The 144,179-nt window shown below is 42.0% G+C and overlaps 1 protein-coding gene across 1 annotated transcript; it reads left to right on the top strand.

Moving 5' to 3' along the window:
* Nucleotides 1-35,031: 35,031 nt before the first annotated feature.
* Nucleotides 35,032-122,352, top strand: LOC126471022 (ITG-like peptide). The gene is made up of 6 exons (XM_050099082.1): nt 35,032-35,158; nt 57,732-57,924; nt 78,859-78,982; nt 115,859-116,002; nt 120,222-120,310; nt 120,432-122,352. Exons 2-6 carry the CDS (start codon nt 57,754-57,756, stop codon nt 120,570-120,572), a joined length of 669 nt encoding a protein of 222 aa, XP_049955039.1. The 5' UTR covers nt 35,032-35,158; nt 57,732-57,753; the 3' UTR covers nt 120,573-122,352.
* Nucleotides 122,353-144,179: the final 21,827 nt, after the last annotated feature.

Below are 144,179 nucleotides of genomic sequence, written 5' to 3'. Positions count from 1 at the left end.
CCAGCGTTCGTGCTGGACGTGCAGACCGTGTGAGACGACGCTTCATCCAGTCCCAAACATGCTCAATGGGGGACAGATCCGGAGATCTTGCTGGCCAGGGTAGTTGACTTACACCTTCTAGAGCACGTTGGGTGGCACGGGATACATGCGGACGTGCATTGTCCTGTTGGAACAGCAAGTTCCCTTGCCGGTCTAGGAATGGTAGAACGATGGGTTCGATGACGGTTTGGATGTACCGTGCACTATTCAGTGTCCCCTCGACGATCACCAGTGGTGTACGGCCAGTGTAGGAGATCGCTCCCCACACCATGATGCCGGGTGTTGGCCCTGTGTGCCTCGGTCGTATGCAGTCCTGATTGTGGCGCTCACCTGCACGGCGCCAAACACGCATACGACCATCATTGGCACCAAGGCAGAAGCGTCTCTCATCGCTGAAGACGACACGTCTCCATTCGTCCCTCCATTCACGCCTGTCGCGACACCACTGGAGGCGGGCTGCACGATGTTGGGGAGTGAGCGGAAGACGGCCTAACGGTGTGCGGGACCGTAGGCCAGCTTCATGGAGACGGTTGCGAATGGTCCTCGCCGATACCCCAGGAGCAACAGTGTCCCTAATTTGCTGGGAAGTGGCGGTGCGGTCCCCTACGGCACTGTGTAGGATCCTACGGTCTTGGCGTGCATCCGTGCGTCGCTGCGGTCCGGTCCCAGGTCGACGGGCACGTGCACCTTCCGCCGACCACTGGCGACAACATCGATGTACTGTGGAGACCTCACGCCCCACGTGTTGAGCAATTCGGCGGTACGTCCACCCGGCCTCCCACATGCCCACTATACGCCCTCGCTCAAAGTCCGTCAACTGCACATACGGTTCACGTCCACGCTGTCGCGGCATGCTACCAGTGTTAAAGACTGCGATGGAGCTCCGTATGCCACGGCAAACTGGCTGACACTGACGGTGGCGGTGCACAAATGCTGCGCAGCTAGCGCCATTCGACGGCCAACACCGCGGTTCCTGGTGTGTCCGCTGTGCCGTGCGTGTGATCATTGCTTGTACAGCCCTCTCGCAGTGTCCGGAGCAAGTATGGTGGGTCTGACACACCGGTGTCAATGTGTTCTTTTTTCCATTTCCAGGAGTGTATATCCTCACTCAGTTTCTAGACGGTTAATCGCTTCCGTTTTCTAGGAGAATGTAGTAAGATACCGATCGCATACACAAAAGAATCAATCGAAATGCGGTAACGCCCGATAGGTATGCAACACACCGAAAGTACGGTTAACGTGGTCGTGTGACTAGGGCCTCCCGTCGGGTAGACCGTTCTCCGGATGCAAGTCTTTAGATTTGACGCCACTTCGGCGACTTTCACGTCGATGGGGATGAAATGATGATAATTTGGCCAACACAACACCCAGTCCTTGAGCGGAGAAAATCTCCGAACAAGCCGAGAATTGAACCCGGGTCCTTAGGATTGACATTCTGTCGCGCTGACCACTCAGCTACCGGGGGCGGACGTTAATGTGTTTACGATCTGAATTGACCAAGACTACTAGGAAAACTAAAGTAGTTCAAAGTGACCGCTTTATTCACACCTGCAAGTAGAATCGAGTCAGATGCTTCGAAGGTGACGCGGTGTGGCATCACCTTCATTGGGTGTCGTTTGTTAGCGGGAGCGATAGGCAAGCGAGGTGTAACGCCACAAGTGCTGTCCGAGCGTTCTTTTCTAAGGCCATGTTACACGTTGTCAAACTCGCATAATAGATTATAGTGACTGCATAGAGGAGAAATGGGAAGTTTAGGTAATATTTAATCTATGTACTATTGGTTACTATTTAACTGTATTTTCTGATAACGTGTTCTGTAATTTCGTATTTAGAAAATTTTACTTCATTTAACCCTTGTGTTATTCTATTTAATACTTTACTATAGATAGATTTTAAACCGAGAGATGGGGAGATGGGAGCCAATGGGGAGTATCTGCTACAATCGTTTCATCAAACGTAAGTATCGCCACCTCAAGGTATCGAGACTTTTCCTTCGACACTTTTATGAGCAGGATAGTTTTCTTACGATAGGGTAGAGTCGTGCAGTATCGGCCGGCTTACATTATCGGCCAATACTGTGATTTCCCTTTCCGTCTCCAAATGGCTAAAGTATACAGTAACCAGGAGAAACGTGCGTATCCATGTGCACTGAAGTACAACACCTTCCTCGTCTCTTCAGTGCTTTGTCTGCTCTGAGTGCTTCATGGTCTTGCTGTAGCTCTTAGCGCTCGGAAGGTATTTAGAGGCCTGTGGTACCCATTTTTAAGTTAAATCATTAATTTCGTTGCTATGTTTCGGTCACCGCTCTTATGCCGGGAAATCTTTCATTATAATTTCCATAAAAGAACGTATACGCTATGACTAGATCCTATTACGTGTCTCTTGTGCAGTTCAGGTCACCCGATTGTCTTTCAGTATCGGCCAGAAGTAATATCAGTTTTTAAATCATATTTTCTTCTTCTTACTTCTCTTCGGATTGAAATGGAGGAAAAAGAGAAAAAAGTAAGAAAAAATGGAGTGAATACTCCATGAAAATGCTGTGAACAAAGTTATGCCTAACAAAATGACAGCGAGGGAGGCAGCTGAAGCGTTTTCAACAATTAGGAAAGGAAGATCGCCACCGAAGCAGGAAAAAATAAAGTCTGAAATAAAATTGAAGAAACTTGAACTTCAGTAGGGTGTTGCTAAATAAAATAAACACGCAAGGAGTGGTCATGGGTAGCCAATTACAAAGCAGCGAAGAAAACTGTTTTTTAGTGGAAATAATGAGTCAACGCAAGAAACTGAAAGTGCATTATGTGCTGGAGGCATTTAAAGAAGACTGAGTGCTGTGTACCCAGTGTAGAGGGCGGACAAATGTTGGACGTGTGGATAAGGAGAATATTTTGCACTTTACATGCGATCTCTGTAAAACAGTGAGCTGAAATAGTACCAATAAGTTCCCATGTTTATGTGTTCTGTTACTATTCAATAAGTATCAGTACAGTGTATTATTAACAAACGATATTATCACAGAAAAGACAATAGCCGATACTGCAAATCTCTTTCCACAAGATTTGTAACTGTAGCTCTTTCACTTTAGATGTCTTTAAGTACTATTAATAAAGAACAAAAATTATTATACAGGGTGATTCAAAAAGAATACCACAACTTTAAAAACGTGTATTTAATGAAAGAAACATAATATAACCTTCTGTTATACATCATTACAAAGAGTATTTAAAAAGGTTTTTTTTCACTCAAAAACAAGTTCAGAGATGTTCAATATGGCCCCCTCCAGACACTCGAGCAATATCAACCCTATACTCCAACTCGTTCCACACTCTCTGTAGCATATCAGGCGTAACAGTTTGGATAGCTGCTGTTATTTCTCGTTTCAAATCATCAATGGTGGCTGGGAGAGGTGGCCGAAACACCATATCCTTAACATACCCTCATAAGAAAAAATCGCAGGGGGTAAGATCAGGGCTTCTTGGAGGCCAGTGATGAAGTGCTTTGTCACGGGCTGCCTGGCGGCCGATCCATCGCCTCGGGTAGTTGACGTTCAGGTAATTACGGACAGATAAGTGCCAATGTGGTGACGCTCCATCCTGCTGAAATATGAATTGTTGTGCTTCTTGTTCGAGCTGAGGGAACAGCCAATTCTCTAACATCTCCAGATACTGTAGTCCAGTTACAGTAGCACCTTCGAAGAAAAAGGGACCAAAAACTTTATTGGCTGAAATGGCACAGAAAACGTTCACCTTAGGCGAGTCACGTTCATACTGAGTTGTTTCCCGCGGATTCTCAGTGCCCCACGCTGAACAACTGTCGTCGATTCACTTCTGCCGTACTCAATAACACAAAAAGCTTTCTGTTGAGCTGTCGCCATCTTAGCATCAACTGACGCTGACGCCTAGTCAACAGCGCCTCAAGCGAACAAATGTACAACTAAATGAAACTTTATACCTCCATTAATTCGCCGACAGATAGTGTTTAGCTCTGCCTTTTGTCGTTGCAGAGTTTTAAATTCCTAAAGTTGTGGTATTCTTTTTGAATCACCCTGTACTGTGCTATTCATAGAACATTTTTTTAGGTGAGAAAATAGTACATTTATATTCCCATTAACGAGCACAGTTTCTGAGTAAAGACAAAAACCTTACGCTGCGCAATACTCTCCCCTACAGTATCGACACTTTTAATGCGATACCGTGGTGATAATGTTGCTCAGACAGTGGTTCAAAAATCAAAGTGCATAGCATTTCAGTGCTTATATTAGTGAACTAAAGTTTTATTACGTGTTACTTTCACAGATTATGCGGCAGTAGAATAATTGATTTTAAAAAATACGTGTAATTGTTGACGAGCGGGAGCACGGCAGTGGTGGGTGTTATTCCGGAGCCAAGGTAGCCCCTGTGGGCCGGAAACCCATATTACACCACAGAGGACGGGGTTGTCTATGTCCAAGGCGTGCCAAAAGCACCATGGTAAACAACAGCTATTTACGAGGGCTGTCCAGAAAGTAAGTTACGATTGATCGCGAAATGAAAATCACAGTGAAAATCAGAAATGTTTCATTTGTAACAGTTAGCTACACCTTTCAGCTACTTCTCTACGTAGTCGCCGTTCTGACTCAGACATTCGTCGTAGCGTTGTACCAACTTTGCAATACCCTCATCATAGAAGGCAGCCGCCAGTGCTTTCCGCCAATTCCCTGGCCTAAAGCTCGTTGTCTGTGGCAAAATGTTGTCTTCATAACCAGCGGTTCGTTTGAGCAGAGATGAAACTCAGTGGGAGACAATTACGGGCTGTGTTGTGGATAAAAAAAATTTCCAATTGAAACGATGCAGGATCATCTTCATTGCCCCTGCAGAATGAGGCTGAGAATTGTCTTGAAGAAGAAACCGCACGACAGTTATGTAATGTTCGTTGCATAGCTTCAGGGGAATATTCTCACCAGGCCCTCGTACTTGGCGGGAGACACTATTTTCTATAACATCTTTACGCGCTCACTAAGAGCTCAGGAATGAACAGAGCGACATAATTCTACCTAGAGTCATACTAGAGACACTGCCCAACACATCTTTGCAAAGCTTTATCGGATTTTCATAGTCGTTTCCGTTTCGCGACCGATCGTAACTTACTTTCTGGGCAGCCCTCGTACATACAAGATAATGGAAACAGACCTTCCGAGCACTACTTCCTGCAGGGGGAGCTCGAGCCACGGCCTGCAGGAAGTATCACTACGCCACGCCAAAACCTGATTGGAAGGAGACAGTTTTTTTTACTGTGGGGCTAGAACCAGCCCCAAAGTTCAACTCCGGATGTCGATCTCGTGGACTTCGACCGCTGAAGATTACGTCTTCGTCTCTGAATTAGACTTTTACTTGTGTGTGTGTGTACATGAATAAAATTGTGTTTGTGAAAAATTGCGAATTGTCAGTCGCAACAGTGGGTGAGGAAAGAGGGCCTGGCCTACCGCAGAGTTGAGAAATCCTGCGAGACGAAGTGTGTCGTCTAGTGGGATAAGCAGGAGTTGATATTCCGGGAAATCATCCCAGCCCGGCGGCAGTCCATTTAATCGGGGTAAGGCAGGAGCGGAAGCTCAGAGAAAGACCGACGGACAATTACCGGGCCTGTCGCGTTCGATCGCTTAGCTCTTGGAGCGGGTTAAGTTGCGTGAGCGGGTCAGCTCTTTGAAGCTGTGCAGCTGCAGCGGCAGGGGAAGTGCTATCAATGAAATTTTTCTCTCATGTTTTTTTACTGACAATGAAGTCCACTTTGAACAAAACCCCCCAGACTGTATCGAAAAACTGAGAAATATTTCACCCTCTTTAGCACAATGCGACGGTAATGTGAAGAGTTTAAGGAATAGCGCAGATGTGTCACTATTGTCACTAAAATTTGTCTTCGTTATTGTGGTAAAAGCTGTGCAAGACAAATACGGGGTGTTCAGAAAATCTCTCCGCAGTGCCGTATGATTGTTAGCCGCGCGTGCCGTATACCACAGTGTATATACCGAAATGAAACTCAGTGAAATACAAGTTATTAATTTATTGAATATTCATTTTTACTTACAAATTTTCTCATTAAATGTTGAAAATGTCCCCCCTGTTGTTGACTACACAATTCAATTTGTCTAATCGTGTTTCCAAACACAAGCTGTAACATTTCTTCTTTAACAGAAACAGTGAACGTGGATATTGCACTTTTCAATTCATCGATGGATTTTGGGCGGTTTTTATAGACAGTTTCTTACGTTACAACCCAGAAGAAAAAGTCAGGTGGTGTTAGGTCAGGCGTTCGTGGAGGCCAAATTCCCTGTGAAATTATGCGATCACCAAAAACATCAGCAAGCAGTGACATTAAAACGCGAGCTGTATGCGCGGTTGCACCATCTTGTTGAAAATAACCGCTCAGTATTTCACTTTACACAAGTTCCTCATGAATGGGTACAGAATATCACTGCAGTATCGTTGGCGTTTATTGTTTCGTTGAAAAATATGGACCCACAATCCGACGTCTAGAAATTGAAATCCAAACTCCTATTTTCACAGAATGAAGTGGTTCCTCATGAATACACAACGGATTTGCGGTACTCCACATACGAGAATTTTGCGAGTTCATGTACCCGGATAAATGAAACCAGGCCTCATCAGTGAAAAACGTTTCATTAAGAATATCCCTTCCATTTTGTTGAACGAAATTTTTGAACCATTGACAATAATGCAGTCTCCTGACATGATCAGTATTTTTCAGTTCTTGCACGACTGTCACTTTGTATGGGAAAAGTTCTAATTCTTTCCTTTCAGTTGTATGGGCCGTTCCGACACTAACATAGATTTCCTGGGCGAATTTTCTTACTGACTTGTTCGGACTCATGGACATTTTATCGGAAATATCGAGTAGTTTATCCTCAGACAAAACGCTAGGACGACCACTTCTCGGTGCATCTGTCACTGAACCCGTACTTCGAAATCTGTAAATCAAATCTCGCGCAGAATCGCGATGTGGGAGTGTTGTCTCCTGGAAAACTGAATTAAATGTTTGACTAACTGAAACTGTGGATTTACTGCCAGCTTTGAACACTTGTTCGACTCAAAACACACGTTCTTCAATGGTTAGCATTTTAACAGTGATAAAAACGAAACAAACAAACAAAGGAACTAAAACGTTCACGTCAACACGTAACGACACACACCAACGATACTACTGACGCTGGCTGAGATAAACGAAACAGCGGAATGTTGGGAGAGTCCAATTGAAGGGAATTAGCCCAGGCAGGCGAACAATCATACGTCACGCGCGGCTAACAATCATACGGCACTGCGGAGAGACTTTTTGAACACCCCGTATTAACTTGAATATGCAAAGGTAGTCGTACTGTGCTATGTGTATTTCGTTCAAACAGACACTTTGAGTTACTGTGCCTTCAGAAAATCTCTTTTTTTTAGGGGGGGGGGTGTATTAATCGGCGAAGCAAATTCTTTTATAGTTGGCGAAGGTTTATAAGAAGTCAGCTTCTTCTTTTCAACATTTAAGAAAAGTACTTCTGCCGTGACGGTCCTTCTTCTTTAGATTATCCACGTGAAAGAGATGACATGCCAAGCGTAACAGAATCTTTGCACAGCTGTGCGATTCAATTCTTAGTATGTGTGACATAATAATAGATAACTATCACCATATAGGCATGCACCATCTCCACGCCTTTGTTAACCTCTGTCTGCTCTACATACACTTCAGTTATGACGTGTTCAAGTTGCAACAAGTTGGTTACGCTGAAGAGAGTTAAGCGATAATGCAGACATATTGAATTAAAATTGAAAACGATCTTTTATAACTACGCAGATGCATGAGTTAAAATTTGCAGCTTGTGTATTCTATTGGCGAATCCTTTATTTCTTCGTTGATTTCGATTTAACACGCTCACCTATCTCGTCTCTACTGCGGACATGTGAGTAGAAGACAACTATAGAATATTAGTGCACCGTTCTACAGAAAGTATTGTCGATGATATTTTTTTTTTGATTTAAGGATACATAAACTTATTATCATCAGCATTCATATCATATTAAGTGTGTAAAAAATTAAATGTCTAGCTCTTTTCGTTCATATTAATCAACCCAACAGCTGATGACGAAGACGACGGCTCACCGAGTGATGTCGACGAACTGCTTCTGAAAGACCATAAAATACCAGACAGGGGATGATTCTAGGAAGTATCATTTTCAAATCAAATGGTTCAAATGGCTCTGAGCACTATGCGACTTAACTTCTAAGGTCATCAGTCGCCTAGAACTTAGAACTAATTAAACCTAACTAACCTAAGGACATCACACACATCCATGCCCGAGGCAGGATTCGAACCTGCGACCGTAGCGGTCGCTCGGCTCCAGATTGCAGCGCCTAGAACCGCACGGCCACGTATCATTTTCGTATGATGCATTAAATACAGAAACATTGATACCATAAAACAATGAGTTACGTTCAATTACATTAATACTTTCAGTCACTTTCTAAACCGACACTACACGTATATATTTTCTTGTAATTGTTGCAAATCGTGATCTGTGTAGTCCTAACCCGCTAAATAATTTTTGCGATATCATATAAAATGATCATAATGTTTCACCATTTTTATCATAACACTTGCTTTCACGGGGCGATAAGCTGTTAACGGTTTCCAGACTAACAAGGGGAAGGCCTCAGACACGGCCAACCGATTCGGCTCATATTTGGCAGGTCGCTTGTATACAACCTAAACCGAAGGAACCTAAGATATTTTGGGTCGCGTTTTTGAGAAAATCACCCCTAAAGGTTATGACGAGCCATCGACTCAAAATTGGAGGGATCGATAAATAATTGTAAACAGAGAATTTTTCATCATCAGGTATGTGGTCCGCAAAAGCAAACTTTTCCAGAAATCGAGGTAAGAAACTTTTACAACTGCCGCTTCTGTACCCACATGGTAAACGCTTTTCGCGGACAGCAGCGATACCGCAACGCCCAAGGTAACTGGCTGCGAAACGGAGAACCCGGGTTCGAATGTTGAAGAAACCTCGCGGATGTTTTTCTTTTGGTTTGTATTTTTCATATCTAAATTGATAGTGATAGGAGGGTTAATAAGGTAATCAAATCAATAAGGATTGATAATAATTGGGTAGGCAAATAAATTTCTCAAACCTCTTGGGATAGTAAACAACTAAAATGTTAATCCAGGTAATTTTTCGATGGCTCTTCCAGTCACTGTTACGTGTCCTCACTTTTCTTCGAACAACTAGTCATATAAATATTCGAAACAAATATACTCACGGCACCAAGAACATCTAATCAATGCAATCTTTCGGCAGCTACACTATTCCTTCCGAAGAGAAAACAAACTTTTTCGGGAATTAATTTTGATGCGTACCACGCATACGATATCATTGCCTGAAAATCGGTGCTGAAAGTTGGTTATGAATTATGCTATGAATAGTTATTTCATCCGTGCGGTTGTGCATTCCCGCTGGGTTTCCAGAAGCACACTGCAATTCTGAAGCCTCGAAATAAAGTTTTTAACCTGGCGATAGAAACAAACATCACACGGCTGGCACACAGGTGTACAGTTTGACGGTATCACTTTTATTGTGCACGTCAGCTGACCTTCGCCATCTATAAACATTGTCTCATATATTGTAGTATTAATATGTCCACTCCAGGAATCCAATATTAGATAAAACTTGTTATCAGAAACGTATGGTTTTAAAACATTCTCATGAAATGTTGTGTAAATCGCATTCGTCAGTTTCCCGGATTTGGAGCAGGTAATGTAAACATTTTTCAACGAGTCGGTTAAACGATTGACCTCTTCTATAACCCGAGGACCAAATGTAACATTCGTTTCTTGTAAACACAGGAAAACCTTAGGCAACACTTTTGCAGAGGCTGTGATGGCATATTGCGCGGTGTACCAATGTGTTAGTTTGTTTTTACTACCAACTGCAACAAGGGTTCGTTTTTCTCCCTTATGCGATAACGTGCGTCGAATGTTCACCCGAAACTCGCATCCTGTTTGATCGGTGTTGATCACGTAATCACGATTAAAACCGGTCATATGTGACGCCGTTTGCGTGCTGAAAAGAGCCGCCACTTTCTGTATATCTTCTATATTTTGTACCTCCTTATGAGAGACGTATTTAGTGACGTGCCGTTGACGAATTTTATACTCCGATATGAAATTTCTTGCCCAAGATAATGATGCAGCAAACGTAAAATCCTTGTTGGCCGTATACTGAAGCGCTGCACCTACAGCCCACTCCTGAAGTATTCTCGTTGTCACATTTTCGTTACGACAACGGGATTCGACATATCGGTTGCAGTTCCACTTATTTATCGCTGCTATTTATCGTATCTTGTCCCTCCTTTAACGATGTCACTTTTCCACAATTTCAAGTCCTTCTTCCTTTTTAGGGCTGTTGTTGCTCCATTGTTTTGCAGTGTTTGTAAGTTCCAATTTGGATGGGTACAGCGCCGTAGTTCAATAGTTTAGTAACCCGTTCGTAATACTCATCGGGAACAGATGAAGCACATATTCCCAGTGACGTGGAGATTTCCAAAGTGTTATGACCATTTTGCGATTCACTAGTCGGGATATGTTCCACTGAATCACCTTCTGCTTAGTCTTCGTGGTATAATACTTGTATCAACAAAAGTAATTTCGTTCGTCAACTCCAAAAATCGCTCGACTATAGCCGCTCCTATCAATCTGGAACGCCAAGAAACAGAACTGCCTGCTTCCGGTAGTGCATTGATGATGCATCTGTCTTGCAACACTCACAAACCAAAACACAGCGTCGGTAACTTCCGGCTTGCCAGCGTCTGTGACAGGCTCCCAACTATATATTACAGAGCTAGTCGGATGGTGTACATCCTCCATTATTCAGATTATACACCTGAAAGATATGACACAACAAACAATAACTAGTTACTACGGCATAAACAGACAAGCTAATTACTACAAACTACATACAGTACTCGTCATATATAACTTACGGAAGAACACTGTATTCATTCACAAAACGTATTTCATTCGTCGCATTAACCATGAAAAAGTCACTACATGCATCCGCGAGGTTGGCGGCAGCCTAATGACGGAAAACCACTCTTTCAGATTGACTTCTATAAGGCTCGTGCTGGACACCTTTACTCTTCCAGCTTCACAACTATGATATGACGAAGAGGCAACCGGGACAACAACTCTCCCCGCGTCCATTCTCTCCCGAGCCTCGCTGTAAACAAGCGTCGCGCGACTGGCTATCTGTGATCCCTCGTGAGGAATTCGCAGCACTCTTACTCGAAGTTGTTTTCATGTGACATGTCTTGTAAGTTTAATACTTTACTAACTCACGGCGTTTGGGAAATTAGTTTGCCTATCTTATTATTATCGTTCCTTATTGATTTACTTACCTTATTAACCCTCCTATCCCTATCAATTGAGATATGGAAAAATACAATCGAAAAGAATAACATCCGCGAGGTTTCTAAGAGATTCGAATCCGGGTTCTGCGTTTCCCAGCCAGTTACCTTGGCCGTTGCGCTAGCGGCGGTGTCGGCGAAAAGCGTTTACCACGTGTGTAGAGAAGCAGCAGTTGTAAAAGTTTCTTTCCTCGATTTCTGGAAAAGTTTGCGTTTGCGGACCCCACATCTGCTGATGAAAAATGCTCTATTCACAATTATCTATCGATCCCTCCAATGTCGAGTCGATTGCTCGTCATAACCTTTAGGGGTGATTTTCTCAAAATTGCGGGGGTGTTGACTCAAAATATCTTAGAGCCCTTCGTTTTAGGTTGTACACAAGTGACCTGCCAAATTTGAGCCGAATCGGTTGGCCGTGTCTGAGGCCTTGCCCTTGTAAGACAAAGTTAACTTCTTTCAACGAAACTCTGATCGATCGTTGTAAGGAGAAAAAAGTTTTAACGTTGAATAGTCTTGTGATATACACTTTCGGGATGTCACCAAGCTAAATTTTTCACTGTAATCTGACATACAGCGGTGCGAAATATAATGAGACGGATAATACGAGGTCTTCCAGGAGCGCTAGTGTGGCAAGATTCGCAGGAGAGTTTCTGTGGAGTTTGGAAGGTAGGAGACGAGGCACTAGCGGTACTATTGTCCGGTGAGTGTTTGAATCCAGAGTCGTGGCGCAATTCACGAATAAATTAATAAATTTCGTGAAACGTGAACTGTTCATGACAAGACGAGTAAACGACGATGTACAGTGCTGAAAGAAGTTCATCTCGATGACATTGCACACCGCCTTCGAAAATCCCATAAAATTTCTCTTAGACGTCATTCACAGCTAACCAAATTTCTTGCGCTTCTGTACAAAGTGCTGCTAAGTTACTTGGGCTTAGGCACTGTAAAGTAATAGTAGTGCAAGAACTTAAACTGGGGGTCCCCCGCAAATGTCAGGTTATGTGAATGGGTTTTGAAACAAGTACATGATGGTAAAATGGATCCTAACCTCATTCTGTTTTCAGACGAAGCTTGGTTCCATTTACACGGGTATGTTCATTCCGAAAGCTGTCGACACTGGAGCTCCAGTAGACCTATTCTGTTTCATCAGGAACCCTTTCACTATCAGAAAATCGAAGTGTGATGTGCAGTTAGTGGTGACAGAATAACGGGCACAATATTTTTATTTTACCCAGTTAACAGTGAAAGATATACTCATAACATTTTGCTACTATTTTTAATGAACTGAGTGAAAGAGAAGGAACGTTTATGTTTTTTCAACAATATTTGGCAAGGGCTCATATGGCCAATGTTTCTCTGCACGCAATTCACGAATTGTTCCATGACGGAGCCATTATCAACAATATCTTACGCGCTCGAAGTCCCGATTAATCCCGTGCGATTTGTATTTGTGGGGAGCACTAAAGGAGAAAATGTACACAACAAATCTGCACACGTTACAGGAACTCAAGGATAATATCCGCGAGTCAGTTAATTCAACTTGTCAGAGAGAATTACATTGTGTGATGAGTAGCTTATAGAGTAGATGTTAGAAATGCGTGGAAAACAATGGCAGCTATTTTCAGCATCTCTTTTGCGTGACATCGCTGGGTACAACATTCATTTGCATATATTTCAAATTTAATACTGCGGTAATAGACGGACGACATGTCATCTGATTTGCCGCGCGATGGAGTACTCGGTGCGTGTCGTCTACCGCGCCTTGCGTGCGGTCATCAGATAAATGGAAGACCCTGTATATCTAGCAATTAAAGCATTAGCTCCCACGCCAAAAGTTTCAAATCCCTCATTCCCCACACGTTCCGTGTAGTTTACAAAAAACACTGTTACTCTTGATTTTTTTAAGATTCGTCTATGGCTGTAGAGAGAAAGCGAGAGAAAGAGAGGCGGTGAAGAAGGGGAGAGAGACTGCATTCCAAACACAGAGAGAAATGAATGTCAGATTTGGGACGTTTTTGATCCCTATTTACAATCACTTCTTTAAATTAATTCTATTATATTATTAACCTACGATATCTACTGTATAGATTGGAAGTGCGGCCATCCCTCAGTCGATCGATACTTTCAAAATGGACCTCAGCAGGTCTCGAAACCAGGATCTCGAGATCCTAACGCTGGACTGCTGGGTGCGTCAGAGATTACGTAGCTCTCCTATTCGCGTCTTGCATTAGCCAAACGGAAAATAGACTAGCGATCCTGATCAGAGTTGGAAGATGCGTCGAACGCTGGTGAAATCATCTCAGTACATTCGAACTCACTGAGTTGTATTCTTAAATTAAAAAGGAGCATGAATTATAGAGAGTTTTTGATTCCGTGTATCACAGGGACGACCCTAAGAAAATGCATTTGATGCATGAATGCAAATGCTGCATGTCGCTTCCGCTACCAACGTCGCGATACATAAATTGCGCAAGGGAATTACTTGAGTATTTACAAGATGGTGGTGTAGTTTTATGAGTTCATGCTGTCCTGCTACCATACGTGAAGAGAATTTTTGGTGATACTACATTACTGGCCATTAAAATTCCTACACCACGACGAAGACGTGCTACAGACGCGAAATTTAACCGACAGGAAGAAGATGTTGTGATATGCAAATGATAAGCTTTTCAGAGCATTCACACAAGGTTGGCACTGGTGGTGACACCTACAACGTGCTGACATGAGGAAAGTTTCCATCCGATTTCTCATAAACAAACAGCAGTTGACCGGCGTTGCCTGGTGAAACGTCGTTGTGATGCCCCGTGTAAGGAGGAGAAATGCGTACCATCACGTTTCCGACTTTGATAAAGGTCGGATTGTAGCCTATCGCGATTGCGGTTTATCGTATCGCGACATTGCTGCTCGCGTTGGTCGAGATCCAATGACTGTTAGCAGAATATGGAATCGGTGGGTTCAGAAGGGTGATACGGAACGCCGTGCTGGATCCCAGCGGCCTCGTATCACTAGCAGTCGAGATGACAGGCATTTTATCCACATGGCTGTAACGGATGGTGCAGCCACGTCTCGATCCTTGAGTCAACAGATGGGGACGTTTGCAAGACAACAACCATCTGCACGAACAGTTCGATGACATTTGCAGCAGCATGGACTATCAGCTCGGAGACTCTTGACGCTGCATCACAGACAGGGCACCTGCGATGGTGTACTCAACGACGAACCTGGGTGCACGAATGGGAAAACGTCATTTTCTCGGATGAATCCAGGTTCTGTTTAAAGCATCGTGATGGTCACATAGCGGTGAACGCACATTGGAAGCATGTATTCGTCATCACCATACTGGCGTATCACCCGGCGTGATGGTATGGGGTGCCATTGGTTACACGTCTCGGTCACCTCTTGTTCGCATTGAAGGCACTTTGAACAGTGGACGTTACATTTCAGATGCGTTACGACTAGTGGCTCTACCCTTCATTCGATCCCTGCGAAACCCTACATTTCAGCAGGATAATGCACGGCTGCATGTTGCAGGTCCTGTACGGGCCTTTCTGGATACAGAAAATGTTCGACTGCTGTCCTGGCCAGCTCATTCTCCAGATCTCCCACCAACTGAAAACGTCTGGTCAATGGTGGCCGAGCAATTGGCTCGACACAATACGCCAGTCATTACTCTTGATGAACTGTGGTATCGTGTTGAAGCTGCATGCGCAGCTGTACCTGTACACGCCATCCAAGCTCTTTTTGACTCAATTCCCAGACGTATCAAGGCCGTTATTACGGCCAGAGGTGGTTGTTCTGGGTACTGATTTCTCACGATCTATGCACCCAAATTGCGTGAAAATGTAATCACATGTCAGTTCTAGTATAATATATCTGTCCAATGAATACCCGTTTATCATCTGCATTTCTTCTTGGTGTAGCAATTTTAATGGCCAGTAGTGTATGATAGTTGTCAACCGCGCTAGTGGTAGAATTTGACGTCCTACCACAAGAACATCTTACCAACCATAAGGCCAGCATGGGAGTGCGATGCAGACCGTGCATTGCGTCCGTGGTGATTACACACCCTACTAATAACTATGTCTCGCTTTTTGTAATGTGCAGGGAACCATCATGAATCGCGATGACTTCAGTTTAATCATTGTCTTTGAGTTAAAGTGTCATCTCATTTCGTATTTCATTTAGTTCTGTACTATACTGTAGCAGTTCTTTCTGTATATGGTCCAAATTTCATCGAGCTTTGTTACTGGGCAGTGATATAGGCCTATCAAGTGGAAGTTACTCTCGTCTTTCATTTTTGCGCAATAGTGTGTTAATGGGCTTTCCCCCTCTCCGTGTTACAAACGACTCGTATTTATCAAGAAAGAAGACGAAGTAAATATCGCAGAATTCGAAAGATGAGTAGCTGCAAACATTAGTAACTTATAAGTAGATATCGCAGGACTAGCGAATTGATAAAAACACTTAATTTAAAAATTCTGCAACAAGTAGTTTTCTTTTAGAGCATGCAGACATAAGAGCCCTATAGTTATCAATCATGTACAACCGCTTACTCGACGAAACATACGTACCTAAAGAACAGAAAATTGCACACGTCACACCAATACCTAACAAAGAGTAATCTGCTGAATTACAGACCCATGTCACAGAAATCTATTGCCACAAGGATTTTAGAACATACACTGTGTTCGTACATTACGTATTAAGAGGGTGTACTGAAGAGTAATGTCTCCGAATTTTTTTGCGTGAAAACTCTTAAAGCTTTTTAAATAAACCAATCGTTATTAACATTCTACATCTTTATTCTTCATGTGTACATATTTGCAGCCTTCTGTGGCTAGAGGGCTCCGAATTGTAGCGTATAATATGGCGATGTGTAACGTAAGTATGCCGGTGCGGGAGAAGCAGAGTGCTGTAATTTAGTTTCTAATTCGAAGAGTTCATCCACACATGGAGCATCCCCTCCTTCAGCATGATAATGGCAGACCACACACGAGCGCTGCGACCTCTGCAACAATCCGAAGCCTTGGATTCACTGTCATCGATCGTCCTCCATATAGTCCCGACTTGGCCTCATCCGATTTTCATCCGTTTCTATAACTTAATGTACACCCTCGAGGACACCGAAGAAGCGGTGCAAGCAGACTGAGGTTGTTGCTCCGTCAAAAAAGTCAAACATTCTACAGTAACGGTGTCAACAAACTAATCTATCGTTGGAACAATTTCTTCGTCGCCAGGATGACTATGCTGAAAAATAACTATGTACAGACGTGGACAAAACGAGCGAGACCCCTCGCCTTTTCGTTAAGCTGATCCGCAAAGCTTTAAAGTCTGTTACACAGCACAGCAGGCAAGGCGACGAAGTGCTACCAACATACTATGCAAGTTCGCTCAGCTGATGTGCTGAGATAGCTAACACTGGAGAAAGTCGCGTTTCGAAGACGCCATAGCAACGCCTGCCACCACTTCGTGAAAAACGAAATACCTCAAGTATAAGCCAATGTGTTGTATTCGCATATCTGTGACTATGACTTGGATCTAAAGTGTGATTATGGATAGTACGTATGCTCAGATTGCGAATCTAATATCATGAATAAAGACAAGGGGAAATGAATTAGGCGTCCTTCCTCTTCTGTAACATCAAATATATTTTAGTTATTCTTTCTTAAATGAACTGCGCAGAAAATCATTCACCAGAATTGAATAACTTTTTAGAAACACCAGATGATATCAACAGCTTGCCGGCGTGGGTTAGCCGTCCTGTCAACGGCGTCATATCGTGGACCGCCGGCTCCTTGCGCCGTCAGTTCGAATCCTTCCCCGGGCCTGGATGTGTGTTAGGTTAGGTAGGTTGAAGTAGTTCTAGGTCTGGCGGACTGATGACCTAAGCAGTTTGGTGACATAGTTCTTAGAGTAATTTTTTGACCTTTCGCGTAAATTTTCTTTACATAAACGGCCGTATCTTTAGGTTGTGTTGACATAGCTCACCTTTTTACACCACCAAGGGACCGTATACCGCAGGAAGTGCGGTACATTTCCGCTTATTATGTCCACCCGTACTCGAGGTAAAAGGGTTTTAAGGTTTGGGTGGACAGATAGACGGTCAAGAAAGTGAGACTAGTAGGGTTCCATTTTTACCGATTTACGTGACGAAATCCTAACAGCGAAAATAGCCACCACAGTTACTGAAGATGAGGACCGTATAATAATTTCCCCTACTCTTTATTCAAAATGTTCCAGTTGCAGTCGATACATCAGCATATTAATCGTAGCTACGCTTTCGATCCAAATCACGTTTACAGGAAATCAAATAAAATCCATTTGCCTGTACACGTTGTAATTCAGATCCCACTATTAATGTCACCGCGTTTTAGATGTGCGAGCATTCCCATTGCTAGCTACCTTAAGGAACACTTCGGCTAATGAACGTTTTCTGGCTGTGGCACGTCTAATGGAGAATTCGAAACATTGTAGAATACGTTTGCCAGCTACGTCGTCGTTTATTTCCTGGGGTGGTGCGGAATTATCCTACTAAATGTACTCGCTAATAACAGTTTTTTGTTATTTCGATAACATTCCGAATGATTGTCACATAAGCGGTGACATAGAGGTAGACAATTCATGTTTTTGAGTCCAGAAAGCTCTGTGCAACAGAAACTGCAGATAATTTTGCCATTTTCGTTGCGAAATTGCCGGTTTATTCATTTCTGGGGTAATAATAGAAGGCTGTTTGCCTGGGTTGTCTGCTAGCGTAGTGAAATGTGTTTGCAAGTGCAAGGGAGGTCTGGTTTGTTTTCGGTTCTAATCTCGATGGAGGCAGATAGACTATCAGTAAAGGAATTTTAAGAAATTCTCACACCCCCAAAACGTTTTATTGCTACCTTTATTCTGTACCGGCGCCCCGTGGATGTCGATATGAAACTCTTGTAGAATTTCATACTTGTTACTGCCTACTTTTTCTGCTTCTGTCATTAATTGAATTGACTTAAGTGTGGCACTGAATGATTTTTGACTGAATTTCGTTATGAATGTTCACGCATTGCTGAATTTGCCCACTTTCATGGTAGGTCAGCAACGGTAATCCAGTATGACTGGTCTGAACGTTGACACAGACCATTTCGTGACCGAATGCGCATAATATTTTGCTAATTCGTAACGATCTGGGATACTTTGTCTTACTAAAACAGTTATGTTATCTCGATAAGCTGAAATTCATTTTTGTTAGTACAGTTGATACTAATTAGCGTTTCTTCTTTTATTTATATCTTATATTTAGGTGTTGTGGTTAAGACACTAATCAGCATTGATATAGTCTTACACATGATTGAAAACAGGCTGACAAATTTCGGATGGTTTTTAAATTTCACGCCTGTGCATAGTATGTTGGTAGCACTTTGTCGCCTTGCCTGTTATGCTGTGTAGCAGACTTTAAAGCCGTGCGGATCAGCATAACGAAAAGGCGAGGGGTCTCGCTCGTTTTGTCCACGACTGTGCACATGGAGAATACAGATACAAAATATTAATAACATTTGTTTTATTTAAAAAGCTTTAAGAATTTTCACATAAAAAATCAGAAGCATTGCCTTTTAGCACTCCCACGTACTTCGAAGTAAACAGTTTATTGACACTGTCAGCACAGACTCAGAAAATACCGTTCTTGTGAAACCAACTAGGTCTTTATACACACAAAGTAATGAGTGTTGTCGACAGACGATATCAAATCGATTCCATATTTCCAGACTTACGGAAGGTTTTTGACGCCGTTCCTCACAAGCGACTTCTAATCAGGTTGTCTGCCTACGGAGTATCGTCTCAGTTGTGCGACTGGACTCTCCGTAGTAATCGACGGAAAGTCATCGAGTAAAACAGAAGCGATATCTGGTGTTCACCAAGGAAGAGTTATAGGCCGTCGCTGTTTCTAATCTATGCAGAGTTAACATTAACAAAACCGACAAACTCCACGGACGGTTTCCTATACTATGCGATCAAAAGTATCCGGACACCCTCAGAAACATAGGTTTTCCGTATCAGGTGCATTGTGCTGTCACCTACTGCCAGGTACTCTATATCAACGACCTCATTAGTCATTAGACATCGTGAGAGAGCAGAGATATCCACGCAACTCACGGACTTCGAACGTAGTCAGGTGACTGGGTGTCACTTGTGTCATACGTCTGTACGCGAGATTTCCACACTTCTAAACAGCCCTATGCCCACTGTTTCCGATGTGATAGTGAAGTGGAAACGTGAAGGTACACGAACAGCACAAAAGCGTACAGGCAGACCTCGTCTGTGGACTGACAGAGACCGCCGACAGTTTAAGAGGGTAGTAATGTGTAATAGGCAGACATCTATCCGGACCATCACACAGGAATTCCAAATTGCATCACGATTCTCTGCAAGTACTATGACATTTAGGCGGGAGGTGCGAAAACTTGGATTTCATGGTCGAGCGGCTGCTCATAAGCCACACATCACGTTGGTAAACGCCAAACGACGCCTCGCTCGGTGTAAAGAGCGTAAGCGTTGGACGATTAAACAATGGAAAAACGTTGTGTGGAGTGACGAATCACGGTACACAATGTGGTGATCCGATGGCAGGGTGCGAATATGGCGAATGCTCGGTGAACGTCATCTGCCAGGGAGTGTAGCCAACGGTAAAATTCGGAGGTTGTGGTGTTACGGTGTGGTCGTATTTTTCATGGAGGGGGCTTGCACTCCTTGTTGCTTTGCGTGCCACTATCACAGCAGAGGCCTACATTGATATTTTAAGCACCTTCTTGCTTCCCACTGTTGAAGAGCAATTCGGGGATGGGGGTTGCATCTTTCAACACCATCCAGCACCTGTTCATAATGCACAGCCTGTGGCTGAGTGGTTACATGACAATAACATCCCTGCAATGGATTGGCCTGCACAGAGTCCTGACCTGAATCCTATAGAACACCTTTTGGATGTTTTGGAACTCCGACTTCGTGCCAGGCCTCACCGATGGACATCGATACATCTCCTCAGTGCAGCATTCCGTAAAGAATGGGCTGTCATTCCCCAAGAAACATTCCAGCACTTGGTTGAACGTATGCCTGCGAGAGTGGAAGCTGTCATCAAGGCTAAGGGTGGGCCAACACCGTACTGAATTCCAGCATTACCGGTGGAGGGCGCCACGAACTTGTAAGTCATTTTCAGCCAGGTGTCTGGATACTTTTGATAACGTAGTGTATCTCGAAATGTTGGAAAAAAAGTCCTATGAGCATGTGTCTGGAAATGGACGGTGTGCGTGCAACGACAACAAATCGTCCTGGAACAAAGTACGGAGCTGCGTTGCATCTACGTCACAATACATGATCAAAGTGGCCTCCATGGGATTGCAGGTGTTAGGGATAATAACGATTGCCATGCAGGATACACATAGAATGAAATTTTTACTCTACAGCGGAGTGTGCGCTAATATGAAACTTCCTGGCAGATTAAAACTGTGTGCCGGACCGAGACTCGCACTCGGGACCTTTGCCTTTCGCGGGCAAGTGCTCTACCAACTGAGCTACCCAAGCACGACTCACGCCCCGTCCTCACAGCTTTAATTCCGCCAGTACCTCGTCTCCTACCTTCCAAACTTCTTGGGTAGCTCAGTTGGTAGAGCACTTGCCCGCGAAAGGCAAAGGTCCCGAATTAGAGTCTCGGTCCGACGCACAGTTTTAATCTGCCAGGAAGTTTCAGGATACACATAGTCGTACTTTGGCTCACACCACGTTGGGGACCACTTGCCTGTAGCTTGTACTCGTCCCAATATCTCGTAGAAACTGGTCCTCCAAATATGGTAAACACACAGTCCATCGCCTCCCTGTACGTTCGTCTGTTTGAAGGGACCCATGATCACACGAATGCCCAAAGAGGGATTGAAATGTTGTGTGATGTGGTTGGTGTCTGTGGGGTACTTGTTTTGTTTTAGCCGTTCTGCCCCTCGACCGTTTCACTTTCTGCTTAACCGTGCATAATACCATTTCGGCTTGCTCCAGACATGAATACCGGACCACTCTGCTGCTTTCAGTACGCTGCGTCAGTCACACAGCCTGCAACACACAAGGAACACACAGCACGTTGTGGAGAAACTTCCGTTCGTCAGCGCCATCTACCATGACAACGATTCTTCGGGACACATGTTCGTAGGACCTTTTTTTCTCCATCTCCAGTAAGGAATCCATCCCTGCAGTTTGTCGGTTTTATTAATGTTCAACCTGTATAAGAGTCGAGAGGCATGAAAGGGAAGCAGTGGTTGGGAAGGGAGTGAGACAGGGTTGCAGCCTCTCCCCGATGTTATTCAATCTGTATATTGAGAAAGCAGTAAAGAAAACAAAAGAAAAATTCGGAGTAGGTATTAAAATCCATGGAGAAGAAATAGACACTTTGAGGTTCACCGATGACATTGTAATTCTGTCAGAGACAGCAAAGGACTTGGAAGAGCAGTTGAACGGAATGGACAGTGTCTTGAAAGGAGGATATAAGATAAACGTCAACAAAATCAAAACGAGGATAATGGAATGTGGTCGAATTAAGTCTGGTGATGCTGAGGGAATGAGATTAGGAAATGAGACACTTAAAGTAGTAAAGGAGTTTTGCTATTTGGGGAGCAAAATAACTGATGATGGTCGAAGTAGAGAGGATATAAAATGTAGACTGGCAATGGCAAGGAAAGCGTTTCTGAAGAAGAGGAATTTCTTAACATCGAGTATTGATTTAAGTGTCAGGAAGTCGTTTCTGAAAGTATTTGTATGGAGTGTAGCCATGTATGGAAGTGAAACATGGACGATAAATAGTTTGGACAAGAAGAGAATAGAAGTTTTCGAAATGTGGTGCTACAGAAGAATGCTGAAGGTTATATGGGTAGATCACATAACTAATGAGGAGGTATTGAATAGAATTGGAGAGAAGAGGAGTTTGTGGCACTATTTGACTAGAAGAAGGGATCGGTTATTAGGACATGTTCTGGGGCATCAAGGGATCACCAATTTAGTATTGGAGGGCAGCGTGGAGGGTAAAAATCGTAGCGGGAGACCAAGAGATGAATACACTAAGCAGATTCAGAAGGATGTAGGTTGCAGTAGGTACTGGGAGATGAAGAGGCTTGCACAGGATAGAGTAGCGTGGTGAGCTGCACCAAACCAGTCCCAGGACTGAAGGCCACAACAACAACAACCTGCATAAACGATTTAGAGGACAGTCTGAGCAGCCCTCTTAGATTGTTTGCAGATGATGTCATTAACCTTCTAGCGAAGTAGTCAGAAGATCAAAATCAATTGCACCGGCCGGGGTGGCCGAGCGGTTCTAGGCGCTACAGTCTGGAACCGCGGGATCGCTACGGTCGCAGGTTCGAATCCTGCTTCGGGCATGGATGTGTACGATGTCCTTAGGTCGGTTAGGTTTAAGTAGTTCTAAGTTCTAGGGGATTGATGACCTCAGATGTTAAGTCCCATAGTGCTCAGAGCCAAAACCAATTGCAAAATGATTTTGATATTATATCTTTGTGGTGTGAAAAGTGTACGGTCATCCAAATGTGTACTAAAAGCAGTCCGTTAAACTTCGGTTACACCATAAATTACACAAGTCTAAAGGTGTCAGTTCAACCAAATATCTAAGTATTACAGTTACAAACAATTGAAATTGGAACGATCACACAGAAAATGTTGCGGCGAAGGCGAACCAAAGACTGCGTTTTGTTAGCAGAACACTTAGGAATGCAACAGGTCTGCTAAAGAGACTGCCACCATTGCGCTTGTCCGTCCTCTCCTGGAACACTGCAGAGTCCTATAAGATCCGTAAAAGATAGGATTAACTGAGGACATCGAAAAAGTCCAAAGAAAGGCAGCTCGTTATGCATTATCGAGAAACTAGGGACAAAGTGTCACAGATATGATACGCGAGTTGCGTGGCAATCATTAAAACAAAGGCGTCTTTGTTTGCAGCGAGATCTTTTCACCAAATTACCATCTCCAGATTTCTTCTCTGAATACTAAAATACTTTGTTTACGCGAAGCTATATAGGGAGAAATGATTATCGTGATAGAAGAAGAGAAATTAAAGCTCGTACGGAAAGATTTAAATGCTCGTTTTTCCCACGCGCTTCACGAGAATGGACCGGTAGAGAAATAGTCTGAAAGTGGTTCGATGAACACCGTGCCAGGCACTTAAGTGTGAATTGCAGGGCATCCGAAGTACGTGAAAAATAACCTTCCTGCCACTCCCACTTCTTGAAGCAACACTTCAATATACAGGGTGGTCCATTGATCGTGACCAGGCCAAATATCTCACGAAATAAGCGTCAAACGAAAAAAACTACAAAGCACGAAACTTGTCTAGCTTGAAGGGGGAAACCAGATGACACTATGGTTGGCCTGCTAGATGGCGCTGACATACGTCCAACGGATATCAACTGCGTTTTTTAAATAGGAACCCCCATTTTTTATTACATATTCGTGTAGCACGTAAAGAAATATGAATGTTTTATTTGGACCACTTTTTCCCTTTGTGACAGATGGCGCTGTAATAGTAACAAACATATGGCTCAATTTTAGACCAACAGTTGGTAACAGATATGGTTCTTTAAATTAAAATACAGAACGTAGGTACGTTTGAACATTTTATTTCTGTAGTTCCAATGTGATACATGTTCCTTTGTGAACTTATCATTTCTGAGAACGTATGCTGTTACAGCGTGATTACCAGTAAATACCACATTAAAACAATAAATGCTCAAAATGATGTCCGTCAACCTCAATGCCTTTGGCAATACGTGTAACGACATTCCTCTCAACAGCGAGTAGTTCGCCTTCCGTAATGTTCGCACATGCATTGACAGTGCGCTGATATATGTTGTAAGGCGTTGCCGGTGGATCACGATAGCAAATGTCCTTCAACTTTCCCCACAGAAAGAAATATGCTATTCAATACCGCTTCAACCGCACGTGAGCTATGTGCCGGACATCCATCATGTTGGAAGTACATCGCCATTCTGTCATGCAGTGAAACATCTTGTAGTAACATCGGTAGAACATTACGTAGGAAATCAGCATACATTGCATTTTTTAGATTGCCATCGATAAAATGGGGGCCAATTGTCCTTCCTCCTATAATGCCGCACCATACATTAACCCGACAAGGTCGCTGATGTTCCACTTAGCGCAGCCATCGTGGATTTTCCGTTGCCCAATAGTGCATATTATGACGGTTTACTTTACCGCTGTTGGTGAATGACGCTTCGTTGCTAAATAGAACGCGTGCAAAAAATCTGTCATCGTCCCGTAATTTCTCTTGTGCCCAGTGGCAGAATTGTACACGACATTCAAAGTCGTCGCCATGCAATTCCTGGTGCATGGAAATATGGTACGGGTGCAATCGATGTTGATGTAGCATTCTCAACACCGACGCTTTTGAGATTCGCGATTCTCGCGCAATTTGTCTGCTACTGATGTGCGGAATAGCCGCGACAGCAGCTAAAACGCCTACTTGGGCATCATCATTTGTTGCAGGTCGTGGTTGACGTTTCACATGTGGCTGAACACTTCCTGTTTCCTTAAATAACGTAACTATCCGGCGAACGGTCCGGACACATGGATGATGTCGTCCAGGATACCGAGCAGTACACATAGCACACGCCCGTTGGGCATTTTGATCACAATAGCCATACATCAACACGATATCCACCTTTTCCGCAATTGGTAAACGGTCCACTTTAACACGGGTAACGTATCACGAAGCAAATTCCGTCCGCACTGGCGGAATGTTACGTGACACCACGTACTTATACGTTTGTAATATCGTAGTTATTACGTAGATTACCGTGATCAAGAAAGTACTACACTGTAACGTATTGTTGTGCTACAGAAAAGGCTGTCTCATTGTAGCTATACCACAAAAGTTACTACTAAAACATGTTTTACGTTCCAGAAGAATTCAGAAAAACTGTCTAGGTATAAAATAGATACAGCGCAAAAGCAATAATATAAATTGTGTCACTCATTAATAGCGTCGTGATATAATCGTGTAGCTGTCAAATAAACTGACCACTACATCATCTGGTATATCTCAGAAAGTACTTTAAATCCAGAATGTACTTTCAAGTAAACCAAAATGTTGCATTAAAATCTCATTAGCAGTACCGGTATATGTTCTAAGTATGTAAACCTTATAGTCGTTACGTAATCGTGCAACGAACAAGGAAGAATGTGCACACAGTAACACTTTGCCGTCTGTTCACTACAAAAATGCATTCGTAATTACTGTCTAAATAAGTTCCCTTGGTTCTTGACTGGATAGTTAACTGTAAAACATTGTTGCATGTTAACAGTTTCTAAGTGTGACAAAGCGTACTAGTAATGTGAAGTGAAAGATTTTATGGCAAAGACTAAGCTAAAAAGCAGATTATCTCTCAATAAACGGTTTTACATGTGAAATGTGGTGTAATCCTTTACTCTTCCTAGTACGCAGAGTTTCAACTTCAACGCAACTATCATGTGGTATACGTCGGATTCTGTAAGGTCCATTGTAAATCAGAAAGAATTTGTGACTCAAGTGTTTCTTCTTATGTGACAATGAATGAGCTTTAATGAGAACTTTCTGACCAATATATAGTTTCTTTGCATTTGCTTTACCGTGAAGTTTTTTCCTTTTGTCTGCAGCAGAATTTATATTTTTAATAGCCAAATCAATTATGTCTTTGTGTCGAAGTTTACGTGTATTCAGAAAAGGTACAAGCTCTCTGATTCTGTTCGGTGGTACTTCATTCTTCAGTACAAGAATAGGTAGTAAAGCAGTGGAGTCATGAGGCATTTATTTCATTCAGCACGTTTTGAAATAAGTGTCAATATCTGTCCCAGTATTGATGCTTCCTGTGACAGTAAAGTCTGCAAAGCTTATTGATTTCTTTCATAATCCGTTCAGACGGGTTACAATGTAGTGAGTACAATGAAATAAAAACAGGTTTGGTTTTATGATTCCGAAGCATCCGTGACCAAACAGCAGATCTGAATTGCGGTCAGTTATCTGAAATGACTTTAGCAACGTGGCCAACTTCACGTAAGAAATTTTTAACAAAGGCGTTGGATGCAGACCGTTCAGTGGATTTACGTAACGGTGTGAAAGAAACAAATTTTGAAGTAAGTTCAGCAGCGACTAAAACGAACGAAAATCCATTCGATGTTCTGACAAGGGGTCCCAAGAGATCAACAGCAGCAAATTCTTTTACTTTAGAAGGAATGATAGGAAACCACGGAGCACGATGTGAGATACTAGATGGTTTAGCATTTTGACAGAGTTTACAAATATACAAGACTCTTCGAATTCTCTTTTCCATATTGTTAAAATAACAAGTCGTCCGAAGAATATGATAACATTTTCGTGGACCAAAATGTGCGTAGCTGAAATGAATGTACCAAATGAGCTTATTAACCAAATCGTCAGGAATGCAAAGTACCCATAGCTTGTCATCAACAGTGCAGCGTTTCAGGAGTATGTTGTTTCTAACCAGGTAATAATGCCGAATCTGCGTGTTTGCTCTTTCATGCCATTTACTTTTGATGTCTTACCAAATTGGATCCTTATCTTGTTCATGAGCAATGTCCTTTAAAGATGTGGTAATGAAGTTTTCAAAGGCGACTTTCTGAATGTAAAGAATACTGAAATTTTTTTTCGAGGTTGCCTTCTGTGTTACTTTTCACAAGCCCGGCCGGTGCATGTGGCAGAAACTCATTAGTATCAGATATGCCGTCGATATCATCCCTGTCAATATTTGCAGAGTGATTGTTAGTGTCAAGCTCTGTCAAAAGTTCTGACCTGGTGTCTAATTTCCTCGTTATGGTTTGAGAGCAAATCTTCAAATTTCAAAACTATTGACAACTTCTTTCTCTAAACTTATTTCAGCATCGTGAAAATTTAAGATTGCTTTGTATTCATTCAAAAAGTCTACTCCCAATATAATTTCTGTTGACAATAATGGAACGATAAGGAAGTTCATAGAGAAACTCTAGCTTTGACAAAAGAATTCTAAGTTGGTATGTTGGTGTACATCTACACTTTTTCCAAAGATTGCACCTTGTAATTTAATCTTACGTAACGGAAGTGTGGGGCAAACGTTCGATTTGTTGCATTTGGTAAAAGCTGTTTCACTAATTACTGAAATGGGATCGCCAGAGTCAAGAACTTCCGTAAATTTTACGTCATTTACTGTAATGTGAATTACAGGATATATTGTTCTGTTCTACGTCGTGTTCCTGGAATAAGATGTAATGTCTTCCATTTTTACGTACTTAATAGCCACGGCAGCTGCGTCGTCAACTTCATAAGTACGTTTTGTGGCTGCTAGCGGTGTGAGTCATTGTCTACTGTCTCTTTGTTGGTGCGCGTCGTTATTGGGATTAGGAGACCTAAGTTCTACAAATTTACCTTGCCGAGAGGGCCCTGCCCTGTTTGAATCCCGCCAGTTCTGATGAAATTCAGGTCTGTCGTTAAGATTATATCGTCTATCGTCATGTCGGTAGTTTCTGTAATTTCTTACTTGTCGGTCACGTGGTGGAGAATTTCTCCCTGAGTCGTAACTGCGCGGTGGACTGTTGCGTCTGAAGTTATTCTGTCTCCCTTGACAATAATAGTTCTGGTTCCCATATTGTCTGTTTTTATGATTGCCTCTGTTATAGTCATTACCGTGGAGAGGTGATCTTTCCCTGTAATTATTATTACTCTGCCAACGGTTGTCATACGGATGGAGTCTGTTTTGGTCACGATCTGCGTTGTAAGAATAGCCTTGTCGTGTCCAGTTATTGTTTCTGTATTCACGGAATTGTGACGAATGTGACCTGTAATTGTTGTTCTCCTGGTTTCGCGTCCCGCAATTGTCGGTGTCAATTTCCAGTTCTTGTAAGAGTCCCTGAAAAGCTTCAATGTCGTCTTTGCAACGTCCTACCAAAATAATATGTCTTAAATGTTCAGGCAATTTGATTAAGCGAATGCGGATGAGATCTAAGGAGCTGTACGGGTTTGACAGGTACTCATTCACGTGCAACTTACGTCTTCAAAATATTTGACAAGACTGGAAAATTCAGATTGTTTCATCATTATGATGCTATGTTTTACTCGGTCTTGAGTAGCTTGAAACCAGTATGCTGATTGAAGGCATGATAAAATTCTCCTTCACTGTGACAGTCGTGAATGAACGATCGCATTCTTACAGCTGGTTCATTATCTAAATAGCCACACATAAATTCTAATCTGTGCTCTAATGACCAGTTGGGAGGAAAACAATTAGAGAATTAATGTAGCCACACTTGTGGATGAATGTCATTGCCAGAATTCTTAAATGTTTTGATTTTACGTGTAGTAATGAACAGCTTATAGTCATAGTCATCGTGTCGGCGAGTCGCATGTCGGTCATTGTTAAGTCGTGTCGGCGGTTTCATCTCAAAATTCGGTGCACCTTGCCAATTTCTTTCATAATTTCCTAAACGTCCTGTGTTATTATCTTGTGGCTTTTCCGTATTTCTAATTCCCTCTTCGCGTGTTGGAGCGCGAGTCTCCTCTGAAATATGTAATTCTTGTATTACTTGTGCCAACTGATCTTGTACTTCCCGGATTTCTCTTTTGTGTTATGTATTAATTTGATTTTGATTTTGTTTGAATTTCATAATTTGTCTATACAAGGGTGATGTACTTGAGGACAATATTATGGAAATGGAAGAGGATGTAGATGAAGATGAAATAGGAGATACGATACTGCGTGAAGAGTTTGACAGAGCACTGAAAGACCTGAGTCGAAACAAGGCCCCGGGAGTAGACAACATTCCATTAGAACTAGTGACGGCCATGGGAGAGCCAGTCCTGACAAAACTCTACCATCTGGTGAGCAAGATGTACGAGACAGGCGAAATACCCTCAGACTTCAAGAAGAATATAATAATTCCAATCCCAAAGAAAGCAGGTGTTGAGACATGTGAAAATTACCGAACTATCAGCTTAATAAGTCACAGCTGCAAAATACTAACGCGAATTCTTGACAGACGAATGGAAAAACTGGTAGAAGTCGACCTCGGGGAAGATCAGTTTAGATTCCGTAGAAATGTTGGAACACGTGAGGCAATACTGACCCTACGACTTATCTTAGAAGGAAGATTAAGGAAAGGCAAACCTACGTTTCTAGCATTTGTAAACTTAGAGAAAGCTTTTGACAATGTTGACTGGAATACTCTATTTCAAATTCTAAAGGTGGCAGGGGTAAAATACAGGGAGCGAAAGGCTATTTACAATTCGTACAGAAACCAGATGGCAGCTATAAGAGTCGAGGGGCATGAAAGGGAAGCAGCGGTTGGGAAGGGAGTGAGACAGGGTTGTAGTCTGTCCCCGATGTTATTCAATCTGTATATTGAGCAAGCATTAAAGGAAACAAAAGAAAAATTTGGAGTAGGTATTAAAATCCAGGGAGAAGAAATAAAAACTTTGAGGTTCGCCGATGACATTGTAATTCTGTCAGAGACAGCAAAGGACTTGGAAGAGCTGTTGAACGGAATGGACAGTGTCTTCAAAGGAGGATATAAGATGAACCTCGACAAAATCAAAAAGAGGATAATGGAATGTAGTCGAATTAAGTCGGGTGATGCTGAGGGAATTAGATTTGGGAATGAGACACTTAAAGTAGTAAAGGAGTTTTGCTATTTGGGGAGCAAAATAACTGATGATGGTCGAAGTCGAGACGATATAAAATGTAGACTGGCAACGGCAAGGAAAGCGTTTCTGAAGAAGAGGAATTTCTTAACATCGAGTATTGATTTAAGTGTCAGGAAGTCGTTTCTGAAAGTATTTGTATGGAGTGTAGCCATGTATGGAAGTGAAACATGGACGATAAATAGTTTGGACAAGAAGAGAATAGAAGCTTTTGAAATGTGGTGCTACAGAAGAATGTTGAAGATTAGGTGGGTAGATCACGTAACTAATGAGGAGGTATTGAATAGGATTGGGGAGAAGAGAAGTTTGTGGCACAACTTGACTAAAAGAAGGGATCGGTTGGTAGGACATGTCCTGAGGCATCAAGGGATCACAAATTAAGCATTGGAGGGCAGTGTGGAGGGTATAAATCGTAGAGGGAGACCAAGAGATGAATAAACTAAGCAGATTCAGAAGGATGTAGGTTGCAGTAGGTACTGGGAGATGAAGGAGCTTGCACAGGATAGAGTAGCATGGAGAGCTGCATCAAACCAGTCTCAGGACTGAAGACCACAACAACAACAACAATAATTTGTTCGTACTCTTCTGCGTCAGTGAAGGCTACCGGTCTTGTGTCATTCAGATTATCATCTACCTTCGTACATAAATTATTGAGCTGATCCGAAAGTTCGACTACTTTCACTGATAATGAACTGATGTCCCCCATGTGTCTTTCTGAACCAATTTTCAGAGTATCTACTGTGTCCTTTAAGTTTTCCAGAGTTTTTGCAAGTTGCGTAACCGAATCGGTATATGCAACTGAGTCAATTTTAGTCCGCAAGGTCTCGTGATTTTCATGCACAATGGTTTGCAGTACTTTTATTGCTGCTTCGTGATTCTGCAATGCATTTTCATGCCACGAAAAAAATAGGTTGAAAATGCTCACAAATTTGTGTTTTTACGACATTGCAGACTTTTTGACATTTCGATTCGATGTTATGTAACCGAGTAGCTAAATCTTCACGTGTTTGTTGAAGTGTTTCTTTAATTTGTTTCTGATTTTGTTCCGTTTGTTTTTGATTTTGTTTCATTTGTTGCATTAATTGCAATAATAATGTATTAGTGTCTGGAATCTGTTCCTCTTTGCTTTTCAGCAGTGCATTTGCACCGGCAACATTCGCATTTTGAAAAGCAGAAAATGTGTCTTGACTTAACTGAGGAAAAGGTGAGGACGCAAAACCTGAATCTACGGTATTTGCAAGATTGTGTCCTGTCATTTCTGGTTCCTGAGGTGATCTGTTGCCGACCGATCGATCGACAATACTACCCTGTTCACTTGCTGTTTCACTGTATACACGATTATTTATTGCCTGGTCCATTCCCCTATGCACAATTACCAAATTACTATGTTGAACATTAGTTAATTCATTACACGGTGACGCTAACACACTACTCTCGTCTTCACTGTCATTTCTCAGTTTACTTTGGAGCCTATTATTACGTTTTTCACACTCCATAATTGTAACAATATTTCACACGGTAACACAGAAAAGCACAATTTGATGAGTAAAATAAGAAAACACATTAAAATAGCACTGAAAATAATATCTAATTAATTGCAAGCACAGCTGCGAAATACTTGGTGCAAATCTACATGCATGCCACAACTGTTTTACTGTACAACAATGAAAAACTACAACCACAAATGAACTTCTCTCTACAATTACGCGCTAGCAATAAACAATATCTACACTAATTACACAAACTACAAGAAAAAATCAGAAGATTCCAGTGAGGTATCCTCGGCTAAAGGTCGACATATGTAACGTCCGCTTAGAAAAATTTATAAACGACTGTGCTGGTAAACCTCTACGATATTTGATTTTCAAAAAGCTGAGCAAAACTGAACGTAGTCAGATATTTCTCTCTTTACTTATTCTGATCAACAGTAAACTGACACACAATATTTTTTTAGCGCAACGCAATCTGACTTTCAATAATCCCTACAAAAGAATGGCCTTGACTAATTATAACCTATACCTTACTTGAATCACTTACCTCACAAAAATCTTTGTTACTCGAACTACTGCAATACAGCGAGTGCCAATACTGCCAGCTAAATAAAAGATTCTAACTACTGAAGGCACTAACTACTGATAGGCATAGTTAGCAAACGAAAGATTTTGATAGAGAACAATGTATTTACCTTAATATTGTTCAAAAGTCATACTATATATATCAGTTCATGACATTCAGTCTTACTAATTTCCTTTTTCTGATAGACACACGTCCAGATCGTCCGCTCTCAAAACTCTGCCATCTCTCTCCCCACATCCACCACCGCTGGCGGCTCACCTCCAACTGAGCAACGCTACGCGCTGTTCACATCCAGGTGCCCAACACTACAATAGCAAATATTCCAACAATGCAAACCAGCCACAGACTGCACACCGCACAGTCAGTGATTTTTACACAGAGCGCTACGTGGCGTTACCAATATAAAAACCTAAACAGCCTACTTACAACCCAAATATCAGATTTTATTTGAAATAAGATATCAAATAATTTCGCGTACTATGTGGGTTATTCCAGTGACCGGTGTAAAGACTACAGCACTGCTCACGAGCGTTACTGTTTTTTGATTACGCTGTTTCGTTCTATTACTATGCCTATGAAGTACTGGACTCGCCAGTTCGACTTTGTTTGAAACACAGACCTTTGAATAAGAGATTTTCTTTCCTGTGATCTGAAGTAGTCCAGTTACTGAATCGGACACCTGTTGCCCCGTCTCCATCAATAGGGCAGGAGTGTAGCGTTCGTCGTCACGACAGAACATTTGCGCCATTGGCAGACACGTAAATGTTTTATTCCAAGTTTCACCGCACTTCTCCACTGTTTCCTGTGTGGTAGCATGTGAGATAACATCTGCGTCTAAATATACGGCATACATCAAGATAGCTGTGTTCCGTTTCTCGACAGAACATTGCGGAAGAAACGAACTGCGCGCAATTTTAAACCTTTCTTTTATCCCTTGAGCCTTTCGAGCGTTCGTTATTTTTATGCCTCTGATCTTTGCGAACAACTATAAACGATTAAGTAACATTTATGAGTGTGGAATTCCATTGATAACGTCAGCTCCCGAATGAGCCTTAGATGTTTTGATAGATTTCTTTAATTCTGTGGTTGGATCAAGTAGTTACCCCACATGGAGCGCGCCTCTCCCACACACATACACACACACACACACACACACACACACACACACACACACACCCCAGGTATCTCTCCTGAGAGTCGTCTCTTGTATTTGGGCAGATATTTGTAATCTCACGTCTTCAGGGTAGCCTCAAGATGGAGAACCGAATCTACATTTTTCGTTTGTACTGGCCGTCGCTTGAAACAGGTTATGCATGAAATTAGATGTATCTGTCTATGCTGATATACAGGGTGTCACAGAAAAACACCGAGAAAAGACTTAGGGACAGGTTCCTTACACCAAAAGAAGAAAGAAACGTCAGTAAAACATGGATTCTAAAATGATAAATGAAAGGCACCAGTTTGCTTTTGTTCTACAATATTACTTTTATTGTTAACAGGTTTTCGGCTTACTAGGCCATCTTCAGACATTTACTAAATGTCTGAAGATGGCCTAGTAAGCCGAAAACCGGTTAACAATAAAATTAATATCGTAGAACAAAAGCAAACTGGTGCTTTTCATTTATTATAATGTTGTTCTACCAAGAAGCGACGGAAGATTCTGTTAATATGGTTCTAAAATGCATATCTTAAGAGCTATGATCACTTGTTCACCTTCGATACTACGAAATATACCTCCTCCACTTTAATGTCTTTGATTGCCACTCAATCGGAACGCCTACAAGAGGATTGTAATTTCTTATCTATTGAAAATGAAGCTTATGAAGGTTAGCCAACTCTGATTCAATTTTTGTTGGCAAAAAACCGCCTAAAACAAAGAATTTCATGACGTAACGGAATTTCATGACGTAACGGAATTTCATGACGTAACGGAATTTCAGTTATTAATCTTCACGAGTCACTTGCAACAAGTGTGCTTTAAAATACCGAGTAAATAAAAGAGTTGTGTACGTCAGATTGCCAAATTGACACCAGTCTTTTTACATAACAATCACCGATGTGTCAAAAACAAAATTTTATGGTTTTCAACGCCACCACTGTGCACTACCGAGACATATCTGCCTCGCCATCATGCAACCGCGCCCAAGATGGGGCTCGAACCCGCGACCTCTGCTTTGAGAATCATCGATACTGCTCCTAACGAGGCAGCCCCGGATGTTAGCGGCTTACTACCTCGGAGAAGTGTCGAGAACTGCCTCTGTGTTAGCCGACAGCGAGATGGGCCACCAGTTACTTCACGGGTGGGCAGCCGTGCGAAAACAAAGGGAATCGATTTCCCACAAACGAGACAGGACGTCTCAAAAATCTGCTGCAAATTTATATTTGATACGTCAGAAAAACGAGGAGCCCCTATCAGGGACATTCGTAATTGGGGAGGATCCTGGACATACGTCGTTAGGGCGGAGCAAGCTAATAATAGAACCGAGCTCCCACCCTCGCGTGTACCGGGGGCTGCAGCTAGTTTCAATCAATAACTGCGACCCCGGCAGCGCAGATCAATCTGATGAACGTTCTCGACTGCCATTCGTCGTGAGCACCTGAAACTCGCTCGCGATTGATTCGGCACCTGGCGCGCATCGCTGCTATTCGGCGGGACCAGATCGACGCGGAGGTGCGCGAGTGCGCATGCGCGGCGACCGCTGGCCCGGGGGCGGCGCGCCCGGGCAGCCCGGGGTGGCGGAGCGTGGGCGGTGGCTGCCGGCCTATATAAGTCCGACGCCGGCGCCGGGTCGGCCGCAGTCGCTCGACGCCCTCCACCGGCTCGCCACCGCAGCGCCCGCTGCCCTCTTCCCTGAGCAGCGCCAGCTGCCTCTTCCCTGAGCAGCGCCAGCTGCCCTCTTCCCTACACAGGTAGGTCTTACAACAGAGCACCTAACTTGTAAATCCGACAGCTTCCACCTTTCAGTTGCCACGTGCAACAGTCCACTACATTTACATTCTTAGCTCGCACGCCACCTTTCAGATGGTGGATGGTTTGAATTACTACTGGTCTTTTCAAAAACGGGTACAAGAGAGAGAGAACAGTCATTTTGCTTGCATTCACTGGTTATCCGTCCTTTTTCTGCAAAAATAACTTTCTGAAATAACAGAATTATTTGTAATTTGTTTGAAACAGTAGCTTTCAGAATTTAACCCCTCACATTTCTATAGAAGAATATCAACTCTCGTTTCAAGTTTTAAGTAATGTGCTTCGAAATAGTAACTATTCCTGAACGTTATAGAATCATTGCATATGTTATCTTAATAACGAAGATTTTACCAGATACTTCTTGTGACGTGAATCTCTCTCTTCCTGCACCCGTGGTAGATAATCTAACTGGTGACAAATCAGGAAGCGCGTCTCGAATATTTTCTGTCAGAGTAACTTGATATAGCTGTCAATAAGATATAACACAGTGACATACGATCTGCTTCACAGATCTTATAAACGTTCGCATAATTCTTCTTACAGTGTATTTAAAAGAGCATATAACAATTAAAAACTGAATGAACAGAAAAAAAATTGTTATTTCCATCACAAATGTATGTTCTTTTGTTTGTTTAACTTCAAAGTCTTGCATTTCAGCACCAGATACATTTTTCTTCTAGTTTACGCTGGTTCGAGGCAACACAAGGTAAGTTCTTAGAATAAGCCGCTCGTATCATTCAACTGTTATATTGAATTCACGTGCAGAAATCCTGGAGTCTCTGTTCCATTTCCATTCATAGAAATCAGTATATTCACGGGCATGCACGCAACAATCAGAGAAATGTCTTAGCAGATTCTAAAAATATGAAAAAATTGAAATATGAATGAGGTAAATGTGGCTGGCTGGTAAACTGAAAAACATTGTATGAGCCAGCTACTGTACCAACTCAATATAATCTCAAACTCAAGTAAAAACTCAGAATTTTAGTTAAAATGTGAAAGTGATTACTAGTAATATTTGCTTAGTATCTCACAGGAAACAAATGTGTTTTTAAAAAAGTTTTCATAAATGGCTGTATTAACACTAACATGATCTCTTAACTTTCATCTCTCCCGAAACTTGATTTTCAATGCAATAGTAAAGTTAAAGTAAGTGAAATGAGAATCACCATATATTTTCCATAGCAGTCTTTATGTTGACTCATTAATTAATAACATGCCAGAAAAATAAAGTGCACATCAACCAACTGGAAGTTCTTTGTCATTGTTTCAATTGCAGCTTCTTCGGACATCGACGCAGAATGCAGAGGTCTACAACGATGGGTTTGATCAATGCTAGTTCTACAAGGCAACCTCGTTCTTCCAGCAATAAGCAGAAATGTTTTTTATAACACAGTAACAGAATTTTTTAAACACAATTCGAATCGCATAGGGCTTATCGCAATTTCAGCTTACAGCAAGCGGCAATCTAAACAGGTCTCATGTGTACTGTAAAACAGAGCTAAGTGTTGTATCTGCTTTCAATTCCCATGAGAGCACAAGAACGGCATCTGTTAATAAATGGTAAAGACAGCCTAAACTAATTTTATGCTAGTTTAATCTTGTAACTCACACTGGAATGTACAGAATTCTCGAACAGATTCGACTCGAAGAGAGAAGCAATGAAAACAAATTTCCGCTTTTCTTTGCCCGTTTTAGCCAATTGGAGGCCCTGACAAGGAGTTTGATACCAATGTTTCATTTGCTTGTAAATTTCTTAGCTGTCCCCAGATGCATTTCTTTCAAATTCGTTTAATTCCTCATCTCATGCGCCATTTCGTTTCCAAGTGACCTGTCTCTGCATTTATTGTTTTTTACTCTGGCTTCGGTAAAAATCTTAGACACACTAAGATACATTGGTGAAAAAATTTACACATATTTCTCTTTGAACCAAAGTCTGAAGCTGAGCGTCTTCTTGAGACGTTATCTCTCTCTCTCTCTCTCTCTCTGCCTCTGAGCGTCCCTCCCTAGTTTTTCTTAAGGTATTCGCAGCTATACATCTCTTCAGAAGAGTAAAGTTTCCAACAGTGAGAGAGGCGATGACACAATGAAACATGCAGTTGGCGTGGAAGACTTTTTGGGATTATTCAGATTGTTCAGCACATTTCATCAAACGTCAAAATATCAGTTTCAAACCTGGTTTCACTCACAGTCAAGAGCCCCTTCTCCTCAATAAATGAGAGATTTTTTGCGATTTTTCAAAAAAAATAATGACGAAATTAACGTAAATCTGTTTGCACATTATTTATTGATTTTTGGGCGCCATTTTCTGATTTTTGTTAAGAAATTCAGTCATCACTAAGCCCACCGTCAGAGACGTTAAAGCTGCTCTGACAAAAACGAAGTGATTCCAGTGCAGTCTCCGAATCAAATCTGAAATAAAAATAAATAAATAAATAACAGTTTTCATAATCTATAGGATATTCCGCGTGGAGTAGTAGCACGGTTTATTGAAATTTCACAAAATAATAACATGACGGACGTTTCGACAGAGATGTTGCCTTGTCGCGTGTTTTTGGTCACGTATGTTGCAGTAATTAATAAATAAATTCAAATAAAAAATTAGTCTATTATTCTTTGCGGTCACACCCGACGAATAATTAAGCCAAATTTCTGAAAGATATCTTATTAGTGTGCTCGCCATCCATTTCGTCAGCTTGAAATACGCTGTATCTCAAGCTGACGGAATGGATTGCAGACACACAAATAAAGACATCTTTTTGAAATTTGGCTGAATTATTTCTCGGACATGACTCCAAGGAGTAATGGGCTATTTTTTTATTTTGGTTTATTCATTAGTTATTACAAAAAACCGTGACCAAAAACACATGACAAAACTACATCTTTGCTTCGGACATCCGCCATTTTATTATTTCGTCAAATTTCAAGGAACTGTGTTATTACTACTTGCGCAATATCATGTAGATTAAGAAAATTGTTTGATTATTGATTTCAGATATGAGTTGCAGACTGCAGGACGTTAGGTCGTGGACACGGTTAGTTTCTGACAGAACAAATTTAACTCTTCGGATGAGGTGCTTAATGAAGACAGAATTTCTTAAAAAAGGAAACAGAAAATGTTGTCCAAGAACCAGTATATAATGAGCAAAAAGATTATGTTGATTGCTTGATTAGTTTATCCAAAAAAATTGTAAAATTCTCTTATATTGTAGACTGGCTGAGGAGAATGGGTCCTTTAGCCACCGACATCGATCCTTTCAGTTCACATTTCGAGGCAGAATGAGAGACTGGCTACAAAATTGTAAATATTCGAAAGAATGAAAGGTCCCTTTTTTTTACGATCTGTGCATAAGAAATATATACATTGCGCAACAAAATTACGGGATCAGTTTCTCGAAAAGCCGTAATTGCCTCCCATTCAGCGCATAAGTTTAAAATTTGCCTCAAATGTGCCTGTAACATTTCTCTTTAATGGCACAAAAGCGTGGCACCCTGCGACGCCATCCTCGGGCTCTGCGACGTTTCAAACAGCAAGACACCGACACAAGCGGGAAAAAAACCGACAGCTCAAAAGTTCATGTGAGCAGTAAGGTGACTAATAATTTCACACTGACATCAAATTTCTTCACAATTCCGCTCAGCGTGACCGCTGACGTGTCACACGATGAGAAGATCGTTACAGTCTCTCCTACTCACATTTTATCCCCTCTTTTGACGTCTCAGCGATGGAGATCAGAACCGCGACACCCAGCGTTGAAATGACGCGGTTGTCTTATGGGTGTCGGAGGGAAACATTTGAGAAACAGCGCCGGTCAGAATCTTCACGAAAGGCCTCAGGGTGTGGCACAAAGGGAGACAATGAAACCACTCCTTCCTCAGGGGTGTTGGTTCCCACACATTTCACGGTTAAGAAGACCGTTCGCAGTGTGATGAGGAACAGCAATATGTTCTTGACAAACTTTGACACAACTAATACCCCCTTACGTTTTCACCTTTCTCCAAGGACATTGTGGGGCTGCATCCCCACTGCACGTAATCGCACCCCTTCGGAGTGCAGCACGACTGCAGTTATTGCTTTCTTGTGCAGTTTGGAACCAGTACAGACCGTTCGAAACCATTCGACGAAATCTGAACGTAATTCGAATCAGTAAGGGTACTTACCTTTTACAACCATCCTGTTTTCCGCCCGTCTGTGGCGTGATCAGGCCAGATTGAAACATTAACATGCGCCTGAATAGATCGTCAAAGGTCTCTCTAAGAAATATCCAGTTCGGCACCCACACACCTGTGTTGACCATGTTACAAATATACATGCCGGAAAATTTGACATCAATTCAGCGTGGTAGCTGCTCTAGCGCCTGAAAACGCGCAAATCTCACCCAAAGGGTAGAGAAGGGATTGCGTAACCCTCAGGCACTAGAACAGCCGCCAGGCTGACTGTGTCGAAATTTCTGAAAGTATATTTCTAACATGCTTAACTGAGGTGCGTGGATGAAATCGAAAGTGTTACCGAACTGGAGGTCCTCGGAGAGACCCTCTGCGGATCTATTCACGCATATGTTAATGTTACACAGCAGCTTGATCACAACACAGGAGGACGGAATGCGGAAGTGTTGAAAAAGTGCAAGTAGCCTTTGTTGCTTCGGATCACGTTCAAATTCGTCGAATGGTTTTGAACTGTTCCTAACGGCTCCAACCTGTAAACGAGAGCAAAAATTGCGATCGCACTGCACACCAGAGGGGTACGACAACGTTCAATGCGGATGCACGCCCACAATATCCTTATAGAATGGTTGAAACGTCCGAGGGTGTCAGTAGTGTCAAAGGTTGTCGAGAACATCTTCCTGTTACTCAGCGCACTGCGATCGGTCTTTTTTAAGCTTGTAATGTGTGGGGACCAACGCCCCAGAGAAAGAGGAGGTTCCATTGACGACCTTTACGCCACCTCCTGAGACCTTTTCGTCGATTCTGAATGCCAGCGTTTCTGAAATGTTTTCCTCTGACACCCGTAAGAAAACTATGTGATTTCAACCCTGAGTGTCGCGGTTCTGACCTCCATCGCAGTGACGTCAAAGGAAGGGGTGAAACGTAGGTAAGAGGGGCCGTGATGATCTTCCCATAGTGTGACACCCCCACAGTGGTGTTGGGCAGAATTTTGATGAAATTTGATGTCAATGTGGCATCATTAACCCACCTTACGGCTCACATGAACTTCCGAGCTGTGGCCCTTTTTTTTTCGCATGTGTTGACACCTTGTTGTCTGAAGCATCGCCGAGCTCGAGGGTGACGTCACAAGGGGCCACGCTTTTACGCCATTACAGAGGAATCTTTTAGGCACATTTGAGATAAATTTCATACTTATGCATCGGAATGGAAGGCAGTTACGACGTTTGAAAAAAGTGATCCTCTAATTATTTTGCGCAGTGTATATGTTTCTCAAGCAACAATCTGAGAAGGTACTCAAAAGGAGATATTACATTTCTTCATAAATCCTTTATTCGTTCGATTGACTGTGTATTTACAGCCAGTTTCTCACTCTGCCGCAAAGTGCCAACTGAAACGATCGTTTTCAACCAATTAAGGGCCCATTTTCCTCAGCCGGCCTATAATATAAGCGATTTTTGGAATTTTTTTGAAAAACTAATGAAGCAATCAACGTAAACCTTTTTCCACAATATTTATTGATTCTGGGAAAATAATTTCTGATATTTTGAAGAAATTCAGTCATCATTGAGATCCCGTGCGAGGAGTTGAATTTTCTCTGTCCAAAATGTGCATGACAGAAGTCCTGCATTTGCAAATGTTACCTAAAACCAAACAATCTTCTAAATGCATACAACATTGCACAAGGAGTAACAGCAGAGTATTTTGTAATTCGACGAAACAATAAAATGGTGGACGTCTGAAACAAAGATTTAGTTTTGTCATGAGTTTTTGATCACGTTTTGTTGTAATAACCAATGAACAAAGTAAAATAAAAAATTAGCCTATAACTCATTGCGGACCTGTCCGAGGACTAAAGCAGCCAAATTTAAAAAAAAGCTATGTTTATTAGTGAGCCCGCAATCGATTCCGTCTGCTTGAGGTACAGTGTACATCAAGCCGACGAATTGGATTACGGACATACTAATAAAGATATCTCTCTAAAATTTGGTTGAATTACTCCTCGTGTATGTCTTCAAAGAGCGATAGGCTAATTGTTATTTTAATTTATTCAGTAGTTACTGCAAGAAAGAGCCAAAAACACATGAAAAAACTACATCGTTTGAAACGTCTACCATTCTATTACTTCGTCAGATTTCAAAAAATCTGTGCTATTACTCCATGAGCAGTATTCTATGGATATAAAAAATTGCTTCTTTTTTATCTCAGATAAAATTTGCAGATTCCATGACTTCTGTAATGGACACATCTCATTTTGTGCACAGCAATATTAACTCCTCTGGTGGTGGGGGGGCTTCAAGATGACTGAATTTCTCCAAAAAATCTGATAATGTTGTCCAAGTATCAACAAACAGTATAAAAAAAGATTTACGTTGATTGCTTCATTAGTTTCTGAAAAAAAGGTTGTAAAATTTGCTTCTATTGTAGGCTAGCTGAGGAGAACGAATCCTTAACCCGTCGTCAACAATCGTTTCAGTTCACACTTCGGGGCGAAGCGAGAGGCTATAAAATTACAAATAATGGGCCGAATCAAAGACTTCTGACGATATGTAAGGTCTCTTTTTTAAGAACTCTTCAGATTCTTGAAAAGAAGCGTACACACTACGCTACATAATCAAAGGATCACTTTCTCCAAACGCCTTAATTACCTCCCATTCCAGCGCATGTGTTTGAAATTTGGATCAAAGGTTCCTACTGTAATGGTACAAAGAGTGGGACCCATCGACGTTATCTTCGCGATCGGCAACGCTTCAGACCGCAAGGTGTCGACAAATTCGAGAAAAAAGCCCTATCACGGGAGTTCATGTAAGCTGTAAAGTGGGTTAAGTATGTCACATTGGCATCAAATTTCATCATAATTCTGTTCTACGCCACCGTGGGCTTATCACACGTAAGAAGGTCGTCACAGATCCTCTTACTCACATTTCCTCTCCTCTCTTGACGTCTCTGTGATGGACGTCAGAACTGTGACTCCCAGCGTTGAAGAAACGCTATTTTCTTATGGGTGGCCGAGGAAAATATTTCAGCCACACCGCCACTCAAGAGTCGCCACAAAAAGGCCTCAGGACGTAGCATAAAGGGCGTCAAAGAAACCACACTTTTCTCTGGTGCGTTACTTCCCACACAATCCACGGTTAAAAAACGATGTTCGCAGTGTGAAGAGCAACAGAATGACGTTCTTGACAACCTTTGACACTGTTGACACCCTCGGACTTTTCAACCTGTCTCTAAGGGCAGTGTGGTGCTGCATCCCCGGTGAATGCGTTCGCACCGCTTTGGAGTGCAGAGCAGCGCAATTATTGCTCTCGTGTACATACTGGAACCACTACGGACCGTTGAAAATGATTCGACGAAATCTGAACGTGAACTGAAGCAGTAAGGGTACTGACACTTTTCAGCTTGATGTTTTCCACCCACTCATGGCGTAATCACGCGGGAGTGCAACATTAACATGTGCGTGTCAGTTTGACACTATTTTCGGTGCCACCCACACAACATTTTTGAGCCTGTTACATGTGTACCTGTCATAACCTTTGACACCAATTCAGCCTGGTGGCTGCTCTAACGTCTGAAAGTATGCAAACCCCACCCAAAGGGTGTAGAAGGGTTTGCCTAGCCCTCAGGCACTAGAGCAGGCACAGGGCTGAATCGGTGTCGAAATTTCTAAAGGTACATTACTAAGATGCTCAAAAAAGATGTGTGAGTGACACCGATGGTGTTGCTGAACAGTGGGATAATGGAAGGATCCTTCGCCGATCTATTCACGCACATATTAATGTTGCACTCTCGTGTGGCACGCGGCAGGAGGATGGAAAACAGCTGTGTGGAAGAAGTGTAAGTACCCTTTGCTGCTTCGGATCACGTTCCAATTTCGTCGAATGATTCTGAACGGTCCCTAGTCGTTCTACTTTGTACACGGGAGCAAAACTTGTAATCGCTCTTCACTCCAAAGTGGTCGGAACCACGTTCGATAGGGATGCAGCCTAACACTGCCCTTAGAGAAGAGTTGAAACGTCCGAGGATGTCACCAGTGTAAAAGGTTGTCAAGAATATCTTCCTGTTCCTCATCGCACTGCGATCGGTCTTTTTTAACCTTGTAATGTGCTGGGACCAACCTCCCAGAGAAAAAGGTGGTTTGATTAACGCCCCTTATGTCGCCTCCTGAGGTCTTCTCGTCGATTCTGAGCGGCAAAGTTTCTGAAATGTTTTCCTCGGACACCTATAAGAAAACCGTGTGATTATTAGCGCTGGGTGTCGCGGTTTTGACCGCCATCGGAGAGACGTCAAAAGAAGGAGTGAAATGTGGTAAGAGGGGCTGTGACGACCTTTTCATCATGTGACACGTTCACGTTGGGCAGAATTTTGATGAAATTTGGTGCCAATATGAAATCATTAACCCAGTTTACAGCTCACATGAACTTCGGAGCAGTGGCTATTTTTTTCGCATGTATCGACAACTTAGTGTTTAGAACGTCGCCGGGCGTGATGGTGAAGTCGCAGGGCGCCACACTTCTGTACCGTCGCAGAGGAAAGTGGAGGCAACTTTGAGCGAAGTTTCAAACTTATGCGTCGCAGTTTGAAACAGTTACGGGGCTTCGAAAAAGATGATCCTTAGTTTAGAATGAAATTTTCACTCTACAGCGGAGTGAGCGCTGATATGAAACTTCCTGGCAGAATAAAACTGTGTGACGGACCGAGACTCGAACTCAGGATCTTTGCCTTTCGCGAGCAAGTGCTCTACCGACTGAGCGGCCCAAGCACGACTCACGCCCCGTCCTCACAGCTTTAATTCCGCCAGTACCTCGTCTCCTACCTTTCAAACTTCACAGAAGCTCTCCTGCGAACCAGGAGAGCTTCTGTAAGGTTTGGAAGGTAGGAGACGAGGTACTGGCAGAAGTAAAGCTGTGAGGACGCGGCCTGAGTCGTGCTTCGGTAGCTCAGCCGGTACAGCACTTGCCCGCGAAAGGCAAAGGTCCCGTGTTCGAGTCTCGGTCCGGCACACAGTTTTAAACTGCCAGGAAATGACCCTTAATTGTTGTTGCGCAGTGTACATGTAAAAGAGCTCTGCCTCTAAATTTCCAGTGATTCAATACAATGCCATCGAAGTCAATACGCTGTCAATCAATATGTCCTAATTTAGGTACTTAAATAATTTCTGGTGTCTGCCATGATGTTTTTCAAACAGGCCACAGCGTTCAGATTTCAAGAGCCATTTAGCAAGAACGGTAAGTATATCACATACAATTAACAGCTAGATACGTCTTGAGGCTACTACGCATCACAGAATTCAACTTTTTGCAGCGTTTGTCACCTCAGCAGGGAAGCATCACTGGCTTATGTGCGAATTCACAGGTTCCTAATGGCATGATGATACCCATCTCATTTTCGATATGTTCAAAGAGCGCCACACCTTGCAGCATTAGTAATAAATAATTTCGATAAAAACGTCGGAATCAACGAGAATAGTGCAAGAAATTGATCATGGCCTTTCCGGGGGAAACGACTAGGAATTCAGCAGAAGTAGTTTTAGAAACCTACAGAAAACGTAAATCTGGATGGCCGGACGAGGATAACTGCAGAACCCATCGAGAGCTACCCCAAGCTTTTACAACAGCGCAATATCTGATCGCTGGAGAACATTAAGTCATTTCACGCTTTTGAGAATATACTTGAATTAATTTCAAGTGACCGATCCCGGCGCTACAGCAATGATCGGAACGTCCCGCCTTCCCACCACCCTTTGGATGGTGCAGTCGTTCCACCCGACAACATGGCCGCCACCCGAGCTCCGGCGACGGACTCCACAGAGACGAGTACGTCTCTAAAACACCCACTTCACTCCTTCATTGTACCGACTGAGATCTTCGAATAGGTCCACGCTCCCACTAGCCGTTGCCTGACAGTGAAGAACACGTGCTCAAACAACGCTCGCCCTATCGGCGCAAACGTCGTCGCTGCTGGCTCACGAATCCTCAAGACACTCATTCGAGTCAGTCCGGACGCCGTCCAACCAGCCGACGGTCCAACGCCGATCTCGCCGCACGGCACTAGCGATGACCAACACGTTTTGCCGGATGTGCAACCAGCTCAAGCCGCCAAGAACATAGTACCCACCTGTCTTCCTGCGGACACCTAATGATCTCTCTCACCAAGACGATGTTCACATGGGCATTGGACTGACCCTCAGTACAGGGGCGTCTCATGGGATGACGATATGGAGGACGAAATGCCTCCTCCACAGGACTGTCTACGCCTCCAACGAGGTTGCTCGGTAATATCGGAAACGACGCATGGCGGCCTTAGGGACCCTATTCTACATCACCCCCAACGCTGGTAGACGCGAGTCCACCAATGCTACCACAGACGTACCGATTCGCGACATCGAAAATCAACGTGACTCACGCAGCAAGAAAGCTGCAGCTCTTCTGCGATGTGCTTCGTACTTCTAGCGTCGACGTCGCCCTTCTTCAGGAAGTTCGTGATGCCACGCTACCACCAGTTTACAGCTGTGACTCATATAGGTCTGTAGGCGGGGTGTGAGTGGCCTTTTAGATATGCGTATGCATCCTGGTCGCAGATATGATACTCCTCCTGCCCAGCCGAGGCATATCTGTAACCATTTTTTACATGTGCGTCATCAATATCTATGCCCTGTCTGGCTCCACGAATCGTCGGCAGCGGTCCAAGTTCGTAGCAGACGACGTGGCTCCCCTGTTTTCCAGCTACTATGATCGCTTCGTTGAGGACGGCAATTTCAGCTGCGTCTTCCGCTCAAAGGACCCGACACCTGGTTATTCACCATGCCGGACGCTACATATCTTGGTCAAAGACTTTCATCTCACTGACGTTTGGGAGATGATTCATGCTGACACGCCTGATTATACCCATTATACAGCACATTCTGCGAGCAGACTCGATCGTTTTGTGTCTCCGTCCACGTTGGAAACGAAGTCTCTCAAGTAGAAAAATGGTCCCTTGCTGCGTTTTAGAACGACTGTACCACCTCAGTCAGCCTGGTGCAGCAAAGGGTCCTGAGAGCTTAAAACTTCCCTGTTTGGAGACCAGCGCTGCCGACAATGAATAGCCACTACATGGGGCTCGTGCAGAAACCGTCTCCCATGGTAGGTGTCAACATTACACTGGTGACTTAAGTGTGCAAAACCTGCAATCACAAAGGTCTTCGTGCAACGTGACAAGAAAGCAGCAGCATGCCATTGGGACATCACCAATCTTCGCTACACCGATCTTCGCGAGCTCGATGCGGTCTTCCCAACACCTGATGTCCATGGGGAACGCCAGCATGCTAAAGCCTGGATTCTCATTCTTCAGCGTGATAAACTGTACAGTGTCGACGTGCGTTCGCGACAACAGAACCTTCTACACTAGGAATCGCCGTCCACAGTCAACGTTGGATCTGAGCATCGTCGTCGACGTCGACTCTTCGTCTCTACCCTCACCACCTCCGATAATACTCTCCACACAAAGCAGGCGGCGGTGTTGTCTGCCTTTGACGGTCACTACCACAACTTTTACGACGACGATCCGATGGCGGGGCCAGTTCCTGACGACCTCCATCCCACTCCCGAATGGACCCTCGCCATTGCACAGTAGACACCAATGATGTCTGCGATAACAGCAGACGACGCGGCGAACGCGATGGACAAGGTGGCAAAGACCAAGTCACCAGAACCAGATTGTCTGCCGGTGGAGTTCTACCGGGCATTCACCACCTTGCTGGACGAAGATGCTTCGGGAACTCTTTACTCCGTTCTTCTGGATACCAGCTGAGTTTCTCACTGGCGTTCTTTTGTGCCTGAGCCATCGTATACCGCCCTCTGAACTTAATGAATGCAGATCATAAAGTCTAGACGTGCCTCTTAGTGGCGCGCATAAGCACTGTCTTAACTGTGTTCCCTTCATCAGAACAGACTATCTGTGGTTGTAGGGCTACCTTCAAACTGCCTTGGGGGAATGCCGTGACCTCGTTGCGATAGCTGCAGGCGTCACCATTTGAGAGAGGGCATGTAGCAGCGCTCAAAGATGCCAGTTGGAGTAATCGTAGATACGCTCGACATTTGAATTGGAGCGATGCCACTATTAGACGATGTCGGCAGGAAGGAAGCGGTCGATCTAGAGAGACGACAGAACGTGAAGACGGAGCAATTGTCAGATAGTCCCAAATTCATCATTATCATCGATCCAACTTACAACTGGTGCTCAGTGACCACAAGGACCGTTAATGGGTGGATCACAGAAAGGGGACTGAGCTCATGGTGCCCCTTGCGCCAACTACCTCTGTACACCAACAAGTATGTTGTTAGTGGTGTCGGGCACATTCGGCCTGAGATCTCATTGACTGCAGTGGAACTGTTTTCAGTGATGAATCCCACTTCGAACTGAGCCCCGATGACCAGCGAAGACGTATCTGAAGACGCCCCAGTCTATTGAGGAATACCAACCTGACTGTCACCTTTGATTGTCATCCAAGGCACTTTTACAGCACAGCGGTACGTCGGCGATATTCTACGTCCCATTTTGTTGTCCTTCATGACAAGCCATCCTGAGTTTACATTTCAGCAAGGTAATTCCCGGCCGCATGCAGCAAGATTTTCTACGGCTTGTCTGTATGTTTTCCAGAGTCCAACTTGGCCAGCAAAGTCGCCGGATCTCTCCCCAGTTGAGAACGTTTCGATGGCAGGGCCCTCCATTCAGCTCGGTCTTTTTGGCGATGTAACGCGCCAATTGGACGGAATTTAGCAAGGCCCTCCAATCAGCTCCGTCTTTTTGGCGATGTAACGCGCCAATTGGACGGAATTTGGCACGATATTCCTCAGGAGTACATCCAGCAACTCCGTCACCCAATGTCAAGCTGAATAACTGCTTACATAAGGGCCAAAAGTGTACCAGCGCGTTATTGACTTGCTCGATTTGTGAAACTGTTTCTCTTGAATAAATCATTCAATTTTTTTCTCAGATAGTAATAATTCTTCTATACATGTAAGTCACATCTACTGATTTCCGTTCCACTCGCATAATTCCTTTGTGATTCGTCGTTTTTTATGCCTAAGGATGTGTTATTATGGAAAGAGCGAGGTCTTTACCATTTAAGAAAAAGTAAAGTATTAACTTGAGTAATATTTAAGTACGTGAGTTCAGAGTTGCTGCTGCACAAGAGCGCTTTTTCAGCAAATTGAATTTCTCATTTCGTCCAGCAGGCGTCTTCCTCAGTGCTTTTGTATGTAAATATCTAGATTAGTTCATTCGCCTACCAGCAATAATGAATAAGAGACATACCACTTAAATTATAAGTAATGGATTTTTACAATCAAAATGGATGGGATGGGCAGATTCAGATCATACACGTGGTAGCAGCCAGTAGATATCAGTTAATTCTCAAAAGTATGAGGACAAGCCTGGCACTGGACGAAGAGGCACAGTGTTTAAGAGCACAGTTAAAATCCGCATCCGATGATACTGGTTTGAGTTTCCCATGCGTTTCTCAAACCGCATCACATTCCATTCAAAAGGACATGTCCAACTTCCTTCTCTTCTTAGGTGTGTTCCATGTCTAATGACCTGGTCATGGATGATACGTTCAATTCTATCCTTATTTGATTTCTACCACGGCAGACAAATTTTTGTACTGCTTCTTATTCCAAAAACGCAAAGAAGGATATCAGGATATTCATTGCGCCCAACATGGGTGTTTGCTTGTCGTGTTATGTCAGTACCTCAATCCACTGACCTGAGTCCCAAGCGAATGGCCTTCATACGCTTAGGTCTATCAGCGTAGACTGCATTTATAGTGATGAGCCAAATCATTACGACCACCTGCTCAACAGCCCACCTTTGGAACAAAGTACAGCAGCAATTCTGCGTAACATGGATTCGGAAAGCAAATGGTATGTTTCTGCAGATATGTGGGACCAGATGTCTACAAACAGATGAAGCAATTCCCATAAATTGCCGATTGGCGGTTTCTGGGCAGGAGCTGGTGCCCTATAGTGTCAGCTCAGATCAGGTGAAGTTATCGTTTCCCACGCCCGGGTTCCCGGGTTCGATTCCCGGTGGGGTCGGGGATTTTCTCTGCCTCGTGATGACTGGGTGTTGTGTGCTGTCCTTAGGTTAGTTAGGTTTAAGTAGTTCTAAGTTCTAGGGGACTGATGACCATAAATGTTGAGTCCCATAGCGCTTAGAGCCATTTTTAAGATCAGGTGATTTTAGAGCCCAAAACATCTACGTGAGTTCACTATCATGCTCCTAAAACCACTGTAGCACAATTCTGGCCTTGTGACACGGACTGTTTTCCTACTGGAAGATGCTATCCCCGTCGGAGAAGACATCAAGCATGAAGGGAAGCAGGAGGTTCGCAACAATGTTCATGTAGTCCACAGCTGCATGGTGCCTTCGATTACTACCACAAATCCCCTGAAAACCCAGGTAAATGTCACCCACAGCATAATACTACCCACACAAGCCTGAGTCCGTGGCAAAGTCCATGTTTCGAGCACCCATTCTCCAGGATGGCAGGGTATTTGGGCAAGAGCATCCACCTGGTGTAACGAGAAATGTTACTCATTCGACCAGATGACAAGTTTCCACTGGTCCGCTTTCAGATCTCGATGGTCTCGTGCCCACTGCAGTCTCAAATGACGATGTCGTGGGTCAACATGGGTACAGTAGATGTCGATCATTGAGGAACTCCAGGTTCTACAATGGATGCTGCATGATGTGCTCTGAAACACTTGCGCTGGCACCATCTTTGTACTCTGTCGTCATATTTACCATAGATCTCCCATATCCTACTTTACAGAGTGGGCAAGCCTCCGTTTTTCCTGTTCCATGATGAGGTGTTGGGGTCCAACAACTTATCGCCTGCTTTTGGTTTTATTGTCCTTCAAAAACTTTCCGTAGATTCTGACGACAGTAGTGTGCGAACAGCCGACCAACTTCACTGTTTGCGAGATGCTCGTTCCAAGGTGACAGGATATAGCAATCTGCCCTTTGTCAAAACAGCTTATCTCGGTGAATTTCCCCATTTGCGGCCCGTATTCGCACTACTCCATCCGAACAGGCCTTGGAAGGCCCAGCGGTACCGACCGGCCGCCGTATCATCCTAGTCACTGGATGCGGATACGGAGGGGCATGTGATCAGTACACCGCTCTCCCGGCCGTTTTCAGTTTTCATGATCGGAGCCGCTACTAATCAGCCAAGTAGCTGCTCAGTTTGCCTCACCCCGATTGCCAACAGCGCTCGGCAGACCGGACGGTCACCCATCCAAGTGCTAGCCCAGCTCGACAACGCTTCGGTGATCTGAAGGGAACCGGTGTTACCACTGTGGCAAGGTCGTTGGCGTATTCCCACTAGAATGTCCCTAATTCGTCTATGTTGCGCTTATATACAACCCGTACCGTGTCACGTGCTCCCAGCACAACCAGGTGGTACTGAATCTCACGATTGGCGGTGGTCGTAATGTTATCAGTGTACTTCCATATTACAGTACATGAATGAAATGTACTGCACCCAGGCCATTTAGAGAAACGTGCAATGGTCGTTTGGTTAAGACACACATTAACCCCAAACTCCGCCGTTCCGCCGATTTTGTGCCTATCAAGGCATGAGATTTGCCAACATTACATGACGTCTGGTTTGTTAAGACCATAGGCTGGTCACAGTCTGCCGTCGGCAGTGCTACAGTCACGCGCCAGAGATCCAATAGCGGGACACATGAGCGTGTTGTGTTTATTTCGGCCACTGCTAAGTGCCGTCTTCTTTATAGATCAACCTAGCACACAGCTATCGCAAAACGACTTAACGATTTACTTTTTGTTCAGACTTCCCCCGTCACAACTTCGCGACGACGTTAAAATACTACCACAGGATCCCACTGGCATCCTCCTGTTCATAGTAGTACACGATTAATGACTCAGCGTGCGACATGGTGCCACAGGAGGCCTAACACGGACTACTTTTCTGTCATTACCGTAGATCACGCTGATCTCGATCTACCAACGTCACAGATAATCGAAATGCTATTCGAACTACCAAAGGACGCCATCATTACGGCGCTCCGACCCTACGGCAACGTCGTGGAATGTGTCGCCTAATACGGGCACAATTCCGAACTTACCCAGTCTTAAATGTTGTCAGGCATACTCGTATCGATCTGCAGACTCACGTGTCCTCCTGCCTTAGTATCAAAGGCTGCCATGCCATCATAATAGATCACTGTCAGCCCCGCATCTGTTTCAACTGCGGGAAGAAGAGCCATATGCGGTCTGACTACGTCCAATGAGGTGTCATCCAGTTCCCGTTGTCAGAAGCCTCCATGCCACCAGCCCATCGTATGGACCCTCGTATCGGCATGCTCCGTTATCCCACCACCCTTCGGATGGTGCAGTCGCTTCACACGGCTGCATGGCCTCCATCCAGACTACCGCGATGGACTGCCCAACATCCCCTTGATTCCTTCATTGTACTGACTGAGGCCTTCGTACAAGGTCGACGCTCCTCCTTGCCGTCGTCCGACACTGTGAAACACGTGCTCAAACAACGGTCCCCGCATCGGCTCAAACGTCATCGCTGCTGGCTCATGGGTCCTCAAAACACTCTTACCGAAGACGATGGAGACGTCGCCAACCCAGGCGACGGTCCAGTGTAGATGTCGGCGGACAGCACTAGCGATAACCAACACGTTTTGCCCGATGTGCAATCAGGGCAGGCCGCCAAGGACATAGTAGCGACCTGGGTGCAAGTTTGCATGCCTGACTCCCTGCTCATGCCTTATAATCTCTCTCAACAACACGACATTCAGAAGGACACTGGACTCTCCCTCGTCACAGGCGCGTGGGGTGATGACGTGGAGGACGAAATGCCTTCTCCACGGGATTGTCTAATTCCCCCCAAAGAGGTTGCTCATTTATATCAGACTCGACCCATGGCGGCCATCGAGATGGACTCTCCTTGTGGTCTCCATCCCACACCGTCCCCAGCGGTGGTAGACGCCCGTCCACCGCAGCTAGAACAGACATACTGGTTCATCACATTGAGCATCAACATGACGAGCACCGCAACAAAACTGCAGCTCTTCTGTAGTATGCTTCAGGCCTCTGATGTCGCGTCGCAATTCTTCTGGAAGCTGGTGTTGCCACGCTACCTCCAGTTTATGGCTATGACTCATAGACGTATGTAGGAACCTCTGTTTTCCGGATACTATGATCTCTTCCCTGTGGCCCGCGATTTCAACTGCATGTTCTACCCGAAGAACCAGAAGCCTGATTATACTCATTACACAGCACATTTTGCGAGCAGACTCGAGCGCATTTATGTCTCTATCCACCATAGAAACGAACTCCTCGAAGCGGAAATATGGTCCCTCACGTTTTATGACCATTGTGCCATCCACAGTCGGTCTGGCGCATCAAAGGTTTCTGGAAACTTAACACTTCCCTACTTGTAAACCCACACTGCGAACAACGTATTGCCAGTACATGAGCGTCTGGTGAAAATCATCTCTCACAGTACACGCCCATGTTGCACTGATGGCTCAAGTGTGAAAAACCTGCAATCACAAAGGTATGTGGTCAGACAGCAGTGGTGTGGCATCGGGACACTATAAATTTTCACGACACCGTCCCTAGAGAGCTTCACGTGCTCTCCCCAACATCTGATGTCCACAGGAACTCGCAGCGCACTAAAGCCTGCCTCCTCACTCTCCAACTCGATAAACTGTACGTCTTCATGGTGCGTTCTCCATGACAGAACGTTTTATATGAGGAATCGCCGCCCACGGTCCACACTGCATTTGACTGTCGTCGTCAACGTCGACTCTTTGTCTCCACACTCGCCACCTCGGTTGGTACTCGCCAGATAACGCAGGCGACGGTGTCCTTTGCGTTCATCGATCACTACCACCAATTTAACGACGACGATCCAATGGCAGCGCTCCGCTCCTGAACGAACGCTCACCATTGCAGAGTCGACTCCAGTGAACGAGGTGCTGGGTATGATGGACAATATCTGACTGGTGTTCTTTTACCGGTGCTTAACGATCGGTAGTTAAAGGTCTCCGCATACCGCCCCCTTACATTAATGAACACAGAATATAAAATCTATGTGCGCCCCTTTGTGCCTTTGCGGTACACATACGCACGATCTTACCTATGGTCCTTTCACCAGAAGAGACTACACGTGGTTGTGGAGCTACCCTTCAAATGGCTTTGGAGGAATGCCATGACCTCATCGCGATAGCCACGGTCAGTCGGCTATGTGCCGCGCTGGTCTTCATTGCTTTTACAAGTGGCTTTGACCGCGTTCGATAGCCATTCCTTCTGATGATCGCGACTTGCATCTATTTCCCGCCACTCTTTGTGGACGCCATTCACCGGTTATGCTTCCTGCTGTCTCCAAGGTCCAGGTCAACTGGAGACTTGTTAGACCGATTTCTACACTCTGCTCTGTGCGTCAAGGATACCCCATGTCCATGCAACTGTATGCCATCACACTAGAGTCCCTCACTGCTGGTATTACAACTCGACTACTGGGTCTCCCTTCGCGTGGTCCTACCTATCGCTGGACGGCCTATGCAGATTATTTCCTACTTCTCACCCACTCCACAATGAAACTCTGTGATACCATCCACTGCATCCAACAGTACGGACATATTTATGGTAGTATCCTTAACGTGCGCAAGTCGATGAAGATGCATATCAGGAACATATCTCCCTGTTTTTATACCATATCGCAACTTATTTCGTCGAATTCAGCTATATTCGGAACGATATCCTGGTCACTCAACTTCTCCCCGCGATGGACTTTTATCTTTTGTTTATATCGTCCATCCCTTGCATCCCGATGCCGGTACAGCACACAGATGTTAACTAAATTGCCCAGACCAATCACGAACTATTGTGACGTGGTAACATGGAGCACTGCCATCCATAAAAATTCCGTAGTTGTTTGGGAACATGAAGTCCATGAATGGCTACAAATGATCTCCTGGTTTCCAAGTAGCTGACATAACCATTTCCAGTTAATGATACGTTCTCACCTCAGCATACCATAATGGAGCCGCCAACAACTTGCACAGTTGACAACTTGGCTCCATGGTTTCGTGGGATCTGCCTCACACACCACCAACTGAAATCGAGACTCATCTGACCAGGCGACGGTTTTCCAGCCGTCTAGGGTCAAACCGATACGGTCACGAGCTCAAGAATGGGTGATTTTTGTACTTTCTCAGTTACTCCTCAGTGCTTTGTATTTTTGAGATCTTATTCAGCTTTATGCACAGTACTATATGGATAGCTACTGTGCTTGCTGTGACAGGCACAAGGACAATTGGTTGTTGACTGTAAACAGCTGGAAGCTGTGTTGGCCACAGGAGACAGGCTTCTGGCCACATCTCAAAGCTGCAGCGATGTCAGGGCGCTGGTGATGAGACTTCCGACATCCTTGGCGTCGTTGGAATCTTCTGGTGATCAGGATGTCCCCGCATCTCCTGATAAGCAACAGCTGACTGGTTCGTGTTGACTCGAGAGTGAGAGTCAGACAGTGGTGGGTTCACGTGTCACCGGGCAGAATGCGGGGAGGAACGAGCCACACGGCTGACTCAATACGCCTTAGCATCAGGTGCAATGTGCTACACAGTGTTAATAATACTTCTGAGCCGGCACGGGATGTCTATTTTGTTGGACCAGCGGCCGATTTTCCTGCCGAGTCTGGATAAGTGTAGAGGACAGATATGCTAATCATTGGGAGGTCCAATGTAGGGTGGGTAATGGAGTCCCTTAGGGAAACAGCTTGCTGGGCTGGAAAGACTGCCACTGTGCACTCGATATGTTTGCCGGGACTCTCGCCCACGACATGAAAGAGGCTCTGCTAGCAGCTATCGAGCACACTGGGTGCACCAGATGCAAATGATGGCACATGTCGGCATGAATGACGCCTGCCTCTTGGGTTCCGAGGTCATTGGTATCGCTTATTGAAGGTTCCTTTCAGAGGGTGGCTGATTTGATGAAGGCAACTAGCACTGCACGGTGCGACGGTATCGGATACGAAGTTTTCGACCTCCGCTATTGGGTGGAGAATTTTAGGGTTCCCCTTAATAGGTCAGTCGTGCGCAACAAGCAGGAAGCGGCTACTGGAGAACGCGTGGCGTGCACATGGGGTATTTTTAGGTTAGACAAATCAAACGTTGGAATCAGGACGCATTGCCTGCTAAAATAAAAGTACATAAGCCACAATGATGAATATAGAAAATGTTAATATTATGTTAGTAAACTGCAAGAGCATCGAAGGAAAGATCCCAGAATTATAACACCCAGATAGTATTAGCAAACAGAAAGTTGGTTGAAACTGGAAGTGAACAACAACGAAATCCTAAGTTCAGATCAGAATATTTATCGTAAGGATAAGTTAGTCGTCAATGGTGGAGGCGAATTTATTGCAGTAAAGAACCCGATACTATCTAGCGAGGTTATCACGGATTCCGAATGTGAATTACTCTTGGTGAAGTTAAACAGCAAAGGTCGGTGAAAATGGTAATCAGATGATTTTATAGAAAGCCTGGGTCTGGAGATGTAGTGGTAGAGACCGTCAGAGAGAACTTGACGAATATCGTTAATAATTTGCTTGATCATGCCGTTGTAATAGGGTGTGACTTCAACTTACCAGCTATAGATTCCGAGAGTCTTGTCCGAAAATTACTTCGAGCAGCTAACTAGAGAAACAGCTCGTGAAAGTAACGTCTTAGACCTCCTAGCGACAAGCAGCCCTTGACTAAACGAATCAGTTAACGTAGAAGAAGGCACCAGTGATCAAAAGCTGTGATAGCAATTATGACTACAGGCTTTACAAGGAATGTTAAGAAAGGCAGGAAAATATTTTTGCTTAGCAAGAGGTACAGAATACAAACTGCAGAGTATCTCAGTAATGGGTATCAAATATTCAGTGGTGAGGATGAAGATGAGGAAAACAAATGGATAAAACTCAAAAGCGTCGTTCAATATGCATTAGAAAAGTATGTTCTGAGCAAGGTCTTAAGGAATGGGAGAAACCCATCGTGGTTTAACAGCCGTGTTAGAAAACTGCTACTTAAACAAACAGAGCTTCATCGCAGATTCAAGAAAAGTCAAAATCTATCTGACAAACAAAAGCTGAAAGAAGCGAAAATGAGCGTAAGGAGGGCAATGAGAGAAGCGTTCAATGAGTTTGAAAGTAAAATCTTGTCAATTGATCTGAGTAAGAACAGTAAGAGGTTTTAGTCTTACGTAAAATGAGTAAGCAATTTGAAATACTCTATTCATTGACTCGGTGACCGTACTGACACCGAAACGGAAGACAACAGAGATAAATCCGAAACACTGAAGTCGGTCTTCCGAAATTGTCTCACGGCGGAAGATCGTAACATGGTGCCTCCTTTCAATCATAGTACGAAAATCGAAATCGCAGTTATTGAGATAACCGGTGGCGGAATAGAAAAGCAACTACAATTGCTTAATGATGGAAAGACATCAGGAGCAGATGAGATACCTACAAGATCCTACAAAGATTATGCGAAACAACTTGCGCCCCTTTTAGCAGAAGTTTATAGTAGAAACCTCGAGGAATGAAGGGTACCTAGCAATTGGAGGAAAAAACGCAGGTCATTTCCGTTTTGAAGAAGGGTCGTAGGACAGTTGCATATAGTTGTAGATCTATACCGTTGACGTCAGTCTGTTGTAGTAGTATGGGACACGTTTTATGCTCAAGAATTATGTCGTGTTTTGGAGAGCTAAAATCTCCTCTATAAACTCAACGCGGATTCCGGAAACAGGGATCTTGCGAAACTCAGTTCGCTCTGTTCGTCCATAACATCCATAGCGCTGTAGATAACGGGGCTCAAGTTGATGCCATGTTCTTTGACTTCGTGCAGCCGGGTTATCTCCACTGCTGCTGCCAGATCTCCAGTGTTGCTACCGGAGATGGTAGCTCTGTGTACTAGGCTTCACACCTGTGTATACCGCCAAACGACCCACAATAAATGAGTATTCTTCCTACTATACTGTATACAGGATGCACAACGAGCAAAATCTCGTTATTGTGACTTCGTCTGGTGTTGCAATTGTAATGGTCAGTCTCGCATTGTCTACAGTCACTGGCACGCACAGTTTAGATGCCATATAGTCCTATATCTGCAACTTTTACGATGTTCTTCATTCAATGTTATTCTTTGTGCATGCAGAAACATGTCGTTTAAATACACTTTCAGGGTTCTGTCCAGTTTGCAGTTGCTGCTAGAGACGAACGACTCGCCAGAGTACCATTGTTGACGGTCTGTGAAACCGAGAACTCGTTTTTTTCTTCCGCAGGGAAAGCGACTGTGACGTCAGCATGTGGCTGATTGGGAGGCTCGTGCAAGTGGTGGTGGTGCTCGCGCTACTGAATGGAGGGGCACTCGGCTGGGGCGGGCTCTTTAACCGCTTCAGCCCTGAGATGCTGAGCAACCTGGGCTACGGCGGGCACGGCTACGGCGCCTACCGCTCCTCGCAGCCTTTACTACAGGTAAAACACTCTATTCTCTCAAAATTCATTAATTTGGAAACTTCCTGGTAGATTAAAATTGTAAGGCACACTTGGGCCCAAACCAGGAACAGTACCCTCACACAATGAGCTGTCAAGGCACGACTCACGACCCATCCTTACACCTCTACTTCCACCAATACTTCTCTTTCCTAACATTTGTTTCACTTTTCTTCCATTTTGCCATTCGAATCTGGACATCTGCCTTCTGCGAGTTTCTCTCTACCAAACGAGCAATCCGAAAATTATTAGAGCCATATGCGAAGCTTGAGTCCATCTATTCTATTCTTACAAACAGCCTCCGTACCCGAGGTCGATAACGCGCGTTAGAAAGAGTCAGTTCCTCTTCACCAAACCGTCCATCTGTATTCAGAGTTAACCCTAAAACTTCCGCAGTGGCTATCACACTGGACTCGCATTCGGGAGGACGACGGTTCAATCCCGCGTCTGGCCATCCTGATTTAGGTTTTCCGTGATTTGCCTAAATCACTCTAGGCAAATGCCGGGATGGTTCCTTAGAAAGGGCACGGCCTACTTCCGTTCCTAATCCGATGAGACCGATTACCTCGCAGTTTGGTCTCTTCCCCAAAAACAACCCAACCCAACCCCAAAAATTCTCTGACATCTGGAAAAGTCGGTGTTTCTCGGTTCTTCGGATTTGAGCCTTAATTTCGGCAGTGACCTTGATACAGTTAGAGAAAATCGGGGTATTTGCAAGGCCTCTCTGTCACCTGGATCACCAGACAGAACAAACACGTGCCCTACAACCAGTCATTGGAGTGAACTGGATGATGTTGGCTGGCAGTTAAGGCACAGGTCGCACATTCAGAACAGTGCCAAGGGGCTCGCAGTGATTGCGGGCTCTGGCTCTGAGCACTATGGGACTTAACGTCTTAGGTCATCAGTCCCTTAGAACTTAGAACTACTTAAACCTAGCTAACCTAAGTGATGTGTTGGCAGAAGAGCCAACACCGTGTTGCTAGAGGAGGCCGAAATGCACGCTTTTAATTTCACGCAGACTGGCGTGAGGTCTGGAACAATTAAAGGAGTTGAGTCTAATAAATAAAGTACGGAGTTGCTTGAATACTTAACTTTAATCCATAATTGGAGAACATCGCTCTTGATGATACATTAATTATAATCTCAATATAAACTGGTAATGGCGCCTTTCCTAGGTCGTAGCAAATGACGTAGCTGAAGGCTATGCTAACTATCGTCTCGGCAAATGAGAGCGTATTTGTCAGTGAACCATTCTTAGCAAAGTCTGCTGTACAACTGGGGTGAGTGCTAGGACATCTCTCTAGACCTGCCGTGTGGCGGCGCTCGGTCTGCAATCACTGACAGTGGCGACACGCGGGTCCGACGTATACTAATGGACCGCGGCCGATTTAAAGGCTACCACATAGCAAGTGTGGTGTCTGGCGGTGACACCACACTAAGGACATCACACACATCCATGCCCGAGGCAGGATTCGAACCTGCGACCGTAGCAGTCCCGCGGTTCCGGACTGCAGCGCCTAGAAACGCACGCAGTGATTGCGCTGGATGCGCATTTGGTAGTATAGCGGTTAAAATCCAGCCATCTACGTTTTGGTTGTCTTTGTGTACTGGTGTAGATGGGTGTGGGCGCGTGGCTTTTTGGTGTAGGTGGAGTGGATGGGTGGAAGATGCAGGCAGCCAGTGGCTGACCATACAAATTATTGACTTTCTAAGTAGACGTGCATTCCAAATACGCTCCAACGAGTGCTGGGGGTCAGGCGGAGAACGATGAACCTCCGATCGAGACGCGCCATTGTCAGCGCTATTTGTCCATGCGGCTCGGCAATGAGTAACCACGCCTAGCTGCATATTCCAAGTTGTTTCGTAGTACCGTGTTACGCTACCGCGCGTTGGCTCACGGAACTGTGAGCGAAGTGATCCATCATTCAGCCCAGTGATAGCCCGTGGCGTTGTCTAGGGCCAAACCCCAGACCAGTAGCTGGAAAGCGGTGGCTAGCATTGGCGGACCCCAATGGCTCGGGGAAGAGAGCCTCTTATTTCGACCCTCTGCCCGTCTAAACTACGGTTGGACCACCGGGCTCGCGGTCTGGTCGAGATATTGGAAGAACGTTGGCGGCCTCGCGGCGGAGGCCTGTACAAAGCGGACGCCGATTCGTAGCGCAGCTGCACCCGTGATCAGCCTGGTCGCACAGCTACTTTTCATACACAACAGGTCACGCCATGTTGCTCCAGGGGTCACGCAGCTCGCCAAGCGCCGCCAAAAGGTCTCGAACACTACTCATTGCCCCAGCTGGTTGCGGAAGTGCTACCATGGCGTAATGCTAAACCACCGCATGGTACTACTAGCCTGGATTTCAGCACCAGGCTCTGGCATGGTCCAGCGTGATTACACGTGGTTTCCCTAAATCGCTTGTGCTCCCTCTCTAATGGAGTCGTCGTTGAGAGGATGTTGAACTCTAACCTTGCTTCCTTCCATCGAGTCGCAAGGAGCGGGGTTCAAATTCTCGTCGGTGAACTAAGATTGAGCTTTGTCTTAATCGATTAAGGTGAGTTTCGCGATGGTTCATTTGGAAAAGACGCAGTCGATTATCTTCTCTACCCTTACTCTAGCCGATATTGTGCCCCATTTCATATGACTTCGTCGTCCACGGGACGTTAATATTCCTTCCTTAATCGGTGTCGCCTATATCAATTAGCTATCCTTAAAATACAAGGAAAAATTAAGGCGTCATCGTACATAAATCCAGAAAACCCCCCTGGGTCTCCTAGATAACAGTTCCACAGTACATTTTTGTACTCTAACCTTGTGTTAACCTTGAAACACAAAGTTCCTTACCGAGAGAGGTGGCGCAGTGGACTCGCACTCGGGAGGACGACGGTTCAAACCAGCGTCCGGCCATCCAGATTAGATTTTCCGTTAAGTCCCTAGATCACTTCAGGCAAAGGCCGGGATGGTTCCTTTGAAAGGGGACGACCGACTTCCTTCCCCATCTTCCCCTAATCCGATGGGACTGATGATATCGCTGTTTGGTCCCCTCCCCCGAATCAACCAACCAACAAAGTTGCGTGATAAGTCCAGGGGGTTTCCGTGAGCACAAACTCTCCCAAAGTAAAACACTTTCAGTTTGACAATACATCAGTTCTTCTCTTCGCCGGATGAAGCAGATTTGCTTTTAAGGATGGCTCGTCCTTTATAAATTCTTCGATTTAGTAACTTTCTTTATCGTTTATACATCAGTCTTTAGACTTTCCAAAAGGAAGAAGAGAATACCTCGATAATCCTGTGGGATTTCACGGAATGTCCAGAACGGATTAAGTGGCTGCTATGTCAGTTACCTTAGCAAGGATAGAATGACAACTGATGCTATCAATAGGAACTTTGCGTGACTGTACCTCTCCAGCCTTGTTGTTTGCTAATTACGGCCAAGAAAATTTTCTTACGAGACGATTTTTAAAGCGAATAATTTGCATCCTTATCGTTGCTGGCGTAGCTCTGCGAACGCTGCTGTTAATCTCACGCAACGTGGCGCTGCACGCGAAGTGGGCGGCTAATTCTTGGCCTTGGAAGCCGTATCTGAGACAAAAATTTCGTGTCACCGTTTTACAGCAACTCCTTCTCGAATCAGCCTCCGGATCTGCTCCGCCCTTTCAGGAGAACTTTACGAGTTTCACGTATTCGCTTCGAGCAGTCACTTACCTTGCATGTACGCAGAGTAGCTCAAATCGAGAACAGCTTAGCTACCAAGTCACGAAACAGTAACGTGGTAACCGAGTTTGTGCTGGACGTATGGTCCCTGGATTCGAAGATTACGTTAATCCGTTTCTTTCACCTTAACCGATAGAACGGGCAACCATTTATGAAATAGCAAGAGCATATGTTACGTAAATAATGGCAGAAATAATATTCACCCTTAATACCATCTCCTGTTTCTGTATCCTTTTGTTCCAGTTTGTTTCCATTGTAAAGTGCCATTTACTTTAACGATATAGATTTTTCTAACAATATTTTCCCATCAGCGTCTGCGTTTCAAACTCGTATGGTACATGAAGTTCAAAAATCATCAAAATGGTGATCAAAAAGTTCTCTGACTGGTAGCAGGGTCTTTTCCAATCTTTAAAGTGACTGAACTATAGGAAATCGTGGTGTAATACTAAGTACGTCTACCCATGGGTATATTTGCATGCTGAGTTGCAAGTCGGAGTAAGAAAGTGGTAGCCCCTCCATTACAATTATGGACAGTGAACCTTTGATTTTATAAGATTTCGTTCATATCACTGACCAAATGTTGCAGTACAAGAGAAATAATTGTAATGTTAGTTTTAGCACAACAAATTAAATATCAGTCTATAAATTTCTACCTCAGAGAATCAGGTTTTCGCGAAATGTAATGCTGTGAGCATCAAGTTTTTTTTCATTGGTATACACTACAGCATTACTGATTTATTCATTATGCATGAAAAGATCCATAACCCATAAATATTGGACTCTAATTTTATCATTTAGAGGAAGTTCGATTATGAATCGCATTAATATTAAGCACACAGAAGAACGTTTCCTGACTTGGAGGGATAAACTCTTGAGCACTCCGACGCACTTGAATGATTCATGAACAACGTCGAAGAAGTGTTATGAAATGGTGTTATTGATTTTTTTTAGAACACCGATGCAATTTTCAAGATAACTTAAGTTCTGATCAAAGACTTTGAAACTGCAACTCAAAATAATATCAACGTTGATGACAGAGAAGATAAAGGACGACCAGTGCAAACTTCGAGTGCTATGATTGTGTCTTTGCTATCAGAACGATTAAAATTCCGGAGAAAAAGAATGTTACCTGAAATCACAGAGAAAAGAAAAGGTCACCAGTAACTGATTAACTTCAGCAACTGAAATAACTATACAGTAAGTAAATACTCATCGCTTTAGTTAGAAAGCTGGTTCATATTTTACTAACTGAAGGCGTTAGTTGCTGTGAAAACTACTTTGCTTCGGTATTATTTTGGACTACTAATTTTTTAGAATCATTATCATTATTCCGGCTAATATAACTTTCTCACTGGACACATAGCTTGTAGGTTAGTGAATAATGTAGTGAAAATTGCAATCTACTCGTGAGTGCCTTAAAATCAACCAAACTTGCAGTAAAATGTCAAATAATTTGGGCCATAGAGTTCAGTGTTGACTGGACTGATGTAACACTAAAGGCCCAGTCAACGTACTCTCCAGTTTATTTGAATAACTTGGTATCACTGAAGGGTCAAATAAACTGGTGACGAAGAGAACAGCAGATCATACACTACTAGTCATGAAAAATTCTACATAGTCTTTCAGCACGTGCGGATACAGGGACCAGTATTCGAATTGGAAATATTGGGAGAGTCATACTTCCTTATTCACTCTTTATATATATCTCTCTCTCTCTTTCTCTTTCCTTCCCTCCCTCCCCCCCCCCCCTAAATATAACTTGCCGTCATCCAAACTTTTAATATGTCACAGACGCCTACGATTTCAATAATAGTACCAAAATGTGTGCAGTGTTTTAATTTAATAATAATAAATTGCTTAGTCACAGTAAAGTATATAATAATAATAATAATAATTCCTTGCATCTGCACATAGTGTATTGCTTTAGCATAACCTCAAAGAACTTGCTATTCAGAGAACTGCACCGTCTGAAAACAGTATGTTGAAAATTTGAGAATTGCATGTGTCATGCACTTTAATTAAGATCTCTGATAGCAACGAACAACTTTGAAGACGTCATAATTTACACTTGCAATCACCATTACAAGCTGTTTACTAAGCACTAAGACTGTCGAAACATCTCTGCAGATAGGCAATGAGAGCGTGTAAAAGAGAGGAATGTGTTACCTTTCAGTACTTTCCATCAATGTTCGGGAAGTCAGTCCCCTGTTTTTTCACCCTTAGTGAAGGGCCTTTTCCTTTATGTATTTCCTTACTCCACTTCCCGCGATTTGGCGGTTATTCTTGTAGAAACTCGAACTACAAACATCAAAAAAGTTGTGCATCATCCCGGTTTCCAGAACTCCTGAAGATAGACGTTGACTGTGGATATTGTATCACAGACACAGTCCCTTTGACTGTTCAGAGATGTCACTAAAGGCTCCCAAAGATGGAAAAAACCATGCATGATCAGCGCCTATTATACGTAGAGGGTCCGACAGCCTATCAGTTCCAGTCAGTCCACCGGGAACACGGCTCGTGTTGTCTGTAGTTCAACCATGCGTAGACGGTCAGTACCACGGTTCGATCGCGTCCACATTGTTAGCTTGTGCCAGCAAGGGCTCTCAACAAGGGAAGTGTCCAGGCGTCTCGGAGTGAACCAAAGCGATGTTGTTCGGACATGGAGGAGATACAGAGAGACAGGAACTGTCTTTGACATGCCTCGCTCAGGCCGCCCAAGGGCTCCTACTGCAGTGGATGACCGCTACCTAGGGTTTATGGCTCGGAGGAACCCTGACAGCAACGCCACCATGTTGAGTAATGCTTTCCGTGCAGCAACAGGACGTCGTGTTACGAATCAAACTGTGTGCAATAGGCTGCAAGATGCGCAACTTCACACCTAATGGGTTCAACAACATGTCAAATGGACCGCTCAGGATTGGCATCACGTTATCTTCACAGATGAGTGTCGCATATGCCTTCAAACAGACAATCGTCGAAGACGAGTTTGGAGGCAACCCGGTCAGGCTGAACGCCTTAGACACTGCCCAGCGAGTGCAGCAAGAAGGAGGTTCCCTGCTGTTTTGGGATGGCATGATGTGGGGCCGACGTACGCCACTGGTGGTCATGGAAGCCGCCGTAACAGATGTACGATACGTGAATGCCATCCTCCGACCGATAGTGCAACTATATCGGCAGTATATTGGCTAGGCATTCGTCTTGATGGACAACAATTCGCGCCCCCATTGTGCACATCTTGTGAATGACTTCCTGCAGGATAACGACATCAAAAATGGTTCAAATGGCTCTGAGCGCTATGGGACTCAACTTCTGAGGTCATCAGTCCCCTAGAACTACTTAAACCTAACTAACCTAAGGACATCACACACATCCATGCCCGAGGCAGGATGCGAACCTCCGACCGTAGCGGTCCTGAGGTTCCAGACTGTAGCGCCTAGAACCGCACGGCCACTCCGGCCGGTGATAACGACATCGCTCAACTAGAGTGGATAGCATGTTCTCCAGGCATGAACCCTATCGAACATGCCTAGGATAGATTGATAAGGGCTGTTTGTGGACGACGTGGCCCAACAACAACTCTGAGGAATCTACGCCGAATCGCTTTTGCGGAGTGGGGCAATCTGGGCCAAAAGTGCCTTGATGAACTTGTGGATAGTATGCCACGACACATACAGGCATTCATAAATGCAAGAAGACGTTCTACTGAATATTAGAGGTACCGGTCTGTACAGCAATCTGGATCACAACCTCTGAAGGTCTCGCTGTATGATGTTACAACATGCAGTGTGTGGTTTTCATGAGCAATAAAAAGGGCGAAATGATGTTTATGTTGATCTCTATTCCAATTTTCTGTACAGGTTTCGGAACTCTCGGAACCGAGGTGATGCAAAACTTTTTTTGATGTGTGTATACCGGATTTCTTGTTGACAGCACGTACATTCAGCTTACGGATACGTGTATTTACCTGGCTGTCATGCTAGCGGTCACCCCGCGAGCACATCTACGTGGCAAGCCCCCACGTACGGCACTTTAGAGTACACCTGTTAAACGTTGCTTGTAGTTTCTAGTATCCGTTGCCGTTTTCGAGACACTTAGTTTTCATGCCAATCTACTGTCCGAAAACTAGCTGTGAATTTGGAAATTCGTATACTTAATCGGCAAGCATGTGACAGCATGCGTACCTAAAATGCTCTAAAACATCGATCATAAAAACTGGATTTTCCGGTGCTCATACCTCGGGTTCTAGTGGTAATAAAAAGGCAGGGTCAAGTGTTTTGGACATCCCTTGGGCTAGGGACAATTTGTATAATCAACCGAAGGACTATCTTAGTGTCAATATCCTACAGTACAGACTCAAAGTATGAATATTTCACACTTCCTCCTGCTTAGGCAAATCGAGAAAATAGGTTGGTTCTTTTTGCATTTTATGTGGTCTAAGGTGACCTTGATGGGACTTACGGGACTGTTGGGTATGAGTGAGTTACAGTTACAAAAGCGTAGTTAGCGAAATTCAGCGTCTAGTCTCAGAAAAACAAAAGTATCCGTGTGGTAGTGGAGCAATTGGTTCGGCTCTGTTAGAAAGAGCAGCTTCAACTTTAAAAGCAGCAGTTGTGGTGTCACATAGGCGCCGTAGCGCCGCGATGGCCAACGCAGATGATGCAGCAGCGTCCGTTTGGCGGGCCATAGTCCATTATAATGCTAAAGAGTCGGCCGTTTGGCGGGCCAAGGTCCAACGTAATTATTCGTTGGTTTGCGAACACTGGACCTGTGCACTTCTTACTTCAAAGGCACGTCCAGTGTTGTGCAAGAAGCTGCTCCACAGTAGACTCGCTCGCTCCAAGAGTGTCAACGCCCTCGACAGCCTGAAATCGAACACTGTCATATCAAGAAATGACAATGACAACATACTGATAAAACAGCGTGAATCCGCTCCTCTCTCAGTAAGATTGTAAATTCTTGCTAGGTGCAACGTGAAGCCATCGGACTTCTCTCGGTCAGTCCTAAAATAGCAGCAAAGTAATTGTCACCAGAAACATCACGATTACTGTCGTCTTCCGTACGAACGTCAGGAGCTGTGCCCGAAAACAAAGAAGCGGTATCATCAATAAAACGAAAACTACTATCAAACAGATGAGAAGTGCGATATTTTGCGCATCGGGAAGACAGACAGTAATGAAATGCGGCTGCACATAGGCAACACTTTCCTTGGGTGTACACTGATGGAAAAAAAATCGCAACACAAAATATAATTAATGTAGAATAATGAAATTTCGGGAATACATTCCTGTAGGTGATTAACACTGCAAGATCACAGGTTAACGTAAGAGTGAGATAAGCCATTGCAGATGTGAAATGCTGGTACGTTAGTAACCGGTGTAACTGCCAGAATGTTGAATGCAAGCACGCAGAGGTTCGTGTATTGTGTTGTGAATGTGCCGGCTGTTAGTTTGTGGGACAGACGTCCATGACAGTTGCACTTGGTCGGCCAATACAAGGACAGTTAAAGCTGTTCGTTGATGACGCTGGAGTTTTCATCCGATGATGTCCCATATGTGCTCGATTACACACAGATCATGTGATCGAGCAGGCCCAGGCTATATGTCGACACTCCAGGCGCAGCCAGCTTTCATCAGAAGATACAAGGGACTTCCAACGTGCCCTGTAATGAGCTCTCGCTTTACACCACTGAAGTCGCAGATGCGATGGTTTAACTAACTCCTCCCGAACAGGCCACGAAGGCCCAACAGTACCGACCGGTCGCCGTGTCATCCTCAGCCCACAGGCGTCACTGGATGCTGATATGTCTACATTTACATCTACATCTATACTCCGCAAGCCACCCAACGGTGGGTGGCGGAAGGCACTTTACGTGCCACTGTCATTACCTCCCTTTCCTGTTCCAGTCGTCTATGGTTCGCGGGAAGAACGACTGCCGGAAAGCTTCTGTGCGCGCTCGAATCTCTCTAATTTTACATTCGTGATCTCCTCGGGAGGTATCGCACCCTCTCGAAACCTGGGCAGCAAGCTACACCGCGATGCAGAGCGCCTCTCTTGCAGAGTCTGCCACTTGAGTTTGCTAACATCTCTGTAACGCTATCACGCTTACCAAATAACCCTGTGACGAAACGCGCCGCTTTTCTTTGGATCTTCTCTATCTCCTCCGTCAACCCGATCTGGTACGGATCCCACACTGATGAGCAATATTCAAGTATAGGTCGAACGAGTGTTTTGTAAGCCACCTCCTTTCTTGATGGACTATATTTTCTAAAGACTCTTCCAATGAATCTCAACCTGGTACCCGCCTTACCAACAACTAATTTTATATGATCATTCCACTTCAAATCGTTCCGCACGCATACTCCCAGATATTTTACAGAAGTAACTGCTACCACTGTTTGTTCTGCTATAATATAGTCATACAATAAAGGATCCTTCTTTCTATGTATTCGCAATACATTACTTTTGTCTATGTTAAGGGTCAGTTGCCACTCCCTGCACCAAGTGCCTATCCGCTGCAGATCTTCCTGCATTTCGCTACAATTTTCTAATGCTGCAACTTCTCTGTATACTACAGCATCATCCGCGAAAAGCCGCACGATACTTCCGACACTATCTACTAGGTCATTTATATATATTGTGAAAAGCAATGGTCCCATAACACTCCCCTGTGGCACGCCAGAGGTTACTTTAACGTCTGTAGACGTCTCTCCATTGAGAACAACATGCTGTGTTCTGTTTGCTAAAATCTCTTCAATCCAGCTACACAGCTGGTCTGATATTCCGTAGGCTCTTACTTTGTTTATCAGGCGACAGTGCGGAACTGTATCGAACGCCTTCCGGAAGTCAAGGAAAATAACATCTACCTGGGAGCCTGTATCTAATATTTTCTGGGACTCATGAACAAATAAAGCGAGTTGGGTCTCACACGATCGCTGTTTCCGGAATCCATGTTGATTCCTACAGAGTAGATTCTAGGTTTTCAGAAACGACATGATACGCGAGCAAAAAACATGTTCTAAAATTCTACCATAGATCGACGTCAGAGATATAGGCCTATAGTTTTGCGCATCTGCTCGACGACCCTTCTGAAGACTGGGACTACCTGTGCTCTTTTCCAATCATTTGGAATTTTCCGTTCCTCTAGAGACTTGCGGTACACGGCTGTTAGAAGGCGGCAAGTTCTTTCGCGTACTCTGTGTAGAATCGAATTGGTATGCAGTCAGGACCAGTGGACTTGACTCTGTTGAGTGATTTCAGTTGCTTTTCTATTCCTTGGACACCTATTGCGATGTCAGCCATTTTTTCGTTTGTACGAGGGTTTAGAGAAGGAACTGCAGTGCGGTCTTCCTCTGTGAAACAGCTTTGGAAAATGGTGCTTAGTATTTCAAGGAGGGGCATATGGTCACCATAAGCACGGTCTTCACGCGACCGTACATTCTCGTGACCAGTCATGTACAGTACCTACATCCACGTCTTTCTGCAGTGTCTACAAAAGATTATCCAGCTTCTCGTAGCCCTATCGCACCATCTCATTCAAACTCAGTGAGTTTGCGCACGAGTATGAACGCAATTTCTCCCGAGTACGTCATCATGTAAGTTAATCACTGCGCTATTTCTCTCTTTGCCACGGGATAGAAAATACAGGGTGTTACAAAAAGGTACGGCCAAACTTTCAGGAAACATTCCTCACATACAAAGAAAGAAAATATGTTATGTGGACATGTGTCCGGAAACGCTTACTTTCCATGTTAGAGCTCATTTTATTACTTCTCTTCAAATCACATTAATCATGGAATGGAAACACACAGCAACAGATCGTACCAGCGTGACTTCAAACACTTTGTTCCAGGAAATGGTCAAAATGTCCTCCTTTAGCGAGGATACGTGCATCCACCCTCCGTCACATGGAATCCCTGATGCACTGAAGCAGCCCCGGAGAATGGCATATTGTATCACAGCCGTCCACAATACGAGCACGAAGAGTCTCTACATTTGGTACCGGGGTTGCGTAGACAAGAGCTTTCAAATGCCCCCATAAATGAAAGGCAAGAGGGTTGAGGTCAGGAGAGCGTGGAGGCCATGGAATTGGTCAGCCTCTACCAATCCATCGGTCACCGATTCTGTTGTTGAGAAGCGTACGAACACTTCGACTGAAATGTGCAGGAGCTCCATCGTGCATGAACAACATGTTGTGTCGTACTTGTAAAGGCACATGTTCTAGCAGCACAGGTAGAGTATCCCGTATGAAATCATGATAACGTGCTCCATTGAGCGTAGGTGGAAGAACATGGGGCCCAATCAAGACATCACCAACAATGCCTGCCGAAACGTTCACAGAAAATCTGTGTTGATGACGTGATTGCACAATTGCGTGCGGATTCTCGTCAGCCCACACATGTTGATTGTGAAAATTTACAATTTGATCACGTTGGAATGAAGCCTCATCCGTAAAGAGAACATTTGCACTGAAATGAGGATTGACACATTGTTGGATGAACCATCCGCAGAAGTGTACCCGTGGAGGCCAATCAGCTACTGATAGTGCCTGCACACGCTGTACTTGGTACGGAAACGACTGGTTCTCCCGTAGCACTCTCCATACAGTGACGTGGTCAACGTTACCTTGTACAGCAGCAACTTCTCTGACGCTGACATTAGGAGAATTGCCTCGTCCATTGCAGGTGTCCTTGTCGTTCTAGGTCTTCCTCAGTCGCGAGTCATAGGCTGGAATGTTCCGTGCTCCCTAAGACGCCGATCAATTGCTTCGAACGTCTTCCTGTTGGGACACCTTCGTTCTGGAAATCTGTCTCGATACAAACTCACCGCGCCACGGCTATTGCCCTGTGCTAATCCATACATCAAATGGGCATCTGCCAACTCCACATTTGCAAACATTGCACTGACTGCAAAACCACGTTCGTGATGAACACTTACCTATTGATGCTACGTACTGATGTGCTTGATCCTAGTACTGTAGAGCAATGAGTCGCATGTCAACACAAGCACCGAAGTCAACATTACCTTCCTTCAATTGGGCCAACTGGCGGTGAATCGAGGAAGTACAGTACTTACTGACGAAACTAAAATGAGCTCTAACATGGAAATTAAGCGTTTCCAGACACATGTCCACATAACATCTTTTCTTTATTTGTGTGTGAGGAATGTTTCCTGAAAATTTGGTCGTACCTTTTTGTAACACCCTGTATATGAGGAACACATCTGACACCTCTGTTGTCTGACGCCATGACGGAAAAAAATCTTATTACGACACGTGGCGACGTCACGAAATACGAAACTTTCTTGAGATTTTTTTCTACATTGGTCTGAAACATTAGTTTTTCTTTTGTACCTGTGTTAATTTAGTATGTACCACTTTTTAAGTTCCGCTTTTTATAGGTCCCTGATCTGTTATTTTTGTCTGCTGCTGTCTGTCCCCTTAGCTGTGTGGTCAGCGCCTGTGACTCCCATGCAGAGGGCCCGGGTTCGATTCCCAGCCGGGTCGGAGATTTTCTCCGCTCGGGGACTGGGAGTTGTGTTGTACTCATCATCATTTCATCATCATCGATACGCAAGTCGATCAATGTAGCGTCAACTATAAAGACTTGCACCTCGGCGGCCTAACTTCCCCAGGTGAGGACTCAGTACCATACGATCACATGTCCTTAATTACTTAAGGCAGTACATGAGTACACTGCACAAAAAATTAGTCTACCAAGGTATCATCTGCGCATAGCGTTAAACGTCTCATTGGACTGCCTGTGCAGTCATCGCCTTGCAATATTTGTGTAGTGTTGGCAGAAGAGCCAACACCGTGTTACTATTGGAGGCCGAAATGCACGCGTTTAGCTCTCGCAGGCTGGCGTGAGGAGGGAAGGACTATACTGACGTGAGGTCTGGAACATGACAAGGAATTAGAATTCAGAAAGCGGACGTAATTAGTGAGATACTTAACTTTAATCCATTAATGATGAACGTCGCTCTTGACGGGACATGAGTCACAATATTATCTGTTCAGAAAACATTCTTGAAGAATATGGCGCCTTGCTAGGTCGTAGCAAATGACGTAGTTGAATGCTATGCTAAACTGTCGTGTCGGCAAATGAGAGCGTATGTAGACAGTGAACCATCGCTAGCAAAGTCGGCTGTACAACTGGGCCGAGTGCTAGGGAGCCTCTCTCTAGACCTGCCGTGTGGCGGCGCTCGGTCTGCAGTCACTGATAGTGGCGACATGCGGGTCCGACGTATACTAACGGACCGCGGCCGATTTAAAGGCTACCACCTAGCAAATGTGGTGTCCGGCGGTGACACCACAATTTGAAAAGAGGCAAAATCGCACGTCGTTGAAGTGCACTACGTACCTCTAGTCGGCTACTGACCTATTTCTGTGTTGCTTGTCCCGTTGAAGGCATGCAGCTTTATGTGCCGCTGCACGATACCTGACTCATAACGTCCATTATAAGCATATCCCTCCGCAAAATCCGCTCGTAAACTGTTTGAAATGGACCTGCGTTCGCTGGCAGTACTAATTCCTGTTGGGTTTGAAGCCGATCATCACTGGCAAGGTGTGGTACCCTGCTCGTTTTGCTTGTTACACGACTTGGGGTGGTACACCATTCACTATAGACACGATGCAGAGTCCACGCTGATATTAGAAAATCGGGTAACTTCAGATAAAGTATGGTCATGGGCACGTCCAAACACAAAAGCTCCGTTCAGTCACGCATCTACATAGATACGTGTCAGTGCGATGATTCCATACAATCGTCTGGCACATACACGCCACATAACTGCCATACATAGCTTACGTCAGCAGTACCAGATATGTAGTGATCCAAAGCCACCAATATGCTCATCTATGAGACAGGGAGGGGAGGTTATGATATTATGGCCAGTAAGCTCCCGTGGACGTAACTTGCCTAATTCTCCTTATTCCCGTTGGCAGGCCTAGCGCAATGGTTAAACCACTAGACCCGTAGCCTAGAGAAGACAGTTTCAAATCTTTGTCCGATCATAGCAATTTAGGTTCCTTATGGTTTCACTTTGGACCAATGTCGCAACAGCTTCTTCAGTAAGAAGGGGGATAACTTTTTACCACGTACGAGATCAACATTTTAACCATTACAAATAATCTGTAGCCTCTCCCTAAAGACCTCGATTCCGACGAGATTAAATTGTATCATTCCTTTTCTTTTATGACTAGTAAGGGCAAGACGCAGAGCGGGCCCTTCCCTCAAATTCGTTCTCTGTTCAGTGTGATTTAGTAAACGTTGCTGACAGTGCTCAAACATCTCATTAAGGTTATGTAGGCCATACTTACGCGAGTGTGTAAGAACAATCTATGATTTTCCGTTGTAACTGCAACATTGCTACTATGACGCGTTCTCCCTGCACATTCGTTGATACATCGTTTGTCGATGAGCAAAACTATATCCCTATCCCTGACGACAATTTTCTGTAAAATTAAAAAACATTATTTTTCGTCACGTACAATGACTTATTTAGGGATCGCCACGCTCCATTGCGCAAAACAACATAATTTTCATAAGTGCCTACAGTGCAAATCCAGCCCATTGTATTCGTTATATTCAGGAGGCTATGGTCGTAAGCTCTATTATTAATTCCGTGTTTTTTACTCGCTTAAAACGCTGAGTCAAACGTTTTCGGTTTAAGTTTGACATGTAACTGCTACAACGCTAAATCTGTGAATTGCGACGGTATTGTTGTCGGTGGCTATGAATCTAGAACAGTAGGAATAACACCAACTGCCTTCTCTCAACTTTATTGGTGGGTAAAGCACAATTTTCTTCCGCAACTAGAAAATCTAGAAAGCTAAGTGGTCTCATACCCCTTTCTGTTGAAAACAAATAAACATTATCAGATTACACGGAATAATTACATTTGAAAAACAGAATGGCCCAAGGGGGCCGATTGAGCCATTTTCATTCCCTTCTACGGATACAAATGTAATTTCCTTGAACGGTTTACCACGTGTTAAGTACACAATGGCGAATATATTTAAGTGATTAACATTGAAAGATCACAAGGTAATGTAAGCGCGAGATAAGCCATTAAACAAGTGTAACCACCAAAATGTTGAATGCAAGCACGCAAACGTGCATACTTTGTGTTGCATAGGTGCCGGATGTAAGTTCGTGGGATAAGTTCACTGCCTGTTGCACTTTTTCTGTGAATACAGGCACAGTTAATACTGTTTGTGGATGACGCTAAAGATGTCGTCCGACTATGGCCCACATGTGCTCGATTGTAGACAGACCAGGCGATTGGGCAGGCCGAGGTAACACGTCGACACTCTGTAGAGCGTGTTGGGTTACAACAGTGGTATGTGGGTGAGCGTAATCCTGTTGGGAAATACCCCTGATATGCTGATCATGAATGGTACCACAATAGGCCGAATCACCTGATTGACGTACAAATGTGCAGTCAGGGTGCGTGGGATGACCACGAAAGTGCTCCTGCTGTTATACGAAATCGCACCCCAGACCAGGTATAAAGGTCGAGTGGGTACAGTACGCAGACAGGTTAGTTGCAGATCGTCAACTGGTCTCCCTCTAACGAACACACGGCCGTTGCTGGCACCGAGGCAGAACCAGCTTTCATTAGAAAACACAACAGACCTCATCCACCCTGCATCCTGCCCTCCAGTGAGCTCTCGCTTGACATCACTGAAGTCCCAAATGAAGGTGGTTTAGGGTCAGTGGAATGCCCGCTACAGGGCATCTGGCTCGGAGCTGTCCTTGAAGCAACTTATTTATAATAATTCGTTGTGTCACCGCTGTGGTGCCAACTGCTGCTCAAACAGCTGGTCCAGATGCAGTACAATGCACCAGAGCCGAACCCCGAACACGATGGTCTTCCCTCTCGGTTCCCAAATGGCTCTGAGCACTATGCGACTTAACTTCTGAGGTCATCAATCGCCTAGAACTTAGAACTAATTAAACCTAACTAACCTAAGGACACCAAACACAGCCATGCCCAAGGCAGGATTCGAACCTGCGACCGTAGCGGTCGCGCTGTTCCGGACTGAAGCGCCTAGAACCGCACGGCCACTCAGGGCCGGCTTCCCTCTCGGTAGAGCCATGTGGTAGTCCGGAGCCCGATCTTCTTCCGACAGTACATCCCCATGACCACAACTGCCAGCAATCATGTACAGTGCCCACATTCCTTCCAAGTCTTTTTGCAGTATCGCAGAAGGAACATCCAGCTTCCCGTTCCACTGTAACACGATCCCATTCAAATGCAAGGAGGTGTTGATAATGGTGTTTTTGTTACCTTAAAGACATCCTTGAATAACATCAACTCCCCACGTCCAATCTCAAAGGTGACTAACGCTCACGACCCTTACAGCATGTATTTAAAGTACTTTTGATTTGCATTCTCATAGTGGTGCTACTAGCACCACTCTTATGCGACTGGGGCGAAATTTAAATAAACATCATCTTTCAGTCGTAGAAACATGCTTACCAACTTTCGTTCATGTAGCATAACTCCTTCTTCATATGGTAATTTTTTCTCTTCCCTATATTTGTCCCTATAAAAGGAACTAAACATTCGTCTCTGGCGATTAGTTCATTATCTCAAATTGCTCAGTTTAGGATTCTCTACATTTACAGGAAAGAGGCTGCAGTTATGAGAGTCGAACGATATAAGAAAGCTGTAGTTCTACATCTACATTTATATCCACATAAATTCTACGCAAGGCACCGTATGGTGCATGGCGGAGGGTACCTTGTACCACTACTAGTCGTTCCTTTTCCTGTTCTGCTTGTAAATAGAGCTTGGGAAAAACGACTGTTTATATGTCTCCGTACGAGACCTAATTTCTTGTATCTTCGCTGTCCTTGCGCTAAACGTACGTTGGTGGCAGTGAATCGCTCTGCAGTCAATTTCAAATGCCAGTCCTCTAAATTTTCTGAACAGCGTTTCGCAGAAAGAAGAGAAAGAAGTAAGACAGTGTTGTAATCTCTCCCCAGTATTCTGTAATCAGTACGCTGAGCAAGCATTAAAGGAAACAGAGGAGATATTTGGAAGGGACTTAGAGTTCAGAGGCAAGAAATAAAAAACTTTGAGGTTTCCCGATGACACTGTAACACTGTCAGGAACGGCAAGATCTTGGAAGATTAGTTGAATGAAATGGATAACGTCTTGAAGAGAGGTGATGAACGCCATCAAGAGTAAAGAGCAAGTAATGGAATGTAGACGAGTTAAATCAGATGTTGATAGATTTGGATTACGAAATGAGACACCAAAAGTAGTAAAAGAGTCTTGTTATATGGGTAACAAGATAACTGACGATGGCCGATGTTGTGAGGATACAAAATGCAGATTGGCTTTTCCAAGAAAAGCGTTTCTGAGAAAGAGACTTTTGTTATTATCGGCTGAAAATTTAAATGTTAGGCAGTCTTTTCTGGGCGAATTTGTGTGGAATTTAGTTTTGTATGAAAGTGAAGCGTGATCGATAAACAGCGCAAACAAGAAGAGGATAGAAGCAATTGGAACGTGGTGCTATACGAGAAGGCTGAAGATTAAACGAAAAGATAAAATAAGTAAGGAGTTACTGAATGCAAATGAGGAAAGTAGAAATTTGTGGCACAGCTTGACTCAAAGAAAGGAAAGGCTGACTGAACACATTTTGCGGCATGAAGGACTCGTCTGCTTGATAATGGAAAGATGTTGATAAAATTTGTAGCGAGACACCATGGCATGAGCACAGTAAGCAAGTTCAGATGAATGTATGTTGCAGTAGTCATGCCGATAAGAAGAGGGTGAAACAAAATAGACTAGCGTGGACAGCTACATCAAACCAGAATTACGACTGAAGACCACAACGACAAGACGCTAGGAAGGTAGCAGCGGAGCAGTATCATTGCTCCATCTTTTACTCCACACGCAGATGGAGGGCAAGAAGAGCAGTTGCCTGTCCCGCTGTGCACGAGATCGAACTTCACTCATTACACCAATTCTGGCATTCCTCCTTATGTGTGATGGAGTCTAGTCCTACACTGTGGCGACAAAAGACATGGGATACCGATTTACACATATACCGATGGCGGTAGTATCGCGTACACAAGGTATAAAACGGCAGTGCATTCGCGAAGCTGTCATTTGTACTCAGGTAGTTCATGTGAAAACGTTTGCGACGCGATTATCACCCCATGACGGGAGTTAACACACTCTTAAAGCGGAATGGTAGTTGTAGCTAGACGCATGGAACCTCTCACCGCGTACAACACAGTGACTGACGGCCTACACTTTAACGGCCGGGATCAGTGGCGTTTGGGTAGAGTCATAGCGCTAACACACAAACAACACTGCGTGAAACAACCGCAGAAATCAATGTGAGACGTACGGCGAGCGCAATTGTCAGGACAGTGCGGCGAAATTTGGTGTTGATGGGTTATGGTAGAAGACGACCGACGCGAGTACCTTTGTTAACAGCGCGACATCGTCTGCAGATCTTCTCCTGGGCTCGTGATCTTAGTTGTTGGACGCTAGGCGACTGGAAAACCGGGGTCTAGTAAGGTGAGTCCCGATTTCGGTAGGTAAGAGCTGATGGTAGGGATCAAGTGTGGCGCAGACCCTACGAAGCCATGGACCCAGGTTGTCAACAAGACACTGTGCAATCTGGTGGTGGCTACATAATGGTGTGGGCTGCGTTTACATGAAATTGACTATGTCCTCTGGTCCAACTGCACCCATCATTGACCGGAAATTGTTATGTTCGGACTCGTGGACTTCATGTACGAAGGCTGTCCAGAAAGTAAGTTACGATCGGTCGCGAAATGGAAACGACTATGAAAATCCGATAAACATTTCCAAAGATGTGATGGGCAGTGTCTCTAGTATGACTCTAGGTAGAATTTTGTCGCTCTTTTCATTCCTGAGCTCTTAGTGAGCGCGTAAAGATGTTATAGAAAATAGTGTCTCCCGCCAAGTAGTACAAGGGCCTGGTGAGAATTTTCCCCTGAAGCTATGCAACGAACATTACATAACTGTCGTGCGGTTTCTTCTTCAAGACAATTCTCAGCCTCATTCTGCAGGGGCAATGAAGATGTTCCTGCATCGTTTCAATTGGAAATGTTTGGTTACCCACAATACAGCCCGTAATTGTCTCCCACTGAGTTTCATCTCTGCTCAAACGAACCGCTGTTTATGAAGACAACATTTTGGCACAGACAACGAGCTTTAGGCCAGCGTAGAGAATTGGCGGAAAGCAATGGCGGCTGCCTTCTATGATGAGGGTATTGGAAAGTTGGTACAACGCTACGACGAATGTCTGAGTCAGAACGGCGACTACGTAGAGAAGTAGCTGAAAGGTGTAGCTAACTGTTACAAATGAAACATTTCTGATTTTCACTGTGATTTTCATTTCGCGATCAATCGTAACTTACTTTCTGGACAGCCATCGTATATAAACAACAATGGAACGTTTGTGTATTACAATGAACCATGTCACCCATCCACAATAGTTGGTAACTGGTTTGAAGAATATTCTGGTAAATTCGGGCGAATGATTTAGCCGCCCATGTCACCCGTTATGAATCCCATCGAACATCCATGGGACATAAATGAGATGCCAATTTCGAACAAAATCCTGCGCCGGCAACACTATCGCAATTATGGACGGCTATAGAGGCAGCATAGCTCAATATTTCTGCACGGGACTTGCAACGGCTTGTTGAGTCCATGCCAGGTCGAGCTGCTACAATAAGCCGGGTAAATGAGTTCCGACACGGTATTAAGAGGTATGCTACGTCTTTTTTCACCTCAGTGTATGTTCCTCGACTCCTCTTGGAAGGTTTTGCGCTTGAATTTTAAGAGCGGTCTCTTTTTTGCGATACGTGAGTCTTTGCTTTACCTCGTCTCACTGAGTTAGTCGTGTTTAAGATACTGAATTGCTGCAGCATTTTTTTCATCCTCATAGACACCATACGAGTCAGTTGCCTCATATGTAATCCTTGGGAAACTAGGAGCATCCCCTGCGTTACAGCTGGTGGGTGCATTGAACTGGAAATTCCAAAGCACCGTTTCTTAATAGCACATACTCTACTGTTTTCACGGATACATTTCCTCGCATAATTACCTTATTACAATTTCTTACAATCATAAAACACATTTGTAATGCTCTTACGTGTCCATGAAATACAGTATGCAATGAATAACAACGTGAATAATACTCTTTTCTGTTTCAGAGGTTTCACAATCCGGTGGAGGTCTTCCAAGAGCTACAGGAAGATGAGGAGCCCTGCTACGGGAAAAAATGCACTTCCAACGAGCATTGCTGCCCGGGAACAGTCTGCGTGGACGTAGATGGAAGTGAGTATATTACTCACTGCTGCTGGTCTCATCACTTTCGTAGCTTCCGTAGACACCCTCTAGGCTGCCACAATGATTCTCGTCTGTATATGCACTGAAACGACATGACGTCACACTGACTTAAGTACATTCGAGACTAGTCCAGTGTAACTAAAACCGTATCTGTAAAGAAAGTCTTACTGATGTGTGGCAGTGTCACTTTCTTTTGTAGTCACTTCAATTCTACATGGTAACCAATGCTGGTAGTTGAGGGTACTTCTCAAACAACCGCCATTGTTCATGGCTGACAATGTGTGAGAGCACTCGCTACCACACATATAAACTTCTCATAGTTGTCTCTCTATCACAAGAAATAGCGACTTAAGGGCAATTTGTCATTCGTAACACTGAGGCAACTTTTCATCAGTCCTCGGTGTAGGAAGCCGCAGAAGGAATTGTATGTCGGATGGCACTGAAAGAAATGCATACTCGAGAAAAGTTATCGCAGCGAGAACTCCATTGTAAGTCCATACTCTATCCCATACCACAGCGAAATTAATATTCCTGTCAGCTTCTATCGAGACAAGTTTAGGTTATCTTCTATTGCAATCCTCTTACCAGTTTTCAAATTTTCCTTTTAAATATTCTTCATGGAAGCTTTTTCATTGACACTCTGCGGTACTTTATCACACCGATCAAGCACGTTCTTCGTCCGAAAAGATGAAAAATCGTATCGTTAATGTAACATTTAAAAAGGTACTCCTATACCCTACATTTTGTATTCCAGCTCAAGTTAACATTTTACTACAGCTGTGTTTCTGTGCTTCTACATATACCTCTACAATAGACGAAACCCATAGGCAGAATAGTGGAGGGTCGATTGTGTACCAATATCATTTTCCCTTTTCTTCCCCACTGGCGGGTACTGACGCGAGAAGAACAACTGTAAGCATGCCTCCAAGATCTGATCGACTTTTTTTTTTCAGATTTCATCACTATCATCATTACGCAAAGTCTGTGGGAGTAAGGAATATCTTTCTGATACGTCTTGGTTAGTGTATCCTTGATCTTCCGAACACCCATACTGCTTAAACAAATTCTTGCGGAATGGCATAACTTGTCTTTAAACATCTAACACCTCATCGGTTAATAAAGGCTCCCAGAGTAAAAAAATCATACACAAACGACCAACAAACGAATTGTGTATACGATTTACATTTTGGATGGACAGTGATTTCAAATAATGCTATTGCAATCAGCATCTAGTTATTTCGCCAATTTACGAGAAAATCCTACAGTTACGTACGCAGAGCTCACTTTGCAGACTTTGCACCAAGCAGTGTTCAACAGTTCTTCGGTAGGGATTTAAAAACAATCTTCAAGTGAACTATATAACTGCGTCGAGGGAGCAGCCCCATTTGCCGCTATGCTATAGGAGACATGGTCCCATAACTCCCTCATGACATCATTTCGCATCTGTTTTATAGCCAATAGTCTCATTAGGAAGAACCAATATCCACAATTAGTGAGAGTCGATATCAGTGCCTAATGCTTTCACAAGAGACCCTTCTAATTTAGACGGCCTCTGTAATCATAATATGAAGTACCTCTGTCTTCTATAGTGTTGTGGAGCAAAGTGTGGGTGTTCAGCTGGAGAAACCATCATGAACTAATTTTCTCACATTGATTATCTCAACAACATGCCGAATGTGCTCACAATCTGATAAAACAACAACACGAAGTGGCACAGTGGTAAGACAGTGGACTTCCTTGCCCTGTCTCCCTATACCGAATATCTACTCTATCTGCAAAAATATCATCGTTGTCAATATGTTAAACAACAATCACCATTCTCCTTTTCCTGAAAACCTTCCATAATCCCAAATGACGTTTCCCTCTGATATTTCTTTCATTTCAATTTATTACTTTAGGTCGGTTATACAACTTGAGCCACATACTGAAAAACAGCTTAGTGACAATATGTAACTACAGTGTCTATGAGGAACATTATCTGGAACATTATCTTACAGGTTATGTATCTTCAAATATTTTGCAATCTTTTGTGAGTCCGATTCTCTTCACCTTGCAGTTCCTTTTAATTTCATTTATAGCTACATCTTTTTATTTTGTTTTCTATAGATATGTGATAATGACAATGTCTGAAACTTATTATACTGGAGTAGTAAATACGCCTTCCACACACTGAACGACTTCACCCAAGGCTACCTACTTTAGATTTAGCAGACTTCACGTATGTTGCAACACGGTTCCATAACAGCTGCATGACTTCATGTCGCAACTACGTTACAGCCAACTGTTTCATTAGGAAAAACTAATATCAGCACTTAATGAGAGTAGCTCTAAGTGCCTAAAGATTTCTCAAGGTTCACTCATACTTTAGATGGTCTCTGTAGTCATAATATGAGGTATGTCTGTCTTCTGTAGTGTTGTGGGGCAACATCATTCACACTCTTTAATGCCACCACTAAATTATTTCAAGTGCGTATTTTCAGGTGGAGGAATAATGTTGAACTAGTTTTCTAGCCCTGTTATACTTAATGAAATGACGAATGTACCTATACCCTGATGAATATACCGAGTGAGGTAGTGCAGTGGTAAGACACTAGACACGCATTCGGGAAGACAGAAATTCAAATCCCTGTCTGGCCATCCACATTTATATTTCTCTGCTGAGCCTAAATCTCTTCGGACAAATACATGGATGGTTCCTTTGAAATGAATATATCTGACTTCACTGCAATGCTTCTCTAATCTCAGCATGTGCTCCATCTCTAACGACCTCTTTGTTGTAAGGCTGCTAAACCCTCATCTTCATTCTCCTTCATAATCCATACCCAGGTTGTCGAGTTGTGAGAGTTATCATTATCCCCTTGGTATGTGATATTCTCTATTGGTGTGGCTGTGCATCAGTCTGGTGGGAAGTGTGAAGTGTGTGAGTGGCTTGCCTCACACAGAATATAGGCGCCGAACAGATGCAAACTTATTGATGTGGACATCCCTAGATGACCACATCCGAGACGAGGTACAGCTGACGAAGGATCTGTGGGTCAGATGGTACGTATACGCTTACAATTTACATGACATGGAAGTGATAGTTTATCACTTATGACGACATGCACATTTTTTGAATTATGATTGTGCTGTGTATACCATGTCTGTCATTCTATGCCTGAAAATATTCACTTTGTTTCATATCAAATACTTATGAATATATTGTGTCTGTGTGATTTTTTGCGATATGATACATTCTTGTTGGTGCCTTCAAACTTTATTCACCGACATTGTTGTTTGTGCCAAGTGTATTTTCTTGTCTTTGTGTCATTTTATTGTGTTCACTTTTTTTATGTCCCCATATTGTTTTTAGTGCTACGCCTAAGGCTGGTGCATGCAAGTCATTAGGACTTAACCGGCCAGTGGCACTGTCCCTCCTTTAGGTTAAGCGCTCAAAGGCTGAAAAGACTGGTGCATGCGGGTCAATGACCTAACCGGTCTCGGGAGAAAGCATGTAATACAGTTCAACTTCGTTAACCCGAATCCGAAGGGACCGCAAAATCCGAAGTTCGTGTTAAAAAAATTCATGTGAAGTGAAAAACAGATTTTAATAAGTATACATGTACAGCAGTACACTAATGTGTAATACACTACACTATCAATCACGTTATTGTACACTTATAACACTATAAAGTGATTGTAAAATCCAAGTACTCACAAATCATGTACATTACTTCTAGGAAAATATTCGGTCTTTGTTCGCTAATGTTCATGGGGACGATAATATTTCGTAATTTCACAACCGATTTTAATGATAGCTTCCGTAAACCCAGCACTGACGTCAGATGTTGAAGCGAACCGTTCTAATCAGTCCAAGACTGTAAACGTCTCCCGATGGGTACGTGCAATGGTATCTGTATTCTCTCCCTCTTCACGTTCTTCTGATGGCCCTTATTGCGCCTCGTTTACAGCTTTTGGCACATCCAATTCCACACAAGCACATACGGCAACATCATCTTCTACACTAAAGAATTCATCATAACTAATCCCAGGGTTCGCAACGTCCTGCAGAACTGTCCATTCATCAGGAGCAGTGGAATCTTCTAACTCGTGGAAACCATCAGTGTTGCTACGTCTTCAAGCTCTGTTAAAGCACTCCCATATTTGATGTGGGGATACTGAGTTCCAGGCTGCTGCGATGGCTTTTATTGTGTCAAGCACATTCCAATTTGGGGTTGCACTATTGTTTTCAGCTGCGCGAATTACAGCTCTTACAAGTCACTTACGATAAGCTCTCTTTATGAGAGAGATTATGCCTTGGTCTAAAGGCTAAAGGCGGCTTGTGGCGTTGGGTGGAAGAAACCGAACCTTTATTTTTTATAGGTTCAGATCATGAACGTTATGGGCAGTACATCTGTCCAATGTAAGAAGAACTTGTCTATTTTGAGCAGTCATTCGACTGTTTAAACGAAGAAGCCACTTGCGAAATGATGTGCCACCGATCCAACCTCTCTTGTCGTAAGACTAGGTAAAGTGTCCATATTTATGTTTTTAAAACAACGTGGTATCTCCGATTTACCGATAACCCACGAACAAAATTTCTCACTGCCGTCCGCATTACGGTACAACAGTCACACGTTGTTTGCTTCTTGCTCCACCGTGACGCTTATCATCTTTTATCCCCAGGGTGTGATTTGGAAAAAGATTGTAGAAAAATCCAGTTTCAGCCATGTTAAACACATCACACGAGGCATACCTTTCCCTCAATCGGTTGAATTCATGCAACCCGCTGTTCGCACTTTCTTCATCAACTTTATTTGCTTCACCACAAATTTGTACAGATGAAATTGAGTGTCTCTTTTGAAACCGATACAACCGAGCTGCAGAACAACGGAAGTCTTCGATGCCCTTATCTTTAGCAATATCATTTGCTTTTGACTGAATCACAGGGCCGTTAAAGGTATGTTAGATGCACGCATATGATTGAACCATTGTAGCAGTAACGTCTCGATGTCTTCATACTTAGCGGTACGAAGTCGTTTAGATTTGTTTCCAGAACCTGATGCCACAGCAGTAATAATTATTTCATGATTCTTAATAATCGGAAATAAAGCAGATTTAGCTATTCCAAATTGCTCTGCAATAGCTGTTTTCCTTGGTAGCGCGGTCCACATCATCTACAATCTTAAGATTTAACTGTCCATTTAGAACTGTCTGTTTCCTCTTTGCCATTTTCGCGTGGTACGGTACCGGTTGTAATTGTAGTTTGTATTCAGTATTCCAACTTGATACAGCTACAAGTAACAGAGCCCCTGTCAAATCTGGCACTGAGTGAATTCCTAAATGCTGCTGCACACATTATTGAATGTCTTACAATGTACAGCATACGCTGATTGTTGAGGTTATAATCGCGGCTACAGACATACAATACGTTAAAAAAGATTCAACAACAAGTATAATTAGCTTTGTAACTACATTTCCTACATTCAATTCGCAAATAACATTACGCTTTAGAATACTTTAAGATCGGAAGTTTGTGTTACAGTGAAATTTAATTCCGCTCGGAACTGAAACAGAGTTCATAATTCGCCGTAACCGAAATTCGTGTTAACCGATAAAACATACCATAAGAACTAAAGTATTCCTGGCGAGAACAATATTTTTTTCGCAGTAACCAAGAGTTCGTCTTATTCGAGTTCGCGCTAACGAGGTTATACTGTACGTTAGTTGTAAGGCCGATATTTAACTTTTCCATGTGCATTTATATTATGTGTGTTTATTATTTCACAATATTTCCTGCTGTGTCATGTTATTGTCGTCTTTCCATTGTTTATTGCGAATATTCATACTTTCCCTTGTTCAATACCTGTAAGTGTGTTCTTATATTCGTGTCGTATCGTTTGGTGTGTTATGTCCTTGTTATTGTTTGGAATGTCGTTTCTTATTTTCTATAGCTACATGGAAAGGGAAGGTACTAATAGTTTGTACAGCGTTGTGTGTTCACCGTTCTTATGCTGTGGGACTGTTGTAGCAGCAGTCTCCCGTCGACAGGAAAAGACTTTTTGTAGAAATATCTTAAGACCCTTGAGTCAACGTTTTCCATCTTGTATGTCAGCTATTACATGCAGACTATCAATATGTGCTGCCCACAACGAGCTGATTAGGTCTCTGAGGAAAAGTCATTTTCTGGTACCAAGCTGACTTTCATATTTTAGCAACATATTTTGGACGTTGCCATTATGAGATATATGTACATAAAATGTAGCTATATAAGAGATAACAACTAGCTACAAAACCTAGGTAATCATACAAATAAAAGTATTAAATACAAGCAGAAGACACACACAAAACCTACAGAACGATAATTCGTGAAATTGTTCCCTATATGCTGGCTACAATGAAGGTGTTATATTTTGATATTTTGAGATCTGCCAAATAGGAGAACTATCATCATTGAAAGTGTCTCTCTGATATTTATTTCAATTCAATATACTACTTCAGCTCAGTTATACAATTTGAGCCACATACCGAAAAGCAGCGTAGTGCACCTGACAAATTTAATTTGTCAATCGACGATAATCTGGTAATTAATGGCCAATGTGCGAGCGTTGACGTAGACAATAGAAGCAGGTGTAATGTAGGTCTCCGACTGCTGCATGGAAGCCCCCCAATTATAAAGGGCGAAAAAATTAGAATGAAGGCAGTCGGTTGGTCTGGATCTATTGTTAGTACAAGCACTCAGGGTAGAAGACGCACGCCACATCAAACTGTTTATACTATATCAGGCATATATGGAAGAAAATATGGGGCAGTAAATGCTATATCCTACGAGTGATAATCCGAGGAATTGTGGCTTATTTGCCAGTGCTGACGAAAGCGAAATTGGTGACTGAAAGGTGGGAGTGTGAGGGGTGGATGGAAGGTCACACATAATTTAAAAAAATAATCATTCAAAAAGCCAGTCGCAGGGGGTACGCTGTTACTAGTGGAAGTAGTGGAGCGGAAAGAGCCACCCCACATGGAGACACATTCGGCAATAGTGACTGCTTGAGCCAAACTATACCTCAACTTCCTATTACAAAGGTCACCAAACGTTTAATTTTTGTCAAGCTAATGCTTCTAGTCGTCAATATCTCAATACTTGTTATCCTCAAACCCATTCATTATGCCTACTGAGGTTGTCTGGGTGTGACTCGTCGTTATACAATTTGGTACATGGGATCCAACATTGTTGGTGTGTGTGTTCAACAAGTTGGTTCGACACGTGTGATTAGTCTCACACAGAATAACAGTAGCCAGAACATGTATCTTAGTACAACAAATAATCACACTTTTATCATTGTGCTTATGATTCTTATTACTTAAACATTTAACTACAGTATCTATGAGGAACGTGATATTACAGGTTATGTCTCTTCAAATGATTTGCAAACTTAGGTGAGTCCGATTTTCATCGCCTTGCAGTCCACTTTAATTTCATTTATAGCTACATCTTTTTATTTTCGTTTCTACAGATATGTGATAATAACTATGTCTGAAAATTAATATACTGTAGTAGTAAATACACCTTCCATTCACTGAACGACTTTACCCAAAGCTACCTACACCAGATTTTGCAAACGTCACGTATGTTTCAACACGGTTCCATAACAACTGCATGACTTCATGTCACAACTAAGATACAGCCAACTGTTTCATTAGAAAAAACCAATATCCCCACTTAATGAGAGTAGCTCTAAGTGCCTCAGAATTTCTCAAGGTTCACTTCTACTTTAGATGGCTCTGTAGTCATAATATGAGGTATGTCTTTCTTCTGTAGGTTAGTTGGACAACATCACTCAACTTCTTTAATGCCACCACTAAATTATTTCAAGTGCGTGTGTGCAGGTGGAGAAACAATCTTAATTTAGTTTTCTAGGCCAGTTGTACTCAACGAAATGACGAATGTGTCTATCCCCTGACGAATACGCCGAGTCAAGTCGTGCAGTGGTAAGACACTGGACTCGCATTTGGGAGGACAGCAGTTCAAATCCCTGTCTGGCCATCCACATTTCCATTTCTGTGCTGAGCCTAATTCGCTTAGGACGAATATATGCATGGTTCCTTTAAAATGAATATATCTGACTTCTTAGCAATGATTCTCTAATCTCAGCATGTGCTCCATCTCTAACGACCTCAATGTTGTCAGGGTGTTAAACCCTAATATTCATTCTCCTTCCTCTGACAAATTTTCATAATCCATACCCAGGTTCTCGAGTTGTGAGAGTTATCATTATCCCTTTGGTATGTGATATTCTCTATTGGTGTGGCTGTGTATCAGTCTGGTGGGAAGTGTGAAGTGTGTGAGTGACTTGCCTCACACAGAATATAGGTGCCGAACAGATGCAAACATGTTGATGTGGACATCCCTAGATGACCATTCTGAGATGAGGTACAGCTGACGAAGGATCTGTGGGTGAGGTGGTACGTATATGCTTACAATTTACATGACATGGAAATGATAGTTTATCACTTATGACGACATGCACATTTTTTGAATTATGATTGTGCTGTGTATACCATGTCTGTCATTCTATGCCTGAAAATTTTCACTTTGTTTCATATCAAATACTTATGAATATATTTTGTCTGTGTGATTTTTTGCGATATGATACATTCTTGTTGGTGCCTTAAAACTTTATTATCTGACATTGTTGTTTGTGCCAAGTGTATATTCTTGTCTTTGTGTCATTTTATTGTGTTCACTTTTTTTATGTCCCCATATTTTTTTGTTTTTAGTGCTACGCCTAAGGCTGGTGCATGCAAGTCATTAGGACTTAACCGGCCAGTGGCACTGTCCCTCCTTTAGGTTAAGCGCTCAAAGGCTGAAAAGACTGGTGCATGCGGGTCAATGACCTAACCGGTCTCGGGAGAAAGCATGTAATACAGTTCAACTTCGTTAACCCGAATCCGAAGGGACAGCAAAATCCGTAGTTCGTGTTAAAAAAATTCGTGATAAGTGAAACACACAGATTTTAATAAGTATACATGTCAAGCAGTACACTAATGTGTAATTCACTACACTATCAATCACGTTATTGTAGACTTATAACACTATAAAGTGATTGTAAAACCCAAGTACTCACAAAGCATGTACGTTACTTCTTGGAAAATATTCGGTAATTGTTCGATACGTTCATGGGAACGATAGTATTTTGTAATTTCTCAACCGATTTTAATGATAGCTTCCGTAAACACAGCACTGACGTCAGACGATGAAGTGAACCATTCTTATCTGTCTAACACTGTAAACATCTCCTGACGGGAAAGTGCAATGGTATCTGTTTTTCCTTCCTCTAGACTTTCTTCCGATGGCCTTTCTTGCACCTCATTATCAGCTTTTGGCACGTACAGTATTCCTGGCGGGAATAATATTTTTGGCGCGAAAAACAGAGAGTTCGACTTATTCGAGTTCTCGTTAACGAAGTTATACTGTACATTAGTTTTAAGGATGATATTTAACTTTTCCATGTGCATTTATATTATGTGTGTATAGTATTTCACAATATTTCCTGCTGTGTCATGTTATTATCGACTTTCCATTGTTTATTGCGAATATTCATACTTTCCCTTGTTCAATACCTGTAAGTGTGTTCTTATATCCGTGTCGTATTGTTTGGTGTGTTATCTCCTTTTTATTGTTTGGGATGTCGTTTCTTATTTTCTATAGCTATATCCAAAGGGAAGGTACTAAGGGTTTGTACAGTATTGTGTGTTCACCTTTCATTTGCTATGGGACTGTTGTAGCTGCAATCTCCTGTCAATAGGAAAAGACTTTTTGTAGAAATATCTTATCACCCTTGAGTCAACGTTTTCACTCTTGTATGCCAGGTATTACATCCAGACCATCAATAGGTGCTGCCCACAATGGGGAGATTAGGTCTCTGAGGAAAAGCCATTTTCTGGTACCAAGCTGACTTTCATTTTCTAGCAACATATTTTGGACGTTGCCATCATCAGATATCTGTACAAAAAATGTAGCTATAAATGAAATATAAACTAGCTACAAAATCTAGGTAATCGGACAAATAAAAGTATTAAAAATCAGTAGAAGACACATACAATTAGTAGCGAATAATTCGCGAAATTGTTCCCTATATGCTGGCTTCAATGAAGGTGTCATTATTTTGACTTTTTGAAATCTTTCAAATAGGAGAACTATCATCATTGGAAGTTTCTCTCCGATATTTATTCAATTCAGTTTACTATTACAGTTCGGTTATACAATCTGAGCCACATACTGAAAACCAGCGCAGTGCCGCTGGCAAATTTCGTTTGTCTACAAGGATAATGTGGGTACTTATGGCCAATGTGCGAGCGTTGACGTAGACAATAGTAGCAAGTGGAATGTGGCCCTCTGACTGCTGGGTGGAAGTACCCAAATTATAAAGGGCGAAAAACTTAGAATGAAAGCAGTCGCTGGGTGTGGATCTATTGTTAGTACAAGCACTCAGGGTAGAAGACGCACGCCACATCAAACTGTTTATACTATATCAGGCATATATGGAAGAAAACTTGGGGCAGTAATTGTTATATCCTTCGAGTGATAATCCAAGGAATTGTGGCTTACCTTCCCGTGCTAGCGAAAGCGAAATTGTGAATGAAAGGTGGGAGTGTGAGGGGAGGATGGAGGGTCCCACATAATTAAAAACTGATATTCATTCAAAAAGTCAGTCGTAGGGGGTACGCTGTTACTAGTGCAAGTAGTGGAGAGGAAAGAGCCACCCCACATGGAGACACATTCGGTAATAATGACTACTTGAGCGAAACTATACCTCAACTTCTTATTACAAAGGTCACCAATCGTTTAATTTTTCTCAAGCTAATGCTTCCAGTCGTCAGTATCTCAATACTTGTTATCCTCAAACCCATTCATTATGCCTACTGAGGTTGTCTGGGTGTGACTCGTCGTTATACAATTTGGTACATGGGATCCAACATTGTTGGTGTGTGTGTTCAACAAGTTGGTTTCACACGTGTGATTAGTCTCACTCACACTAAGTATCAGTAGCCAGAACATGTATCTTAGTACAACAAATAAGCACACTTTTATCATTGTGCTTATGATTCTTATTACTACAACATTTAACTACGGTATCTATGAGGAACGTGATATTACAGGTTATGTCTCTTCAAATAATTTGCAAACTTTGGTGTCCGATTTTAATCGCCTTGTAGCCCATTTTATTTTCATTTATAGAGACATCATTTTATTTTGGTTTCTACAGATATGTGATAATAACTATGACTGAAACTTATTATACTGGAGTAGTAAATACACCTTCCATTCACTGAACGACTTTACCCAAAGCTACCTACACCAGATTTTGCAAACGTCACATATGTTTCAACACGGTTCCATAACAACTGCATGACTTCATGTCACAACTAAGATACAGCACACTGTTTTAGTTAGAAGAAACTAATATCCACACTTAGTGAGTGTAGCTCTAAGTGCCTGAGAATTTCTCAAGGTTCACTTCTACTTTAGACGGCTCTGTAGTCATATTATGAGGTATGTCTTTCTTCTGTAGGTTAGTTGGACAACATCACTCAACTTCTTTAATGCGACCACTAAATAATTTCAAGTGTGTGTGTGCAGGTGGAGAAACAATCTTAATCTAGTTTTCTAGGCCTGTTGTACTCAACGAAATATCGAATGTGTCTATACCCTGACGAATATACCGAGTCAAGTCGTGCAGTGGGAAGACACTGGACTCGCATTTGGGAGGACAGCAGTTCAAATCCCTGTCTGGCCATCCACATTTAGATTTCTCTGCTGAGCCTAAATCGCTTAGGACAAATACATGTAAGGTTCCTTTGAAATGAATATATCTCTCACTTCCCTGCAATGCTTCTCTAATCTCAGCATATGCCCCATCTCTAACGACCTCAATGTTGTCAGGGTGTTAAACCCTAATCTTCATTCTCCTTCCTCTGACAAATTTTCATAATCCATACGCAGGTTGTCGAGTTGTGAGAGTTATCATTATCCCTTTGGTATGTGATATTCTCTGTTGGTGTGGCTGTGTATCAGTCCGGTGGGAAGTGTGAAGTATGTGAATGGCTTGCCTCACACAGAATATAGGTGCCGAACAGATGCAAACTTATTGATGTGGACATCCCTAGATGACCACATCCGAGACGAGGTACAGCTGACGAAGGATCTTTGGGTGAGGTGGTACGTATATGCTTACAATTTACATGACATGGAAGTGATAGTTTATCACTTATTATGACATGCACATTTTTTAAATTATGATTGTGCTCTGTATACCATGTCTGTCATTCTATGCCTGAAAATTTTCACTTTGTTTCATATCAAATACTTATGAATATATTGTGTCTGTGTGATATTTTGCGATATGATACATTCTTGTTGGTGCCTTCAAACTTTATTCACCGACATTGTTGTTTGTGCCAAGTGTATATTCTTGTCTTTGTGTCATTTTATTGTGTTCACTTTTTTTATGTCCCCATATTGTTTTTAGTGCTACGCCTAAGGCTGGTGCATGCAAGTCATTAGGACTTAACCGGCCAGTGGCACTGTCCCTCCTTTAGGTTAAGCGCTCAAAGGCTGAAAAGACTGGTGCATGCGGGTCAATGACCTAACCGGTCTCGGGAGAAAGCATGTAATACAGTTAAACTTCGTTAACCCGAATCCGAAGGGACCGCAAAATCCGGAGTTCGTGTTAAATAACTTCGTGTGAAGTGAAACACACAGATTTTGATAAGTATACATGTACAGCAGTACACTAATGTGTAATACACTACACTTTCAATGACGTTATTGCAGACTTATAACACTATAAAGTGATTGTAAAATCCAAGTACTCACAACGCACGTACGTTACTTCTTGGAAAATATTCGGTAATTGTTCGATACGTTCATGGGAACGATAGTATTTTGTAATTTCTCAACCGATTTTAATGATAGCTTCCGTAAACACAGCACTGACGTCAGATGTTGAAGTGAACCATTCTTATCTGTCTAACGCTGTAAACATCTTCTGACAGGAAGATGCAATGGTATCTGTTTTTTCTTCCTCTAGACTTTCTTCCGATGTCCTTTCTTGCACCTCATTATCAGCTTTTGGCACGTACAGTATTCCTGGCGGGAATAATATTATTTGCGCGAAAAACAGAGAGTCCGACTTATTCGAGTTCTCGTTAACGAGGTTATACTGTACGTTAGTTTTAATGTTGATATTTAACTTTTCCATGTGCATTTATACTATGTGTGTTTAGTATTTCACAATATTTACTGCTGTGTCATGTTATTATCGTCTTTCCATTGTTTATTGCGAATATTCATACTTTCCCTTGTTCAATACCTGTAAGTGTGTTCTTATATCTGTGTCGTATTGTTTGGTGTGTTATCTCATATTTATTGTTTGGAATGTCGTTTCTTATTTTCTATATCTACATCCAAAGGGAAGGTACTAAGGGTCTGTACAGCCTTGTGTGTTCACCTTTTATTTGCTATGGGACTGTTGTAGCTGCAGTCTCCTGTCAACAGAAAAACACTTTTAGCAGAAATATCTTAACACCCCTGAGTCAACGTTTTCACTCTTGTATGCCAGGTATTACATCCAGACCATCAATAGGTGCTGCCCACAATGGGGAGATTAGGTCTCTGAGGAAAAGTCATTTTCTGGTACCAAGCTGACTTTCATTTTCTACCAACACATTTTGGACGTTACCATCATCAGATATCTGTACAAAAAATGTAGCTATAAATGAAATATAAACTAGCTACAAAATCTAGGTAATCGTACAAATAAAAGAATTAAAAATCAGTAGAAGACACATACAATTAGTAGCGAATAATTCGCGAAATTGTTCACTATATGCTGGCTTCAATGAAGGTGTCATTATTTTGACTTTTTGAAATCTGTCAAATAGGAGAACTATCATCATTGGAAGTTTCTCTCCGATATTTATTCAATTCAGTTTACTATTTCAGTTCGGTTATACAATCTGAGTCACATACTGAAAACCAGCGCAGTGCCCCTGGCAAATTTCACTTGTCTACCAAGGATAATGTGGGTACTTATGGCCAATGTGCGAGCGTTGACGTAGACAATAGTAGCAAGTGGAATGTAGCCCTCTGACTGCTGGGTGGAAGTACCCAAATTATAAAGGGCGAAAAACTTAGAATGAAGGCAGTCGCTGGGTGTGGATCTATTGTTAGTACAAGCACTCAGGGTAGAAGACGCACGCCACATCCGCCTGTTTATACTATATCAGGCATATATGGACGAAAACTTGGGGCAGTAATTGTTATATCCTTCGAGTGATAATCCGAGGAATTGTGGCTTACCTTCCCGTGCTAGCGAAAGCGAAATTGTGAATGAAAGGTGGGAGTGTGGGGGCGGATGGAGGGTCCCACATAATTAAAAACTAATAATCATTCAAAAACTCAGTCGCATGGGGTACGCTGTTACTAGTGCAAGTAGTGGAGAGGAAAGAGCCACCCCACATCGAGACACATTCGGTAATAGTGACTACTTGAGCCAAACTATACCTCAACTTCTTATTACAAAGGCCACCAATCGTTTAATTTTTGTCAAGCTAATGCTTCCAGTCGTCGGTATCTCTATACTTGTTATCCTCAAACCCATTCATTATGCCTACTGAGGTTGTCTAGGTGTGACTCGTCGTTATAAGATTTGGTACATGGGATCCAACATTGTTGGTGTGTGTGTTTAACAAGTTGGTTCGACACGTGTGATTAGTCTCACTCACACTAAGTATCAGGAGCCAGAACATGTATCTTAGTACAACATATAAGCACACTTTTATCATTGTGCTTATGATTTTTATTACTACAACATTTAACTACAGTATCTATGAGGAACGTGATCTTACAGGTTATGTCTCTTCAAATGATTTGCAAACTCTGGCGAGTCCGATTTTCATCGCCTTGCAGTAGATTTTATTTTCATTTATAGCTACATCATTTTATTTTGGTTTCTACAGATATGTGATAATCACAGTTTCTGAAACTTATTATACTGGAGTAGTAAATACACCTTCCATTCACTGAACGACTTTACCCAAAGCTACCTACACCAGATTTTGCAAACGTCACGTATGTTTCATCACGGTTCCATAACAGCTTCATGACTTCATGTCACAACTAAGATACAGCCAACTGTTTCATTAGAAAAAACCAATATCCACACTTAATGAGTGTAGCTCTAAGTGCCTGAGAATTTCTCAAGGTTCACTTCTACTTTAGATGGCTCTGTAGTCATAATATGAGGTATGTCTTTCTTCTGTAGGTTAGTTGGACAACATCACTCAACTTCTTTAATGCCACCACTAAATTATTTCAAGTGCATGTGTGCAGTTGGAGAAACAATCTTAATCTAGTTTTCTAGGCCAGTTGTACTCAACGAAATGACGAATGTGTCTATACCCTGACGAATATACGGAGTCAAGTCGTGCAGTGGTAAGACAATGGACTAGCATTTGGGAGGACAGCAGTTCAAATCCCTGTCTGGCCATCCACATTTAGATTTCTCTGCTGAGCCTAAATCGCTTAGGAGAAATACATGTGTGGTTCCTTTGAAATGAATATATTTTTCACTTCCCTGCAATTCTTCCCTAATCTCAGCATATGCTCCATCTCTAACGACCTCAATGTTGTCAGGGTGTTAAACCATAATCTTCATTCTCCTTCCTCTGACAAATTTTCATAATACATACCCAGGTTCTCGAGTTGTGAGAGTTATCATTATCCCTTTGGTATGTGATATTCTCTATTGGTGTGGCTGTGTATCAGTCTGTTGGGAAGTGTGAAGTGTGTGAGTGGCTTGCCTCACACAGAATATAGGTGCCAAACAGATGCGAACTTATTGATGAGGACATCCCTAGATGACCACAACCGAGACGAGGAACAGCTGACGAAGGATCTGTGGGTGAGGTGGTACGTATATGCTTACAATTTACATGACATGGAAGTGATAGTTTATCACATATTATGACATGCCCATTTTTTAAATTATGATTGTGCTCTGTATACCATGTCTGTCATTCTATGCCTGAAAATTTTCACTTTGTTTCATATCAAATACTTATGAATATATTGTGTCTGTGTGATTTTTTGCGATATGATACATTCTTGTTGGTGCCTTCAAACTTTATTCACCGACATTGTTGTTTGTCCCAAGTGTATATTCTTGTCTTTGTGTCATTTTATTGTGTTCACTTTTTTTTATGTCCCCATATTTTATTTTTAGTGCTACGCCTAAGGCTGGTGCATGCAAGTCATTAGGACTTAACCGGCCAGTGGCACTGTCCCTCCTTTAGGTTAAGCGCTCAAAGGCTGAAAAGACTGGTGCATGCGGGTCAATGACCTAACCGGTCTCGGGAGAAAGCATGTAATACAGTTAAACTTCGTTAACCCGAATCCGAAGGGACCGCAAAATCCGAAGATCGTGTTAAAAAAATTCGTGTTAAGTGAAACACACATATTTTAATAAGTATACATGTCAAGCAGTACACTAATGTGTAATACACTACACTATCAATCACGTTATTGTAGACTTACAACACTACAAAGTGATTGTAAAATCCAAGTACTCACAAAGCATGAGCGGTACTTCTTGGAAAATATTCGGTCACCGTTCGCTGACGTTCATGGGAACGATAGTATTTAGTAATTTCACAACCGATTTTAATGATAGCTTCCGTAAACTCAGCACTGACGTCAGATGATGAAGCGAACCATTCTTATCTGTCTAACGCTGTAAACATCTCCTGATGGGAAGGTACAATGGTATCTGTATTTTCTTATTCTTCACTTTCTTAAGATAGCCCTTCTTGAACCTCATTATCAGCTTTTGGCATGTACAGTATTCCTGGCGGGAATAATATTTTTTGAGCGAAAAACCGAGTGTTCGAATTATTCGAGTTCTCGTTAACGAGGTTATACTGTACGTTAGTTTTAAGGTTGATATTTAACTTTTCCATGTGCATTTATATTATGTGTGTGTATTATTTCACAATATTTTCTCCTGTGTCATGTTATTATTGTCTTTCCATTGTTTATTGCGAATATTCATACTTTCCCTTGTTCAATACCTGTAAGTGTGTTCTTATATATGTGTCAAATTGTTTGGTGTGTTATGTCCTTTTTTTTGTTTGGAATGTCGTTTCTTATTTCCCATAGCTACATCCAAAGGGAAGGTACTAAGAGTTTGTACAGCACTGTGTGTTCACCGTTTTTATGCTATGGGACTGTTGTAGCTGCAGTCTCCTCTCAACAGGAAAAGACTTTTTGTAGAAATATCTTAACACCCCTGAGTCGATGTTTTCACTCTTGTATGCCAGGTGTTATATACAGACTATCAGTAGGTGCTGCCCACAATGGGGAGATTAGGTCTCTGAGGAAAAGTCATTTTCTGGTACCTAGCTGACTTTCATATTCTAGCAATATATTTTGGACGTTGCCATCATCAGATATCTGTACAAAAAATGTAGCTATTAGTGAAATATAAACTAGCTACAAAATCTAGGAAATCGTACAAATAAAAGTATTAAAAATCAGTAGAAGACACATACAATTAGTAGCGAATAATTCGTGAAATTTTTGCCTGTTTGCTGGCTCCAATGAAGGTGTCATTATTTTGAATTTTTTGAAATCTGTCAAATAGGAGCACTATCATCATTTGAGGTTTCTCTACGATATTTATTCAATTCAATTTACTATTTCAGCTCGGTTATACAATCTGAGCCGCTTACTGAATTCCAGCGCAGTGCCCCTGACAAATTTCATTTGTCTACCAGGGATAATGTGGGTACTTATGGCCAATGAGCGAGCGTTGACGTAGACAACTGTAGGAAGTGGAATGTAGGCCTCTGACTGCTGGATGGAAGCCCCCAAATTATAAAGGGCAAAAAACTTAGAATGAAGGCAGTCGCTGGGTCTGGGATTATTGTTAGTACAAGCACTCAGGGTAGAAGACGCACGCCACATCAGCCTGTTTATACTATATCAGGCATATATGGTAGAAAACATGGGGCAGTAAATGGTATATACTACGACTGATAATCCGAGGAATTGTGGCTTATTTGCCAGTGCTGACGAAAGCGAAATTGCTGACTGAAAGGTGGAGGTGTGAGGTGTGGATGGAGGGCCCCACATAATTAAAAACAAATAACCATTCAAAAAGTCAGTCGCAGGAGGTACGCTGTTACTAGTGGAAGTAGTGGAGAGGAAAGAGCCACCCCACATGGAGACACTTTCAGCAATAGTGACTGCTTGAGCCAAACTATACCTCTACTCTTTATTACAAAGGCTAGTACCCATTTAATTTTTGACAAGCTAATGCTACCATTCGTCAGTACCTCTATACTTGTTATCCTCAAACCCACTCATTATGCCTACTGAGGTTGTCTAGGTATGACTAGTCGTTATAGAATTTGGTACATTGAATCCAATATTGTTGGTGTATGTTTTCAATAAGTTGGTGCACATGTATATTAGTATAACAAATAAGCATACTTTTATCATTGTGCTTATAATTCTTATTACTACAACATGTAACAACAGTATCTATGAGGAACGTGATATTACAGGTTATGTCTCTTCAAATGATTTATAAACTTTGGTGAGTCCGATTTTCATCGCCTTGCAGTCCAATTTATTTTCATTTATAGCTATATCTTTTTATTTTGGTTTCTACAGATATGTGATAATAACTATGTCCGAAACTCATTATACTGGAGTAGTAAATACACCTTCCATTCACTGAACGACTTTACCCAAAGCTACCTACACCAGATTTTGCAAACTTCACGTATGTTTCAACACGATTCCATAACAGCTGCTGGACGTCACTTCACAACTAAGATACAGCCAACTGTTTCATTAGGAAAAACCAATATCCACATTTAATGAGTGTAGCTCTAAGTGTCTGAAGATTTCTCAAGGTTCACTTCTACTTTAGATGGTCTCTGCAGTCATAATATGAGGTACATCCTTCTCCTGTAGCGTTGTTCAACAACATCACTCAACCTCTTTAATGCCACCAGTAAATTATTTCAAGTACGTGTGTGCAGGTGGAGAAACAACCTCAGTCTAGTTCTCTAGGCCTGTTATTCTCAACGAAATGACGAATGTACCTATAGTCTGATGAATATGCCGAGTGAGGTCGTCCAGTGGTAAGACACTGGAGTCGCATTGGGGAGGATAGCAGTTCAAATCCCTGTCTGGTCATCCACATTTACATTTCTGTGCTGAGCCTACACCGCTAAGGACAAATACATGTGTGGTTCCTTTGAAATGAATATATCTCTCACTTCCCTGCAATGCTTCTCTAATCTCAGCATATGCTCCATCTCTAACGACCTCAATGTTGTCAGGGTGTTAAACCATAATCTTCATTCTCCTTCTCCTGACAAATTTTCATAATCCACACCCAGGTTGTCGAGTTGTGAGAATTATCATTATCCCCTTGGTATGTGATATTCTCTATTGGTGTGGCTGTGTATCAGTCTGGTGGGAAGTGTGAAGTGTGTGAGTGGCTTGCCTCACACAGAATATAGGTGCCAAACAGATGTGAACTTATTGATGAAGACATCCATAGATGACCACATCTGAGACGAGGAACAGCTGACGAAGGATCTGTGGGTGAGGTGGTACGTATATGCTTACAATTTACATGACATGGAAGTGATAGTTTATCACTTATTATGACATGCACATTTTTTGAATTATGATTGTGCTCTGTATACCATGTCTGTCATTCTATGCCTGAAAATTTTCACTTTGTTTCATATCAAATACTTATGAATATATTTTGTCTGTGTGATTTTTTGCGATATGATACATTCTTGTTGGTGCCTTCAAACTTTATTCACCGACATTGTTGTTTGTCCCAAGTGTATTTTCTTGTCTTTGTGTCATTTTATTGGGTTCACTTTTTTTATGTCCCCATATTTTTTTTTAGTGCTACGCTTAAGGCTGGTGCATGCAAGTCATTAGGACTTAACCGGCCAGTGGCACTGTCCCTCCTTTAGGTTAAGCGCTCAAAGGCTGAAAAGACTGGTGCATGCGGGTCAATGACCTAACCGGTCTCGGGAGAAAGCATGTAATACAGTTCAACTTCGTTAACCCGAATCCGAATGGACTGCAAAATCCGGAGTTCGTGTTAAAAAAATTCGTGATAAGTGAAACACACAGATTTTAATAAGTTTACATGTACAGCAGTACACTAATGTGTAATTCACTACACTATCAATCACGTTATTGTAGACTTATAACACTATAAAGTGATTGTAAAATCCAAGTACTCACAAAGCATGTACGTTACTTCTTGGAAAATATTCGGTCTTTGTTCGCTGACGTTCATGGGAACGATAGTATTTTGTAATTTCACAACCGAATTTAATGATAGCTTCCGTAAACACAGCACTGACGTCAGATGTTGAAGTGAACCATTCTTATATGTCTAACGCTGTAAACATCTCCTGACGGGAAAGTGCAATGGTATTTGTTTTTTCTTCCTCTAGACTTTCTTCCGATGGCCTTTCTTGCACCTCATTATCAGCTTTTGGCACATACAGTATTCCTGGAGGGAATAGTATTTTTTGCGCGAAAAACAGAGAGTTCGACTTATTCGAGTTCTCGTTAACGAGGTTATACTGTACGTTAGTTTTAATGTTGATATTTAACTTTTCCATGTGCATTTATATTATGTGTGTTTAGTATTTCACAATATTTCCTGCTGTGTCATGTTATTATCGTCTTTCCATCGTTTATTGAGAATATTCATACTTTCTCTTGTTCAATACCTGTAAGTGTGTTCTTATATCCGTGTCGTATTGTTTGGTGTGTTATCTCCTTTTTATTATTTGGAATGTCGTTTCTTATTTTCTATTGCTACATCCAAAGGGAAGGTACTAAGGGTTTGTACAGCATTGTGTTTTTACGTTTTATTTTCTATTGGACTGTTGTAGCTGCAGTCTCCTGTCAACAGGAAAAGGCTTTTAGTAGAAATATCTTAACACCCTTGAGTCAACGTTTTCACTCTTGTATGCCAAGTATTACAACCAGACTATCAATAGGTGCCGCTCACAATGGGGAGATTAGGTCTCTGAAGAAAAGTCATTTTCTGGTACCAGGCTGACTTTCATATTCTAGCATTATATTTTGGACGTTGCCATCATCAGATATCTGTACAAAAAATGTAGCTATAAATGAAATATAAACTAGCTACAAAATCTAGGTAATCGTACAAATAAAAGTATTAATAATCAGTAGAATACACATACAATTAGTAGCGAATAATTCGCGAAATTGTTCTCTATATGCTGGCTACAATGAAGGTGTCATTATTTTGACTTTTCGAATTCTGTCAAATAGGAGAACTATCATCATTGGAAGTTTCTCTCCGATATTTATTCAATTCAATTTACTATTTCAGTTCGGTTATACAATCTGAGCCACATACTGAAAACCAGCGCAGTGCCCCTGACAAATTTCACTTGTCTACCAAGGATAGTGTGGGTACTTATGGCCAATGTGCGAGCGTTGACGTAGACAATAGTAGCAAGTGGAATGTAGATCTCTGACTGCTGGATGCATGCCCTCAAATTATAAAGGGCGAAAAACTTAGAATGAAGGCAGTCGTTCGGTATGGATCTATTGATAGTACAAGCACTCAGGGTAGAAGACGTACGCCACATCCGCCTGTTTATACTATAGGAGGTATATATGGAAGAAAACTTGGGGCAGTAAATGTTATATCCTTCGAGTGATAATCCAAGGAGTTGTGACTTATTTGCCAGTGCTGGCGAAAGCGAAATTGTGAATGAAAGGTGGGAGTGTGAGGGGAGGATGGAGGGTCCTACATAATGAGAAACTAATAATCATTCAAAAACTCAGTCGCATGGGGTACGCTGTTACTAGTCCAAGATGTGGAGAGGAAAGAGCCACGCCACATGGAGACACATTCGGCAATAGTGACTGCTTGAGCCAAACTATACCTCATCTTCTTATTACAAAGTCCAGCAGCCGTTTAATTTTTGACAAGCTAATGTATCCAATCGTCAGTACCTCTATACTTGTTATCCTCAAACCCATTCATTATGCCTTCTGATGTTGTCTAGGTGTGACTAGTCGTTATACAATTTGGTACATGGGATCCAAGATTCTTGGTGTGTGTGTTCAACAAGTTGGTTCGACATGTGTGATTAGTCTCACTCACACTGAGTATCAGTAGCCAGCACATGTATCTTAGTACAACAAATAAGCACACTTTTATCAGTGTGCTTGTGAGTGTTATTACTACAATATGTAACTACAGTATCTATTACGAACGTGATCTTACAGGTTATGTATCTACAAATGGTTTACAATCTTTTATGAATCCAATTTTCTTAGCATGGAGTTCACTCTAATTCCATTTATAGCCACTTCATTTTATTTTGTTTTCTACAAATATGTGATAATCACAGTTTCTGAAACTTATTATACTGGAGTAGTAAATACACCTTCCATTCACTGGGCGACTTTACCCAAAGCTAACTACACGAGATTTTGCAAACTTCATGTATATTTCAACACATTTCCATAACAGCTTCATGACTTCATGTCACAACTAAGATACAGCAAACTCTTTCATTAGGAAGAACCAATATCCACAATTAATGAGTGTAGCTCTAAGTGCCTGAAGATTTCTCAAGGTTCACCTCTATTTTAGATGGTCTCTGTAGTCATAATATGAGGTATATCTGTCTTCTGTAGAGTTGTTGGGACATCACTCAACCTCTTTAATACCACTGCTAAATTATTTCAAGTGCATGTGTGCAGGTGGAGAAACATACTTAATTTAATTTTCTAGCCCTTTTATACTCAACGAAATGACGAATGTACCTATACCCTGATGAATATACCGAGTGAGGTCGTGCAGTGGTAAGACACTGGACTCTCATTCGGGAGGACAGCAGTCCAAATCCCTGTCTGGCCATCCACATTTAGATGTCTGTGCTGAGCCTAAATCGCTTAGGACACATAAATGGATGGGTCCTCTGAAATGAATATATCTGATTTCCCTGAAATGGTTCTCCAATCTCAGCATGTTCTCCATCTCTAACGACCTCTTTGTTGTAAGGATGCTAAACCCTCATCTTCATTCTCCTTCATAATCCATACCCAGGTTGTCGAGTTGTTAGAGTTATCATTATTCCTTTGGTATGTGATATTCTCTATTGGTGTGACTGTGCAACAGACTGGTGGGAAGTGTGTGAGTGGCTTGCCTCACACAGAATATAGGTGCCAAACAGATGCGAACTTATTGATGTGGACATCCCTAGATGACCACATCCGAGACGAGGTACAGCTGACGAAGGATCTTTGGGTGAGGTGGTACGTATATGTTTACAATTTACATGACATGGAAGTGATAGTTTATCACTTATTATGACATGCACATTTTTTGAATTATGATTATGCTCTGTATACCATGTCTGTCATTCTATGCCTGAAAATTTTCACTTTGTTTCATATCAAATACTTATGAATATATTTTGCTGTGTGATTTTTTGCGATATGATACATTCTTGTTGGTGCCTTCAAACTTTATTCTCCGACATTTTTGTTTGCGCCAAGTGTATTTTCTTGTCATTGAGTAATTTTATTGTGTTCACTTTTTTTATGTCCCAATATTGTTTTTAGTGCTACGCCTAAGGCTGGTGCATGCAAGTCATTAGGATTTAACTGGCCAGTGGCACTGTCCCTCCTTTAGGTTAAGCGCTCAAAGGCTGAAAAGACTGGTGCATGCGGGTCAATGACCTAACCGGTCTCGGGAGAAAGCATGTAATACAGTTCAACTTCGTTAACCCGAATCCGAAGGGTCCGCAAAATCCGGAGTTCGTGTTAAATAACTTCGTGTGAAGTGAAACACACAGATTTTAATAAGTATACATGTACAGCAGTACACTTATGTGTAATACACTACACTATCAATCACGTTATTGTACACTTATAACACTATAAAGTGATTGTAATATCCAAGTACTCACAAATCATGTATGTTACTTCTTGGAAAATATTCGGTCATTGTTCGCTGATGTTCATGGGGACGATAATATTTCGTAATTTCACAACCGTTTGTAATGATAGCTTCCGTAAACCCAGCACTGACGTCAGATGTTGAAGCGAACCATTCCAGTCAGTGTAGTGCTGTAAACATCTCCTGACGGGAAGGTGCAATGGTATCTGTATTCTCATCCTCTTCACTTTCTTCCGATGGCCATTCTTGCAACTCATTATCAGCTTTTGGCATGTACAGTATTCCTGGCGGGAATAATATTTTTTACGCGTTAACCGAGAGTTCGTCTTATTCGAGTTCCCGTTAACGAGGTTATACTGTACGTTAGTTTTAAGGTTGATATTTAACTTTTCCATGTGCATTTATATAATGTGTGTTTATTATTTCACAATATTTCCAGCTGTGTCATGTTGTTGTCGTATTTCCATTCTTTCTACGAATATTCCTATTATCCCTTGTTCAATACCTGTAAGTGTGCTTTTATATCTGTGTCGTATTATTTGGTGTGTTATGTCATTGTTATTGTTTGGAATGTCTTTTGTTATTTTCTATAGCTACATCCAAAGGGAAGGTATTAAAAGTTTGTACAGCGTTGTGTGTTCATCCTTTTTTTTTTCTATGGGACTGTTGTAGCAGCCGTCTCCTGTCGACAGGAGAAGACTTTTTGTAGAAACATCTTAAAACCCTTGAGTCAACGTTTTCACTTTTGAATGCCAGGTATTACATCCAGACTGTCAATAGGTGCTGCCCACAATGGGGTGAATAGGTCTGTGAGGAAAAGTCATTTTCTGGTACATGCTCACTTTCATATTCTAGCAACATATTTTAGACGTTGCCATCATCAGATATCTGTACAAAAAATGTAACTATATATGAAATAAAAAAAGCTACAAAATATAGGTAATCGTACAAATAAAAGTATAAAAAATCAGTAGAAGACACAAACAATTCCTAGCGAATGATAATTCGTGAAATTGTTGCTCATATGCTGGCTCCAATGATGGTGTCATTATGTTGACTTTTTCAGATCTGTTAAATAGGACCACTAACATCATTGGAAGCTTCTCTCCCATATTTATTCAATTCAATTTACTATTTCAGTTCGGTTATACAATCTGAACCACATACTGAATAGATCGTAGTGCCGCTGACAAATGTCATTTGTCTACCAACGATAATCTGGGAATTTATGGCCAATGTGCGAGCGTTGACGTAGTCAATAGTAGTAGGTGTAATGTAGGTCTCTGACTGGTGGACGGAGGCCCCCAAATTATAATGGGCGGAACAATTAGAATGAAAGCAGTCGCTAAGTCTGGCGCTATTGAGGAATTATGGCTTATTTGCCATTGCTTTAGAAATAAAAATTGGCAATTGAGGCGGAAGTGTGATGGGCGGAGGGAGGATCCCACATAAATAAAAAGGAATAATCGTTAAGAAAGTCAGTCGCAGGGGGTGACGTTGTTACTAGTCCAAGTATTGGAGAGAAAAGAGCCCACGCTACATGGCACCACATTCATCAATAGTGACTTCTAGGGCCACACTATACCTCAACCTCTTATTACAAAGGTCAGCAATCGCGTAATTAATGACAAGCTATTGCTTGCAGTCGTCAGTATTGAAGTTAAAGGCGGCTGCCGCTCACATAACTGTGTAGAGTGTGGCAACACAATTTCTTCCCTAATCTGAACTTGTTTTCTGTCTCAAATAACTTCGTCATATTAAGATTGTTGAACTCTAATCTCTATACTTGTTTTCCCCAAACCCATTCATTATGCTTGCTGTGGTTGTCTAGGTGTGACTCGTCTTTGTCCATTTGGTACATGGGATCTAACATTGTTATTGTGTGTGTTCAGCACTCTGGTTGGACATGTGTGATTATTCTCAATCACGCAGAGTATCAGTAGCCAGCACAAGTATCTTAGTATAACAAATAAGCACACTTTTATTAGTGTGCTTGTCATTGTTACTACTACCACATGTAACTACAGTAACTATGAGGATCGTGATCTTACAGGTTATGTATCTTCAAATGATTTGCAATCTATTTTTAATTCCGATTTTCTTCGTCTTGCAGTTTATTTTCATTTATACCTACATCACTTTATTTGGTTTCCTAAAGATATGTGATAATAACTATGTCTGAAACTTATTATACTGGAGTAGTAAATACACGTTCCATTCACTGAACGACTTCACAGAAGCTACATACAACCGATATTGCAAACTTCACGTATGTTTCAACTGCTGCATGACTTCATGTCACAACTAAGATACAGCCAACTGTTTCTTTAGGAAAACCCAATATCCACATTTAATGAGTGTAGCTCTAAGTGCCTGAAGATTTCTCATGGTTCACTTCTACTTTAGATGGTCTCTGTTGTCATATTATGAGGTATGTCTTTCTTCTTCTTTCTTCTCTGCGGTCGTTGGACAACATCATTCAACCTCTTTAATGCCACCACTAAATTATTTCAAGCGCGTGTGTGCAGGTGGAAAAACAAACTTAATCTAGTTTTCTAGGCCTCTTATACTCAAAGAAATGACGAATTTACCTATAGCATGATGAATATACCGAGTGAGGTCGTGCAGTGGTAAGACACTGGAGTCACATTCGGGAGGAGTGCAGTCCAAATCCCTGTCTGGCCATCCACATTTAGAAGTCTGTGCTGAGCCTAAATCGTTTAGAGCAAACAAATGGATGGGTCCTTTGAAATAAACATAACTGATTTCCCTGAAATGGTTCTCTAATCTCAGCATGTTCTCCATCTCTAACGACCTCTTTCTTGTAAGGGTGCTAAACCCTCATCTTCATTCTCCTTCATAATTCATACCCAGGTTGTCGAGTTGTGAGAGTTATCATTATCCCTTTGGTATGTGATATTCTCTATTGGTGTGGCTGTGCATCAGTCTGGTGGGAAGTGTGAAGTGTGTGAGTGGCTTGCCTCACACAGAATATAGGTGCCGAACAGATGCAAACATGTTGATGTGGACATCCCTAGATGACCACATCCGAGATGAGGTACAGCTGACGAAGGATCTGTGTGTGAGGTGGTACGTATATGCTTACAATTTACATGACATGGAAGTGATAGTTTATCACATATTATGACATGCCCATTCTTTAATTTATGATTGTGCTGTGTATACCATGTCTGTCATTCTATGCCTGAAAATTTTCACTTTGTTTCTTATCAAATACTTATGAATATATTGTGTCTGTGTGATTTTTTGCGATATGATACATTCTTGTTGGTGCCTTCAGACTTTATTCACCGACATTGTTGTTTGTCCCAAGTGTATTTTCTTGTCTTGTGTCATTTTATTGTGTTCACTTTTTTTATGTCCCCATATTTCTTTTAAGTGCTACGCCTAAGGCTGGTGCATGCAAGTCATTAGGACTTAACCGGCCAGTGGCACTGTCCCTCCTTTAGGTTAAGCGCTCAAAGGCTGAAAAGACTGGTGCATGCGGGTCAATGACCTAACCGGTCTCGGGAGAAAGCATGTAATACAGTTCAACTTCGTTAACCCGAATCCGAATGGACTGCAAAATCCGGAGTTCGTGTTAAAAAAATTCGTGATAAGTGAAACACACAGATTTTAATAAGTTTACATGTACAGCAGTACACTAATGTGTAATTCACTACACTATCAATCACGTTATTGTAGACTTATAACACTATAAAGTGATTGTAAAATCCAAGTACTCACAAAGCATGTACGTTACTTCTTGGAAAATATTCGGTCTTTGTTCGCTGACGTTCATGGGAACGATAGTATTTTGTAATTTCACAACCGAATTTAATGATAGCTTCCGTAAACACAGCACTGACGTCAGATGTTGAAGTGAACCATTCTTATATGTCTCACGCTGTAAACATCTCCTGACGGGAAAGTGCAATGGTATTTGTTTTTTCTTCCTCTAGACTTTCTTCCGATGGCCTTTCTTGCACCTCATTATCAGCTTTTGGCACATACAGTATTCTTGGAGGGAATAGTATTTTTTGCGCGAAAAACAGAGAGTTCGACTTATTCGAGTTCTCGTTAACGAGGTTATACTGTACGTTAGTTTTAATGTTGATATTTAACTTTTCCATGTGCATTTATATTATGTGTGTTTAGTATTTCACAATATTTCCTGCTGTGTCATGTTATTGTCGTCTTTTCATTTCTTTTACGAATATTCATATTTTCCGTAGTGCAATACCTGTAAGTGTGTTTTTATATCTATGTCGTATTGTTTGGTGTGTTATGTCCTTGTTATTGTTTAGAATGTCTTTTGTTATTTTCTATAGCTACATCCAAAGGGAAGGTACTAAAAGTTTGTACAGCGTTGTGTGAACACCGTTTTTTTGCTATGGGACTGTTGTAGCAGGAGTCTGCTGTCGACAGGGAAAAAGTTTTTGTAGAAATATCTTAACACCCTTGAGTCAACGTTTTCACTCTTGTATGCCAAGTATTACATACAGACTAACAATAGGTACTGCCCACAATGTTCTGATTACGTCTCTGAGGGAAAGTCATTTTCTGGTACCAAGCTGACTTTCATATTCTAGCAGCATATTTTGTACTTTGCCATCATCAGATATCTGTACAAAAAATGTAGCTATATATGAAATAAAAACTAGCTACAAAATCTAGTTAAGGGTAAATAAAAGTATTAGAAATCAGTAGAAGACCCATACAATTCCTAGCGAATGATAATTCATGAAATTGTTGCCTATTTGCTGGCTCTAATGAAGGTGTCATTATTTTGACTTTTTGAAACCTGTTAAATAGGAGAACTGTTATCATTGGAAATTTGTCTCTGATATTTATTTCAATTCAATTTACTGTTCACTTCTACATAAGATGGTCTCTGTAGTCATAATATGAGGTATGTCCTTCTTCATCATTCTTCTGTGGGGTTGTTGGAGAACATCACTCAACCTCTTTAATGCCACCACTAAATTATTTCAAGTGCGTGTGTGCAGGTGGAGAAACAAACTTAATTTAATTTTCTAGCCCTTTTATACTCAACGAAATGACGAATGTACCTATACCCTGATGAATATACCGAGTGAGGTCGTGCAGTGGTAAGACACTGGACTCTCATTCGGGAGGACAGCAGTCCAAATCCCTGTCTGGCCATCCACATTTAGATGTCTGTGCTGAGCCTAAATCGCTTAGGACACATAAATGGATGGGTCCTCTGAAATGAATATATCTGATTTCCCTGAAATGGTTCTCTAATCACAGCATATGCTCCATCTCTAACGACCTCAATGTTGTCAGGGTGTTAAACCCTACTCTTCATTCTCCTTCATAATCCATACCCAGGTTGTCGAGTTGTGAGAGTTATCATTATCCCTTTGGTATGTGATATTCTCTATTGGTGTGACTGTGCAACAGTCTGGTGGGAAGTGTGTGAGTGGCTTGCCTCACACAGAATATAGGTGCCAAACAGATGGAAACTTATTGATGTGGACATCCCTAGATGACCACATCCGAGACGAGGTACAGCTGACGAAGGATCTGTGGGTGAGGTGGTACGTATATGCTTACAATTTACATGACATGAAAATGATAGTTTATCACATATTATGACATGCCCATTTTTTGAATTATGATTGTGCTGTGTGTACCATGTCGGTCATTCTATGACTGAAAATTTTCACTTTGTTTCATATCAAATACTTATGAATATATTGTGTCTGTGTGATTTTTTCCGAAATGATAAATTCTTGTTGGTGCCTTCAATCTTTATTCACCGACATTGTTGTTTATGCCAAGTGTATTTTCTTGTCATTGAGTGATTTTATTGTGTTCACTTTTTTTATGTCCCCGTATTTCTTTTAAGTGCTACGCCTAAGGCTGGTGCATGCAAGTCATTAGGACTTAACCGGCCAGTGGCACTGTCCCTCCTTTAGGGTAAGCGCTCAAAGGCTGAAAAGACTGGTGCATGCGGGTCAATGACCTAACCGGTCTCGGGAGAAAGCATGTAATACAGTTCAACTTCGTTAACCCGAATCCGAAGGGACCGCAAAATCCGGAGCTCGTGTTAAAAAAATTCGTATGAAGTGAAAAACAGATTTTAATAAGTATACATGTACAGCAATACACTAATGTGTAATACACCACACTATCAAACACTTTGTTGTAGACTTCTAACACTATAAAGTGATTGTAATATCCAAGTACTCACAAATCATGTACGTTACTTCTTGGAAAATATTCGGTCATTGTTCGCTGATGTTCATGACGACGATAATATTTCGTAATTTCACAACCGATTGTAATGATAGCTTCCATAAACCCAGCACTGACGTCAGATGTTGAAGCAAACCATTCTAATCAGTGTAGTGCTGTAAACATCTCCTGACGGGAAGGTGCAATGGTATCTGTATTCTCATCCTCTTCACTTTCTTCCGATGGCGATTCTTGCACCTCATTATCAGCTTTTGGCACTTTCAGTATTCCGCAAGGGAATAATATCTTTTACGCGTTAACCGAGAGTTCGTCTTATTCGAGTTCCCGTTAACGAGGTTATACTGTACGTTATTTTTTAGGTTGATATTTAACTTTTCCATGTGCATTTATATTATGTGTGTTTATTATTTCACAATATTTCCTGCTGTGTCATGTTGTTGTCGTCTTTCCTTTCTTTTTAAGAATATTCATATTTTCCCTAGTTCAATACCTGTAAGTTTGTTATTATATCTATGTCATACTGTTTGGTGTGTTATGTCCTTGTTATTGTTTAGAATGTCTTTTCTTATTTTCAATAGCTGCATCCAAAGGGAAGGTACTAAAAGTTTGTACAGCGTTGTGTCTCCACTGTTTTATTGCTATGGGACTGTTGTAGCAGCATTCTCCTGTCGACAGGAAAAGACTTTTTGTAGAAATATCTTAACACCCTTGAGTCAACGTTTTCACTCTTCTATGCCACGTATGCCATGCAGACTATCAATAGGTGCTGCCCACAATGGGGTGATGATGTCTCTGAGGGAAAGTCATTTTCTGGTACCTGCTGACTTTCATATTCTAACAACATATTTTGTACGTTGCCATCATCAGATGTCTGTACCAAAAATGTAGCTATATATGAAATAAGAACTAGCTACAAAATCTAGGTAATCGTACAAATAAAAGTATTACAAATCAGTAGGAAACACATTCAATTCATAGCGAATGATAATTAGTGAAATTGTTGCTTATATGCTGGCTCCAATGAAGGTGTCATTATTTTGACTTTTTGAGCCCTTTCAAATAGGAGAACTATCATCATTGGAAGTTTCTCTCAGATATTTATTCAATTCAATTTACTATTTCAGTTCGGTTATACAATCTGAGCCACATACTGAAAAGCAGCGTAGTGACACTGACAAATGTCATTTGCCTAACAGGTGTAATGTAGGTCTCTGACTGGTGGATGAAGCACCGAATATATAAAGGGCGCAACAATTAGAATGAAGGCAGTCGCTAAGTCTGGCGGTATTGAGGAATTATGGCTTATTTGCCAGCGTTTTCAAAATCAAAATTGGTGGTTGAGGCGGAAGTGTAGTGGGCGGAGGGAGCATCCCACATAAATAAAAAGGAATAATCGTTAAAAAAGTCAGTCTAGGGGGTGACGCTGTTACTAGTGCAAGTATTGGAGAGAAAAGAACCACGCCACATGGAGCCACATTCTGCAGTAGTGACTGCTTGAGGCCCACTATACCTCAAACTCTTATTACAAAGGTCAGCAATCGTTTAATTTTTGACAAACTAATGTTTGCAGTCGTCAGTATTGAAGTTAAAGACGGCTGCCACCCACAGAACTGTGTAGAGTGTGGCAACACAATTTCTTCCCTAATCTGAACTTGTGTTCTGTCTCAAATAACTTCGTCATTTTAAGAATGTTGAACTCTGATCTCTATACTTGTTATCCTCAAACCCATTCGTTATGAGTACTGAGGTTGTCTAGGTGTGATTCTTCTTTATCCATTTGGTACGTGAGATCCCACATTGTTGGCGTGTGTGTTCAACAGTCTGGTTGGACATGTGTGATTAGTCTCACTCACGCAGAGTATCACTAGCAAGCACGTGTATCTTACTATGACAAAGAAGCACAGTTTTATCAATTTGCTTGTGATTGTTATTACTACAACATGTAACTACAGTATCTATGAGGAACGTGGTCTTACGGGTTATGTATCTTCAAATGATTTGCAACCTTTTTTGAGTCAGATTTTCTTCGTCTTGCAGTTCATTTTAATTTAATTTATAGCTACTTAATTTTAATTTTTTTTTCTACAGATATATGATAATAACTTTGTCTGAAACTTATTTTAGTGGTGTAGTAAATACACCTTCCATTCACTGAACGACTTTACCCAAGGCTACCTACACCAGATTTTGCAAACTTCATGTATATTTCAACACTGTTCCATAACAGCTGCATGACTTCATGTCACAACTAAGATACAGCCAACTATTTCTTTAGGAAAAAACCAATATCCACATTTAATGAGTGTAGCTCTAAGTGCCTGAAGATTTCTCAAGGTTCACCTCAACTTTAGATGGTCTCTGTAGTCATAATATCAGGTATGTCTTTCTTCTGTAGGGTTGTTTGACAACATCACTCAACCTCTTTAATGCCACCACTAAATTATTTCAAGTGCATGTGTGCAGGTGGAGAAACAATCTTAATCTACTTTTCTAGGCCTCTTATACACAATGCAATGACGAATGTACCTATTGCCTGATGAATATACCGAGTGAGGTCGTGCAGTGGTAAGACACTGAACTCGCATTCGGGAGGACAGCAGTTCAAATCCCTGTCTGGGCATCCACATTTAGATTTCTGTGCTGAGCCTAATTCGCTTAGGACGAATACATGCATGGTTCCTTTGAAATGAATATATCTGACTTCCTAGCAATGATTCTCTAATCTCAGCATGTGCTCCATCTCTAACGATCTCTTTCTTGTAAGGGTGTTAAACCCTCATCCTCATTCTCCTTTATAATCCATAACCAGGTTGTCAAGTTGTGAGAGTTATCATTATCCCTTTGGTATGTGATATTCTCTATTGGTGTGGCTGTGCATCAGTCTTGTGGGAAGTGTGAAGTGTGTGAGTGGCTTGCCTCACACAGAATATAGGTGCCGAACAGATGCAAACTTATTGATGTGGACATCCCTAGATGACCACATCCGAGACGAGGTACAGCTGACGAAGGATCTGTGGGTGAGGTGGTACGTATATGCTTACAATTTACATGACATGAAAGTGACAGTTTATCACTTATTATGACATGCCCATTATTTGAATTATGATTGTGCAGTGTATACCATGTCTATCATTCTATGCCTGAAAATTTTCACTTTGTTTCATATCAAATACTTATGAATATATTGTGTCTGTGTGATTTTTTGCGATATGATACATTTTTGTTGGTGCCTTCAAACTTTATTCACCGACATTGTTGTTTGTGCCAAGTGTATTTTCTTGTCTTTGTGTCATTTTATTGTGTTCACTTTTTTTATGTCCCCATATTTTTTTTTAGTGCTACGCCTAAGGCTGGTGCATGCAAGTCATTAGGACTTAACCGGCCAGTGGCACTGTCCCTCCTTTAGGTTAAGCGCTCAAAGGCTGAAAAGACTGGTGCATGCGGGTCAATGACCTAACCGGTCTCGGGAGAAAGCATGTAATACAGTTCAACTTCGTTAACCCGAATCCGAAGGGACCGCAAAATCCGGAGCTCGTGTTAAAAAAATTCGTACTAAGTGAAAAAAAGATTTTAATAAGTATACATGTACAGCAATACACTAATGTGTAATACACTACACTATCAATCACTTTATTGTAGACTTATAACAGTATAAAGTGATTGTAATATCCAAGTACTCACAAATCATGTACGTTACTTCTTGGAAAATATTCGTTCATTGTTCGCTGACGTTCATGGGAACGATAGTATTTTTTATTTGAACAACCGATTGTAATGATAGCTTCCGTAAACCCAGCACTGACGTCAGATGTTGAAGCGAAGCATTCTAATCAGTCTAACGCTGTAAACATCTCCTGACGGGAAGGTGCAATGGTATCTGTATTCTCTTACTCCTCACTCTCTTCCGATGGCCTTTCTTGCACCTTATTCAGTGCTTTTGGCACATACAGTATTCCTGGTGGGAATAATATTTTTTACGCGCTGGCCGAGTACGACTTATTCGAGTTCCCGTTAACGAGGTTATACTGTACTTTAGTTTTAACTTTGATATTTAACTTTTCCATGTGCATTTATATTATGTGTGTTTATTATTTCACATTATTTCCTGCTGTGTCATGTTATTGTCGTCTTTCCATTCTTATTACGAACATTCTTACTTTCCCTTGTTCATTACCTGTAAGTGTGTTTTTATATCTGTGTCATATTGTTTGGTGTGTTATGTCCTTGTTATTGTTTGAAATATCTTTTCTTATTTTCTATAGCTACATCCAAAGGGAAGGTACTAAAAGTTTGTACAGCGTTGTGTGTTCATCCTTTTTTTTTTCTATGGGACTGTTGTAGCAGCCGTCTCCTGTCGACAGGAGAAGACTTTTTGTAGAAACATCTTAACACCCTTGAGTCAACGTTTTCACTTTTGAATGCCAGGTATTACATCCAGACTGTCAATAGGTGCTGCCCACAATGGGGTGAATAAGTCTCTGAGGAAAAGTCATTTTCTGGTACCTGCTCACTTTCATATTCTAGCAACACATTTTAGACGTTGCCATCATCATATATCTGTACAAAAAATGTAACTATATATGAAATAAAAAATAGCTACAAAATCTAGGTAATCGTACCAATAAAAGTATAAAAAATCAGTAGAAGAAACAAACAATTCCTAGCGAATGATAATTCGTGAAATTGTTGCTCATATGCTGGCTCCAATGAAGGTGTCATTATGTTGACTTTTTCAGATCTATCAAATAGGAGCACTATCATCATTGGAAGCTTCTCTCCGATATTTATTCAATTCAATTTACTATTTCAGTTCGGTTATACAATCTGAGCCACAAACTGAAAACCAGCGCAGTGCACCTGACAAATTTCATTTGTCTACCAGGGATAATGTGGGACTTTATGGCCAATGTGCGAGCGTTGACGTAGACAATAGTAACAAGTTAAATGTAGGTCTCTGACTTTTGGATTGAATCCCCCAAATTATAAAGGACGGAACAATGAGAATGAAGGCAGTCGCTGTTTCTGGCGCTATTGTTAGTACAAGCACTCAAAGTAGAAGACGCACGCCACATCAGCCTGTTAATATTATATCAGACATATATGGTAGTAAACATGAAGCAGTCAATGTTGTATCCTACGAGTGATAATCCGAGTAATTATGGCTTATTTGCCTGCGCTGACGAAAGCGAAACGGTGAGTGAAAGGCGGGAGTGTGAGGGGTGGATGGAGGATCCCACATAAATAAAAAGGAATAATCATTAAAAAAAGTCAGTCGCAGGGGGTGACGCTGTTAATAGTGCAAGTATTGGAGAGGTAAGAGCCACCCCACATGGAGCCACAATCGGCAATAGTGACTGCTTAAGCCACGCTATACCTCAACTTTTTATTACAAAGGTCAGCAATTGTTTTATTTTTGACAAGCTAAAGCTTGCAGACGTCAGTATTGTAGTTAAAGATGGCTGCCACTCACAGAACTGTGTAAAGTTTGGCGACGCAATTATCGCTCATTTCTTTCCTAATCTGAACTTGTGTTCTGTCTCAAATAACCTCGTCATATTCAGGCCATTGTAACTACTGAGGTTCGTTAGGTGCAACTTGTCGTTAACCCTATGGCACATGGGTGCCTACGTTGGTGTGTCTCTTCACCGTTTTTGTGCTGCTGAACTGTGGTAGCAATAGTTTTCTGTCGACAGGAAACGACGTTTTGGTTATACAATTAAGCTCCGTGAGTCACTGTTTCCGATAAAAAGGCACCCGGTGTGTCTTGTAGGCAACGGACACTCTGATTATCGGTCTTTTTTGAATATCATTATTTGTGACTGTTAGCGGAAATGTTTTGTTTCACTGATGCTTTAGCTGTATCATTACTTCATCAGCTGTACATCATTACGCGTTTTCTTACTTATATGTTCACATACTAATACGAACCTCGTTCATTAGTTATTATTATAATTCATGTTAATAAATTTTCCATTTGTTTCCACCCATAACTTTGCTCATCAGTGTTTTCTCATTTGACTGTAACTATCTTTGTGGGTTCTAGTTATCTTTTAGTTTTCAAAATGACTGGCCCAATTGTTCGTTGGTATCTAATATACGTTAATGTGTGGCCAATGAACGTCTTTCACGTTGTGCAAGGCCAGTCACACTTTCATTTCCCTGCAATGTAGCTAATATTTAAAGTGGATACTTTCTGGATGACAGTGTCTTATACTTGGTTGTTGCTCCTATCTCAGGTACACAATCGCCTTTCCACGTCGAATGGCAGTGAGCCCTGCAAAACGCTATTTATGTTTTCTTTCATTGTTACATTGTAAATAAGAAAATTATCAGTTTTCCACAACAGCTACCTCTTCTAAGATTATTTCTGTGTTAGTGTCTGCATAAGAGAATTACAGTTCGAGTATTGCAAGCTTGTGTAATCTGTTCGTCAGATAACACATGCCCTTTATTTGGTGTCATACCACTGTCTCAGTGTTCTTCAACTTGACACAAAATTGTCAATATGAGGACTTACCTCGTCCTTTACCTGTGAGATTCTGCCCTATGGACGCTGTGACGTGATGAGCCCGCAGCAGCGGTGATATATTTTCAGTTGTAGGGTCCTGCCTATTCGCGTACGGGCTGAAACAGGGGGAGCTGTGCCGCCGAGACAGCGACTGCGAGACGGGTTTGTTGTGTGCAGACTCCGCAGATGGGCGCACTTGCCAGCCACCTCTCACCAACAGGAAGCAGTACAGTAAGTATTTTCTGATTATATTCCCCATTGTAGAACCCATTGCTTCACCTGTCTCTAACTACTAAGCTCTACAGACCAGGGAGCGGAGGGCAACACTAGTAAGCCAGAGGACTCGCATTCAGGAAGACAACAGTTCAAGTTCCCTAGAATCAATTAAGGAAATTGCCAGGATGGTTCCTTTAAAAATGACTCATTTGATTTCATTTCTCATCCTTCCTTAGTCTGAGCGTAAGCTCTGTCTGCTCTGTCTATAATGACCTTTTCATCGGTGGGATATTAAACCATTTTCTGGTCAACCCTTCCCCATTCCGAGTTGGAGCTTTGTCCCTAATGAGTCGTCGACGGGTCGTTAAACCACTTGTTTCCCCATCCATCCCCAGTTCGAGTTTGGCCGCCATCTCTAATGATCTCGACGTCGACGGAACTTTAAACCACTTCCTTCCCCATCCTTCGTCAGTCCAATCTTGAGCTCAATCTCTAATGACCACATCACCATCTGGATGTAAAACCTTAATCTTCCTCCTTCCACATATGAAAGACATTCTAAAATTTCTAAACCTATCACAAAGATGACACGAGGATGGCAAAATTACTTTGGGAAATGTTCGTTTAGTTATTTGTTTGTGGATCTGTGATAAATATTAAACCAGATATACCGATGAGACAAAATGTTATAACCACCTGCTTAATAAAGTGTTGGTCTACCTTGGGAACGCAATACAGCAGTGATTCTGCGTGATATGGATTCGGCAAGTACTTGGTAGTTTTTCGGAGGTATACAGCACCAGATATTTATGCTCAGTTCACACAGTTCTCGCAATTTATGGGCTGGTGGTTTATGAATGGAGATCTGCAGCCAATAAAATATGAAATATCTCCATCGGTTTCAGATCAAGCGAATTCACTGGCCAAGACAACGTAAGTTCACTATCATGGTCCTCAAACCACTGCAGCCCGATTCTGTCTTCGTGATACAGAGTTAACCTGCTGAACATGCTATTGCCACTGGGAAAGAGATCAAACTTGAAGATATACAGGGTGAGTCACCTAACATTACCGCTGGATATATTTCGTAAACCACATCAAATACTGACGAATCGATTCCACAGTCCGAACGTAAGGAGAGGGGCTAGTGTAATTGGTTACTACAAACCATAAAAAAATGCACGGAAGTATGTTTTTTAACACAAACCTACGTTTTTTTAAATGGAAACACGTTAGTTTTGTTAGCACATCTGAACATATAAACAAATACGTAATCAGTGCCGTTTGTTGCATTGTAAAGTGTTCATTACATCCGGAGATATTGTAACCTAAAGTTGACGCTTGAGTACCGCTCTCCGCTGTTCGATCGTGTGTATCGGAGAGTACCGAATTACGTAGGGATCCAAAGGGAACGGTGATGGTCCTTAGGTACAGAAGAGACTGGAACAGCACATTACGTCCACACGCTAACACCTTTTTATTGGTCTTTTTCACTGACGCACATGTACATTACCATGAGAGGTGAGGTACACGTACACACGTGGTTTCCGTTTTCAATTACGGAGTGGAATAGAGTGTGTCCCGACATGTCAGGCCAATAGATGTTCAGTGTGGTGGCAATCATTTGCTGCACACAATTGCAATCTCTGGCGTGATGAATGTCGTACACGCCGCAGTACATCTGGTGTAATGTCGCCGCAGGCTGCCACAATACGGTGTTTCATATCCTCTGGGGTTGTAGGCACATCACGGTACACATTCTCCTTTAACGTACCCCACAGAAAGAAGTCCAGAGGTGTAAGATCAGGAGAACGGGCTGTCCAATCTATGCGTCCTCCACGTCCTATGAAACGCCCGTCGAACATCCTGTCAAGGGTCAGCCTGGTGTTAATTGCGGAATGTGCAGGTGCACCATCATGCTGATACCACATACGTGGACGCGTTTCCAGTGGGACATTTTCGAGCAACGTTGGCGGATCATTCTGTAGAAACGCGATGTATGTTGCAGCTGTTTGGGCCCCTGCATTGAAGTGAGGACAATGTTTCAAGCGTCAACTTTAGGCTACCATATCTCCGGATGTAATTAACATTTTACAATGCAACAAACGGCACTGATTACTTATTAGTTTATATGTTCAGATGTGCTAACAAAACTAACGTGTTTCCATTTTTAAAAAAACGTAGGTTTGTGTTAAAAAACATACTTCCGTGCACTTTTGTACGGTTTGTATTAAACAATTACACTAGCCCCTCTCCTCACGTTCGGTCTGTCTAATCGGTTCGTCAGTATTTGATGTGGTTTACGAAATATATCCAGCGGTAACGTTAGGTGACTCACCCTGTATAGCTGATACGCAGTAATGTTCGCGTAAGGTCATCAGTCCCCTAGAACGCAGAACTACTTAAACCTAACTAACCTAAAGATATCACACACATCCACGCCCGAGGCAGGATTTTCCAATCTGTACACGAGAGCAAAAATTGTTGCACTCCATATAAAGGGTGCGAAAATGTTGATGGGGATGCAGTCCCACATTGTCCCTTAGAGAAGGGTTAAAACGACCGAGGGTGTCAGCACTCGCAACAGTTGTGACCGTGAACTGTCTATTTTGATGGCGAAATGTGCGAGAGTCGATATCCCACGGAAGGGGGTGATTGCATTGATGCCCTTTACGCCACCACGTGTGGCATTTTCTGAGCGGCGCTGAGTCTGGAATGTTTTCCTCAGCCTCTAATAAGAAGAATGCGTGAATTCAAAGCCGGTCTAAATGGGATGAAATGTTGATAAGACGGGGTGTGAGACCTTTCGTCGATCCCGAGGGAGACGTCGCAGAGCGCCACACTTTTGCGCCATTACACAAGAAGGTTATACGCAACTTCGAGCCAACTTTCAAACTTAAGCGTTGCACTGGGTAGCAATTACGGGCTTTCGAAAAACTGATCCTTTAATTCTGTTGTTCATTGTAGGTGTTGCATTGTAACTGTTGGCGACAAGGATCAAACTGCGGTACGACTGCTTCTTTGACTTCTTAAACCGCTCGAAATGGCAGTGGGGATACTTTCTACAGCTACGCTATAATAGCGATCATGATCCAGTCATACTAAAGCTATGTTGATCGTATCAAAAACAACTAAATATCTCTCACTTCAAATAACACACAGACACAGATATGAATATTAAAAAGATTTTGTATATTGCAATTTTTATATCTTGGTGAAATTTTTTTTCGGGCATAATGCTTCACAAACCTCGTTTGGAGAAAATGACGCACCGAATTAACAATCAGAAATCTGGTAGCCATGGTTGTTAACGTTTGTTCTTTTTTTTTACTAGGTTTTCCTCGGTTACTGGAGTGGTTTTCCATTTCCGTCAGTAAAATGTAATACATCAGTATTACGAGATAAAATGGAGCAAAGATTACGTTAAAATCAACTGCTATTACAACCTCCAAACCCCGCTCGATTGTACGCTTAGGACGGGTGAGATGGTAACAGGGGAATGCAGAGATGACAGATCATTCTCGTAGAGTGCATTACTATTGTGTAGGAATGAGCAAAGCTTCCACATTGCTGCATTTTGGCAGCTGACACAACACGTGTCATCTGAAATGAGTTTCTTCTACCACAAGAAATTTAAAATGTCATTTCATATTTTATCTGAAAGACTCCGTGAATGCTTCAGATTATTAAGACACTGTGCCCACTCTTTGTCCCTCCAAAGATATCGAATTTTATACGCTTGATGTTATACAAAAATTAAGTTTTACTTGTTTTTCTGTGCGATGGGACTTGATGTTGTGGTCTAATCTCGTCCTGTGTTTGTGAGGTTGAGTGTGAGGCGCCGGGCGCAGTGACCGAGTGGTTCTAGGCGCTTCAGTCTGGAACCGCGTGACTGCTACGGTCGCAGGTTCGAATCCTGCCTCGGGCATGGATGTGTGTGATGTCCTTAGGTTAGTTAGGTTTAAGTAGTTCTAAGTTCTAGGGGACTGATGACCTCAGATGTTGAATCTCATAGTTCTCATAGCCATTTGAACCATTTTTTGAGTGTGAGGCGATGGAAATTTGTCAGTAACAATACATGTTGATCCCTTTTTAAAGTGTTTACTCTTTGCGATGGACTTGCAGCAGCGAATTCTCAGTGTGGTGACCGCTATAAAAGCTTTGATATCATTAACAGCTTAAACCCTTCATATATTTATGTCAATCTGAAATTGACAATTGTATTTGTTTACAGGTGAAGACTGTACTATGAGCAGTGAATGTGACATCAGTAAAGGTCTGTGCTGCCAATTGCAGAGACGTCACCGCCAGGCCCCTCGCAAGGTTAGTGCAAGTTACAGTTACTTGCTACCCATTAATACAATCCGGAATTGCAAAAGGAAGTAATTTCGGAATTCAAGTGCGTGATGTGGCTTATCATGAATTTTGTCTGTTGCTCTTATAGGTTTGTTCGTACTTCAAAGATCCCCTCATCTGCATCGGTCCTGTTGCTGCCGACCAAGTGAAGGAAGACATAGAGCACACTGCAGGGGAGAAACGTATTACTGGGAAAGTGGCTTCATTTAATCATATTCGTCGCAAATAATTGGAAGACACATGATTACTTAAGGCCTATATAAATCATCTTGTGATTATGGCGTACACAAACAAAGAAAATATTCAAAAATTCTCTGGATTTTGAAAAGCATTACATAGAATGAATGAGTGTCCTTGCAGTAGTTAATCTCTGAAACTCCCCATGTTCATCGTAAACGTTCACAGGCTTAGAGTTTCATTTTGCATTGTTATTATGAGAGGATTTTGATAAAATTGTTGTAGTAAATAACAAGTTAAATAAATTTCGCGGTAGTCTGTTTTCCTTATCTCTGTATCCTTAAGTGCAGTGGATTTATTCAATAAAGAAGTCACTGAAATGTTTTGATAAGGAGAACAGTATTATACTGCTGCATTGTCATAGTACCTTTTAAAACTTTTTAGGAATGAAGTTCTATGAACGAAAAGCATATTATATTTCTACGAAATTACAAAGCAAGAATTCTTACTGAACAGAAAAAACTTGTTTTTAAATATTTGATGAGATATTAAGCATAGCATGATTGTGAATCCCGTTTCATTCACAACATGGTGCAAGTCTATGAGGCATTGCTCTGATGAAATTCACATTCAGCGTTAAAGTAAAAGGTGGGCATTCGAAGCAACCTATGAAGCATTATAATATGTGACTAAAAATTCCTGGAAAGTTACTTCGACAAATCCTCTCATAACTTATAAAATTGTGAGCTTCATTTAATACAAAAATGCTCTAATGACTGCTGCATATATATTACCAAGTCTGTCCTATACTCCCAGCAATCCCTGAAAATTTATGTATCTATGTTGATGTTCCTGTATGAATAAAATATATAATAAATCGATGTTTATATTTAATGTTGAGAATAATATAGACAACTGCTGACATAATGACAAAAAAGTGAAGTTACAGATGTGTAAGAGATTACAAATGCCACTGACAAAAACTACAGCATAATATCACAAGGTTATCTCTTAAAAGTATAGAACATCCTCATCGATAGTGTTCACTGTTCCTCTCGTCTATGGCCTCATTATAAGCTGTTGTGATATTTGAGAAATATGACTTTATTGCAACATGTTTCCACACAGTTGTCTTCCTTAATTTCATTTACAGTAAACTAATTGCATCAGTGAAGATATTATATGACTACATATTTTAATTCAATTATACTTTAAAATATTACAAGAAATTTACATGACTTAATATCTCTAAAACACTAACAAAAACATCCATTGCGATACATATCAAATAAAGAAAAGTATTTTTAAATATAATTTAATACTGAAATTTACATTTCATAAGATCTATTAAAGTTTAGTGTGAATTATATTTATATGAGGTGATGCAAAATGCTACATACTTTCCACAAACACATATCAAGGCAAATGCACGAATCAATATATTTTAACATATGTCATTATATACTGTTTATACATTTGAGTGAATTAAAGTATAAACATATGTACCATCCAAAAGACACTTTTTTAACATAAATCATTAATTTTAAAAGACAGCTTCATGACATGAGATTAACAGATGTATAATTGTTATTTTTTCTCAGAGTATAGTCTTGACAAGAATGAAATTTAAGGAAAATTCCTTTGAAACCTGTCATATGTATTTTTTGTCATCAGTCTAATGTATGAAAAGTCTGTATTTTATTTTTCATATTCTGTGAAAATCTTTTCTATATTACAACATAGATTGTAACTTATTTTGACTAAGAGGGAAGATCATCATTCAGATTTAATGTATGTTAAACTGTACCATTAAATATATAACTTGAAGTAAATGTCCTGTTTTGCTTAACTCTATCCACAAAACATTAATCAGACAAAGATGAACATTCCTGCTTTCTTCTTTCATATATCTATGCCTCTCTATTGTCTTCCACAGTAACAATGTTGTGCCTGCACTATTATTCACAGAAGTATCAACACTGTTTCACATTATAAAATCACAATTTTTTCGAAATCATTTGCTGATGATACATCAAGAACAGAAGGCGAGCATTTCAGTAAGAAAGTGCAGGTATCATATATTTGGACACGCATTTACATTGTGGTATAAACTTCGTGGATCCCCTTCCTTGCTGCTTAATCCAAACAGGAAACAATCGAATAGTACTGTACTGTTTTCAGTTCGCCAGCTGATATATGTAATATTAAAATTATTCGCTATAGTCAGATACTCAGTGGTGTATATTCTGCAGTTACACTGAACTGAAGTATTCTGCTTAGTATATAATCATAATGAACAATCATATATTCAAAAGCAATACAGACTTATTATCTTAAATAAATTTAAAATGCTCTAAACCATTGTACAGTTATGGGGATACAAGGAGGCTGTTGCACCCGCGTGTGATGACAATGTACGGGTGGTCGAGCGGTCAGGACTTGTGACTGGGGAACCAGGGCTGACATTCAATGATAGAACAGGAGATTTGGTCAAAGAAAGAGAATATATTTCATAGAACAGGAGATTTGGTCAAAGAAAGAGAAAATATTTCAGTGTATGGGATACAAGGGGCGTGCTTAGAGTAGGAAAAAAATCAATAATTTGGGTGACAAATATAATAATCAGCACACTGCAAAACATTGACACCTAACTTGGATTAGAACTGGATTAAGTACAACTGAAAAACAGTAATAACATCCTCCATGTATTAGTTATGGGTAATAGTTGCACACAGTTCTACAGACTAGAACATATCACGACAGTTTCAATAAAAATGTAAAATTCCATTACTAAGTGCAAGAAATTGTGTACCATAAAACAAAGGAAATCCTAATCTACATTAACCAGTGTTAAAATACAGAAGTACAAAATCTTTTCTTTTATTACACAGCATATTCTCATTCAGAAAAGAGAAAAATTTCTAATTTCTGGGTGCATGCAGGTGGTTGATTTCCTTAGAATGCCACGAATTTATACTCTACCATAATGATGGTGAGGCACAGTAGTAGAAACTAACAACTCATGAAATATATGTAGACTGTTCCATTTGAAGAAGTAGTTACAAGTTTAACGTTAACGACAGATGCTAAATTGATCCCGAGGTAAATATAATTCAATATTTAAGTTTAGCTGCTTAAAACAGCTGGATAAAAGTAAAATACAATTCATAAAAGCAATCATTGATATATTAAGCCTCAACGTTGATTCCATTAACTTGGACCACTTAAAAAGACAATGTACCGACAAAACACTGGAGTTACGGTTAAAATTAAGGGATAGCAAAGGCTACACAACGAAACCCATGAACTTCTAATATTAAAATCCTACCTACTCACTTTAAAATACTTTATACTACCTCACAGAGTAACAGTCCTTGAAAACATAGCACACTGTAGCATACTTGGGAGCACACAGCAAGAGAGACACAGCGAATTATTACACCTATATCAAAATTAACCTGTAGTTTCAACTAGAGAAATGGTAGCATAAACTAACCAGAGCATGTGATAAACTATCAGTGCCTTAACTTGGATACATCACCGGAAATGGCCAATACAGCCAAATAATAGTGAAAATCTCAGAAAAACTAAAGAAAAAATATACCTGTTCACTTAAAAACCATTTTAAGTTACGTCATGGGATTATAATGCTTATGCACATCAAATGCATGTCCATTATCTAACATAAGAACAATACTCCCTACCTCATCAATGAACATTAAGGAAAACCATGGTCCACTAATTCAACACCACTGTAAGTCTCTTATGCCGAAAATCACATAAAAATTAATAATTCCCATTAATCTAAGAAGGTAAAATGTGAAGATACGCCAGGTAAGTACAAAATATGCTGACAGAAACAAAACGCAACACCAAAAAATAATTAATGTAGAATAACGAAATTTCGGGAATACATTTGTCTGGGCAAAATATTTCAGTGATTAATATTGCAAGGTAACCGATGTAACCTCCAAAATGTTGAATGAAGGTATGCAACCGTACATGCATTTGTTGTACATATGCCGGAAATCACTTTGTGGGATGGACTTCCATGCCTGTTGCGTTTGGTCGATCAATACAAGGACGATAATGCTGTTTGTGGATGACAGTGGAGTTGTCGTCCGATGATGTCCCATACGTGCTCGATTGGAGTACATAAGGATCTGGTGATCGAGCAGGCTTAGGCAACATGTCGACAAGCTGTAGAGCATGTTGAGTTACAATAGCGGTATGTGGGCGAGCGTTGTAAAACATCTGCTGGAATGCTGTCCATGAATCGCAGCACAACGGGTCGAATCACCAGAGTGATGTACAAATTTGCAGTCAGGGTGCATGAGTTAACCATGAGAGTGCTACAGTTCTCATATGAAATCACATCCAGGTATAGATCCAGTTGGTCTAATACGCAGTCAGGTTGGTTGCAGATCCTCGACTGGCCTCCTCCTAATCGACACAAGGCCGTCACTGCCAGGCAGAAGCAGTTTTCACAACAAAATACAACAGACCCCCACCCTTCCCTCCATGACCACTCGCTTGACATCACTGAAGTCGAAAACAGTGGTGGTCAGAGGTCAGTGGAATCAAATCGTCTGGCTCAAAGATTTCTTTGAACTAATCGATCTGTAACAATTCGTTGCGTCGCTGTGGTTTCAGCAAGTGCTCAGACTGCTGCTGCAGATGCACCGATGCGCCAGAGCCATACACTGGAAACGATGGTCTTCCCTCTCGGTAGTGCACATGGCGTCTGGAGCCTGGTCTTCTTGCGACCTTTCCTATCCGTGACCACCGCTGCCAGAAGACATGTATACTGGCTACATTCCTGGCAAGGTTTTCTGCATTATAACGGAACTAACATCTAGCATCTCGTAGGTCTATTATATGACCTCGTTTAAACTCAATGAGGTGTTGATAAAGGCATCTTTGCCGCCTTAAAGGCATTCTTGAGTAGCATAAACTCACCATGTCCAACCTCAATGGTAACTAATGCTCACCACCGTGACAGCGTGAATTTAAAGTACACCAGATTTCCATCCTCACAGTGGCGCCACTATCGTCACTCTTACGCGACTGGCGCGAAATTTGAATAGATATAATCTTTCAGATGTACAGACATGCCTACCAACTTTCGTTTATGTTGCACAACTCCTTGGTGTTGAGATTTTTTCCGTCGGTGTATAAGGTTACTGGCGTGTTAAAACACAACGCAAAAATCTAGACAGACACTCATCAAAAAAAGTTTTGCATCACCCCAGTTCCCAGAACCCCAGAAGATAGACATTGACTGTGGATATTGTATCACAGACATAGTCCCTTTGACTGTACAGAGATGTCACTAAACCCGCCCAAAGATGGAAACAACCATGCATGAGCAGCGCCTACTGTACGGAAAGAGTCCGACAGCCGATCAGTTCCAGTCATTCCATCAGGAAGGAGGAGGTACACGACTCGTGTTGTCTGTAGTTCAACCATGCCTAGACGGTCAGTACCGCGGTTGGATCGCGTCCGCATTGCTACTTTGTGCCAGGAAGGGCCCTCAACAAGGGGAGTGTCCAGGAGTCTCAGAGTGAACCAAAGCGATGTTGTTCGGACATGGAGGAGATACAGAGAGACAAGAACTGTCGATGACATGACTCGCTCAGGCCGCCCAAGGACTGCTACTGCAGTGGATGACCGCTACCTAAGGATTATGGCTAGGAGGAACCGTGACAGCAACGCCACCATGTTGAATAATGCTATTCGTGCAACCACAGGACGTCATGTTACGACTCAAACAGTGTGCAATAGGCTGCATGATGCGCAACATCACTCCCGACGTCCATGGCGAGGTCCGTCTTTGCTACCACGACACCATGCAACGCAGCACAGATGGGCCTAGCAACATGCCGAATGGACCGCTCAGGATTAGCACCAGGTTCTCTTCACTGATGAGTGTCGCATATGCCCTCAACCAGACAATCATCGGGGACGTGTTTGGAGGCAACCCGGTCAGGCTGAACGCCTTAGACACACTGTACAGCGAATGCAGCAATGTGGAGGTTTCCTGATGTTTTGGGGTGGCATTACGTGCGGCCAACGTACTCGGTGGTCATCGAAGGTGCCGTAACGGCTGTACGATACGTGAATGCCATCCTCCGACTGATAGTGCAACCATTTGGCGAGGCATTCGTCTTCGTTGACGACAATTCTCGCTCCCATCGTGCGCATCTTGTGAATGACTTCCCTCAGGATAATGACATCGCTCGACAAGAGTGGCCAGAACGTTCTCCAGGCATGAACCCTATCGAACATGCCTGGGATAGACTGAAAAGGGCTGTTTATGGACGACGTGACCCACCAACCACAATGAGGGATCTACGCCGAATCGCCGTTGAGGTGTGGGACAATCTGGACTAACAGTGCCTTGATGAACTTGCGGATAGTATGCCACGACGAATACAGGCATGCATCAGTGCAAGAGGACGTGGTACTGGCTATTAGAGGTAACGGTGTGTACAGCAATCTGGACCACCACGTCAAAAGGTCTCGCTCTATGGTGGTACAACATGCAATGTGTGGCGTTCATGAGCAATAAAAAGGGCAAAAATGATGTTTATGTTGATCTCTATTCCAATTTTCTGTACAGGCTCCGGAATTCTAGGAACCGAGATGATGCAAAACCTTTTTTGATGTATATAATAATATTCTCGTCCTACTAGTAAAACTTCATATTAGGGAATGGAAAGACTCGACTGCGTCTCTTCAACTCATTAAATAAAAAATGGTTCATGGCCAGAATGTGATATGGGGCGACAGAAGCGCATGTTTGTAACCAGACTTCAGATTATACGAATGTGTGGTGTCTGTTCATTCGGACATGTCCGAAAAAACAGACACCACACGGAATATGCAACTGTGATGCATATTATGTAAATTGAAGATGGAGGGGGAGAAACGGAAAGGGAAGAAGCTGATCTCAGAAACATTGGGACTTTATGCGGAAGCAGCGGCGACCAGAACGGAGGTCTCCTGCTGTGATATTCCTGGATGTGGCCGCCAGTAATTTATTTTGCTAGAAGCTCGCCTTAATGCAGCTTGATACACGCGAAGGATCATGTGGTACAAACGTCGAGTGAGGAACAAGCGACCAGTCCCGTCGGAGAGTCCGCCAATTGTCGTGAACTTGCTTCTTATTGGTCGGCACATTCGGGTGCTAGGCGCCAAAACGGCTAACTTCTCTTATTAATTATTTATATACCTTTCATTGTATTTAACCCAGTTTTTAGTGTGAGAATCTCTCATAATGACCCTACGAGTCTATAGTTCTTGTTAATTAAATTTCACTAGTTTTCAGAAACGTAGGAGTAACGATATTGCAACCGAAGTGTTTCGGACACCTTCTGGTCGCTTTGGCGCGCCAGGGACACGACGTTCTTCGGCTGCGCTAGTCACTCTGTTTCTGGCGTTCTGGAAGGCATGTTGTAGTATATATCAGGAGTTGGATGGAAAAGCTTTGTCGAGTGTTCTAAAAGACAGTGTAAAATGAGTGAATATTTAAATAATAACCAAACAGGACACATTAATGAGAAGTGTCGCTTACCATCATTGTCAGTACTACAAATCTTGCTCTCTGTAGATACAGAGACTAACCTGGGAAAGAGTCATCCCACAGAAAGCACACCCACAGGTTCGAGACGACAGCACAGCAGCCTCCGCCGAAGAACATATCACGACCGACGAGCTGTCTTATGCGCTGGGAACACAACTTTAAAAGACGACAGATTGGTAGAAAGAACGGTTAGAGACTCTTATTCAGTCTCTCCAGATCTCTCCAGCTTCCAGATGTGACTTCCAAAGGACACATAATTTAAACATGGTTACTATCCGTCAGCGAGAACTGTGAACTGGGTGAGACGTGAAAATCATAGTGACAACAGTGGACTGTAATGATTATCATAAAACGACCGAATCAGTAGCATATGAACAGTGAAAAAGATAAAAAGCGACACTGTGTGAACTGTGAAATTGTATATTGTTTGAACTTTTGTAAGTTTCTTTGAACTGTTAGGCAACAAAATTTATAAATGCCGCTAATTAAACCGCGTCGCGTAGTTGAAAGTGAAAACGCGAAAACGCAAGTCCAAGTGTAAAGTTATAAATATGTGCATGGTCCAAAGGGATTACGTTTTAATTCACTGCTACGAGAAACAACGCTTCAGGGATAAAAAAAATTATTCAAATGGCTCTGAGCACTATGGGACTTAACTTCTGAGGTCATCAGTCCCCTAGAACTTAGAACTACTTAAACCTAACTAACCTAAGGACATCACACACATCCATGCCCAAGGCAGGTTTCGAACCTGCGACCGTAGCGGTCGCGCGGTTCCAGACTGTAGCGCCTAGAACCGCTCGGCCACCTCAGCCGGCTTCTGGGATCAGTTAGCAGAGCAGCGTACAGCAGGCGAGGCGGATGACTTGGAAGCAACACCTGTCGCCTCCAACAGCTGCAGTCCAACGTCAGTGAGCTGCGAACGGCAGAGATAGGCGTCTGTGGTTGACTATGGCAGCATAAGACACTCAACACGACAAAGACAATGCGGTGAGCATCAGCATCGCGCCGGAGAAGAAGGTAGCGTGTATGCTAATCACTTTACAGCTAGCGGGAGGAAGCTAGCATTGACAACCATAGGGATTTTTAAGAATATTGTTAAAGTGTTTCGCAGTAATTTCTTTAATAACAAAATGTCTGGAGAAAGCAAAACGTAGTGCAATCTTAGAACTAGACAGGCCGTGCAGCCTCAGGGTAATGAAACTGAAGAGGCAAGCCAATTGTAGGGCATGCCAGATGAAATTAGTAATGTAACTGATAAGTTAAATAAGGTGAATGGTGATGTCAGAGGTGGTGACTGACACCACCATTACTATTGAATCAATAAGTAGAACAAGTAGATTAAGCCATGGAACAGCATCAGCTAATACATTGCCTATAGACGATAATAATAAAAGTATGGTTGAAATATTAATGGAGTTAGTATCCAGGCAAAAGAATTAAAAATAAGGCTAGAAGAAAAGACAGAACATGGGCAAAAAAATTAAAAATAAAGCTAGAACAGATAGAACAGGTGCAAAAAGAATTAAAGGAAGGGCAAGCATTACTTGCTTATAAAATAGAAGCAACAGATAAAGACATAACAAAAATTAATTAGTTTAAAAATTTAGAGAACAGGTTTGATTCTCATGAAACTAGAATTGGTCTTGTGAGAAAAGAACTGAACATGAGAATAAGGAATGGGATCAAAAATTAGATAAGTGTAAGCAAGAGGTTAATCATAAGACTGATGATGAAGTAGCAAAAATAAATGATCTCATGCAAGTTGAAGATACTTTTGTATTGTCAGTTAAGGATGAAGCCATTAAATTAAATAATGGTCAGAGTAATATAAACAAAACTTGCCAAGACACCCATGAAAGGCAAAACAAATAAGTCGTAGACTTAAAGGACGAAAATGTAGGCATTAGCCATAAAGTATCACGAATAGAACGATTCAGGGTCGTTTGAGAGGAATAGAGCAGAAGATAGAAAACATATCTCAACTAAGTGAGGTGAATAAAAATATAGATTATATGGAAGTTGTGTTAAAACAAACTAGAAACGTGGGTTGAACAACGTAAGGGTGTTGTTCATATTAATGAAGTAGTCAGTAATGCCAATGCTTACAAATTTCATAACTTTTCTAGCAAAGGTAGCATACATCCTGTTACTTTCATTCATCAGTTTGAGGGTATCATACCTGACAGCATGACAGAACAGCAGAAAATCAAATCTGCAACCAATCGTTTTGAAGGGGGCGCAATATCACAGGGAACAGGAGCCAGTAACACATGTAAAACATACCAAGAATTTGTTAGAGCATTCTTAAATCAATATTGGTCCTCAATACACAAAACAGTATAAAAACAGAAAGATTTGAAGCTAGGAGCTTTGAAAACGGTGGCTGCGATAGTTACAAGGAGTTCTTTCAGCACTACTCGGAAAAGAACCAGCATTTAACTGTTCCTTTTCGTGGATACCCTCAGGGGACAATAGCACTCTTTGCATTTCTAGGTAGCTGAGCCTACCAGACACCCAAATTAACAAAGAGTTTACTTCCATTCTTTTCATGCTGTTGGTTCTTCCCTCTTCATCATTCTGAACTAAAATCTGTCATCTATCCTTCTTCTCTATCCAAGATAAAAATATACAAAAAGAAACAAAAAAGGGATGAATTGAAACAAAAGACGTACTAATTGAATAGTTAAGCAACCAAACATAGACTATACTTATGTATAACAAAAGATAACATGCAGCATGAAGTTTTCAAAACAAGTACAGAACCTAGGCTATAAGACCTAAAATCATTATCCATACAGGCAGGAGAACACCCTATAAACTGTGTACAGAAACTTTTTATGTATGTTATGACACACAAAGAAATTACATAAACATATATACAGAGGAAACAATCTTCTACATTTCTTTATTTAACTAGCTTGGAGCTAACACAGAGGAAGAGGACGACGCCAAACCAAGTAAAGTGGACACAATTACAACAATACACAATGGTCCTGAGACGATTATATTGAACTTTATTAGCAACAATTGGTAGATGGTCTTCAAGTTATTACAAGCAGTGATGAGGTTTCCACTGCAATACATATAATAGGCGACGTGAGAGTCGGCCACACATTTTGGAATCAGTAGGCGAGGTATTTCTACCAAAGGATTATAATTAATTGTATCACAACGCAGAAATATTACCCACACAGCTAATGAACACAAGACATGAATCTCACATAGGACACAGACAATAAAAGTAACTGAGGTACAAATACATAAAGCACATGAGAAATGTTTGTTATATTCATAGTGTTTACATGTTTGAGCAGCAAAGTCCATAATAAGCTAAGAGCGAATTAAAGCAACAGGATTTGTTTTGCTATCTTTCTCTGTTATCACGATATAGGGTACCTTCAGTTCTCTCAAAACACCTAGGAATCTTGTTTGAATGCCTAGTTAAGTTATCGAATGAAATGAAAATAAAACCTGAAGTATAAAATGAGAGCTATTCTCATACACTTACATTCTCAATACGTAGACGTAAGACAGCGGTGCGTCGGGCGCCGCTGGGATGATCCACGCCTGATGTGTAACGGCAAAACATTGACAGGTGGTGAGAGTGCACTGAGTGGTGAGTCAAGATTAGAAAAACCAAAACAAAACTTGATGAGACAATTCAAATGAAAGCCCTGTAGTCACCACAGCAATGACAAAGGCATTTTAAATATTATTGTATTTTATTCAATGCAACATTGTGTATATTGTAAAACTATGTAACGTCTATGCATGAATTTTATGTAAGGACACTTATATGCTGATATAATTTAAAGTATTTTTGAGGTATGTGATAGTAAACAACATATATGGACGGCCTAGTGCTGGCATAAGTAAAAAAAATGTGAGTGTTATTAGGTAAAAGTGGATGGCACTGCACCGATGTTAGATAAAAAAAAGGTGTTATTATGTAAAAGTCGACGGCGCTGCGCTGATATTAGAGGAAAAATGTGTTCTGTGTAATGATGGACAGCATTATGCCGATAACATATATTGTTTAGTTCCTATCATATATAAACACCAATAAGTGTAGTGAGTGTTTATGAGGAGATTTAATGGCCAAGTTGCCGATGTTTATTGTTCAATAACAAGACTACAGAAAATTTAAAGGACAGCTATGTGCTGAAAATCATAAATGATATTTTGTAGCAAGAAGAGGAGGAGGAGATTAGTGTTTAACGTCCCGTGGACAACGAGGTCATTAGAGACGGAGCGCAAGCTCGGGTGAGGGAAGGATTGGGAAGGAAATCGGCCGTGCCCTTTCAAAGGAACCATCCCGGCATTTGCCTGAAGCGATTTAGGGAAATCACGGAAAACCTAAATCAGGATGGCCGGAGACGGGATTGAACCGTCGTCCTCCCGAATGCGAGTCCAGTGTGCTAACCACTGCGCCACCTCGCTCGGTTGTAGCAAGAAGAAGTTCATGATGTAATGAGTGCATAGTTAAGGTTTTTTCATAGAATTAAGATGAGAAAGTATATGTTTAGTATTAGTAAGTCAATGGTTTTGGTTATTTTGGGTGATATTTTAGGAACAACAATTTCCTAGATTATTTTTAAGAATTTCAATCAATAAGAGAGTAGGGGAGCTACTGAGAGACTGGAAACTATTTTTTTTTTCAAATTTGGGACAAAATTTTCTCATTTCCAAACTTGTTAGTTATCTTCGAGAACAGGCAAGTTTTGGAAATCAGAGAAGGAGGAGGATGTGTGACATTCCTGGCTGTGGCCGCCAGTATTTTATTTTACTAGAAGCTCGCCTTAATGCAGCTCGATACACGCGAAGTAGCGTATGGTACAAAACTGGAGTGAGGTACAAGCGAGAAATGGTATAGTATGTACCAGTCCAGTGGGAGAGTCAGCGAACTGTTTCTGATTGGTCTGCACATTCAGGAGCTAGGCGCCAAGAAGCCTAACTCCTCTTATTAATTATTTATATACTTTTCATTGTATTTAACCCAGTTTTTAGTCTGACAATCTCTCTCTGCGAGTCTATAGTTTTTGTTTATTAAATTTCACTAGTTTTGAGAAACATAAGTGTAACGATATTTCAACCGAAGTGCTTCAGACACAGTCGGGTCGCTTTGGCGCGCCTGGGAGACGAAGTACTTTGGCTGCGCTAGTCAACCTGTTTCGGGCGTTCGGACACGTAACTCTGTTTTGGGTGCTCTTGGGGGACGGACACGTGTCGTACTCTGTATCGGAAGTTGAATCGAAAATTTACTGTACAATTAAGAAAGCTATGTTGAGTGTTGCAAAACGCAATGTAAAATGAGTGAATATTTAAATAATAATCAAACAGGATACATTAATTAGAAGTGTCGCCTACCATCATTGTCACTACTATAGATCTGTAGATACAAAGACTAACTGTAGATACAAAGACTAACCTGGGCAACTGCCATCCCATAAAAAGCATGATCACAGAAGAAGATCCCACGACCTATGAACTGTCTTCTGCGCTGGAGACATAACTTTAGAAGATGACAGGTTGGTGGAGAGAACGGCAGTTGTGTGAACTACTGCGCCACCCAGCCGCTGTGTTTACCGCAAATGTACGGACTCTCTAGGAACTTACCTCAGCCGACTCACATTCTCACCCAGCACCACCTATGTGCAGTCCCATCCGTGTCCTCCAAGATAACTTATTTTAGATTGTATGAATGCGTGAGCTGACCTGGTCGACCTTGAAGAAGACATACGTAATTTTTAACACAGAGCTGATGGCACATACCGGCTCCGTCTCGTCTACAACGTCAGCAACAGTATGTAGAACAGAGTAAGAAAATACTGTCTGATGGCAGGTTAAATGTCAATAACAATTGATAGAGAGCCACAACAATTTTTTTCATGAAAGGCTATTAGCTTTTGTATGACAAAAAAAATAGTGTTTAAGGAGGCTTAGTTCAGGTCATTAAAATAGTACTCGTTTTAATCATCTTGATGCTGAAGCTCTTTTGCCTGTGTTCGGTTTAACAATAACATATGTTTTGAGTGGGGTCCGCCTTTAGCAAAACACAATTTTGTTTTTTGTCCCCGGCATGTTTCACTGCAGTTGCAGCATCATCAGTGTTTTTTTATTATTATGGCTGTTAAACGTAAGTAATGTTCTTTACTGTTTAAATACATATAACTATTAGTTTCTAAATCGTAATTACAGGTTTTTGAAGAGCACATAAAATTTTGTATTCATACCTTCTTACCACATGGTGTGGTTTTCCTGCTGTATTACGTTTTTACAGTGACTGTTTTTCTTTACAGTTTGTCACCTGTAACTACATACAACTCAATGTAGGCAAAACATTTACGCAAAAATTACGGATTAACAGTTCATGTGAAAGGTGTGTGTCTGTGTGTGTGTTATTGTGTATCTCTTTACATTATGTTTAACTTACGGTTTCTTTTTTCGTCCTCTTCTTCATTGTCAAGTTCTATGTATTCAGTTGTCACTGTCACTGTCACTGTTTACCAGCTGTAATAACAAGATGACGGACAGTGCAACAGTAGCAGGTGTGAAAACAAGATGGCAGACAGTGAAAGAGTTGAAGATGTCATTGGCGGTTGTTCTGAATTTCTCAGAGAGGTGTGCGTGTGTGTGGGGGGGGGGGAGGGGGGGAGTTCTATAGGTTGGTTTTATCTAATAATTCCTTGAGGGCAGAGAACAGAGTTCCATTCCAGAGAGCTGTGTATTCATTTATTACTCGCTTTCCTTCAACTATGGTTTTTTGTATTTGATAATTTTCTTAAATTATTAGTTTTGTGGGGGGGCTGTTGCAGCATTTGAGAGGTTTCAAATCTGTTTTGATATCTATTGGGCTATGTTTATTGTCCATAAGGAGTTCAGCAAATGTGGAATGACAGCTATTACTTTTTAATGCTCTTCTGTGTTCTGTGTATCTGGTATTAAAGTTTCTGCTTGTCTGTCCTATATAAACTGATTTGCAGTCCTGACACGTTAGTTAGTAAATACCAAATGTGTTGTGTTTGTCTGTGCTTGTGTTGATTGTCCTTAGTTTCCTCTGTGTTGAGTTGTCTGTCCTGTAGGCTATTTTTAGCCCTTGTTTTTTTGAGTATGTTGCCTGTTCTGCGTGCTGCTTTGTTGATGTAGGTGACAGTGAACCCACTTGTTTGTTGGTGTGGGTGTTTCTTGTTTATGTGTGTTCATTTGTGTGTTCTGTGTCTTTGTAAGTTGCTGAGAAGGTTTTTGTGTGTTGAGTGTCTTTTTTAATTTTGTGGTTCAGTTTATCTATTGTGTTTGTGTAATATCCATTCTCTACAGCCATTTGTCTGATTGTCTGTAATTCATTGTTATAGTTGCTTTCAGTGAGTGGAATTTTGTTCAGTATGTGTAGCATATATTGGAATCCAGCTAGTTTTTGTGTAGTCGGATGATTAAATTTAACATTTTGTTGTTTTCTGTTTCTAAGGTGAATTTTATTTTTGGGTGGACTTTCTTCATATCACTATGGAGTTGTTGAATGCGACTGGATATTTCATCTAGAAGGCATATGACGTCAGCTACATAACGATACCAACATATTATCTGATATTTTTTGGCTCCTACTATTGTTTCAAATATTTTATTTTCAATGTGATTAAGAAAAATGTTGGCTAGAAGTCCACTGATTGGTGACCCCATTGGAAGTCCGTCTTCATGTGAGTAGAACTGATTGTCAAATGAGAAATAGTTTTGCTCTGTGATTAGTTTTAGAATGCTAGCTATTTCTTTTATGTGGGGTTTGGGAATTTCTCCCTGTTATTCTAATTGTTGTTTGATGATGTTGATGGTTTCTGTGCTGGGGATATCAGTGTGCACGGATGTGATGTCAAATGAGTGAGTGTGGCTGTTGTGGGTACGTAGATGTCTTTGATTTTTTGTATCAGCTCTTCGGTGTGTGTATGCTTCTGTTTTTTTGTGTATGTGTAATGTTTCTGTAAGTATGTGTGCATTTCTCTGGCTGTGATATGTGGTTGCACTTCTGAAATTGACAATGGGGCGTATCGGAATGGCCTCCTTGTGAAGCTATAGTAGAATGTTCAGTGTGGGTGCTTGGGGGTTCTTTTGTTTCAGCCATTTCGCCTTCTGTTTTGTGAATATGTTGAGATATTTTTAGAAAAGTTTGTGTGTTTTTCTGGTATCTTTGTGTTGGGTCACTGGTTAGCTTTGTTATGTTGTTGTTTTCCAGAAATTTTAAGGTTTTATCTTTGTATTCATCTTGTTTTATTATTATCATGGCGCTGCCCTTGTCTGATCTCGTAATGAGTGCCTCGTTGTTTTTAGTTTGTGTTTTATTTTTCTGCATGTTTTTTCTTCTTCAGTTTTTGTTCCTGTAAAAATGTTGTTCTTGTTTTTCTTTACCATGTATCTTATTTCTTCTGCAACTAACTCCCTTGTCAGACCTGCATTGAAGTTTGGGTTACTGTTCCTTTCTTGTTGTTTTATGATGTATTCACTTTCTGTGATAAGATTCTCCACTGTCTTGTGTGGAATGAGTGGTTTGTTTGCTTTCTATTTTTATGTGTAACGATTTCATTTTGTTTCAAGAGGGCGTTTAGTTTTCGTTGATGTTTATTCCATTTTGTTTTTATTTGTGTTCCTGTGTTTTGTTTGTATTCATGATACCATTAAATATTTCCGAGATTTTAATGGGGTTTCCTAGTTCAAGGTGAATTATGAACATTTCAGCATTGAGTTCCTGCTTCTTTGTATGTAGGTATCTAATTTCTTGCTTTAGCTACTCAATTTCAGCTTTGTGTTTGGAACGTTGGGCTGCAGGTGACATACTGTATACATTTACATGTATATAGTTAGGTATTACATTATGTAAAGGACAGATTCTGTTGAATTTTATATGTAAAATAGTTTGATGTACTTGTTTGAATTTTTAAATACAAACAGAATGACATACAGCATCTCTGTGTCGATTTTCAGTAAATGCAAGGTTCCAAAAACGATGTCCATCTGTTTTAGGAATCTGTTTCCTGCATAAAAACCAAAACACACTCACCTCAAAACGACGAAAATGTCGATACGCAAGGACTGAGCTACGATAAGGAGCAATGCTGTTACAGTTTCGGAAGAAAATTACGCTGGTTACGTCCGATGAACAAGAAAAGAGTTGTTATTATTTTCACGGATCACAGGGCAAGAGAATATCGTAAAGAAATGCGGGATTTAAGCAATTCGAAAGAAAAACCGAACAGACATCCCATAGTGAGGCTGCACGTTCTGTATCTGACAGCAAAACGAAACACTCAACAGAGCAGAACTGCAAGACAACGTTTTGTAGAAAAACTTTAGTAAGCTTAATGCATTCTTTGGAAAGACAAGACAAAATCTTTGTCAACAGAAGAGATCTGCAAGGGAAATAAATACAAAAAAGTTCTACAACAAAACTGAATAATGCAAATAGCTTAATATCATCAAATGACAAAGACTTAGACAGCAGATGAGATAGGGTACCTTCAAATACCTCAAATGCTTCAGAAATATTATACTCTCCACCTAACAGAAACAGGCGTACACCTAGGACATCCTTCTCACAAAAAATATGAACATTTACAACCACTTGAAACTTACGTACGATATGATAGCCAACTGAGCAAGTCCATTGTCACAAATGAATTCTTAGAGAAGAACTACAACTTAAAACACAGCCAGCAGACTCACAGTCTTTCAAGATGGCGTAATAGTCTCCCACAAAGTTCACTATAGTTTATGTTCACTCCAAACCTACACCACATAAAAACTAGACTTAATTACGACAGGCAAAACGAAGAAAGGGAAGCGAAGTGGTAACGTGTTCACGTGGCAACAGCTGTGCTGGTTCACGTGTTTGCACCATGCGTTCGCAGGTGAGAGTGAAACTTAAATCAGTCCAAAACACATTGTTGTCTTAACTGGAAATTCGGTGCATGGTAAAACGAATCATGGTTAGCGGTTCCACTCTGATCTCTGGGGCCAACAGTATAAAATAGACCAAGTAACATCACTCAATTGTCTCCACAATATCGTAAAAGGTATCTTCCTCATCTTCCAACACAAAACATTATCTGTACAACAGAACAACATCACTTGAAACAACTGACACAGGTCCTCTTTCCTGCACATAATTACCTCCAACCACATTACCCACAGGACCTCTTGCCTGATCACAAATAACCTCAATAAAAACAACCTCACACATATCTTCATGTCAACAAAACTTCGCTGTCCTTTGAGAAATAAGAGACGAAAGTCATCTTATCCTCACAAAACAACTTATAAGGACACAACAGACCAATTTTCCTTCATCATTCATAATAAATCTTAGCACGGTACATCACTTATTACATCGTAGCTTCTTACCCTGAGTTAACCAGTTAGGCATCGACCATTTGTGAAAAACAGAATGTATGGGTAGAGAAAGGCTTCAAAATGGGGAGAGAAAATGTAGAGAGACGCAAAAGAAGAGAAAGAGAAGACGGGCAAAGTTCATTCCTTTCATTCCGCAATTCAGCATGTCACACTATATCCAAGTGGTTTCGGCAACACAATTACGACTAAGTACGCGCTTGGGGCCTCAAGTCACCTAGTCCCAATAGTAATCTGAGATACAATGACAGGATGGTCATAATCTCATAGTTTATCGCTTTTCTTACAAGGCCTAGGCGCAGATTTTGCGTCCGTGCCTGGTCTACTAATAACAACACCCTCCCATCAAAGTTCAAAAGACTTAGAGCGCCGATTTCAGCAACCTCGCAAACGCGGTATTCGAACAGAAGGGACTTGTGTGCTGCCTAATGCTCTCACATCAGTGGAAAAAAGCGTAAGAGCCTACTCTCATCTGGGCACAGGAATCGTACTTAAAGAAAAGACGAAAGAAAGTAGGATGAAAGCGAAACAGAAGAAACTGGCATGAACAGCTGGGAGTCTCTGCGCTTGCTACGAACATTTTGCTAGCTGCAAATTCCTGGAGATTAATCGACATATACCTATAGAAACTTCTCATCATAACAACTAAGCATGATATACTTCAACAACAAAGATAAAAACAAGGATAAGAAATCCACTTCAGTAGACAGATTCAACGGAAGTAAGTGTCTAAATTACACAGGCATTAACTATACAAACAACATATATCTGGAGTGTTTATCTAGGAACAATTCAACATTCAACATACCTCACAGTAACTACACTCAGAAAAATTTATAGTTCAAAATGTCCTTCTAAGCAAAGATTCCTTCAAACAACGCAGGTTAATAACTGCATAAGATGCAAATTTTAACTCTTTACAATGCACTACTAAGTACTGAGAAGAAGAAACCCATGCAAGCAGCAACATTAATGGGGCATAAAACCACAGCCTAGTATCGCAATGTGCAGGAGAATTTTGTCTCTAAACCTATCTGAGTCTGTCCTAAGATGTGCTGTCACCTTCTAGGTTAAAAAAAAAAAAAAAAGGCTCTGAGCACTATGGGACTTAACATCTGAGGTCATCAGTCCCCTAGAACTTAGAACTACTTAAACCTAACTAACCTAAGGACATCACACACATCCATGCCCGAGGCAGGATTCGAACCTGCGACCGTAGCAGTCAGACGGTTCCGGACTGAAGCGCCTAGAACCGCTCGGCCGCACTGGCCCGCCCACCTTCTAGGAAAATAAGATTGAGTCACGACGTTTTTACACTGCAGGCAATAGTAGTCAAAATAACAGCTTGTGTTACAAAAAGTGAGCTCTAAGACTCACAATACTTTTTCATTTAAAACTATAATTTACTGATCTAAAAAGTCCTATTTGTTCACTTACGTTCTCTTCTGAACAAATCGCTGCAGTGCCGTAGTGCATAGCAACACTTACAATACACTCGTTGCGTCGCGACGCGTGGAATGCGGCGCCGGCGGCGGCGGCGGCGACGACGCGGCGGCTGCGGGTCGTGCGCAGGCGATGACCGCTTGGCTGCGGCCTGTGCGTCAAAAGTACTGGCTATTGTTTACAAGGAGCTTGTGTTCTTACGAACCAGAATGTCTGGTTCGTAAGAACAGAAGCTCCTTGTAAACATAAGCCGGTAGTTATCTGAAGATGGCCTAATGAGCCGAAAACTAGTTCATACAAATAAAAATCAGTAGAACAAAAAACGGCCTAAGTGTTATTCGACCCTCAAATATCGTAAGTGATTCACTGTACAATATTTATGCAAAACGTAGGTTTATCTTCGGTTCCGTAACTGTAATCTTAAATAAATATAAATCCGAAATGGCACCGAGCAAATTCCAGTTCTTTCGTCAGTATACACAGCTCTACTTAATTTCTATGGAAGCCAAGAAAATTGCTACGACCCCAAAACAGCCATCCTCACCGCTGACTGAATCAATAATTTCGTTTATGCTATTAGGAGACTGAAATATTAAGCTCGCTATGCAGCTACAAACGGATAGAAACTTTTGAAGAAATCCGACAGGTAAACGTGCTGAAACTTCTGAGGTCTTTCCTCGAGTTCTGCAAATCTTTCCCATAATTCTTAGAAATTTTGCACCATCGTCCACTCAATCGAGTAAGTAAACAATTTGTTATCGTCACGATTAGAAATATATTACACTGACTGCTTTCTATACTGCTCGGAGCAAAGCTAGTAATGAGCTAAGAGAAAAGCGCCGTACGAACATAACAGCTATTATGGGAAAATAAGTTTGAGTAGTGATGATTTAGTCACGTTCAGTTTTCCTAGGTTCATCTGATGAGGAAGAGGCTTCCATTCAATGATATTCCGTTCACAGCAAATGCCTATCACGTGACCTCAGAGTAAACTTCATGAACAAGCTGGTTGGTTGGTTTGTGGGGTTTGAAGGTATCAGACCACAAAGGCCATCGGTCCCTCATGAACAAGCATTCTGTTTATAACGTCGTACATTAAACAATACATTATTACTGAAGAAATGAAAGTGGCAGTTTTCAGAATGGCATGCGAGTAAAATTTTGGGAAGCTTTCTCATGAAAGTTCGCACACATTGTCACCTGATACTATACATTTCAAGAATTCTACAAATATATCGTTTGTAATTCGTCATTTTACTAATCTATAAAATGTTCAAATGTGTGTGAAATCTTATGGGACTTAACTGCTAAGGTCATCAGTCCCTAAGCTTACACACTATTTAACATAAATTATCTTAAGGATAAACACACACACCCATGCCCGAGGGAGGATTCGAACCTCCGGCGGGACCAGCCGCATAGTCCATGACAGCAGCGCCTCAGACCGCTCGGCTAATCCCGCGCAGCTTTTAACTAATCAAAAACTACTTTTATTGACATTTTTCCGAAATTACAGGCTGTTTCAATGTCAGACCAGTGTAACAGACACATTACTTATTACAACGGCTATTTCTTCATCATATCCGTATGATTTCTTTGCCACGATGGTCTAAATACGTGAATATACATTAATATTGAAACTCGTATTATCAGAGAATAAGAGTGAAATGAAAGCTACACACCAAAAACTGACGCTGCGATCAGTGAAAAACCGGGAACCTGTGTACACCACTCCCAAACTGCTACAGATAACTCGCTTAAGCAGGGTAAGTCCGCATACTCGCTTTCCTAATGTTTGACCGAAGAACGATGAGTTGTTAAGCTGAAAAAAAAATGCATTTGCTTAGTAACTACTCATCGGATATTTTGAGCTCCTGCTATCAAAATACGGAATCAACGTTTGTAACATTGTTTGACGAACTTTTAACCCAATAAACATTTTACAGGAGTAGGTGAAAAATATTGCAGTTGAGAATAACGCTCCTTGTCAGAGTGAAGTAGGAATCGTGGGTACCATTAACAACCTATTGAATATATGGACAACTCCTTTGACTTGTTCGCAAGTGTATTACGATATTCAATAACTTTTAGATGACTATGTAGCGACAGGTCCGTCCTCTCACAGAAAAAAAGTCCTCAGGAGATTGGTCGAAACCTGAGCGCCCAGTACGTTCTATTATTAGCTCTCTCATTACTGAAGTTAGCAGCTTTAGTTAATACTTCTCATACAGGGATGCAATCCAGGACGAACTAATGAAAGCATTCAGTCGTTTACAGTGTCAATTCTATAGCCGTGTACTTTTGTTCAAAATCAGTACATATACAAATACCGAGTGATCAAAAAGCCAGTATAAATTTGAAAACTGAATAAATCACGGAATAATATAGATACAGAGGTACAAATTGACACACATGCTTGGAATGACATGGGGTTTTATTAGAACCAAAAAATACAAAAGTTCAAAAAATGTCCGACAGATGGCGCTTCATCTGATCAGAATAGCAATAATTAGCAAAACAAAGTAAGACAAAGCAAAGATGATGTTCTTTACAGGAAATGCTCAATATGTCCACCATCATCCCTCAACAATAGCTGTAGTCGAGGAATAATGTTGTGAACAGCACTGTAAAGCATGTCCGGAGTTATGGTGAGGCATTGGCGTCGGATGTTGTCTTTCAGTATCCCTAGAGATGTCGGTCGATCACGATAGCCTTGCGACTTCAGGTAACCCCAAAGCCAATAATCGCACGGACTGAGATCTGGGGATCTGGGAGACCAAGCATGACGAAAGTGGCGGCTGAGCACACAATCGTCACCAAACGACTCGCGCAAGAGATCTTTCCCGTGTCTAGAAATATGGGGTGTAGCGCCATCTTGCATAAACATCGTACGTACCAGCAGGTGTTTAACAGCCAGGCTGGGGATGATGCTATTCTGTAACACATCGGCGTACCTCTCACCTGTCAGGGTAGCAGTTACAAAACCAGAATCACGCATTTCCTCGAAGAAAAAAGGCCAGATAACCTTTTTTTTTCCTTATAAAACCCCATGTCATTCCAAGCATTATTCCCTGGTTTATTAAGTTTTCAAATTTATACTGACTTTTTAATCACCCGGTATATTTGCTATAGAAGTTCTAGTGCCAATATTCACTCTGTACAAAGTGGTCACCTCAAATTAAATACACATTTACCGTGATTGGACAAAAATATGGAAACACAAAAAACAGCACATTGGCGAGCCTAATGCGGTGTAGGAAACGCTTGTCATTCAAAACAATTTCCATTCGTCTTAGAATGGATAAATACAGGCTCTGTCTGGTTTTCAAGGGAATCTTATACCATTCTTCCTGCAAAATAGTAGCAAGTTCAGGTAACGATTATGGAGGTGTATAGCGATCTTGCTGCCTTCTTTTCAAATTACACCACAAGGGCTCAATGATATTGAGATCGGGTGACAGTGGTGGCCATTGAAGATGTGGCAATTTATCCTCGTTCTCACAAAACCAGTTGGCTGGTTGGTTGATTTGGGAGGGGGGGGGGGGGGGGGAGGGGAGGGGACCAGAGAGCGAGGTCGTCCGTTCCATCGGATTAGGAAAGGATGGGGAAGGAAATCGGCCGTGCCCTCTTAAAGGAACCATCCCGGTATTTGCCTGAAGCGATTTAGAGAAATCACGGAAAACCTAAATCAGGATGGCCGAAGGCGGGTTTGAACCGTCGTCCTCCCAAATGCGAGTTCAGTGTGCTAACCACTTTTCTTTTTTCCATTTTATGTTCGTTATTGTTCATTGTGTTTGGTCGTTGCGGACGTTACATGACATCCGTTGAAGTTCGCTGTTGATCCCTTGACTCAGCTTCTTTATTACAGAGGGCGGCAAGTTCCCTGACCGAACACGCTGAGCTACCGTGCCGGCTACCTATGGGCTACCCCGCTCGACAAAACCAGTCCTGTACGATATGAGCTGTGGGAGCGGGGGCCCTGTCGTCTTGGAACAGAGCTTCGCCACTGGGGAACAAACTTGGTACTATGTTATGGACCTAATCAGCCAAAACGGTCATATAATACTTGGTAGCAATGCGACATTGCACAGTACGCGTTTCCTTGTTTCGCCACTGTCTCGCCTTTACGGCACGGCGGACTGCCACAGTCTTCCGCGCAGGACTGGCGGGCGTCTCTTCCGACATAATGGTCTTTCAGACTGACGATACTCTACTCGGAACCTTCACGCAAATATA

The sequence above is a fragment of the Schistocerca serialis genome, chromosome 3 (genome assembly GCF_023864345.2).
Source record: "Schistocerca serialis cubense isolate TAMUIC-IGC-003099 chromosome 3, iqSchSeri2.2, whole genome shotgun sequence".
In the NCBI taxonomy this organism is placed as follows: domain Eukaryota; kingdom Metazoa; phylum Arthropoda; class Insecta; order Orthoptera; family Acrididae; genus Schistocerca; species Schistocerca serialis.
The sequence above is the reverse complement of the archived record's forward strand: the minus strand, read 5'-3'. Positions and strand labels throughout refer to the sequence as shown.

Bases quoted from the DNA above. Each gene is read 5' to 3' on its own strand.
- LOC126471022 (XM_050099082.1), top strand. From the start codon at position 57,754: ATGTGGCTGATTGGGAGGCTCGTGCAAGTGGTGGTGGTGCTCGCGCTA. The intron at 78,983-115,858 runs GTGAGTATATTA...ATATATTTTCAG, and splicing joins CTGCGTGGACGTAGATGGAA to TTGTAGGGTCCTGCCTATTC. The intron at 116,003-120,221 runs GTAAGTATTTTC...ATTTGTTTACAG, and splicing joins CACCAACAGGAAGCAGTACA to GTGAAGACTGTACTATGAGC.